This window comes from Musca domestica, unplaced genomic scaffold (assembly GCF_030504385.1).
Source record: "Musca domestica strain aabys unplaced genomic scaffold, Musca_domestica.polishedcontigs.V.1.1 57, whole genome shotgun sequence".
Lineage (NCBI taxonomy): Eukaryota > Metazoa > Arthropoda > Insecta > Diptera > Muscidae > Musca > Musca domestica.
In genome coordinates this window covers 5,155,482-5,299,660 of record NW_026712358.1, presented here as the reverse complement: position 1 = coordinate 5,299,660, position 144,179 = coordinate 5,155,482, and the positions used below count along the sequence as shown (strand labels likewise).

At 35.1% G+C, this 144,179-nt stretch overlaps 2 protein-coding genes and 2 long non-coding RNA genes across 11 annotated transcripts in view; 1 reads left to right on the top strand and 3 right to left on the bottom strand.

Annotated features, from left to right (window-relative positions):
• Positions 1–17,166, bottom strand: part of LOC101892185 (uncharacterized) — a 17,816-nt gene extending 650 nt beyond the window's left edge. The window contains exons 1-3 of one of the 2 annotated variants that reach the window (XR_009343701.1): positions 17,152–17,166; positions 14,114–14,324; positions 6,184–6,601 (exon numbers count right to left, since the gene is read on the bottom strand). This is a non-coding gene — a long non-coding RNA (uncharacterized LOC101892185). Of the gene's footprint in view, positions 1–6,183; positions 6,602–7,464; positions 7,602–14,113; positions 14,325–17,151 lie in introns of those variants that run through there. The other variant, XR_225703.4, reaches the window with a different exon arrangement.
• Positions 17,167–26,162: 8,996 nt separating this feature from the next.
• LOC101894867 (heterochromatin protein 1) lies at positions 26,163–31,867 on the bottom strand. 2 transcript variants are annotated; one of them, XM_059128704.1, is made up of 5 exons: positions 31,719–31,866; positions 31,306–31,499; positions 31,117–31,236; positions 27,061–27,172; positions 26,163–26,996 (listed from the first exon to the last, which is right to left on the bottom strand). In XM_059128704.1, the coding sequence occupies exons 2-5, from the start codon at positions 31,411–31,413 to the stop codon at positions 26,710–26,712; spliced, it is 627 nt and encodes a 208-aa protein (XP_058984687.1). In that variant the 5' UTR covers positions 31,414–31,499; positions 31,719–31,866; the 3' UTR covers positions 26,163–26,709. The 2 variants fall into 2 exon arrangements, with proteins under 2 accessions (XP_058984687.1, XP_058984688.1); XM_059128705.1 differs by lacking the exon at positions 31,117–31,236 and having other exon boundaries at positions 31,719–31,867.
• Positions 31,868–43,554: 11,687 nt separating this feature from the next.
• On the bottom strand, positions 43,555–124,310 carry LOC109614504 (uncharacterized). Of its 5 annotated transcripts, none has more exons than XM_059128770.1 (9): positions 122,556–124,310; positions 119,819–120,194; positions 86,199–86,237; positions 56,992–57,860; positions 54,902–56,926; positions 53,265–54,076; positions 52,400–53,189; positions 47,657–48,625; positions 43,555–47,526 (listed from the first exon to the last, which is right to left on the bottom strand). In XM_059128770.1, exons 4-9 carry the CDS (start codon positions 57,700–57,702, stop codon positions 45,937–45,939), a joined length of 6,897 nt encoding a protein of 2,298 aa, XP_058984753.1. In that variant the 5' UTR covers positions 57,703–57,860; positions 86,199–86,237; positions 119,819–120,194; positions 122,556–124,310; the 3' UTR covers positions 43,555–45,936. The 5 variants fall into 5 exon arrangements, with proteins under 5 accessions (XP_058984753.1, XP_058984756.1, XP_058984754.1 ...); XM_059128773.1 differs by having other exon boundaries at positions 53,265–54,064; XM_059128771.1 differs by having other exon boundaries at positions 123,396–124,310.
• On the top strand, positions 60,546–60,988 carry LOC131805527 (uncharacterized). Of its 2 annotated transcripts, XR_009343709.1 has the most exons (3): positions 60,546–60,615; positions 60,669–60,755; positions 60,818–60,988. It is a non-coding gene; the product is annotated as an uncharacterized LOC131805527 (long non-coding RNA). The 2 variants fall into 2 exon arrangements; XR_009343708.1 differs by having other exon boundaries at positions 60,575–60,755.
• Positions 124,311–144,179: the final 19,869 nt, after the last annotated feature.

Here is a 144,179-nt window from a genome sequence, read left to right as displayed (position 1 = left end):
CAGTGCTTCTTGTTTTATATATTTGTTTATGCCTATTTTCTTTAAAATTAGTCAACTTCTTGGCCGGCGCTATTTGTTTATTTTGGCCTTTCCTTTCTTATTGTTCTTATTTTTTTGTTAAAAATACAATCCAGCAATAAATTGTTAATATTTCATTGTGAAACATCACAACAACAAACCAATGAAAATAAAACTCGACACGTTTCAATTCTTGTGGATTATGAAAGCCCTGGGAGAAAAAATTCTGAACGTTTCTATAAAAACACTGCGCTGAAATGTTTGGAAATTTGTATAGCTATAAAGTGAATTGGTATTTTCAACAGCAGATAATCTCGAAAAAAGGTGTTGAAAAATTAAACCATTCTTTAGAGAGAAAAATCTCATTACAGGGACATTAAAGTAAAAAAGAGTAAAAAATGCAAGGAATTCAGTAGCCTCACCGCAACATCTGAAATGATCTTTGATTTTGTAAAAAAGTTGAATTATTCATTTTCGATTCGGAAGTCAAACATTTGATCTACTTATATATTTGGTTAAAAACACATATAAAAATCTAAAATCGTTATTAATCGATTTGTTAATTTTCAATTGTGCTTTCGAATTTTTAAACTTAAAATTGAGTTTCAAAATTGATCAATATGAGATTCACTGATAAAGTGAGGGATAAAGGTACTACAGGGTTTTTTTAAATTCGAACTTTTACGAAAAGTTCTAAAATGGTACTAAACTTCTGAAATGGTACCATTTAGTATTATGTGAACGGTAAGGATTTAAAACTGGAAAACTGGACGAGGATCAGTCTTGGTGCGTAGGCGTGTGATAAGGCTGGCTTTTGGGAAATCCGTACTAAAAGGGTACGAAAAGTACCAAAAGTTAAATACTTTGAATTAGACAAACGGAATGACCTAGGAATTTGGTTTTACCACAGGGTTTTTGGAAATTCGAACTCTAAGGCTATGAAAAAATCTAAAATTGTACTAATCTTCTGAAATTGTACCATTTGTGAACAGAAACGGCTTACAACTTGAAATTTCCTTTGAGAATTTTGGTTTGAAAGTAAGTTTGATACGTGAAGATGGTTTTGGAAATGCGTTCTGAGTGTGCGAACTGTACTACATGCTACTAAATTAGGAAAAGTTTGGTTTAGGGTGAACCGATTAGGAAGAAATGTTGAAATGTTGTATTGGGGTTCCAATTGGTGGTAGGTTTGTGATAAAGTGGTACTTTTGAAAATATGTTCGACAAGTGCACGAAAATTACTAAACAGTAATATATTTGGTACAATTAGGTACTTGGTGAACAGATAGTGCCTGAAATCTGAAATTTTGTCGTAGGGCCACTGTTCATATGTAGCCGGGATATATGGTGGTTGTTTCGGGAATGTGTACTCTAATTGTACGTACTAAATTGTACTATAATTGGTATTGGGTGAAGCAATAGAGATACAATTCTGAAATTTGATTTTGGTATCAGTGCTTGAGATTTGACGTTGCTTTGAAAATGAATCCTTGATATGCTCAAATTTGATATTAAAGTCAGTTTCTGTTGGTATCTGGAATTGAAAATGGAAGTGGTTTCCCAAATGGGTATTGTACGAAAAGTACTAAACAGTACTCATTTGGGTATTGGGTGAAGGGTAGAGATAAAAACTTGGAATTTGATATTTAGATTACTGATGGTATCTGTGTTTGAGATTTGAAGATGGTTTGGAAATGCGTCCCATATTTATACGAAATGTACTAAATGGTACTCAATTTGGTATCAGGTGAAGGGATAGGTCTTGAATCTTCAAATTTGATATTGAGGTCTCTGTTGGTGTCTGGAATTGAGAAATGGAAGTGAGTTTGTAAATATGTACTTTAATTGGTATTTTGTTTTTTTTGGTTGGGGGGGTGGGGGTTTGTGGTGTTAATTTATTTAATTTATTTAGATTACTGATGGTGTCTGTCCTTGAGATTTGGTATTGAGGTTTCTGTTGGTATCTGGAATTTAGATATGAAAGTGTGTTTGGAAATAGCCTAAAATTTTGGTATTGGGTAAAAGAATAGAACTGAAATCTTGTAATTTGATACAGATACCACTGTTGAGATCTAGAAGGACAGGTGCAGATTATTTGGGATATTCGTACCAAAATATACAAAATTTCATATTTTTTGGTGATGGGATAGATCTGCAATACTGAAATGTGATATTGAGGTCACTGTTGGTTTCTAAAGTAAACATGTGGAGACTTTTAAATAGTTTTGACAGCAAAAGCCGATGTGGTCCATTGTACAATGTTTTTTAGTAATATTCTAATCGGTAAACTTAAAGAAGGAAGATTGTGAACACCTTTTGGTGTAAAAGATAAACATTTTTCTAATATTCTTTCCCAAAAGAGAAAAAACTTGAATAATAAAAATATAAAACTTTGAAAATCTGAAAATTTAGTACAAGTTATGCAATTTATATTTTAAAATTATGTTATTCATTACATGGTAATGAGAAAATTAAGTTATATCGTTTTGTAATAAAAAAAGACAAATTAGTACGACAGCCGTAGTGTGTGGTTGTTCCGATTTGGGTAGAAACAATTAAAAAATCTGCTAAGCTCGGCGGGGTCGAACTTTTAATACCTTGGAAATTTTCAAAAAAAAATCCATCTAAAAATACCACCCAAACGGTAGGAACCGTTATATGTGGGCTATAAGAAGACGGAAGGACCTGCATAGACAATTTTCCGTCATAGGTTCTAGTTCCCATTACGAAATTTTAAACAATTTCGGTGAATAATGTCATCAAAATACCGAATTTCGGGAGGTATTGTAATATTGGACAGCTATACGAAAACATACGAACATACTGCAAATGCAATGATAAAATGTTTAATCGTATTATCTACTTATGTTAGAATTTTTGAAAATCCCAATTTTCAATAAAACCGTTACTGTAGCACAGTGTAAGTTGCACATATACATATATATGTTTCATTATGTTTTTCCCGGCAATCCGATGGATAAAATAACGAGCCAACGAAAATGATGGAAAAGTTGCGCACGTTTCACTCAAAAAAATTTCATATCAGCAGTTGACAAATTTTTTCTATATTTTTTTTCTCAACCCCAAAAAGATTGACGGGCAAACATAAATTCTCAATATATGTATGTATTGCTATTTAAAAAAAAACATACATGTGTAGCTTGTGGTGGGGGTGTTGGGGATTGATGTCTATTGGCACGTATGCCTCAATAGGTAGAATGGGAGAAAAAACATACATGCATACATACATGTACATATAAACGGATACGTATCCAACAATGTCATGAAAAAAGAAAACATTTCGAAATGTCTGTTCCAAATAATAAAAAGCGAAACAGAAGGTTAATGTATACCATTTAGCGGCACCGCTCAATTTCAATACACTGCGGATGGATTCAAGTGTTCTCTGGCTGGCCGCACAATTAGTTGATCTGGATAATTTGCTTTTCAGTAGTTTTTTTTTTTTTTTTTCTTAAGGAAAAGTCTTCTGCAAACTTTTTTTTTCAAATATTGCTTCAACACAAGACACAAATGTCTGGTGTATTACTTGAACACACATTCATTCATACATATATACGCATGTAGTTTTGTGGGCCTGCCGGTACATTTAATAAACATTTGTTTTACGTCAATCAAGAAAAATTATTTAAATAAATTTCATTCGGCCAGTAGCCAGTAATGTAGTTGAGTTTTTTTCAGTTTTTGGCTAAAATTTAGTTCAAGGGGCCACATATCGTTTTAAATCATTCCATTTATAATTTTAAAATTCCATTGTAATTTAAATTGTATATTTCGTAAATTATTTTTAATGAATGGCCAATACTGAGTGCTTTATTTTATGTATGTACACTAGGGTGTTGTGAAAAAATGTTTATAACAAAATTCTTGATAATACAACGAGAACACATGGGCATTTTTTATTTAACTAGAGCGAGACGTTGTCCTGATTTAAACGAACACAGTTCTGCACGATAAGGAAAACTTGGAGCTGTGGTCTAAGAGCTGTGGTCTACTTTCCCGAAATCATGTAATTTTATTCTGGCGCCCAAGTACAAAATGCAAAAATGGGTCCGGTGAACTGACTTGAAAGGATTCTAAATATCAGCAAGTTATAAGCCTCAGAATGTTTTCAATTTTACTTCGAATATTTCAAAGCACATAAAAAAGTACCGAAAGACCGTTGGTCCTCTGGACCAGCTAGATAACTAGTCCTACGCTACACTGTGTTACAGGGTATTATGTCTTTGTGCATTTGTTTGTAGCATTCAAAGGAGATGAAATGGGACCATAGTTCAATTTAATGATCTGCATATGTAAAATGACATTCCAAGTCGATTAATGCATGTCCGTCCGTCTGTCCATGTTATATTTTAAACAAAGAAGAGGTCGCATTTATTGTCGGATTGCGACGAAATATTCCACAAATCATTTATTTGGCCCAAGCACAAAACCCATTGAAATTGTTGAGAATATCTCCCATACAGGATGAGATGAAAAAACTGCAACCAACTTCAGACTGCTGTCATTTCAAAGCCACTCGTCCGACAGCTGTTAAAATTATTCCAGTGACAGCTCATTATATTGTTTACAAGCGTACAAAAGCATTTTGGTTAGAATTGTTCAGAAAAAAAGTTATTCGTGATGGAATTTAGGCGTGATAGTGTGATTTCTTTATATTTGACTGGAAACCCACAAATGGCTATCGTTAGAGCACTCCAGCATTTAAATGTGAATAAATCTTTTGTGTCTCCTACCATCGCTCTTCACCGTGATACTGGTAGCGTAGCCCGACGTCAAGGAAGTGGACTGAAGAAAACAGCAACATCAGCAGAAATTGTTCGAAAAGTAAAGAAACGACTTGATCGAAACCCGCGTCGCATTGGCCGAAAAATGGCTCGATAGCTGAACATATCGCAATATTCCATTCGGCAAATATTGAAAAATGAGCTCGGGGTAAAGCCAATGAAGTTCCAAAAACTGCAAGAATTTACACCGCAACAGAAAGAAAATAGACTCAAAAGAGCTAAAGAGTTGCTTCGCTTGGCCGAATTTGGTTTTCTCCGATGAGAAAAAATTTGTTGGCCAGCAGTTTGTAAACAAACAAAATGATCGTGTTTACTTGCCAAAGAGGTCAGCTGAAAATGTTCACCTTCGGTTGACCACCAGAACGCCTTAACACTCTCCGCTCGTATTAATCGACAGTGGCATCAGAATAAATGCCGAATATTATCGCGAAAATGTTCTGGAGGGTGTATTAAAGCCTTGGGCACGCAAACATTTTGGCCGCAAACCTTCCAACAGGACTCAGCACCATCGCACCAGCACGCGCCACCTAAGCATGGTTACAAAATGAGGTTCCTCGCTTCATTTTCAGCGCACAATGGCCATCAAAATCCACCCAAAATCTACGGATACCAATCCGTTGGATTATTGAAGTATAGTAGTATAAAGCAAGGTTGGCACTAAAAAATACCAAAGTGGCGATCACCTCAAGCAAGCGCTTCTCCGAGAATGGACCGAAATACCGCAAAGCAACATTCGGGCAGCGTGTGACGGTTTCATTGTCCGTTTGAAGGTCATAAATCGCGCCAAAGGTGAACAGTTCGAACAAATCTAAACTTATTCTAAAATTTGATGCTATTTCCGACATTTTTTGCTTTTATTCAATAAAATTTTAAAAAAATGTAAAAATTATGGCGTTTGGCTTTGTTGCATTTTTTTATCTCACCCGGTACATGTGGTGCAAAAGTAATCCTCCCATCAGAAAATGCTATAGTTTTTACGATTACGGTCAAAAAACATTGGAATGTCTGTCAAGAACATATGCATGTACAAGGTGGCGCAGAAGTAAACTTCCGATATTTTTGGCTGTAATTAAGACATTAGAGGCCAATCGTAACAATTTCCAATGGTTTTTATGACGCCAAAGTTTTCATCGAATGAAAGGAGTCGCAGCTTTACATAGCTCATAATTTCATATATTTTGGATTAGGATCTTAACGTACCCTCTGAAATACTCTACTCTGACAACTTAGCCAGTTCTGAGGCTTTTACAGAAAAGGTGTTTTGGAAAATTAAATGTTCCTTTGTTTTAACCTTTTTTGTATTGGATAAGCATTGCCACATTATTCTTATATTTAAAATGTAATTAATAACTTCACTCACCTTTTGTTATCCTTATTGAACTATGACGAAAAATAATATAAATTTATCCTTTTAGATACTAGCTGCTTAAAGTACTGCATCTTAATTTTGGAATTTCGATTTTCTTCTTAATAGAAAAGGCAACGGTTTTTAAGTACAAACGAGAATGATGGATGGGTGGGGGTCTTCATGGTGATGAGGGGGCGATGATTAGCAACGGCGACGACGACGTAAATGCCATTAATCATAACAACACAACTCGACGACGCCAGTGATAATTATGCGATGTAATCAGGATTCATATTGGGTCTTGGGATTGAATTTAGAAAACGACTTCGTAGAGGACGTACATGATGGTCAACAAGAAGGCAAGGATGAGGAAGGTGGTCATCAAGTTGTGGGCCTCACTCATTTTGATTTTGTTTTTGGGTGGGTGATTCTGCAACAAAAAATGGAAATTATTTTTATTAAAATCACTTTTATTTTCTTTTTTTTATTCATTATCGAACTAAAAATAACGTATCGCTCATTTACTTAAAATGTGGCACAACTCAAAAAATACGTATTTGAGTTAGCAATTTCGAATTTTTCTTTGAATACTATATATTTTTATTAAATATTTATGTAGAACTCAAGGACTTAAGGCGATGTTCATGGCATGGCTTATCATAAAAGGAAGTCAGAGGCGAATTTAAATCCTTCCGTCGTTTTTCCTTTTAATTTGTCAATAATATGCCATGCCCTGATGCTAAGCTGCTTATATTTCATCACTTTTACTTGGAATTGGACATAACGCAACAAAAGTAATTTGAGTTTATAATGCTCTTAAGTATTCCAAACCATGCTTGATCTTGCACAAAAATTTAGCACTGATATCAGGTGTTGTCTTTGCAAATAATTGTCTGTGTTTTGTCTGTGTTTTGTGTAATAATCTTTTTAATTCGGAAAGTCACATTTCAATCGACAACTTAAAATGCATTCTTTTTGAAACTGAAATTTTGAGGTGCGACATTATTTGAGTAAATGAGTATAAAGTTTTGTAACTGTATTTTAAAAATTAAAAATAGTATTTTTTTAAATTTAGTTTTTGTTGTTTTTTATTTGAAAATCAAATATTTTATTTTCTATAACTTTTTTGAAACATAATTTGTATTATAACTTTTTTAAATAAACTGTCTTATTTGCCCTTCTTATTTTTTATGAATTTTAGTTTTTGAATTTTTTATTTTAAATTTTTAAGCTTTTTTTAATTTTAATTTTTTTAATTGAAAAATTTTTTATTTTTTTTTTTTATCAACGCACTTTTCACAGGAAAGTATTTCTGGCTGGTTTGTTCGAAAACCCGTTCGAAGCGATTGACACGTTCAAACTGAATATTTGGGATTCGTTGGAAAATTCTTCTTCTGATGGCTGGCTGGCAGAATGGTTGGAAACACAATCAAATAAATTCCAAAATTACCAACACACCGACAACAACAACAACAACAGCAAATAAATTAAATAAAAAAAGAAAATTCTGTGTTCACATTTTAATATTCTTGAAGAAAGCAGAGAGAACAAGTTATTAAAAAAAGCATCATCGATTGTTGATGTTGTTGTTTTGTTGTTATTGTTATTTGTGGTCTGGTGTTTGTTATTGTACAAAAAATCCATACTGACAGCGAACTCCGCTGTGCATGTGTCATAGTGATGTTCAATATTCGGTTTTTTGGAAATTTATTCGTTTGCCAGAGGGGGCCATATGGAAGCTGTTTTATTTTTTGTGGGAGGCCATTAAAAGGACTTTTATTCTTTAAAATGTCAATATGGGGAGAGCAGCAGAGAGTCTTCTATCTTTTGCCTGTTCCATATCTAAAACAAGTTAAAAAGTATCAGTCGGTTTGACTTGTGTTTCGATTATTAAAACTTCCTAAGGTTCTTAAAAAAAACTTCTTAAAATTCCGAAGCAATGGGTCAATATCGTCCATTTCGTATCCGACTTGAGTCTTATATAAATATTACAATGTGGCAGATTTCTACTCACTTTATATCAGATATGTGATATGTGTTTGTGAAATGTGCTATTTTGATATTTTGGACCGAAGTATTCCAATTGATCTAGTACTGATAAATATATTAGGATATGCACAATTTATAAAAAGTCCACATGTATTTCCAATTTTATGCTAATAATTCAGAATACATCAGATCTCAGGTTGAGAGAAAAATTTATACATACGAGTTTGAAAAAATCTCTGACTTGCTTCTAAATTTAAGAGACCCTTTTTGGGGGAAGAGTCCGAAGGTGGGGGCCGATATCATCATAATCACACCAGATCTACCGTTAGTAAAAATATTGGAATGTGTGAAATTTGAAGAAAATTGGATGCTTGTTTCGCAAATGATAAGCGTTTTGTTATTAACAATTTTAACCCCATTTAGGAGGGAGGTACCGAAAGGAGTGGGCTGATATATCCCAACTTCACAGCAGATTTTGTATTTTCAAAAATATTGGAATGAGTAAAATGTGAGAAGAATCGTATGTTTCGCACCTGGCCTGTAACTGATAAAAAATATTAGAATGTGCAAAAGTTTGCACCAAATTGAATGATCCTTTCTTGTCCAATAAGGTAAATTATTTTCGGTGAAAATTTTGACGTTTTGTGGGGGAGGTACCAGAAGGAGTGGACCGATGATGCCCATCTCCGAACTCAATCTAAGTCTAATAATAATTTTACTATGTGCCAAGTTTGAACCAAATCGGATACTTCCTTCGAGAGTTATCGGACGGACGACTCCAAATATCCTGTAACGGATTTGGTGTAAAGGGACCTAGGGTCTAAAGCCGTTTTTTCGATGAGGCATGTGTTGGCCTCTCAAATGATATACACCCTCTGTAGCCATATGACTGAGGGTATAAAAAAGGGTTGTGAACACCGGCTAAGTTTAGAAGACCTGTTGAGGTTATTTAGGCTATGAAACTACGACGATGCTTGAGAAGGCGTGTAGAAAGACTGCTAAATACGGATTTTTAAAAAATATGTTATCTTTCTGAAGAATGCTTTAAATTATTTTTTAAACGACCTATCGGGGACCGTTCTTGCATAGAGAATCTGTTGACGGTCTTCTAACCATGGAAGACCAATTTGTAGGCCTTCTATCTATTGAAAACCTCTAGAACTATTTTTTGAAAACCTCCACCCATAGATAACCTAAGTAAGGTTTTCAATCCATAGAAGACATGTTGAAGGTCTCTATCCATGGAACGTAATTTATCCATAAAAGACCTGTTGAATCTATTCTATCCATAGAAGGATTTCTGAAGACCTGTTCTAGGTATGCTATTAATATAATACTCATTGAAGAGGTTCTATTCATGGAAAATTTGTAGAAGCTTCCCAACCTATAGAATGTGTCTTACATATTTTTATACAGCAGATTTTCTGCGATTTAAATGTCTTTTGTATATAGAAGAGTTGATCTACCTACAGAAAATCATAAAAAATATTCTTATTTTAAATTAATTAACCGACTAACCTCTCCATACCCATCACTAAATTTTTCCTTGCTTCAATTGCCTATTTTTCTTGTGTATTTAATTCCATGCGTATTGTTCGTCGCTCGCTCTGTCGGTCATCTTTGTATATTTTTCTTTTCGTTGTCTAGGTGGGTGCACATCAGTGGTCTATTTTTTTGTTGTTGTTCTTCATTCGTTACGAATTATTTTTTCCAAATAAAAAATACCATAATAATTTTGTTGTTCTCTAGTCGACATATATTATTCTACATATACATATACCTACATATATACACAGAAAACATACATATGTACAAGAAATGCAATATTTTTTCCAAAGCTATGAATCAAATGAACTTTTTTCTTTCTTTCGTTCATTCGAAAAGGTGTCGGGGCATTCTATATTTGTTTAATCTCTCGCTCCCTCGGAAAAAGGGGGCAAAAACAAATTAAATATAGCTTACTAAATCTAAAATTATATGGATGACTCTTTAAGGAATAGCTGTCACGTACATTTATATGTATGTATTTCCTAGAGGTATGGCACTCGTCAAAGAAAAATTTTGAAAACGAACATTTCTTCGAATGAAATATATTTCACACTTAAAAATAACATCCACAAAAAATAGCGGGAAACAATTGAAACAGTTTTTTATTCCCCAAATTAATTCTTCACAATTAGTTTTCGGCAATTAAGCTATTCAAATGATTTATTCGGTAATTTGTAGTTGAGTAAACATAATGTTGAACACTTAAATTGTTATGGCGGGCAACATTTTAGTTTTCAATGAAATAGCCATTTGTTTAATGGCCAAAACCACAAATGGTTTGCATGAGAATTTTCGTCTAGTTTCTTAATGTAGTTAACTTTATATATTTAAAATTTAATGCCAAAAACTGACAAGTTGACATTTCTACCATATCTAGTGAAATATCATTATTTGAAAATAGAGTACAGGTTTTTTTATTATTTTATTCCACCACTGTTGCCTACATATGTTTGCATATATTGTTTAATAGCTTATTTCAATATGAAAAGGAACTATAATTTTGGCAGAAAGAAAAATAAACACAAGCTTCAATTATTTTGGAGGTACGTGAAAAAGAGGAAATCCTAATTATTGTCGGTTTGAAAATATAAACAATTTTCTGAAATATTAATGGAAATAAATTATAAAAATTTTGAAAAGATTATAAAAAATATTATAAAAAATATTTATTTTTCTAATATTTGAAAAATTCCAAATCGTTAACATGACAGCAAAAAAAGGATTATTAATCATATGAAACATATCCATAAATAAATATGTCAGGGCTATATAGTTTAGTCCCTTCCACAATTTTCTGAAACTATTACTCGAATAGTAAGATCAAATATGTCTTCCAAATTAAGAGATATCTTTATAAATATCTAATTTCTGCGGTGTCACACTTAAATATTAATATGTATAAGTGGAATTATTAAAAATAATAAAGGCTAATTTTTTTAGTTATTATCTCTTTGGCAACTCTGGTTTAAACAGCTCACGTACGTAGCGTGTTTTGTTTCACTGTCAAATATCTTTAGTTTGATCTTTTATTATTTGATCTTTGAACTGTTTTTCTTTATTGTTGGTGTGTTAAAGCTTATGTCTATACAGACGAGCCCGCCTCAATTGACGCATTGGCAGGTAATATGGAAGCATTTATTCATAATATACCGGCCGAAATGTTGGAGAGAGTGTGGGAAATGTGACTAAGTGATGGACAATTCGCGGGGCAGTCGCGGCCAACATTAGCATGAAATAAACTTCAAACATTAAATTGTATGGACCGCACTATCAATTCCAATACATATTTTATGCAATATAAATTCAAATAAACGATTCCTAAAGAATTTCAGACGCTCATATGTTCAAAAAAAAAAATAAAATCAAACTAAAAAACTAAAAAAAAAAAAAAATCATAAAAATATTTTAAAATGGAATATGCCACTATATTAGTGCTATATGAAATAGTCGTCCGATATGATCCATATTTTGTACCAAGGATCTCTACCAATTATCAAAGTTCCATGCAATGTTTTGCCATGAGGTTTTGATTTACAAATTGAATACTATTAAAATTCCAGTGGAAATTCTCACACCCCAGGATGTTACACAGTGAAATTTTAAGAAAATTTGCAGCGAATTCGGAAAATTGTTTATTTTCACAAAGGGTAGGAAAACACCCTCAACCGATGGTATAATTATTACAAGCAACAACAAACCCCAGCTAATTTGCCTCTATAGTAGAATTAGTTTAAAATTTAATTTTGTGATTTGATTCGATTTCTTGCTATACAATAGGTATACACTTTTTATACCCTTAGCCATATTGCTAGAGAGGGTATATATCATTTGATACGTTCAAAACGTGCCTAATCGAAATAACGGTTTTAGACCCTAGATCTCTATGGACCAAATCCGTTTAAGAACATTTGGAGTCGATCTAGCGATGTCCGTCTGTCGGTCTGGCTGGTGCGCACGATAACTCTCGAAGAGAGTATCCGATTTGGTCCAAACTTGGTACATCGTAATATTTTTGTCAAACTTAGATCGAGTTCGGAGATGGGCAATATCGGTCCGCTCCTTCTGGTCCTTCCCCACAAAATGTCGAAATGTTCAAAAAATATATTTTTTGCACAGGTAGAGAAACGATAATCCGATTTTGCTCCAACTTTGCAAATCCTAATATTTGCGTCATTGCTAGGTCTGGTGCGAAAATGGACAATATCAGTCAACTCCTTCGGGTACCTTCCCCACAAAGGGTCAAAATTTTGAACAATTACAACTCTCATTGAATGTGATGTAAGAGTCCGATTGTCTTCAAATTTCACACATCCCAATATTTATATTAACCCAAGGTTTGGTGTTAAGATGGAAAATATATGTCGCTCCTTCTGATAGCTCCCCCACAAATGGTCGAAATTTTCAAAAAATATATTTTTTGCACAGGTAGAGAAACGATAATCCGATTTTGCTCCAACTTTGCAAATCCTAATATTTGCGTCATTGCTAGGTCTGGTGCGAAAATGGACAATATCAGTCCACTCCTTCTGGTACCTTCCCCACAAAGGGTCAAAATTTTAAATAATTACAACTCCTATAAAATGTGATGTAATAGTCCGATTGTCTTCAAATTTCAAACATCCTAATATTAATATTAACCCAAAGTCTGGTATGAAGATGGAGTATATCGGTCCACTCCTTCTGGTAGCTCCCCCACAAATGGTCGTAAAATGTGATGTAATATTTCACAATTTCACACATCCTAATATTAATATTAACCCAAGATCAGGTGTTAATATGGAATATGTCGGTCCACTCTTTCTGGTACCTCCCCACAAATATTCGAAATTTTCAACAAAAAAATTATACAGAAAAAAGCGATAATCCGATTTTGCTCCAACTTTGTAAATCCTAATATTTGCGTCAGTGCTAGGTCTGGTGCGAAAATGGAAAATATCGGTCCACTCCTTCTGGTGCCTTCCCCACAAAGGGTCAAAATTTTAAATAATTACAACTCTTATAAAATGTGATGTAAGAGTCCGATTGTCTTCAAATTTCACACATCCTAATATTAATATTAACCCAAGGTCTGGTATGAAGATGATTCACTCCTTCTGGTACCTTTCCAACAAAGGCTCAAAATTTTGAATATCCATGAAGCTCATAAAAAGCGAAATCAACATCCGACTCCATTCCAGACATGGCACATATAAATATATCAACATAATATATCTGTTATAAAGATGGTAGAGATCGGAAAATTTTTCTGCTACCTGCTCCACATAGAGTTCAAGATTTTGAAAAACAAACGGTCAAAGGAAGCGAAATAGGCATCCATCTCATTTTTGCTCATACAAGATCTCTTGTGATGATGTTATTTTTCTGCAATCCCCTTCTGGTACCTCACCCACAAAGGGACACAATTTCAATACTTTTATTTATCAGCGATTCTTTACAACTTGCTATATCTAAATATATGTCTCTCAACCAAAATCCTGAGATGAATATGGAATTTATGATTTCCCATAAATTGGATATAAGTGTTCGATTTTCTTGCATATTTATAATGATATTTATATCATATTTATTTAGGTCCGATACGAAATGGACAATATTGACCCATTCTTTCAAAACCCACTCCATAGAGAGTAAAGAGTTTGAAAATTCATAACAGAAGTCAAAATATTTTTAAATAATCGAACATTGGCTGAGGGTATACATCTGTCGACAAAACCGACCGATACTTTTTTACTTGATATAGTTTAAGAAAAGTGGATATTCATATATTTTCTATATACTCACTCTCCTCACTTTCGGCACATTCTAATACGATCCAAATAATTTTCCGATTATTAATTATTCCAATGGAAATTTCTTGCAATTTACTTGTTTAAAATCCTATTTAAACATTGTTTCAATTACTCACATTTGAATGGAAATTAATTAACAACGGTTATTTATTTATTTAGTCAACATATTTGTGGGTGATTTCCTCATCAATGCCTGGCAGTTGGTGGGGGGTGTTAATCCTCTGATTTAGAACATTGCGTAAAGCATCCACAAGACGAGCAACAAAAAGAACAAAATCAAGAAGGTGGTCATTAAATTTTGTCCCTCACTCATTTTTGGTGTTGGTGCTGAAAATAGAAAAAAAATAAAAATTATATTAGAGAAAAAATATAAATAAATAAATATAAGTTTTATGGTCATAAATTTTCCAAAAACAAATTGCTATTTTGTAGATATAGAATCCAGCAGTCACACAAGGGGGTTGTCAAGACGACTTTAGATGCTCTACATAATTTCATGGTGGTTTTCTGTAAAATATTAAGTCTGAGATGCGGTAATTTAATTGGAAGGGATGGTTTGATCGGCAGCACAAAACCAAAAAGGTGTCCCCAATATTTTGCGCTAGACTTTACAATAATCAGGTTGGATGTTGGAAATGTTATAAAATCATTTGTATTACTTCAGGAATTATTTATATCAATAAAATGTTGGTAAATTAACTCTTTTTTCTCCCTTATATGAAAAAACATGGACCTATAGGTCCCATACTCATTACCGTAATTTTTTAGAATTGTCTCTATCAAAATTTAAAATTTTTTATTTACTATCTAAATTTACACAGATAAAGGGTCAACAAAAAGTTTGGGCTGATATTTAAATCCCCTTCGTTAAAAGCTCTTCAGAACACAATACCACCACCTCCATACCCTCAATTTTTAGTGGAATGTATAACGAAGCAAATGTGGCTGTTACCCTAAAATACCTACAATCAATCTTTGGGAAGACTCAACCAAATATTGTTTCGATTATGCCAAAAATTGTTAATAGCTACATGTATCTACTCAAAATCCGAAATAATGGCAGACTACTACATATTGGCTTGGAAAGAAAAAATTACAAGAAAATCGAAATCATAATTTCCATATTAATCTCAGATTTCTGGTTGAAAGAAATATTTAGATATAGCAAGTTTGTAAATAATCGCTGACTTGATTCGCAAGCTATGACAGATAAATGTATTGAAAATTGTGACCCTTTGTGGGTGAGGTACCAGAAGGGGTTTGTAGATATACATCATCTTCACAACAGTCTTGTGTTGGCAAATGATTACTACGCGTTTTATTAGCGTTTTGTTGTTCAAAATTTTGAGCTCTTTAGGCGGAGGGCACCAGAAGAAATCGTCCGATCTGTACCATCTTTACAACACATCTTGTGTTGATGGAAATATTGAGATGTACCAAGTTTGTATGGAATCGGATGCTAATTTCGCATTTTAGGAGTTTCATGGATATTCAAAAATTGTACCCTTTGTGGGGAAGGTACCAGAAGGAGTGGGCCGAAATAACTCATCTTCACAGCAGATGTTTTGATAGTAGAAGTATTGAGATGTGTGAAGTTTGAAGAGAATCAGATGCTTTTTTTCTCGTTTTACGTTCTTTATGGCTATTCCAAATTCTGACCCTTTGTGGGGAAGGTACCAGGCAGAGGACCGATATATCCCATCTTCAAAGCAGATCTGATGCTAGTATAAATAAAAAGATGTGTGAAATATGAAGAGTACCGGATGCTTATTTCGGATTTTGTAATCGTTTAGGTCATTCAAAAGTTTGATCCTTTGTGGGGGAGGTAATAGAAGCAAGGCCCCGATCTCTACCATCTTAACAAAAGATGTTGTGTTGATGGAAATATAAAGATATGCCAAATCTGAATAGAATCGGATACTTATTTCGTGTTTTTAAGCCTCATGACTATTCAAAATGTTTACCCTTTGTGGGGGAGGTACCAGAAGGAGTGGACCGATATATTCCATCTTCACACCAAACCTTGGGTTAATAAAAATATTGTCATGTGTGTAATATGAAGACAATCGGACTCTTACATCACATTTTATAAGAGTTGAAAAATATTCAAAATGTTGACCCTTTGTGGGGGAGGTACTTGATGGATTGGACAGATATTATCAATTTTAGCACCTGACCTAGCTTTGATGCAAATATTAGGATTTGCGCACCAGCCAGATGGACGGACGGACATCGCTAGATCGACTCCAAATGTCCTGAAACGGATTTGGACCAAAGAGACTTAGGATCTATAACCGTTCTTTCGATGAGGCACGTTTTGGCCCTATCAAATGATATATACCCTCTCTAGTCATATGACTGAGGGTATAAAAACACATCTACGAAAAAGGTCTCAAGCCTGAGTAGGATATCTATTTTGCTAGTGTTTCATTCATAATACGCACGAACTTCTAAATCAGCCTCATCTTTGGTAGAAGAAATTGGATACGTTTTTGCAAATTTCGTTTCAATCTCTAATTATGAAACCAATCTGCACGGAATAGAAGAAGCTTGTGTATCTTAAAGATCAACATGGAGTTGGCGATAAAATCTAAAATATAATCCGAAGCATGAAGCATGAAGACAATTTTAATATAGTCGGACTATCACCACCATTCTTAAAATATAAAAATTTAATAACAAAATTTAATTGAAATTGTATAACATTTTGAAAAAACACTAACTGATAATGCCCCCAACGTGAGGTAGGGTACAAATATTCTCTGCCAATTTCTGAACCGCCACCGTAAATGCTTCGAATATTTCGAAAATCAAATTCTCGATGGAATTACTTAAATTAAGTTATGATTTTTCCAAGCATTGGACCAAAACAAAAACAAAACATTAAAGCACAACAAATTAAAATTTTTGATTGGCGGCCGGCCAAATTCTTTTTTAATAATCTCATAAAAATTGTAGAATTCAGTCATTTTGATTTGTCGCTGATTTCCAAATAGCTCGGTGTGAATTTTGCGGCACATATTTCGGTTTTTTTATTCATTTTCGTTATGCCCTTGATTTCGCAGAACACTTCTTAACTATTTCGTTTCGCTTGCAGGGACATAAATCACAGCACAAAATCCAATAATCCTTCTAAAATCGGAATATAACGAACCTTTTTTTTCGTTTGGTTTCTTTTAAATTCACAAAAATTTACTTTTTGGCTATTAACTGCAGCAAGTATTGGACTTAACTGAGTATTTCAATATTTAGCAATTTGAAAATAAGTCCAAAAATAAAAATTAAACAAAGATCTCTTCATTTTCCATAGTTCTTTTTCGAAAAATTGCAAAACGAAAATCACTCAAAATACATATTTACATAAGTATATACTAATATATGTGTGTAGAGGTGTGTGTGTGCCAACGGATATATGTATGTATGTATGTACATAGATTATTTGGGAAAGTGGTGACAAACATGTGTTAATCCATCCGTCTATCTATCCATTGCTTCCAAACATCAACAAGAAAAACACATTAAAGGAGGACCACCCTCACACGCATCCATCGGCCACTACTTCGAAATGTTCTCTTTAAATGAAATAGACACGATAATTCTCCTTAGTCCAAAACCATGATGTTTGTTGTGACATATTTTCTAATCATACAGTCGTGCGCAATTGAAAAGCAGATCAACACAAATTTAGTTACACATTAAAATTTTCAATTGGTTCCGAAAGTTCATGTAAAGCCTATTATACCCACAGAGTGGTTTTTTAAAGAATATTTTTTCAAGGACCAACAGACCAATTAACGCGGATTTTTAAAGAATAGTTTTTCAAGGACCAACAGAGCATTAAGCGAGGATTTTAAAGAATATTTTTTAAATGACCAACAGACCACTTAACATGGATTTTTAAAGAATATTTTTCAAGGATCAACAGACCATTAAGCTAGGATTTTTAAAGAATATCTTTTTAAATGACCAAGAGACCAATTAACTTGAAGTTTGAAGTTCGTAATGGATACTACAGCTCATAATAAAAAATTGCCTATACAAGTCCACGTCTTCGTATAGCCCGCATATAACGGTACCTCCCTATATTCGGTATTTTGATGAATTTAGCGGTATTATATACCGGAATCCTTTTAAATTTCGTATTCGTATGTTCGGAATCGGTACTATAACAAAACATTACTTATGAAAGACCACTTCTTCGCATAGCCCCAAATTATGGGGGTTTCATTGGGAGGTATTTTTTACGGATTTTTTTTTTTTTTTTTGAAAATTTTAAAAGTTTGTTATTTTCGTTCAGTCCAGTACAGTCATTTTCAAAACAATCTCTACACGGTGAGATAAAAAACTGCAACAAAGTCAAACGCCATTATTTTTACATTTTTTTTTTTTTTTAATTTTATTGAATGAAAGCAAAAAATGTCGGAAATAGCATCAAATTTAAGAATAAGTTTAGATTTGTTCGAATTGTTCACCTTTGGTACGAATTATGGCCTTCAAACGGCCAATTAAACCGTCACACCGAATGTTGCTCTGCGGTATTTTGGCCCATTCCCGGCGAAGCGCTTGCTTGAGGTGATCGACACTTTGGTGTATTTTAGTGCCAACATTGCTTTCCAAAATACTCTAGATACAATAGTCCAACAGATTGGTATCCGGAGATTCTGGTGGCCATTGTGCACTGGAAATGAAGCGAGGAACCTGATTTTGTTGGAATGGTTGTTGGAATGTCCAAGGTCTGTGGCCAAAATGCTTGCGTGCACAATGCTTTAATACGCCCTCCAAAATATATCGCTATACTATGCGGCATTTATTCTGATGCCGCGGTCGATTAATACAAGCGGAGAGCGACCATCAGCTTTTATGGCGGCCCACTCCATCACCATGGCCGGCGCTTGAGTTCTGGTGGCCAACCGAACGTGCACATTTTCAGCTGACCTCTTTGACGATCATTTTGTTTGTGTACAAACTGCTGGACAACGAATGTTTTCTTATCGGAGACGGAGAAAACCAAATTCGGCAGTTCAGCACTTTCGGCCAAGCGAAGCAACTCTTTAGCTCTTTGAGTCTATTTTCTTCATGTTGCGGTGTAAGTTCTTGCACTTTTTGGAATTTCAATGGATTTACCCCGACCTCATTTTTTAAAATTTTGCCGAATGGAATATTGCGATATGTTCAGCTCACGCGTCATTTTTCGGCCACTGCGACGCGTGTTTCGATCAAGTCGCTTCTTTACTTTTCGAACCATTTCTGCTGATGTTGATGTTTTCTTCCGTCCACTTCCTTGACGTCGAGCCACGCTACCAGTATCACGGTAACGATCGATAGGTACGAGACACAAAAGATTTATTCACATTTAAATGATGGAGTTCTCTAACCACTTGTGGTTTTCCAGCCAAATATAAAGAAATCACACTATCACGCTTGAATTCAATCGCGAATAATTTTTTTTCTTGAAAATTCTCACCAAAATGCTTTTGTACGCTTGTAAGCAATATAATGATCTGACACTGGAATAATTTTAACAGCTGTCGGACGAGTGGCTTGGAAATGACAGCAGTATGAAGTTGATTGCAGTATTTTCATCTTATCCTGTATTGAATCAATGAAGCAATGGAATAGACTTTCTTATTATATGTATTTGTATTCAACGTTTCTGTCAAAAACTCTAGGTTCACGTTCATGATCAACACAAACTTCCTAAACTTAATTTTTATACCATATGTCAAGATTTTAGCTGTATCCGATAACAAAATACCAAAAGGTACGTAATTTGGTTATTTTTGTACTTTAAGTACCCTTCTAGTAAGAATTTTCCTGAACCCAGCCTTATCTCACCCCTACCCCCCAACATACCAATTTGCAAGTACTCGATTTCTGTATCAATTTTTCAGCAAATTAAAAAAAAATCTTAATTATTAGTGCTATTTAAATAACCATGGATGTAAGGACTTATGTATGTACGATCTCATAGATATCATTATGTATTATAAATGTTCTCACTAAATCTTATTTATTTCAGAAAACACACACAAAAAACAAATCAACTTGATTTATTACCTTTTATATTTCAACAAATATTTTTTTAATGAAAACAAAACCATAGCTGGCGTTAGATGTGTACATGTGTATGTGAATTTATACCCACAAAACTATTTAGCATGGCGATATCCTTTGGGGGCACCAAATTCAAGTCTTTTGAAACAGCTGTAAACATCCTTTATGAGACTTGCTTAGGATATTTCCTTGAGGGGCCAAATGTTGTCTAAGGATAGAAGGAGATCATTTTCCACCGACTTATATTTATTCAGAATTCCCACCTATAAAATTTTTATATTGTGTCCCAAACAACACCTATTCTAGTGGATCCAAGCAGTAAGACATCTTCCCATGACAGCCTAATACCCATGTTATGGCTCATTTGTTGTTGTCGTCCAAATTTTGGATGGCATTAAATTGACGTCGTCGAAAAAAAAAAACGAAAGAAAGTCTCAAACTGGTCATCTCCAATATGAAATGCAAATGGCCGGCAAGAAAACCCATTGACACAGACGACGCCAAATTATTCGCTGACAGATGTTGCGTTTCTAGGATTGAAAGATGGATAACGGCGTTCGTCGCGGAGGGTGATCAACTCAACTCGTCAATTCACGCCAATACTCAAGTGAAATATACGCTAAATGAAATTTCAAAACAAAATTTAGAGCAGTTTTTTTTCGGTTTGTTGTTGTTGTTGTTGTTTTCAATCATAAAACGCAATTAACCTATTGGCGGTTATTGCATATTTTTTTTATAAATAAAATGAAGAAGACAATGAATTGGTTTCTTTTTAATTTTTGGTTTTTGGAAAACAGACCGGCAAACATACATTGGGAATAAACAACGGCAATTAAGGCGTAATTGGAAGAAAAGAAACTGAATGTTTTCAATTTTTTTCTTAGTTTGTGGTGATGTATATGTTTTGTATCAATGGGCTGGTATTATTTTTAGGGGTCGAAAAACATATGGTAGTGGAAGGAATTAGTTGAAATGTTGCCTTCAAATAAAAATAATTATATCCATTGGAATGTTGTGAAGTCTCCCTAACACATTGGAGAGAGCTTTAGAGAAAGAATACTAGGATTTCCTTTTTTTTAATTTTGGGAAAATATACGAATATTCCATTCCTGGATGATTGGATTAATACAGGGTGAGATGAAAAAACTGCATCCAACTTCAGACTGCTGTCATTTCAAAGCCGATCGTCCGACAGCTGTTAAAATTATTTCAGTCACAGCTCATTATATTGTTTATAAGCGTACAAAAGCATTTTGGTGAGTATTTTACAGAAAAACAAGTAAAAAAGCAGCTAAGTTCGGCCGGGCCGAACTTTTAATACTCTCCATCATTTCGAAGGAACTTGAAAAAATTCCGAAAACTACCACTTAAATGAAAGTGCATTAGGTTTTAGGGTTGTCATGCTAGGTGTAATATAGTCAAATATATGGGGGTAATTAGAAGACGTTGGCCTGCATACAAACATTTTTGTCATAGGCTGTAGTGCCCATTACGAACTTCAAATACGAAATTCGAAACAATTCCGGTAAATAATGTCGCTGAAATCATGAAAATACCGAATATCGGGAGGTACCATTATATGAGGGCTATACGAAGACGTCGGCCAGCATACGAATTTTTTTTCCATAGGTTATAGTACCCATTGGGATCTTCCAGTAAGAAATTTGAAACGATTCCGGTGAATAAAGTTGCTGAAATCGTCAAAATATCGAATATCGGGAGGTACCGTTATATGGAGGCTATACGAAGACGTTGGCCTGCATACAAAAATGGTTGTCATAGGCTGTAGTACCCATTACGAACTTTAAATACGAAATTCGAAAAAAACCGCTAAAATCGCGAAAATATCGAAAATTGGGAGGTACCGTTGTATGGGGGCTATATGAAAACGTGGACCTACATGGCCCACTTACGAACTTAACCTGCCAACTGGCAAAATAAACATGTCTGCGAAATTTTAGCCTTCTATCTCGATTCGTTCGAAAGATAGCGTGATTACAACAGATAGACAGACGGACGGAAATCGCTAAATCGAAATAGAATTTTACGCTGATCAAGAATATATATACTTTATTGGGTCTTACATGAGTATTTCGAAGAGTTACAAACGGAATGAAAAAATTAATATAACCTCCATAGTATGGTGGAGGGTATAAAAAGCTATTTGTGATGGAATTCAAGCGTAATAATGCGATTTCTTTATATTTGGCTGGAAAACCACAAGTGTACTTACACCGCAACAGAAAGAAAATAGGCTCAAAAGAGCTAAAGAGGTGCTTCGCTTGGCCAAAAGTGATGAACTGCCGAAGTTGGTTTTCTCCGATGAGAAAACATTCTTTGTCCAGCAGTTTGTAAACAAACAAAATGATCGTGTTTTACTTACCAAAGAGGCCAGCTGAATTCCGGCATAACAGCCGATGGTTGCTCTCCTCTCGTATTAATCGACCGTGGCATCAGAATAAATGCCGAATATTATCGCAAAAATATTCTGGAGGGTGTATTAAAGCCTTGGACACGCAAACATTTTGGCCGCAGACCTTGGACATTCCAACAGCTCCGTAACATCGCACTGAGCACGTGCAAACGCACAATGGCCACCAAAGTCCAAAACCAATCCGTTGGACTATTGTGTCTGGAGTATTTTGGAAAGCAAGGTTGGCACTAAAAAAATACCAAAGTGTCGATCACCTCAAGCAAGCGCTTCGCCGGGAATTTGCCAAAATAGCGCCGAGCAACACTCGGGCAGCGTGTGACGGTTTCATTGGCCGTTTTAAGATCATAATTCGTGCCAAAGGCGACCAATTCGAACAAATCTAAACTTATTCTAAAATTTGATGCTATTTCCGAAATATTGTGCCTTCATTCAATACAATTAAAAAAAAAAAATGTAAAAATTATGGTGTTTGACTTTGTTGCCGTTTTTAGCATTTCAATTTTTTGTCGAGCATTCCAACTTTTTCTCCAATATTATTATAACTAGTATTAATTTAGTCCACTTTCCTTTCTTATCTGAGTTCTCGAAACTGTTAAAGCGACCTCTGACAGACAATTAATATTACACATGTCGCTTTCAATACATGAGATAGCTTGTGATTTCATCTGGCAATACCATGCTGCCATCGACATCTTTTATCAATTTATACAGACTAGCTAGTCTTGACCAACACCATGTGAATTTTACTGCTTTTGGTACAGATGGCATTGCTGCACTTTTAACAATAAAATGGACGTATTGGACCAAAAAAAATCGAAATAGAAAAATATTTTCCATTTGCAGAAAATCCTTGATAAAAAATAATTCCATATTTCACCTGGGGATCAATTGTTATTATGAAAATATGACACAAAAAATTTCAAAAGATAAATAAATAAAATAAAAATAAGGAAACATAATATATGTTTTTATTTTTATGGAACAGGAATCCCTCATTTTTTACCGATCCATTCTTTATGCAATCATATAAATGGGTGGACAAGTTTTATAAATTAAAGCAGACAATCTTGATACTTCTTTGAATTTGTGATTATTGTCCTGACAATTTAACATTTTTAAAAGGTTATTTCAACCTCAATTAATTTTTTTTTTTGTTTTTTTTTTTTTGTGAGAATTAAATCTCATTTTAAACAATAATGTCATATATAAGTTCTTAGTAACTGTTGGTCATTAGCAAATTTAATCAATAATTTCATGCCAGTTGTATTGCTTACCCCCTTAACGATTTTTTTTTCATTAACATTATTGGCAACACTGCAACTTCCTTTTCAGTTGTCAATTTCTTTCAACGGTGATCGGTCGCGTACGCTGTGCTCCCCAATTGCAAATCATTAAATTAATGCAATTTTTCCCTAAAAAATCATAGAAAAAGTGCAAATTTTAATAAAATAATTAGCAAAAAGCTAAATTAGTGTTAAATAATTGTGTTTAAAGTTGTTTTTATCTAAGGAATCAAGTGTTTCCTACTTTGCTTGCATTTCCATCGTTAATATTCGTGTATCAACAAGTCGTGTGTGTGTGCCGTTGCGTGAAATTGCAATTGTATTAGTGTTTGTGTGTTGCTGGTCGTTAGTTTTTTTTCCGTGCGTTTGTTTATAAAATCGTATGAAAAAAATGTGCATTTTGTGTTTGTGGAAATATTTTACTGGTAGTATAGATGGCGAAAGTTAATTTAAAAAATATACATAAATGGCCAAAATAATTAAAGATCATTCATTTAATCTAATTTTTATCATTCTTTGTGGAAACCATAAACGATGCGACGTTTCCTCGATTGATTCTCTGCTTATGAAGGTAAGTTTACAAAAATGTAAGTAGATTTTTTGCCAAGTTAATCATGCTACGGCACATTATTACGTTAAATGCCCTAAATGCAAACATGACCATAGACATCTTAACAATTTTCCCCATTTCTTCAAATATCCTAATCATATGCATAACACACCAAAATATTTTATTAATATGGCGATTTTTATGAAATAATGAGTTTTTTATAGATTAAAAATTCAAAATTTTAATATAGATCTTAATTCACTCTACAATGTGCCGCAGAAGGAATTTTTTTGGAACATGAAGTAGATATTTTCCGGAAAAATGGGTATAAATCAGTTTGGTTCCCCCAAACATTGAGTATCCCTCACAATTTAAAAAGTCTATAGGTGCCGACACACATTCTTGTGTTTGGAAGTTGCAATACTAAATATTTGGTCTATATAGAAAACATACATAATTTTCTATTGAGTACTGCAAAACCCCAACTTTGAAACAATTCCGTTGAAAAATATATAATATAATACAAAAACAAGTAAAAAAGTTGTAAGTTCGGCCAGGCCAAACTTTGAATATCTTCCACCATTTGGAACGAATTTGGCAATTCTCAAAAAAAAAAAAAAAACAATAAAATCCGTTAAAAATTCTGTTAAAATCTTAAAAATATCGAATGTAGCTGTTATATTATATCGGGAGGTACCGTTAAATGGGGGCTATACGAAGACGTGGACCGGCACAGCCAATTTTCTGTCTTTGGCTGTAGTATCCATTACGAACTTCAAATACCAAATTTGAAACAATTCCGGTGAAAAATGTCGCTAAAATCATGAATATACAGAATATCGGCAGGTACCGTTATATGGGGACTATACGAAGACCTGGACCTGCATAGAAAATCTTTTGTCACAGGTTGTAGTACACATTAAGATCTTCCAATACGAAATTTGAAACGACTCCGGTGAATAATGTTGCTGAAATACCGACTATCGGGTGGTACCGTTATATGGGGGTTATACGAAGACGTAGACTGCATACAAAAAATCTTGTCATAGGCTGTAGCACCCATTGCGAACTTTAAATAATTCCGGTAACAGTCGCTAAAATCATAAAAATACCGAATATTGGGAGGTGCTGTTACATGGGGGCTATACGAAAACGTGGACCGACATGGCCCATTTACGAACTTAACCTGCCTTTGCCTAACTGGCAAACTATGCATTTAAGCAAAATTTTAGCCTTCTATCTCAATACGTTCGAAAGATAACGAGATTACAACAGACAGACGGACATTGCTAGACCGTCTTAGAATTTTACGCTGATTCAGAATATATATACTTTGTAGGGTCTATTGTGAATATTTCGAGGAGTTACAAACGGAATGACAAAGCTAATATACCCTCCATAGAATGGTGAGGGGTATAAAAAACATGAGGATCTTTATGACTCGATTTCAAAAAGAGTATATAACTTAATGTACCCCCCACAGTATAGGGGAGGGTGTAAATTCGGTGCTTAAATCGCCCGAATCTAATTTTCTTCTTTTGCCAATACGTAGCCAGAATATCTAATCGTAATCCATTTAGTTAACAATTTTTGTAGGACTTTCAAAATACAAATAATTGAGGTTATTTCTTCGAAAAAAATTAATAAGGACGTAGTCTTCCCATTAAGATTTCGACATCTTTCTCCAACATTCACAATTCAAATTAAAATACGAAATAGTTTTCAAGCAAAAGTTCATATGTATGCGGTTCATATTGTGCCGCTATTTCTTAGTCTAACATGACCGGCTACGTCGAGGTTAGAAACATTTTTTGTAAATGAATCCAATCAAACAAATATTTGAATTTTTTACATGTATATTTGTATTTATTTTTTAAAAGCCACATCTTCATATTTTCGTGGTCTTTTCTTTTAATTTTCCGTCAATAGTATATAGCAAGTTTCCCTGGACTCTTAAACAAAAATGTGTATTATTCTAATTTGTTTTTTTTTTATTATTATTTTCTTCCACTTGTGGTTAGCGACATTTATATATATTGTATATGTATCTTATATGTGAATAAGTATACTTTGTAAGCGGATTTAAGATAAAATGCTAAAATAGAAAAAGAAAAAGGTCAACGAAGTATTCAAACATTGACTTGGAGAATGAGTACAGGGCTTAGCTCTTTTAGTTATGTTTCTCATGAAGGCATAATAACGATTTTCAAAATGATAAGTTGTTTTAAGAAAAAGAAAAGTGGAGGTTTCTTCAATATTTTGTTTTTGTTGTTGTTTGCTTTTGCATTACAATATAGGTTAAATTAATACGAAAAGTTAACGTAAAGTTATGTTTTTGTGTTATTGTTAAAAGAGAAATCAACACATCCTGTGCCGAACTGCATGGATTGCTCACTCTTCGTTGTCCGAATACCATGATAAACGTTCTTCATAGAATTTAATAACCATTTGGGGTATTTTTACATTTGCTACCGAGGCGGCCACCATTTCAGCTTGATCCACACCTTTGAACTGTATAAGGAAATATAGGCCTCCATTCGAATCGGAGGCTCCAAGAATTTTTTCAGCTTCAAGACCTTTATCGAAGCCCGTCAATTCTGAGTGTCTTGTTGAGGCATCCGAAACAGATTCATTATCCGTTTCATCTTTGCCGGAATCTGTGCGTTTCTTTTTGCTTCCTGAAATCAGAAAAGTGGTAGGTAAATTACTGGAATATGGAAAGATTGTTCGTATTCGTGTTACCTGAAGATTTTGAGTCCTCATTTTTACGTTTACCACCAGCAACGCTGGATCGTCCGCTGGAAGGTTCTTTTTTGCTCTTTTCAGTTGTTTTGGTGCTAGATGTTGAAGCAGCCTGAAATAAAAAGTAGTAGGTATGAAGTGTTAGTTGTGAAAAAGTTTTAAATGTTCAAAATGTGTGTATAAATTTCGATCTTATGCAATCTGGTTTTATATGGGACTTAATTATCTAACAAAGGAACTACTTATAGATAATGGAATGTGGTGAATGTGGTGTATTAAACAAACAATAAAAAAAATTAAACCATTCTGTAAAAAAGTTGGCCACAATCATCAAAATACTGAATATTGGGTGACTATAAAATAACCGTGACTTATATAGAAATTGTTCTATATTAGCAGAAGAACCCATCAAGGAATCCAAATACTGAATCTTAAGTAATTTCCGTAAAAAAAGTGTTGAAAATCGTCAAAATATCGAATATCGAGAAGCACCTTTATATGGGAGCTATACGAAAACGTGGAGTTATATAGACATAATGCTGTCACATGGAATAGAAACCGTTATAAACTCAAAATACCGAATTAAAAAATATTCCCTAAGGAAATGTGGCTAAAATCGTCAAAACTCCGAATAACGGGAGGTAAAATTATATTGGGGCATTACGAAAACGTAGACTTGTATGGACAATGTTTTGTTACAGAAGATAGACTCCACTTTGAATTATAAATGCCAAATAAGCTATTCCTCTAGAAAGGCTAAACTCATCAAAGTACGGAACATGGGAAGGTTCAATTATATGCGGGCTATAGGATAACATGCACATACATAGACTATTATGTTAGAGTGTGACTAAAACTATGTGACTATATTTTTACAGGGTTATTAAGACAGGTATACCCTTTTCGTTATGCACGTTGTTTACTTTTTCGCAATCTTGTAGGAGCCCGCAGATCAATATACCTCTAATTCATAATTCCTTATTTGAGAAATCATATGTCGTGCGTGTTGCGCGATGTTGGAACTACCTCCCAATTATTCTGCGTATATTTTCACTCTCAAACAATGCCTTTCGGTTAAAATTAAGTGAACATTTTTCTGTAATTTAATATTTTTATATTTTGTTGCTAATGGACCATACAACCTTTCTTTCATCAACATGTGCTTTATTTAGTAGATCAGGCTGGGGAGCCAATATCATTAAATTAGTTTACATTATCAGGATTATTGTAATGCTTTGTAATACTTTATTTTAGGCCATGAAGGCTTCTGTGTTACAAGTGAAGATATAAATAAATAAATAAATAAAATCGTCAAAATATTGAATATTCTGTTAAAGGGTTGATATATGGGGGCTATACGAAAACCTGAAGCGATGTAACTCATCTTCGAACTTGACCCGACTGCAGACAACTCAGTGTCAAATTTTAGCTTTCTATCAAATCCCGTGTGGACTCTAGCGTGATTAAAACAGACGGACGGATGTCTAAATTGGCCTCGAATATTATGCTGATAAAACGGTGTTCCAAACGGAATGACAAACTTTATATACCCTCCCTCCATACCATGTAATAAAAATAACATCAATTTTGACTAAATAACATTGCCTGCAACATGTGGTCGGTTGCTTTGCTTATCTATTCCGTACGCAATTTTTGAATTTTTTGAGATTTTTTCTGTATTCTATGATAATGTTTTGAAGTACCCTCCCGAACATTACTTTTTGATTTGATCACAAAGATCAGAATGATTTTGGTATATTTTCAGGAATATTGAATGGTGTCCAAAACACTTACGTTTGAAATATTAAAGGCCTTTTGGTAGTTATTTAGGTTATGACTTTGCTTCCGAAGAAAATGAATTATACCTTATAACTACAGTTGCCCAATAAAGTCTACATACAGTCATATAACATGCATTTTTAATAAAACTAAACCCGTTTCAAAAATTTTTATTTATCTAGCTTATAGCAATTCCAAAAATATTTAAAACAAATAATAAAAGAGGTCATACTCATAACCGATATGCAGTACACTTCGTAATATGTCAAATTTGGTGCCCAAAAAAGTGTACATACAGGATAAGCACATCCCTAACTTTCAACAAAGTGCCACCACAAAATAACTGTATTTTTTTAAGTTGTTTAGTTTCAAGTGTGTGTTTAATAAACGACTGAAAATTTTTAGATTAATTCTCCTTTTTGTTGTAAAAATGTCAGAAAACGTAAAAAAACGAAGCGAAATTTCACTTACGCAAAAATTGTTAATCTGAGTCGGTCTTCAATACAAACTGTTGTAAAAAAATTATAATAAGTACCAAACAACTGAAAATCGTCATCGTTCTGGCAGACCAAGCAAGTTGACCGACCGCGATAAACGAGATGTGATCCGCATTGTTACCGCTAATCCAAAAACCAGTGCAGTTGATATTGCGAAATACCTCGAAAAATTGAATGAAGTCTCCATACATTCTGAAACTGTTCGAAATGTTTTAAGAGCAAACGATTTCCACAGCCGAATCCCAAGGAAGAAACCTTTCATAAGTAAAGTGAATATGGCAAAACGACTCGACTTCGCAAAACTGCATCAAAATGACGATTTTGATTACTGGAAAACGTTATTTTTAGTGATGAGTCTAAATTTAATATATTTGGATACGATGGTAAGCAAAGGGTATGGCGGAAACCAAATACAGCGATGGATATGCAGAATTTGTTACCTACAGTGAAACATGGAGGCGGATCTGTAATGGTGTGGGGGTGCATGTCAGCTGCAGGAGTGGGCAACCTTGTGTTTATTGAGACCACAATGGATCGACATGTGTATTTGAATATGTTGAAAGCCAATCTGAAGAGTTCTGCCACTAAATTGGGACTTTCTTCAAATTGGATCTTTCAACAAGACAACGATCCGAAACACACAGCTCAGATCGTAAGAGAGTGGCTGCTATACAAAGTCCCCAAACAATTGCATTCGCCTCCTCAATCACCGGATATTAATCCAATAGAAAATCTGTGGGATTATTTAGACGAGCGTGTGCGAAAAAAAAACAAGATATCGAGCAGAGGACCTGAAAAGGGCTTTACTTGAGGAGTGGAACAAAATACCGCCAAATATCACACAAAATTTAGTTTCCTCTATGCCCAGAAGAATACAAGCTGTATTAGATGCTAAAGGCGGTCCAACAAAATATTAACTTACTTTAGTCGTTTAAATAGTTTAGAAAAACTATAGCTTTATTTAACTGTATGTACACTTTTTTGTTTTTTTTTTAGGCATTGAAGCAAGTTTTCGTTTATGTTATTACTTAATGTATAAAAACTTCATTACTTTTATGACGTGTATAAGCTTTTAAAGCTGTACTTATTCAATTAAACCAATTTTTCAATTTAAAAATATCGTTTCATTGAAATAACCGGGTTTTTTTACGTGTACGTAGACTTTATTGGGCAACTGTAGATGCCGTTATAATTAAAAATGAAAACTGATATGGAATTATTCTTTCATTAATTTGAAAATGATAGATGAGTTATTAACAAAAAAATAAGGTTGCTATTGCCGAATTTTTGAATAATGCTACCTCAATTGATCTGTCGTGAACACAGCGGTCATATTAAATAAGTCTAATTTTCAAACTTAAAATGTGTTTGAATACTTTCGTTCATTTAGCTCTAAATGAAGGCACTATATTACAGTTATTATTGTAAACAAAGCTAAAATAACTATAAATAACAAATATGGATAGGCTATCTTCTCTGTGAAATGTTTTTTTTACGCCACTGATCCAAATTTGAGATCTGTAATATGAAACCAGCAACAAGCGATTTAGGCGTCACCCTGTTATTCCGAAACCAAACTTCATACAATATCCCGCCAAAACATATACAAAACAACAACACGAACCCAAACCGATGGCAACAGCAGGGTAATAAATGTAAATTCTTTCATAACGTACATGCCCATACACAGCCTGTACAAACACACACACACGCAACAACATTCTGTGCATAAATGCTAAAAATGGAAAATAATTTTTTCAATTTTTCTTCCAATTCTCACCTCTTCCTTGGTTCTTTCCTCTTCGAAGGCTTGAATTAAATCTTGACAATCGAGATTTTCTTCTGGTTCCCAAGTATTTTCAGATTCTGGATAACCCTTCCATTTCAGAAAATATTCGATCTGGGATGGAAGAACGAAATCGATGTGTTGTTATACATGGTCATGCAAATTGAATTGCGTTCTACTTACCTTTCCCTTGCGTACACGACGTGCACAAATTTTTTCCACAACATACTCTGCCTCTTCGTCCGAGGAGCCACTGCCAGAAGCATCAGTTTCATTTTTCTTGGATTTCATTTTGAAAAATTTGTTTCCAACTTAGTACTGGGTAAAGGCGACAAGAACTCTGATGTGGTGGCTGCTGTGTTAATTAGTTGCTGATTCTGTTTTTTTTTTCGTTCAAACAAAATGTAAAATGACAACCCAGCCGGTGTTTGTGCAAAGAGCGTTGTTTTTTTAGAATTGCGAGAGGGGGAGAAAAAGAAAAAAAATGCTGGTCAGATAATGGAAAAAAGAAACTCTGGAAGCAACAAGAAAAACATCGAAGCTGACTTTGCTGCCACACTGTACATTTGTCTAAATAAACACAATAATTCACTTACATTTAACTAAATTCACTTTAAAATATTAAAAGTATAAAACTCTTCGTTATTAAATCCGCTTTTCTTTGAGAATTTGTCAAAATTAACAAACCGACGCGTGCAGTGACTGTTTTCGAATGTATTGACTTTTATTCTAAGGGATCACTAGGTCGACTTTTGACTAATCGATAAAGTGCTGCCAATGTTACACTAAAGAAGCAGAAGAGAAAAAGAAAATAAGAAAAATGACAATTAAAACAATTATTTATTTATTTTCCCCAATTCTAAGAAAAATAAACGCAATTTTGGCATCTAGGTAGACAGAATGGTAGATTATGTCTTGAGATTTATGTTGTGCTCGTTTCTGGGCTATTTTTACTTGGATTTTTAACAACGTAAAATCAGAACTCTTTATTCTATAATTTGTTCTGGAATGTTCATGTTTTCCGAACTGGGGGCCTACAATGCATTGTTCTTTAATAGTTCGACTGGAATTAATATCTTTTATGAAGAAATAAGATGAGAATTGGAAAAATATAAATATTTTGTTATATGCCTGTAGTCAGTCGAGGAAATGAGTCATCTAATTTCATGCTGATCATTAATCTGAGCTACTAATGCATGCGTTCGCTAGGGCCGTCGATGTCGGAAAGATGCGCGCAATACAATACCCAAATTGAAGTTTTTGCTAATCTTACACCGCTTAAAATGTATGTAAATTTTTAGTTGTTTGCTTATAAACTTCTTATATCCATACCGTGGAGCAATTACCAAGGTAATCTCAAGCTATCATTGTCAAATTTATACTTTGTAGTTCTTCCTTAAATAAGGGCGTATAGCTGGTAGGGTATAAAAGTCAAGGAAGAATAGACAGAAGACTGAGGCTAGGCATATTAATGTCAAGTTATAATGGATAACGACGGCAGGATTTTAGCGCGGCTCTGTACTCCCCTTATGAAATGTTACAAAATATGCCTAGCCATGACTTCAAGCTTCTTATGTACTTGCAGCTTAAGGGTACAAATACATAAGAAGCTTGAAGTCATGGCTAGGCATATTTTGTCACATTTCATAAAGGAATTACAGAGCCGCATTAAAATCCTGCCATCGTTTTCCCAAATATACGACACCAAAATCAGCATCAATGTAAAAGTTAAATGTGGCCCCTTCAATCACTCGTGATTTCGCCGGGAAGCGACTTTCTGCATTAAAAATATTCCCGGTTTAATGAACAATTGGAAATTTTCACACAAAACTCGGTTGCGATCACCTCCGCCTGGTAGAATAGGCTTTTATTCTAACCTTAAAAGTGAGAGTACATAAACAGCATGAAGTCTCTGCATGGCCTATTTTGTGATATATCATAAAGGAATGCCAGAGTCCCACTTAAATTCTGCCGTCGTTTCCCGTTGTAATTTAACATTAATATGCCTAGCCATGATGCCATGCTGCTTATGTACCCTCACCTTAACTAACCTAAAAATTCGCTGTATAAGTGAATGAAATGTCGAACGAGATTCGCAATCTCTTTTACACTGATCTCAGTTTGGTGAATTGGTATGAACTAGGTGGGCTGAGCATATGAACCAGCGCTCGTTCAATCGAACAAGTTCGTTCGTAAACCCTAATGTTTTACAAGTTAATTCATCAATATTATAAAGATAACAGTTCTAAGGATAACTGTTTCCAATCTCTTCCGATTTTGGAATAAAACTTACGGCATTCAACATTCTCTCTCAAAACTCAGCATTTTCAATGCTTGTTATTAATTTGATCACGAAATTATCCTTTATGAACTTAGATACCGACTTCTCATGCTTATGCGATGTCACACATGCACAAAGATTTTCATCGTCACGGCGGCGTTTAGCATCGGCAGGACATCACGCGTCATAATGTATAGGCGCTTCAAAGAAATGAAGTATAGAGACAATTAGTTAACCTTAAATCTTATTACCTACAGTAACACGCGTTTGTTGTCCGAGGAGCCACTGCCAGAAGCATCAGTTTCATTTTTCTTGGATTTCATTTTGAAAAATTTGTTTCCAACTTAGTACTGGGTAAAGGCGACAAGAACTCTGATGTGGTGGCTGCTGTGTTAATTAGTTGCTGATTCTGTTTTTTTTTTTCGTTCAAACAAAATGTAAAATGACAACCCAGCCGGTGTTTGTGCAAAGAGCGTTGTTTTTTTAGAATTGCGAGAGGGGGAGAAAAAGAAAAAAAATGCTGGTCAGATAATGGAAAAAAGAAACTCTGGAAGCAACAAGAAAAACATCGAAGCTGACTTTGCTGCCACACTGTACATTTGTCTAAATAAACACAATAATTCACTTACATTTAACTAAATTCACTTTAAAATATTAAAAGTATAAAACTCTTCGTTATTAAATCCGCTTTTCTTTGAGAATTTGTCAAAATTAACAAACCGACGCGTGCAGTGACTGTTTTCGAATGTATTGACTTTTATTCTAAGGGATCACTAGGTCGACTTTTGACTAATCGATAAAGTGCTGCCAATGTTACACTAAAGAAGCAGAAGAGAAAAAGAAAATAAGAAAAATGACAATTAAAACAATTATTTATTTATTTTCCCCAATTCTAAGAAAAATAAACGCAATTTTGGCATCTAGGTAGACAGAATGGTAGATTATGTCTTGAGATTTATGTTGTGCTCGTTTCTGGGCTATTTTTACTTGGATTTTTAACAACGTAAAATCAGAACTCTTTATTCTATAATTTGTTCTGGAATGTTCATGTTTTCCGAACTGGGGGCCTACAATGCATTGTTCTTTAATAGTTCGACTGGAATTAATATCTTTTATGAAGAAATAAGATGAGAATTGGAAAAATATAAATATTTTGTTATATGCCTGTAGTCAGTCGAGGAAATGAGTCATCTAATTTCATGCTGATCATTAATCTGAGCTACTAATGCATGCGTTCGCTAGGGCCGTCGATGTCGGAAAGATGCGCGCAATACAATACCCAAATTGAAGTTTTTGCTAATCTTACACCGCTTAAAATGTATGTAAATTTTTAGTTGTTTGCTTATAAACTTCTTATATCCATACCGTGGAGCAATTACCAAGGTAATCTCAAGCTATCATTGTCAAATTTATACTTTGTAGTTCTTCCTTAAATAAGGGCGTATAGCTGGTAGGGTATAAAAGTCAAGGAAGAATAGACAGAAGACTGAGGCTAGGCATATTAATGTCAAGTTATAATGGATAACGACGGCAGGATTTTAGCGCGGCTCTGTACTCCCCTTATGAAATGTTACAAAATATGCCTAGCCATGACTTCAAGCTTCTTATGTACTTGCAGCTTAAGGGTACAAATACATAAGAAGCTTGAAGTCATGGCTAGGCATATTTTGTCACATTTCATAAAGGAATTACAGAGCCGCATTAAAATCCTGCCATCGTTTTCCCAAATATACGACACCAAAATCAGCATCAATGTAAAAGTTAAATGTGGCCCCTTCAATCACTCGTGATTTCGCCGGGAAGCGACTTTCTGCATTAAAAATATTCCCGGTTTAATGAACAATTGGAAATTTTCACACAAAACTCGGTTGCGATCACCTCCGCCTGGTAGAATAGGCTTTTATTCTAACCTTAAAAGTGAGAGTACATAAACAGCATGAAGTCTCTGCATGGCCTATTTTGTGATATATCATAAAGGAATGCCAGAGTCCCACTTAAATTCTGCCGTCGTTTCCCGTTGTAATTTAACATTAATATGCCTAGCCATGATGCCATGCTGCTTATGTACCCTCACCTTAACTAACCTAAAAATTCGCTGTATAAGTGAATGAAATGTCGAACGAGATTCGCAATCTCTTTTACACTGATCTCAGTTTGGTGAATTGGTATGAACTAGGTGGGCTGAGCATATGAACCAGCGCTCGTTCAATCGAACAAGTTCGTTCGTAAACCCTAATGTTTTACAAGTTAATTCATCAATATTATAAAGATAACAGTTCTAAGGATAACTGTTTCCAATCTCTTCCGATTTTGGAATAAAACTTACGGCATTCAACATTCTCTCTCAAAACTCAGCATTTTCAATGCTTGTTATTAATTTGATCACGAAATTATCCTTTATGAACTTAGATACCGACTTCTCATGCTTATGCGATGTCACACATGCACAAAGATTTTCATCGTCACGGCGGCGTTTAGCATCGGCAGGACATCACGCGTCATAATGTATAGGCGCTTCAAAGAAATGAAGTATAGAGACAATTAGTTAACCTTAAATCTTATTACCTACAGTAACACGCGTTTGTTGTTGTTTGTGATGTCATAAAAATCCTTGGGACACATGCTGTTTACATTCGGAAAGTCCTTAGTAAATAAGAAAAATGTCCTTACGCCGGACAATAATAATTTTTTGGATTAGGTAAAACATCTTGGAAACCTCTTTAAAATAACGTTGGAATATTTACGCTATTCGTCAAGGACTCAACTGGTTACAATCAGTATAATGGATGGATGAATCGATTTTTCTTTTCAGTTTCGCTGAAAATGCAATTATAGAAGGATTGATTGGTTGTTTGGCATTAGAAAAAGTTTAACTGAAAAACTGTACAAATACCTGATTATAAATTCAGATTTGAAGATTTATGTATAGATATGAGGTTATGGGTGAGATGAAAAAACTGCAACCAACTTCAGACTGCTGTCATATGCCACTCGTCCGACTGCTGTTAAAATTTTTCTAGTGACAGCTAATTAGATTTTTTACAAGCATACAAAAGCATTTTGGTGAGAATTTTCCAGAAAAAATTTTATCCGTGATGGAATTCAAGCGTGATAGTGTGATTTTTTTATATTTGGCTGGAAAAAATCTTTTGTGTCTCGTACCATGGCTCGTTACCGTGATACTGGTAGCGTAGCCCGACGTCAAGGAAGTGGACGAAAGAAAACAACAACATCAGCAGAAATGATTCGAAAAGTAGAGAAGCGACTTGATCGAAACCCGCGTCTCAGTGTCCAAAAATGGCTCGTGAGCTGAACATATCGCAATATTCCATTCGGCAAATATTGAAAAATGAGCTCGGGGTGAAGCCATTGAAATTCCAAAAAGTGCAAGAACTTACACTGCAACAGAAAGAAAATAGACTCAAAAGAGCTAAAGAGTTGATTCTCTTGGCCGAAAGTGGTGAACTGCCGAATTTGGTTTTCTCCGATGAGAAAACATTTGTTGTCCAGCAGTTTGTAAACAAACAAAATGATCGTGTTTACTTGCCAAAGAGGTTAGGCCACCTTCGGTTTGCCACCAGAACTCAAGCGCCGGCTATGGTGATGTTGTGGGCCACCATAACAGCCGATGGTCGCTCTCCGCTCGTATTAATCGACCGTGGCATCAGAATAAATGCCGTATATTATTGCGAAAATATTCTGGAGGGTGTAATAAAGCCTTGGGCACACAAACATTTGGCCGCGACCTTGGACATTCCAACAGGACTCCGCACCATCGTACTCAGCACGCGTCCACCAAGAATGGTAACAAAATGAGGTTCCTCGCTTCATTTCCAGCGCACAATGGCCACCAAAATCTCCGGATACCAATACGTTGGACTATTGTGTCTGGAGTATTTTGCAAGGTTGGCACTAAAAAATACCAATTTGTCGATCACCTCAAGCAAGCGCTTCGCCGGGAATAGGCCAAATACCGCAGAACAACATTCGGGCAGCGTTCATTGGCCGTTTGATGACCATAATTCGTGCCAAAGGTGACCAATTCGAACAAATCTAAACTTGTTCTAAAATTTACATTTCTATTCTATTTCTATTTCCGACATTTTTCTTTCATTCCATTCTTTCATTTTATTTTTCTGGCTTAATATGTCAACTTTATTTGTTTATGTGTGTGTATTCTTTTCAATAATAAAAAAAAGTTGTTCACAAAATATTCAACTTCGGGTGTTTCAAAATTCTTATTGCGCCGTATGTATCGACAAAAAGTACAGTTTTTGTCGCGAAATAAACCATAAGAGATATGTAGAACATGATTTTGAAAAGAAATTCTGACCTTTCATTCAGTTTTCGCGGTTTTAAATTATTTATTCAAAATCAATGCAACAAGTTGTTTGCTTTTTTATTGTTTTGATAGTAATTCTGACATTACAAGCCAAACAGGTAAACCTCTATACTTGCAATTTTTTCAAAGTTAGCCTACTTTGTATTCATTGTACCATGGGTAGTTCTGCCCTACTTTGAATTTATTGTACCATGCATGGTACAATGATTTCATGGTAGGGCTATGCTACCATATGATTTTAATTTTTTTTATTTTCTTGGCTTAATATGTCATCTTTATTTGTTTATGTATTTGTTTTCTTTTCAATAACAAAAAAATTGTTCAGAAAATATTCAAATTCGGGTGTTTTCAAAATGTTTATTTCAACGTATGCAGCGAAATAATCCTTTAGAGATATATAGGACATGATTTTGAAAAGAAGTGTTAACCTTTCATTCAGTTATCGCGGTTTTCAATTATTTATTCAAAATAAATGCAAGTTGTTTGATTTTTTTATTTTTTTTTTTTTGATATCTCTATACTTGCAATTTTTTCAAAGTTGGCCTACCTTCTCTTAATTGTACCATGGTACCATGGTTGTGAGAATAATGCAAACAAGACAGTTTTGGTTTGTTTTCTAATGATGTGATTTTATTATTATTTTATATAGTTTTTAATTTTTAAATTTAATTTGCACCAATATATGTGTGTGTATATGTAGGTATTTTTTACTTTGTTCTACTTAAATGCTTAAAATTCTTAACTAAATGAAATTTGATTTTTGTACACCAATGAGTTGTTTGTTTTTTTTTATTATAATTTTTATAAAACAATTTTGTGTTGTTGCATTTTATATTTCGTGAATTTTAGTAATTTTATATATGTATGTAGATTACATTTACAAGTTTTTATAACTAGGCTTGTTACTTAGTTTTATATATATGTATTTAATTTACGTTACTTTTAATATTATTCAATACATTCAATAAGTATGGCCCCGCTATTCCACAAGTTCTTTTGTTTTTTTTTTTGGATCTATTTGATTTTCAAAATTGTTTCGCTTTGTTTTTATTGAAAAGTTTAGAACTCTTTAATAAAATATTGTGTGTTGTCTGTTTGGCTTTTCAGTGTCGCAGCAAGGTTACAAGTTAATGTTTGTTATATTCAATTTTAAATATTGGTGCTAATCCAATATGTGTTTTGCGGAGAATTTTAAAAATTTCTATTTTTTCAGATTATAATCCCAGTTTTGTCTTTCTTTAAAGCTTTGAAACATGGCCATAGATTTATGGGGGAGCGCTATTTTTTTTGATATTATGTTTCTTGATAAATTGTTTCATGTTGAAAAGTTACCCAGAAGTCCTGTAAATAGAGCGACATGAAAGAAAAATTCTAAGTATTCAAATTTGCACTATTGAGCTTGAGTTTGTTGTTTCAATCAATTGTTTTATGGTTAGCTACTGCTTACTCTACAAGAATCGTAAGATACAAATCTTATTTACTCTTCTGAATAAATGTTAAAGGAAGTGTAAAACACATTTTTAGTTATAAATCGAGAATATGCAATAATTTTTTTACGGGGAAAATTATATCGCAGACCTAAAATTTTCTTCTGCAGGATTTTTAAGATTGAGGTTTTTCAATTCCCAATACTTAAAAATATATGAACCAGAATACATGATCGTAAGTTAAAGAGCAAACCTCAAAATACAAATAAACTGAACCATAAAATTGTAGCCTTGCAAAAATTGTTGAAATCATGCAGAATCAATTCTAACCTAGAAATAGAAATGGTGACGATAGAAGAGCCATAAACTAAAATGATGAGAATGTTTCCCACCTTCAACGGCATTTTCACGTTCTAAATATTGAAGTACAATCTAAAACAGTCAGTAAAATATGGCCGCCTGTATCAGAAATGGACGACAATAGTAGCAATTAGAAAACCTTAGACACTCTCTACTATGTCCAGATCAAACTTTTTTCGTTACCTTTGTCGGACCCTTAAATATAAATTTTGGTCAAGTCGGTTGTCCTTAAAATCACTATAATTTTGATAAATGTGACATGACCCTTAAAAATACCAATGATTGGTTACATTTATATGGGGAACCCTTTTTAAAATCTAGATCTACATGAAACAATTTTCGAATGGAGGTGTTTCAGCTATTAAGACTTCAACTACAAGATTGTAAGCACTTCGGCTGGCAGATCTAAAAAAATGGTCGTTGGTCGAATTGTAATTCAATAAAATGGGAAATGCGCCTTATATAATACATAACTAAGCTCATGCAGTTAAGAAGTGAAGTTGGAAAGTGAAATGGAAAAAGTCGACTTCCCTGTCCACTACCAAAGTCGGTCTCGATTTAGCCTTTTTTTGCTAACAGATTAATGGTAATAAAAATGAAAAATCTTCCAAAATCCCGTGATCTGAACATCGAACAATCCATTAGCGAAAGTCCGCTTAACGATTTTAAAGCCCTCCATCAATAAATGCAAGAAATATTAATTTTGTAATTTTATTTGTAGCTCTATGAAATATTCGCCGAAGATTCTATAGTCTTTACACATTACTGTTCAGTGTAGAATTCTATGTCGATTTAGCACCCAGCAAAAATTGAACGAAATATAATGTAACAACCTGGCTTCGGCATTACTAGTAGGTAAAACAATGTATTATTACAATATATATACACCTAAGTCTGTTTTTACACGGTCTTTTTGTACACGGTTTTGATATAACACGGTTTGAAAATTGAATATTTTTAATTTATTTACACGATTTTACTCCATTTAGCACGATTTGAAATTTTATGTACTTAAATTTTTTTGTCAAATTTAATTTTTGCGAAGTATGTTCATATCACAAAAAAGTATTTATGAAAGAAAAAAGTCTGAAACCATCGATAGTTTGCGAACACTAGCTTAAAGATTTAAGTGAATTCCCCTTTAGCGCGTACAAAAAAATTTTACTGGTCAAAGCAAATGTGAATAGCACTATGTGCATACAATAAAATTTACTGGTCAGAGCAATTGAAACGTGTTAATATTTTGTGAACTGTTAATGCAATAAGACGTGTTTGGTAAAAAAAAATAAAAATTCTTGTTTTTCACTAATTTTAATAGGTTTTAGAGATTAGGAACAAATCACCCATTTTTGTATAAGATCAATGTCTTTTTTACACGTTTTTTTTTACACGGCTTCTTCTGGAAACAATCTACCGTGTAAAAACAGACTTAGGTGTATATATATATATATCGGTTTAATTTTACATTTCGAGTTTCCATAAGGAGGACTTACTACTCACAAAAATATTCAATGTAGCTCGAATTTTTGATAAAGCACTAACTAAGCATTTAACACTAGACTAGTAAGGGACTAGGGACTGCGACTCTTAATCGATGAAATGAAGACCGAAAGATCATTGTACCTGCCTCCTATACTAGTGTCCTCAAGCGGTGTGTGGTGGTGAGTCAAGCAATCATCAGGTGTGGGATTCAGTGGAAGATCGTGCCATATGAATATCCTCTTTGTACCTTTAATCTTATTACATTCCACTAAAAATTCGAATTTTTGATTTGAAAAATCTTCAAACCAAAGTCGTCAAACAAGGCCGTTTTCTCTTTTATCGCCAACATATTGAAGAATTGAAGTTTTTGTTGCATATCTTTTTGGTTTTTGTTGCAAAGTTGATCAAAAAAGTAAATTCTAAAATCGGAAGTTGACTTCGATTTTTAGGCTTTCAAACACTAAAAGCCGGTTAATCTAAAATCTGTATACGTGGTTCTATTAGTTATCGGATTAAGATCTACATGACGGAGGAAATCTCTTGTATTAACTCTTCAATTCCTACTCAATACTGAAGCTCCCCCTCTCTCTCCCCTACAAATAATCAGTCGGCGCCGTTACGGAATACCATATTAGTTACGGAATAATCAAAAGTGTTGTCAACAAATTAAAAAAATATCAGTCGGTTTTGCGGACAGATGTATACCTTCAGCCAATGTTCGATTATTTAAATATATTTGACTTCGGTTATTATTGTTCAAATTGTTGAGCCTCTATGCAGTAGGTTCCGAAGTAATTGGCCAATATTGTCCATATCATATCTTTTTGGACTATATTGGTTACTTTCTTCACTTTATATGAGATAATAATATTGGAATGGGCAAAATTACAAGAAAATCGAACATTTATGTCATAAAATTGGGAGAGATAGCAGAAGGAGTTCGCAAATGTATGATCTTGAGTTAGCAAACATGTTTGTATGTGTGAAATTTGAGGAGAGTTGGATGTTTATTTCGCTTTTTTGAGCTTTTTTGTTTTTCAAATCTTGGACCCTACGTCGGGGAGGTACCAGAAGAAATGGTCCGATCTTAACCATCTTTATAACAAATCTTGTTTTGATGGAAATATTGAAATGTGCCAAGTATGGAATGGAATAGGATGTTAATTTAGCGTTTTATGAGTTTCATGGATGCTTTAAATGTTGACCCTTTGTGGGGGAAGTACTTGGTGAAGTGTACCGATATTGTCCATTTTTTTACCTGATCGAGCACTGATGCAAATATCAGGATTTGCAAAGTTGGAGCAAAATTGGATTATCCTCTCTCTTTCTGTGCTGTCAAATATTTTTTAAATTTTGACATTTTGTTGGGGAGGTACCTGAAGAAATGGACTGTTATTGTCCATCTCCGAACTCGATCTAGGTTTGATAATAATATGACGATGTACCAAGGTTGGATCAAATCGGATACTCCGCTCGAGAGATATCGTGCGCACCAGCCATCAGACAGACAGACGGACGGACGGACGAACATCGCTAGATAGACTCCAAATGTCCTGAAATGGATTTGGTTCAAAGAGACCAAGGGTCTAAAACGTTAAATCGATGAGGCACATGGTATACCCCATAAAGTGTATATATTCATGATCAGCATAAAATTCTAAGTCGAATTACCGATGTCCGTCTGTTTGTCTGTTGAAATCACGATATAGACCACATTATTTGACGTAGTGCTTCAAAATTTAGCAGAACAATTTGTATTTTGTCTAGGAAGGTCGGTATTGAAAATGGGATATATCGGTCCATGTTTTTGATACATTTTTCACGGATTTCTCTAAAAATTGGTATTTGTAGGTCATAATTGTTACTAGCTCAAGTGGCGAAACATTGTATATATAGGTCCACGTTTTTGTATAGCCCCCCATATAACGGTACCACCCGATATTCGGTATCTTGATGATTTCCCTACACTTTTTCACGAATTTGTCTAAAAATTGGTAATTGTAATTCCATTTAATTGTTTCAAATTTGGTATTTAAGGAGATTTGGTAGATGACAATCCTTGAAGTATAAAATTGTCTATAGAGGTTCCCGTTTTGTCTGGCCCCCATATAACGGCTTCACTCACTTTATGTTTTTTTTTAAGATTAACAGCATTACCCAAACGGTCTTATCAGTATTTGTAGTTTAGAGTGGAACATGATTAAATTCAGATACTTTTAAATAAAAGTGTTTTCCTTTACCCAAAGGTGGAGGGTATCAAAAGTTCGGCCCGGCCGAACTTAATGTTTTTTACTTGTTTTATTATTCATTTAACAATGTGTGGACTTGTGCTAACATTTTTCGGAGAGAAAATTCCCCATAATTTTTGGAAATAGTTTCAGAGTTTATGTACTCACAGTCCATAGTAGGGGAGTTCGCTATAACTCAGTTCCTAACCTAACAGAATACCTCATTTTTCATAGCCATGACACTTAAATATATATTTTCTCAAATTCAAAACTCCCACAAATGAAAAAATTAAATTAAAACAAAAAACTAAATATTCTTAAAAAATCCAAAAATTTTTAATATAGAACCAAACTTTAACTTGTAAGTTGTGTGCAATTGTGTAAAAATATGCTTATGTTTTGTATTTTGTTTTCATTTTTGTTTCTTTTTTTTGTTTTTGCATTTTAAATTAAACTATACGCTAAATTTAAGATTAGATAATAAAGGTATGCATGTGTGTGTTTGTTTCTTCATTTTTGTTTTGTATATAGTTAGGTATTTTTGTTTGCTTTATATAAACTAAAACACTAAATTTATTTATTTAATTTTTCTTCAATATGTAAATACACATTTTTTGTTTGTTTTTATAATTAAATATTATTTTCATTTTGCATCATTTTACGTGTATAAGATAAATGACTATAATGCTACTCATTTTTTTTCTGCGTGTGTATATGTGTTTACCAATAAAATTAGAACAAAAAATAACTATAAATAATAGAAACAAAATATCTTAAAAATTAAAGGTGTTTAAGGACAAGAACAAAAACAATTGAAACTTATTTTTTTTTTAGATTTTTAAAACTATAATAAATGTGGGGTAGCAGGGGAGAAAATGTGATTAACCATAAACTTAACAAAATAAAAATGAAATAATAAAACCCGGTGTGGAACATAACAATAATAATTATAAGAAAATATATATTAAAAGTTAATATCTATGTATGTATGGTTTCATAATCCTGATTTGATTTTCCTTATATTTGTTGCTACTTTTTTTGTAAAAATAATGTTTGGGGGTCCAGCAAATGCATTTTTTGTTTCTCGTATAATTTTTAGAATTAATAAAGTTTCCAACAATTTATTTCTTTTTTTTTTTTGTATATATATTTTTTAGTTTTATTTTGAACATCACAGTATTTATTTTGTTTTTTTTTTGTAATTAAAATTTTGTATTGTTTTAGTTATTTAATTTAAATTAAAGTAATTTCTTATGATTTTTTTTGCTGCCCCTCTTAAATTTTTGATTATTTATTTTCATATGGAAATGTTTTATATAATATTATTATTTAAATTAGAAAAAACAAAACTTAATATTAGTTATTATTAAAAATTAAAATTATTTAAAAGTTAGTAACAAACAATTTTTTTTAACAATTAAAACAAAATAACCTATCTTCAGGGTGGGGGTTGGTTTTTTTAGGAAATAAAATAAAAAACAACAAAAAAAAAATTAAAAATAATATGCTTAAATTAGAATTAATTAATATTAGTATTAATTTATAAAATAGGGTCCATATACAGTACAAACTGATTTTTTATGCCTTTTTAAGGAAAAAATATTTTTTTGCTGAAAAATAAAAAAATATTAATAAAAAAATTTAATTAAAACTAATTAATTTCTAAAAAATGAAAAATTGATTTTTTTAAAGTAATTTCAAAATTTCGTTAGTGGCATGTTTTTGTTTACACCCAAATTCTGTTTCATTTTAAATATTTAAGAGCCTTTCTATGAAAAATAATTTTTTCTACCAAAAATAAAAATTATGCCATCAAAAAAAAAAAAAAAAAAAATCAAAAAATGATTAATATTTAATTCGAATAAAGTTAATTCAATTAATTTTTAACAAATTAAAAAAATGGAAAATTTAATAAGTTTTATTTTTTTAAAGAACAATTTTTTTTTTGTAGTGGAACAATTTTTTTTTTAAATATTTAAGAGCATGTCGATGCAAGATATTAATTCCAATTGAAATTATATATATCCTCTATAGCGATTTGACTGAGAATATAAAAAATTGCCCCAAAAGGAGAAAAATTAAAAAAATAATAATAATTATAATAATTATTAATTCAAATTAAATTGGATGTGCACTGAGAAAGAAAATATTCAGATTTAAAATATTTTTTTTTAGAAGAAATTTTTTGGTTTTAAAACGTGCTGGACACTAAAAAAATTTATAAAAATATTTTCTATTTGTCTTCCAACTGCATGGAAATTCTTAAATGCCATTATTAAATAAAACTCATTAATGCTTTAAATTTTTAAAATAAAATTAAAAAAATTGTGATTTCAACGAAAAAAAGAAATAAAAAAATTATATTTATATTAATTTTTTTTCATAGTTTTGGCTATAGATTTAAAAAATTGAATCTAAATTTTTTGGCTCTGAAAAAAAAAAATAATTACATTTCTTTATAAATATTTCATACATTTTGATTTCAATTGGAATTTTCCGATTTTTTTTTTAATTTTTTGTTATTTTTCTTGGGAATTTCTATTTTCAAGACGACTCCAACTAAAACTAATTTTCCCATCATTTTCTCCTTTGCATAATGTATGTTTGTACTGTATATATAATTTTTTTACATAAATATATATATATTTTTTCATATATACATATGTATATGTATATATAAAGTTATATAAGAATTTAATTCCTGCTGATAACTTGACCAGTTTTGGCATTAACTAATATAGTTTTATGGCTTGTAGTTGTTGTGGACTGTTGTTGTTGTTGTTGGTCATCAGATGTTGAGTTGTTGTTATTGTTGGCGCTGCTGCTTGAAATTGCATTTCCACTTGGGCGACTGATACGCCTCCTTAGACGTTCACTTATGTTTTGGCTATTGGAAGACGAAGAGCTATTCTGTTGTTGTTGTTGGTCTTGGTGCTCCGTTTCGTTGTTGTTGCTGTTGTTTTCCTTTTTAATACTCAAACAGCCATCATTTTTGTATAGAATTATTTTTGCACATTTTTGGGATTTATTTTCATCGGGGTTCGTTGATGTGGAGGCCTCATTATTGGTTGTGGTGTTGGTATTGGGGTTGGAAGCTTGCTTCAGATTTTCATTTACACGATCCTCATCATTATTGTTATTTGCCGTTATTTCCTTTTTAATATTCAATTCCAAATTATTTTCATTCCCTGTCTCCTTTGCCTTCTCATTTTGATTATTTTCCTCATTCTCTGCATCCTTATCCTCCTCCTCCTCGTTGAGTGGCTGTTCCATGCTCAACTCCAATTTATCATAGCTGGTAAAGAAGGCAACATCTTTTAATTTTTCCATGCTATTGAAATGTATGCGTGTATGTTCATCAATGTGATCCTGCTCCTCGGCCGTGTAGTCACAATGCTCACAGGTGTAGGCCAAAGGTAGTTGTGAAACACAGATATGTTGTTGTATGTGGGTTTTGAACTCTGACCTCAAGGAGCTTTCAAATGGACAGTGTTGACACTTCTCTACATTGTCCGAAACATGGCTTGGGGAATTGCTTTCCCGGCCAGAGGGTTTTTCCAAACTATTCTCCATCTCACTGATGTCCGGTGACATGGAGGCTGGCGCATTTGACTCTTCTTTGTCATCTTTGTGTGTCATTTCGTTGACATTTTGCGGCGAACTTTGCTTCGATTCCAATTGTTTCTTAAGCAAAGAATTCCCAACCTCAAAGCCAGCATTGGCCGAACTGGATGTAATACTCGAATTTTGGCCACCCATTTTTATTATGTGTCCCTCATTTAGATCCTGATCCACCACCCATATGGTTTCATGTTGATGCTGCTTGCGGGTAGCGGTTATGTGCATTAGCTTGGGAGCCCGATAGACGGTGTCATCTTTGCAGTTTTTATACAGCTCATTGCATTTCTCCTGATATTGGCTGGTATGGACATGACGATGGGCCTGTATCAAATTCTCATGGGCCGCCCTATAATCGCAGTAGTCACATAGACATTTACGTGGATCATCTGGATTGTTGGGGAAGGGTTCATGTTGCCTCAGATGTTCGTCTAGATCATTTTTCGCCGTCAACGGATCATTGTGTTTCTGGGCATAACGAGCCGGACATCTGTTGCAGTAATAAATTAAACGGTATTGATATTCGGGTGGTAAATGTTGAGTGGATGCTGCGGAGGTGGCCTTGGCTGCGGTATTTGTACCACCCACCGAAGAACGTTGGGCTGGCGAGTTCAGGGCGGCAATATTGTGTTTCATACCCGATAAATCAATGGCCAAGGGAGAGTCCTGGAAGAGCAATGAAATAAAATGTTTAAATTTTGTTGTATTTAAAAGATTAAAAATATAGACCCCTATTTCTAGGTCAAATATATTCCTCCCCAAAATATTTCGCTCCCCATGTGGCCTCTCAACTTACCTGTTGATTTTTGGCCGCAGCCACTTTAAGAGCCAAACTGAAATCCATATTCAGGGCAGCTGAGGATGCGGCAGCAAATGCCTGTTGTTGCTGAAGCTGCTGCTGTTGTTGTTGTGGCAACATTTGATGCACGCTACGCATATGCGAGCTCAAATGCTGTTTCTTGGCACAGACAAAGGTACACAAATGACACTCATACTGGGTGGGCTTGTGCAGCGAGATGTGATAGTTCATCTGGGATTTACTGTCACAAATGTAGGTGCAGAGGGGACACTTTTGTTGTTTCGATTTGTTGTTGTTGCCACTATTTGTTGGAGTTGGAGCATTCATTGCATTATTGTTATTGGATTCCAACAATTGGGCCAAATTGGAGCTTTGACCATTCAATAGCCCCAAATGATGTTGCTGCTGGCCATTTGACGACGAAGAAACACGGGTGATTTCGATTTGATCATTCTTTTGCAGTTGTTGTTGTAACAACAACTCCTCAGCCATATTGGTAATGTTGGCCAATGTGGCATTGTTAATGCCATTTTGGCTGTGGGCCGCCTTGTAAGCGGCTGCCAAATAAGCCACAGTTGCAGCTTGTAAATCTGCCGAGTTGCCGGTCAGGGGTAACGATGAGCTCAACAGAGATTGTGGCGTCTCGGATTTTGGCAAATTTGTCATACCCATTTTGGTGGTATTATTGTCTATAAGTACAGAGTTGTTATTGTGGTTCGTGTTGGTGTTGTTGTTGCTGTTGTTATTATTGTTTTGCTGTTGCAAAGCCTTTAAGGTCAAGCTGTATTGGCCATTGGTGCTAAGATTGTTATTGCTTGATTGGTGTTGTTGTTGTTGCAGCTGATCACTGATCGAGGCTCCATTCACCAAGGGCTTGTACACTGGAGCCATGTGACGATCACCGGTTGCAGCGCGATCAAGGGTTTCGATGTTGATGGCGCCAGCGTGTTTCAAACGACAGTGTCGCTATAATTTGAAGAGGCAGAAGAGTTTAAATTAAAAATTGAGAAACAAAACGTTTTATAATTTTATAAAAAAAATGACAAAGTGATAAACACAAACACCACACCAACACCATAATGAAACACACACATACATAACCATATATTTATAGTAATAAAGCCTTAATAATAATGAACCAAAAATTAAGTATATATGGATACCAAAGTCAAATAAGATACCAAACACCACGATTTTTTTTTTTTTTTTTTTGTATGTTTTCAAGTTATGTAAAAAAATATTGAAATTTACAATCCAAATCCAAAGTTTTTTTTTGCAAATACATAAAAATATGTTACCTTTCTTAAGTTTCCCTGGCGAAAAGGATTGGGGGAAATGCTCCACAAGAAGAACCTTTTTAATTTTAATTTAAAATAATTAGAAAAATTAATTTAAAGCGGGTCGCCTAACCTTGGTATTTTTTTTTTTAATTTAGTCACAATACCACCAGATTTTGAACGAAGGAGAGCAGGTTGATAATTTAAAAATTTTTCAAAAAAAAAAAAAAAATTAAATCTTCTTTAAAATACTGAAATTAAGTTACACACAAATCTTAAAAAAAATACACACTTCTTCTAATGTTGCAATTCCGGTTTGTGGGTGTCCCCAGATGACGAATATTCGATAGGTTTTTCTGGGTAACTTCGAAATTTGATATTATAACGGTAAATATGCGAAGACGTGGAGCTGCATAGATACTTCTCTCTTATTATGAACTCAATTACGAAATTTTGAAATAATTCCGGTAAATAATGTCTCCTAAACCATAATAATACCGAACATTGGGAGGTACCGTTATATGGGAGCTATACCAACTACATGGACATATATAGCCCATTTTTCAATACCAAGAGTTTTGCAGACATAATACAAGGTGAGATGAAAAAACTGCAATCAACTTCAGACTGTTGTCATTTCTAAGCCTCTCGTCCGATAGCTGGTAAAATTATTCCAGTGACAGCTCATTATATTGTTTACAAGCGTACAAAAGCATTTTGATGAGAATTTTCCAGAAAACAGGTTATTCGTGATGGAATTCAAGCGTGAAAGTTGAATTTCTTTATATTTGGCTGGAAAACCACAAGTGGCTATCGTTAGAGCACCCCAGCATTTAAATGAGAATAAATCTTTTGTGTCTAGTACCATTGCCCGTTACCGTGATACTAGCCCAACGTCAAGGAAGTGGACGGCAGAAAACAGCAACATCAGCAGAAATGGTTCGAAAAGTAAAGAAGCGACTTGATCGAAACCCGTGTTGCAGTGGCCGAAAAATGTTTCATGAGGTGAACATATCGCAATATTCCATTCGGCAAATATTGAAAAATGAACTCGGGGTAAAGCCATCGAAATTCCAAAAAGTGCAAGAACTTACACCGCAATAGAAAGAAAATGGACTCAAAAGAGCTAAAGAGTTGCTTCGCTTGGCCGAAAGTGGTGAACTGCCGAATTTGGTTTTCTCAGTCCCAGATGAGAAAATTTTCGTTTTCCAGCAGTTTGTAAACAAACAAAATGAACGTGTTCACTTGCCAAAGAGGTCAGCTGAAAAGGTACACCTTCAGTTGGCCACCAGAACTCAAGCACCGGCCATGGTGATGGTGTGGGCCGCCATAACAGCCAATGGTCGCTCTCCGTTCGTATTAACCGACCATGGCATCAGAATGCCGAATATTATCGTGAAAATATTCTAGAGGGTGTATTTAAGCCATGGGCACGCAAATATTTTGGACGCAGATCTTGGACATTCCAACAGAACTCAGCACCATGGTTACAAAATGAGGTTCCTCGCTTCATTTCCAGCGCACAATTGCCACCAAAATTTCCGAATACCAGTCCATTGAACTATTTTTGGAAAGCAAGATTGGCACTAAAAAATACCAAAGTGTCGATCACCTCATGCAAGCGCTTCACGGGGAATGGGCAAGCAACATTCGGGCAGCGTGTGACGGTTTCATTGGCCATTTGAAGGTCATAATTCGTGCCAAAGGTGACCAATTCGAACAAATCTAAACTTATTCTAAAATTTGATGTTATTTCCGATATTTGTTACTTTCATTCAATAAATAATACCCTTCACCATTTGGTACAAATTTAAAAATTTTCAAAAATATAAAATCCGTTTAAAATTCTGTTAAAATTTAAATAATAACGACTGTAGCCGTATATTAGGGTCTATATAACGAAGTGCACCTGCATAGGCAACAATATTCAATATTACAATATTCAAATGTAGCTAAAATCATCAAAATACCGAATATAGGGAGGTTCTATGGGGTTTATAAAACGTGGACCTGCACAGAAAATTTTCTGTCATAGGCTGTAGTATCCATTACGAACTTCAAGTACAAAATTTGAAATAAATAATGTCGGTAAATAATGTCGCTAAAATCATCAGAATACCCAATATCGGGAGGTACCGTTATATGGCGGCTATACGTAGACGTGGACCTACATGGTTCATTTTCTGTCTTAGGATGTAGAATCCATTACGAACTTCAAATACCAAATTTGAAACAATTTCGGTAAATAATGTCGCTCCAATCATCAAAATACCGAATATCGGGAGTTACCGTTATGTTGGGGCTATACGAAGACGTAGACCTACATGGCCCATTTTCAATACCAAAGGTCCTGCAGACATAATACACATTTGAGTAAAATTTTATCAACCTACTTCATTTCGTTCGGAAGCTAGAGTGATTTCCACAGACGGATATGGACGGAGATGGACGGACATTGATAAATCGACATAGAATTTTATGTTGATCAAGAATATATATAATTTGTGGGGTTTAAAATGTATATTTCGAGGTGTTACAAACGGAATGACAAACTTACGAAAAAAAAAAAAACGAAAAAATACAAATCGCATATCCTAAACGCTATATATATCCTTATTATTCCTATTGAGTTCCCCTCATTCTAATTATTACTCGACCTCTTTGACAAAAATACACACACACTCACACCACTTAAAAAAAGCATTCATCACACGCACACTCACACACTAACACACAAATTTAGAATAAAATGGGGATTTTTTTTCTTTTGGGTTTTTTTTTAGAAATATACCTGTATGACATGCTTCCAATTGGATACTTGATGACAATGACCACAACGATATGGCGATGGATCGCGTCGATCGCCCGTTGCTGTTTCGTGCGTTAATAAATTATTGTTATTGTTGTTGTTACCGTTACCGTTACCACCATTACCACTATTATTGTTGTTGTTATTGTTATGAGAATTATTTGAACCATTACCAGAGGACACATGACCCAAATTATTATTACTAGCATTATTTGTATTATTACTGTTACTGGGGGAGGATGAGGAGGTATGATTTTGAATAGAAGTAGCTGAAGACGAATTGGAGGTGGAAGAATTTTGATTTTGATTCGTTTGAATCGGATTCGGATTGGACGACAATGATAATGATGACTTGATTCCGACATTTGGCAAATGATGATCAGATGAAGCACCCATAACCACCATCATTAGATCTTGCAAACCCACAACACCATTGGAGGCCAACAAGCCGCCAACGCCGCACCCACTTGCCGTAGCGGCAGTTAAAAGATCCGACTCCGTGAAATGATGACCATCACCAAAATGTTTGCTGTTTAAGGTGGAGGCGGAAGAGCCAAAGGGAGGTGGCGGTGGTGGCGGCGGCGTTGTTGGCATTGCAGCCTGTGTTAGATTGAAAGTACATGGAGAAGATATAGGAGTACTAGTAGTAGTTACAATTGCTTGTGGTGAGGGAGGAGGAGGTGGATTTGCTGTCGCAGTTATAGCCATTGTGCCAGGCTTGTTTGTGAGTGTTGTTGCCGTTGTATTTGTGGTGGCGGTGGTTGTTGTTGTTTTAGATGAACCCATAACCATTGTTGTGTCATTTAAACCACCATCCAGACTGGCTGTGTTACTACTCTGTCTGCCGCCCCTGGGCGATGTTAATAGATTTTGCAATGAAGATGAGGATGAGGGACTCTTTGCCGTCGCCGGCCCATAACCACAATTTGATGTAGACGACAACGACGACGTCGCTTGTAACTGTTGTTGTTGTTGTGAATTGTGTTGAAGCGCCTTAACTAGTGTTAATTGATTTGGCGACGTCATAGTGTTCTCGGCACTTGCCTGGTCATTTAGAATCGCTTTCTGCTCACCGTGCTCAATGATATTAGCGGCAGCAGTAGCGGCATTTAGCTGTGATGCTTTGAGGGGACTCTTGCCGGCCAAGGCCAGTGCCAGACCGCTAAGCGCGGAATTGCCCGACTGATCGAGAAGACCGGCTGCGACCAGATTGGACAATTGAGCCTGGGCATTGGCCGAGCTGTTGGGCTGCTGTGTCAGACACATGGCAGCCAATACTTTGTTCATGTACAAATTTGAATTTGCTGTGATTTGCAGAGGACCCGTGGCCTGCAGTTGGCTGGATTTGTTGGGCGATGTTGTAGCAGTGGCTGTTACAATGGGGGCATTGGGATCGGGGAAATGTACCTTGACGTGGGCCAAAACGGCATCACGGTTCATGTGTCTGGAGTGGGAGAGACAGAGAGAGAGAAATTTGAGTTAAGAGAATACATTTTGAGAGAGATTCCCCTGGACTCACCTAAAGTTACATTTACGACACTTATAGTTCTTCTCACTGCTGTCCGGCCGCACTTCCAAAATGATTTCATCGCTTGGCTTGAAAGATGATGACGATGTTTGTGGATTCTTCTTAACGGCCGATATGGTTACCGAGGGTGTAATCAATGTGGCATTTTCATGATCCGTGTTGGCCTGTTGCCCCTTCTGATGTTGTTGCTGGGCCATGGCGGCATTCATCATTGAGGCCAAGAGCGGCAAACGTATAAAGTTATCGGCCATATTGTCATCGCCAACCATTCCTAGAGAATTTTTCGATGGTATTGGCTCTAGGGTAATATCTTCCCGTACACCATTTAAAATGTTGCTCAAAGATGTGGAGCCGGATGAGGCAACAGAACCCTGTTGTTGTTGCTGCTGCTGTTTCTGATTGTAATCATTGATGAAGGCCAGCGAAGCCACCTGATTTGGTGTCATTTCACCAGATTTCATTAGCTTCGGATCGCCATCCTCCTCGGTTACCTTCATCAGGGTAATATATTTATTATATTTGGTGTAATTCCTACGCCCTGTCTCATCGTTCATCAGGACACGGGCATTTTTATGGCTGGGATCGCGTATGGTCTTTAGGCGTATGTGCTTGGTAATGTCCCAACGCCAATTGGAACGATACGAGCACAGGGAACATTCGAACGGTTTCTTATTCAGATGGCCGACAATGTGTACATGGAAGCGGGATGCCGTGGAGGCCCAAAACGAGCAGTGCGGACATTTGTAGACTTTCTTTAGCGACGAATTGGCTGCCTCTTCTTCGGGTGTCATCTTTTTAGTTACCTGGAAACAGTGAAAGTTTCAAATTTCATTTGGCACAGTGTAAAGGGGGGATGGGTATTTTTTTTGAAAATGTTTTATAATTAATTTTTTTAAAAAGTTTTATTTTAAACATTGAAAGAAATTGAAATTTATGACCATTTGTACATAAAAACCTTGGTATTGACGTCACGTTTCATATGAAAATTGTGGAATCGCATTCCGGTCCACGGGTTCCAAAGAACATCCATTACTAACACAATGCAACTTATTGTGTTAGTAATAGATGTTTTCTGGAATGTGTGAACAAGGATGCAATTCTGCAAACTTCATATGAAAGGGGAGGTCACTACCAAGGTTTTTATGTATAAAAGGTCTCTGTATGTGTATTGGTTCATGAGCTATTTTAGTGAATATTCCGAACATTTTGAAACATTTATTTTGAAAATATTTTAGTGAGTGATTGATTGACTAATTAATTAATGCCCAGGCGAAACGGATGAAGCTAGAATCTTGAAAATTTAGATGTGTAGGTATAAAATGGGGAGTTTTAGGATTTCGAACTAAAAGTACACTAAAAGTACCAAGTGGTACTAAAAATTTAATCCATTGTATTGGGCAATCAGGTAGAGCTAGATCTCTGAAATTTAGAATAAGGTTCTTATATGGGGTGTAGGAAAGATATACCACATGTTTTTTTTTTGTTTTTGAAAATTCGAACTAAAAATGTGCTAAAAGTACTAAATGGTACTAAATTTTGTACTGAACATTGTTCAGTAAAAAATTTTAAATATTCCTCATTTTTTAAACCCTTTTAAATGCTACCCTTACAATCAAATTCAAACTTACCTCCCCATAGCCTGGAGCGGTTTCGACACCATAATAACTATTCTCATCATTGTTGGCACTCAGGATACCTCCGGGGCCCATACCGCCCGAACCTCCACCATTATTCCCGTGGGCATTTGGATGCATTCCCCGGCTGCCATCGAAACTTTGCGAACCCTCCGAACCTTGATTGCGAGGTATTTTATTCCAAACAAAGACACGATTCTCCATGGGATGATGCGACTGTTGCTGGTGATCCACATCACCCATCATTAGACGGCCACTACCACCACCGCCAATACTACTTTCCCCTGACAACGAATCGCCACAACGACTATTGGCCTCTGAACAGATTTTCAAATGATTCAACAGATCAGCCGAGGATTTACAACGATGGCGACAATGTTGGCAGCGTGTCGATCCAGTTACGCTTAGATTGAGAGCCGACTGGGACTGTTTGTCACATTCATCATCTTCATTGAAATCAATTTCCAAACGGCCCTCTTCACCATCCTCATCATGATCCTCGTCATCCAGATCGATGTCATCATGGCCGAAGGTACAGGATTTGCGATGAATAATCGATTCGGAAAGGCATTTGGCCATGTGACCACAGGGGCAGATAAGGTTCTCATTGGTGGTGGTGGAGAATTTGATTTTATCAAAAAATGAACCGGATTTACGGGCCAGCAGACTCTTGCCGCTGGCAGCTGACGAGGAGGCTATGGTGGTGGTGGGTGACAATTGGGAAGCGGCGGCTGTGGCGCCTGTATCCCCACCCGTTTGTTTTTCATTGAAATACCTTCCCCCAGCCACCATGTCCGAACTGAGATTCAAAATATTTTCCCCCTCCTTGGAGATGGGTATTAGATTGGGCAATGGTTTCTTGGCTTTTGTGGACACTGCTTGATTGTGCACCGACGAAGTATCGGAGGACCCGCCTTTTTGTGATAGATCTGTGGGTTCATCCTCCTCATAACGCAAACGTTTCGATTCGTAAACACCCTCAACGGGACCGGCTGTCATTAGCATTTCATCGTAGTCATCCATGTTGTTGTTGTTGAAGTGGTCCTCCAACATTTCGGCAGAATCACTAAAGAAATCTTCACTCAAATCGGTGCCTCCCACTTTGTTGCGTCTTCGGGCCAAAGTCATGCCGGCCGCATGACCCACGGGCGGCACATGATGATTCATTTCATGGACCGTAAGCGACTGCTTGATGTCGGCTGTGAAGTCACAGGCCGCACATCGGAATGGTCCTGCCCCGCCATGATTCTTCATGTGGCGATCCAAATTCCATTTGTAGGGGGTGCGGAAGTCACACGTTACACACTTGATCATGGGCATTGAGTGGTATTTGACATGTTTGCTAAAGCGGGCCTTGATGTGCGTCACATAGGAGCATTTCTCGCAGCGATAGAATTTGGCATCGCAGTGATCTTCGATTTCATGCTCCAGCAGATTGTTGCGATACAGCGTGGTGAAATCACAGAGACTGCATTTCAGCAGGCGATTATTGGAGGGCTCATCTGTGGGTAACATGACACTGAGAGGGGTGGTGCTGCCACTTGTGCTTTGTCCCGCCGGCGGCGGTGAGGAATTACTGCCCGACGGAGAGGGGGTCAATTCATAGCTGAGCCTTTGTGGGGGCATTTGAATTTTCGATTCCTGTTGGTTGCCCGCTGTGGCATTGGAATTAAGGGCAGAGGTTGAGGAGGAGGGGTTGTAGTCGTAGGATTTTTGTTGTGCATGGGATGCATTGTTGTAATTTTCATCAGATGTCACCTCATTGGGTGCTGGCGGTGATGTTGACTCTCGGCGCTCATAATTGGAATGGTCGTTTTTGCGGAGGGCATCTTTTTCGGCCATATCACGTTGGGCCCGCAGCTGATGTTCATAGGCAGCAGCGGCGAAAAAGGCATTGGCTGCCGTTATGCTCAGCTGTTGTTGCTGTGATTTTTGTTGTTCTTCGTGTTGCAGTTGTTGTTGCTGTTGTGTGAATAAATCCAAGTCGCGATTTAGTTTCTGTTCCATGTCGGCCTTGAGCTGTAAAAGGGGGGAGTTGAATAAATGCCCAAAAATAATTCGAATGAAAAAAAAAGAAACCTTACCTGTTCCGCATTAAATGCCTCGAGATTCATTAGCTTGATGGTCCCCGCCGATCCTGCCTGGGCCATGCTATCCTCCAGCTTACGTTTTCGATCACGATTCATGCCACGTTTTCCACGTGCCTGGCCATGACCACTGGTCACTCCCTCCGTACAGCCGTGCACCATCTTCATGTGCCGCACCAGCTTCTGATAGTGTCGCGAGGCATAGAGGCAAAGTTTACACTTATTAATGACTATTTTCTCGCCATGGACGTCCCGCAAGTGGGTCAAGTGGTAGCGAGGATTCTGTGTGAAATAGGTGCAATAGCTGCAGCTGTAGTTACGCTTGATTTTGCATTGCGGCAGACCTTCTTCCTTCAGTTCCATGGCGGCATTTTGTTGGGCCTGCTGTTGTTGCTGCTGCTGTTGCAGTTGTTGTTGCATGATTTGTTGGGCCGCCTCTTGCGAACGTTTCAAACGTTCGATTTGTTCCATTATCAGGCTACTGGAAATGGAGGGATTCACTTGTAGACCACCACCAACACCACCATTGGCAGCGGAACTTCCGTTATTATTATTGTTGTTTGTTGTTGCTGTTGAGGTATTCATATTGTTTAAAACTTCTGGTCCAATCGAGTTGTGTTGTTGGTCCGCATACAATTGATTGCCACTGACTACACTGCGTACGATAAGGGTGTCGCCAGATCTCTGAACCATGGAAGGCAATTCCATTGCGTGTCAAAACATAAACAAAAGCGATTTTTGGGGGATGAAGGAAAAATCAAAAAGATTTTGTTGTTGTTGTTTTTTTTTTTGGTGTTCGCTTTGTGCGGTTATTGGACCCGTGGTTTTTCTGTTGTTCCGCTTAAAGTGGACTTGTAAAAAATGATCTGCAATGAGATAGGAGGAAACGAAGAGGAGAGATTAGTGGGAAAGTTCTTTTTCGCAATTCTTTCAAGTTCAAAGGAAGTAATTCAGGTTTTCGAAGTTGTCTTCTAACTGCTAGAATACGATTTCTTTGAATTGCTTAGCCAAAGGTTGCTTGGATATGAGGAAAATTAAGTTTTACACTCGAGAAAAAAAAAACGTGTAGTAATCTATATATAAAAAAAGAGTAGTGGAATAACTGACTGAGAATCAACGTCCAGATGAAAGGGCTAAAGATTGAAATTTTGCATGAGGGCCAGTCTTGGTGCGTAGGCGTGACTGGGTTTTTGGAAATTCAAAATAAAAGGGTACGAAAAGTAATAAAATTTACTAATAAGCTAGAATTCTGAAATTTTGAATGAAAGCCACTGATAAACTGCAGGATAGATGTACCAAAGGCTTTTTGGGAATTCTAACTTTAAAATTAGCGAAAAGTTCTAATATGGCACTAAACTTCTAAAATGGTACAATTTAGTATTATGTGAGCGGATAGAACTAAAAACTTAAAATCTGGTATGAGAATTAAGGTTGGGAAGTAAGTTTGCTTTATGAATGTGATTTTGTAAATGTGTACTACGTGCGCGAACTGCACCAAATGGGACTAAATGGTACTAAATTTGAAACAGAATGGTTAGGATGAATATGGAATTTTGAAATTTCGTAATGGAGTCCCTGTTGGTGTTTGTTTAGAGATAAAGAGTTGGTTTTAGAAATGGGTACTACAGCAGCACGAAAAGTACTAAATAGTACTATACATTTTCGGTACAACTTGGTATTGGGTGAACAGATAGTCCTTGAAATGTGTAATTTGGTATTAGGATCATTGTCCATGTGTAGGCTGAACATATGGAGGTGGTTTCGGAAATGCGTTCTATATTTTTACAAAAAGTACTAAATGGTACTATTTGTATTGGCCGAAATGATACATATACAATTTGAGATTTAGATGGCATTTGTGTTTGGAAATATGTTCTACATTTGTACGAAAAGTACTAAATGGTACTAAATTTTGTATTGGGTGGAGGAATAGGTTGGGAATACTCAAATTTGATATTGAGGTCTCAGTTCGTATTTGGAATTGAGATATGGAGGTGGTTTTGAAAATGTGAACTACAATTTACCAGAAGTACTAATTAGTACTAAATTTTGTATTATATGAAGGAATAGAGCTAAAATCCAGAAATTTGATATGGATGTCACTGTTGGTGTCTGTGGTTGAGATTTGGAGCTCGTTTTGCAAATGTGAACTAATTACTAAATGGTACAAAATTGGGTATTGGGTGAAGGGATAGAGATATAATTCTGAAATTAGATATTTAGATAAGGTTTGTATCTGAGTTTCAGACTTCGAAGTGGAGATGAAGAATGCGTACTACAAGTGCACGGGAAGTACTATATAGTACTATATTTGGTACAATTTGGTATTAGGTGAACATATGGTGCTTAAAATACGAAATTTGGTATTAGGGTCATTGTTCATGTGAATACTGGACATATGGAGGTGGTTTTCCCATATTTGTACAAAAAGTACTAAATGGTACTAAGTTTTGTATTGGGTGAAGGGATCCTCAAATTTGATATTGCTTAAAATACGAAATTTGGTATTAGGGTCATTGTTCATGTGAAGACTGGACATATGGAGGTGGTTTTCCCATATTTGTACAAAAAGTACTAAATGGTACTAAATTTTGTATTGGGTGAAGGGATGCTCAAATTTGATATTGAAGCGCCTGTTTGTATCTAGAATTGAAATATGGAGGGGGTGTAGGAGACGTGTACTATAATTGTACGAAAAGTACTAAATAGTACGACATTTCCTATTGAATGAAGGAATAGGGCAAAAATCTAGAAATTTGATATAGATGTCACTGTTGGTGTCTGTGGTGAGACTTGGAAGTGGAGCTGAATGAAACGTTAAATTGACGAAAATTTAGTATTGGGTGAAGGGATAGAGTTGAAATCATGAGGTTTTATGTTGCGATTACTGTTGGTGTCTGGGATTGAGATAAGGAACAGTTTTACAAATGTGTACTAAAATTTTACGAAAAGTACTAAATGTTACTAAATTTGTTATTGAGTGAATGCACTGAGCTGGAATCCCGAAATTTGATATAGAAGTCTCTGTTGGTGTCTGTGGTTGAGAGAAGGATCTGGTTTTGGGATACGCATCCTATAATTGTACTAAATGGAACTACGCTTTGGGAAAATTACAGGGCTGGGATCCCGAATTTGATATTAAGGTCTCTGTTGATATATTAGGTTGAGATTTGGAGGCGGTTTTGGAAAAGTGTGAAAAGTACTAAATGTTACTCATATGGATCTCTGTTGGTGTCTGGAATGGAAAGAGGTATATTGTTTTGGATATATGTACTAACTGTTACTAAATTTAGTATTGTATGAAGGGATACAGCTAAAATTTGATATTGAGGACACTGTTGATTCTTAGGGTTTGCCTATGGAGACGTGGGAATAGTTTAGACAAAAAAAATTGTCGTGGGCCCATTGTGCAAGGGTTTAATTAATAACCTCCTCGGTAAACTTCAAAATAGAAGACTTTTTGGTGTAAAAGGTAATCATTTTCCTATCATTCTTTCAGAAAAAGAAAAAAACTGAGTAACATTTTGATAATATTTGTAAATGAAAACTTCATACATTCTACTAAATTTTCAGATTTTTAAGGTTTTATAAAATCTGAAATTCAAAATTGGAAATTTTTAGGTACTAAAAAGACCTGCCATGTTTTAACTGTTTAACGAATCTAAAATTTAAAGGGGGACTTTTCGCTGACGAAGTAGCGGGTGTACGTTTAGGAACTGGTGTACTGAACTAGGAAATAGATTGACACAGCTCTGTATGTGGTAGGTATTTAATATATCCCAGAACTGCCATCATTATTAAATTAACTGTTTTTCTTTCAAAGCTTTATCCTTTTAGGAATTTTGACGAAGTACTTATTTTTCCACAAAATTTAAAAAATGGACAACTCATTCAGATACCTCCCCACCTTCCTAATTTCCTTTTTTTAATGTTAATTTAAATTCATGTAATTTTCTTTGAAGGATATCAAAACAGTGAGTCTATACTACTTAAATGGCATACAAGTTGTTGTTGTTGTTAATGTTGTTGGCACATTTTAGGATGCTGGTGACATTTAAAAACAAATTTTCAACTTAAAATATTCGCCAGTTGAGGGTTTTGTTTATTTGTCTCGCTTTCTTTTTCTGGGTCAATGTTGTTCTCTTAACGCGAACAGCACACCACACACACCCATTTGTCGTCGTCGTCGTTGCCGTTGTCATAACACAAAAGCACAGCAGCCCACTTAAATAAGCCAAAATCAGCCAGGCAAGCAACCTTACCCTACCTCACACACACATACATGTACGGATTCAATCTCTGCCAATCCAGGCGACAGACAATGCTTTTGAATATCTTCCAATTAACATAGCATTGACGACAGATGCTTAACACAATGACGAATGAGATATTTATTCAAAAGAGGAAATTTTTTCGTTTTCTTTGAAAAAAAAAACAACAACGAAAAATAAGGAAAAGTATTTTCCCCCTTCTTTTCCAAAGAAAATTGATGAGGAAAAGAGATATAATTTGTTCGGAAAAGCAAAAAAGTTCTTAAAACGCCATTAATGTTCAAGGCAATAAAAAGGTAATTTGGCAGGAGGCTAGGGGGCAGTTACAAACATAATTACGGTAATTAAGGGGAGGGAAATATGTATTTGGAACAAAAAATTAAAAGAATTTCAATTTTTTTTGAAAACTTCAACAGAGCAGGATTTCAATGTCATATCCTGATTAATCCAAGTTGAATTGCTTTAAATGAATAATAACATATTACATTCATGATGATGATGAGGTAGAACGGCTACCGTCATCAGGGTATGCCCTCTCGCTCATTTTTTAAATGAGATAAAAAGGCGAAAAATGATTTGATTTGAATGTGTCTAGACTCTGATTTGAAATATTTTTTGTTTTGATTTTTAAAACACTAAAATCATAGACAAAACTGGCCGAAGTCGGGCAGACTTAGAAAATATTGTAAAAATCTGGTACCTTTACCTTTTTATTGTACCATGATTATATTCGTACAATGAGACCAATTCTTATCAATCATACGCCACCCCCTTAATTACCCTTATGCACATTTTTCGGTTAATCATACGCCCCATGGCATTGCCATTTACATGGCATCATACGACATATACCATCATCCATCCAACCAACCAACCAGCCATCCCACAAAACCACAAAAACAAATGTTTGAGGCTTTGGGTTAAGGTCAAACACACACACACACAGAGTCAAAGTACTTTCACCCTTAAGAAAGAATAAAATTACAATTCTCAAAAAAATGGAAAAAAACCAGAAAAAAACGAAAGAAAGAGAGAAGGACTGCAACACAGCAATACGAGTTCTTTGCCATTACATTTTACATTTTCTTTTTGCAATTCTTCTGAAAACCAGATAAATATTGAAAGACCCATTGTATGGTTGTTATATTTTTGGGGGGTAATTTTTCTTTTCTCTTAACCGAAAAAATAAGCCAAAATCATTTCTTTGCAAGTTATTAAAACGAATTCCCCTTGAACCGAAACTAAAACACTTTAAAATATATTTGCTGATGAAAAGTTTACATGGTTTCCTTTTAGTTTTTGAGGGGAATTGTTGTAATAAGCGCTTAGTTTTCTTGCTTAAGCACCAATCGCTGAACAGCAGGTAAGCCCTGAATCAGTTATATTTCTCATTTCCATTTTCTTTTTTTTTAACACTTGAATGTTTTTGTTCCAGAATCAACTAGAATGATAAAATGTTACTAGGGAACGGATATATCCTAAATAGTAGCGGAAATGCAGTCCACATGTCGATACAAAAGTGAATGGAAAAGAAAAATACAATTTCAAATCCAATCTTTAATTTAACTCAAAAAATCTAAATTATTTTTTTTTGTTTCGTTTTTTTTCTGTTGACAAATCAAAATCGGTTGAAACAGACTTTGGTTTGCAAAGATTTGAAAATCCATAGATCACAAAAGCTGACTTTTTTACTGAAGAGCTGAATTGAACAGTCCAAAAGTCGACTTCTGCACAGCTAATCCCAATGTGGCTATAGACTCAACGTATAAGATTTTCCTTCGTTTTCAGTCTGCCCAGTCTGGTCTGCGAACACAAATGATACGCATTACAAAATTATCCAAACCTGGCAGAGAAGTGTTACAGAAGAGCATTCAGGAGGTCCTTCCCGTACGTCAGTATATCACTTTGCTTTGAAAGTCCTTGCACATTTGTTTGGGTGTTATTCTGTGAATCATCCGAACAGGCGTGTCAGGAAGGACAAATATTATCTGGAGACGAATGTTCAACGCTATAAGAAATAGCTTCTAGACCAAGAAGTTATTAGACAGGTTTGAGTGGCATTTATACATATGCCATCAACAATTACAATATAAATGCCGTCATCGGAGTTCACCCCCATCCATAGCAGCTGAAGAACGTCTGCTGCAAAGACAAATCAGGGTAGTTTTTGTGCAATTACGTTCAGGATGGTGCAGTCATCTTCATTCGTTTTGGCCACGAATTGACAAAGATTTGCGAAACGTCTGCCAATCGTAGGTCCGCACAATACGCTGCATCTCTTTAATTGTCCTGTCAAAACTACTCCATTCACTCCAAGTTACAGCTTTGGTTACAGCCCACGAAAGTAGCCGAATTTTTGAACCTGAAGTTAGATCTAGGATTGGAAAATCAAACAAATCATTTGTAGTTGTTGCAACAACAATTATATAATATTCAGTCCTGCCAAAATGCCGCCCTTAGAACCGCAACAGGGTGCCTCCTCTTAACTACATGATGAGGCGAAGGTCTTACCGGTGCGACAGCATAAAAAAATGCTGTCAATGCAATACCTGCTTGGGTGTTACAGACAGAGCCACCTGAATCTCCATCTGGTGGAAAGGTAACCTCTGCCCAGGCACGTAAGGAAAGACCTTCATGGTCAAGAGAGAGAGGTACAGAGGTATAAGAGAGAGCCTCTAGATCAACTGTACTAGGAGACCATCCCCCTCCCATTGCAGCTGAAGAGCGAGAACTGCCCTGAAAAACCTGAATAGTTTTGGCTCAGTTAAGATCCGCATGGTCCAGCCGTCTCAATCCCTATTGGGCCTGGCAGAACGATGTGCCCAGCTTGTGGCACAGGTCCACATGACACGCTGCACCTATTTCGTGTCCATCCAAACCTATTCACCTAACTTCAGGCTCGTTGTGGACCCAACCCGAACAGGTTGAATTCTTTTTGAGATTGGATTTGGAGGCAGAATCTGATTGAGAAAATTAAGAACGAACACAGCAGTATGAACTGCTACAACATCAACAACTACATAATCTAAAATCTGGTATTTTGAGTTTAAAAATTAGACTAACTGAAGGGATTTTGAGGACAACCACTTTAGTGTTAATTTAAATGTTAAGGCATTTTTCTTAGTTTTTTTTTTCATGGACCTGTTCTGCTTTCTATTTTATATGAAAAAATTAATTGTTTCCTAGTTAAGTCCTATCTTATATTATAAAATTCCTGGGTAATTCCCTGATCCACATATTTCATCGGCCCTCAACTAACACATTTCCATAAATTTCGAAATGTGTTTCATAATTTCACAATTTCAATTGAGTTAATAGAGTTAGAATATATTTTAGTCAGCCGTTTTCTTCCTCCGAAATCCCTGTATGTATAGGATTTTCCTTAAATTCCATTTTTATAATATTCAAAAAGTCTTATTTTTTGTTAAATCCTTTTTAAATACCTTTCCCAGCCTTTCAAAAATTTAGTTGATTTCATTTTATAATTAATAAGCCAAGTCTTCTTTGAATGAAACACTTCTTATTCGCCTTGGGCTAATGGTATGAGTACATTTTCGAGTCTGTAAGTGTAGGTGTGCACTTTATCTGTTTCACAGCAACAACAAACATATTGTTTACCTTAAAGTTCGTTTCCGACTTAGTAGCTAATATTAAAACAAATGCTCTTGTTTGTGACATCAGAAGACCACAAGCTAAACACGGAAAACAACAAAACGAGAGACTACAAATAAAACCTTTAAGGAATAACCAAACAGCCACCTACTCAAGGCAGTTGCTTCATGCCAACAACAACAGCAATAACACACATACAAACATACACCGAAGAACACTCACTCAAATAGCTTTGTTAGCACTTAGCATTTACCGACATCATACCACAGAAGGAGAAGAAGACGAAAAAAAAAAAACGAACACAAAGGACTTGTCATGTTAAAAATACAAAAACTCAAGCCAAGTTACCGAACGAACGGCTTCTCCGTCTTTAATTCAACATTTTTTGTTTCTTTACCTAGAGATTAGATTGTTTAAAATTGGGTGTGTGTGAGAGTGTTAGCATCCTTTGACATATGCAATGACTGTTACACCTTACATCTTTTCAATGTTAATTTTTCGCACAAACACACGCGCACACACATGCACATACATACGAGCACTCATTTAATTTTTAAATCTCATAGAAGACAACCCGACACGTTTCATTGAAACGACTTAACTTCGACGGAAACGACAACGGCAACGACGACTGTTGCTGCTTTTTTGTTTTTGTTTCATAGAAACAACAATTTGTCTTCTCTTGCCTCATGCATTACCTCCTCCCACTCCTGTTGCTCTGGCAGACATACTCTCATTTTTTTGCTATATACTTCTTGCTGTTGTTGTCGTTGTTATTGCTTTTGGTCTATTTGCATTTTATCTCTTTTGACATTTTGCGCCACAAAAATTTTTTTTGATTAGATTTTGTATTTTTTTGTGTGATTTTTTTGAAAAATAAATGCTTTTCTTCACTTTCTTTGGTCCCAAATGCGTTGGCACAACTTAACACTCTTGTCGCTCAGCAATAACTGAGTTTAGCATTGTCCAACGATGAAGCCACAACACAGGACAACATGGGGGGCCAACATTAACACCAATACATAGGCAGCAGCCAGTGGTGGCATTAACAGATGACGACATGCATCCTCCACAAAGAGATGATGCATACATAAGAGAAGAGAGTGAAAGAGAATTACTTGGGGTTGCTGTAACATTGCCTGTAACAGTGTTGCTCTTTATCTCTTCTATGTTTTTTAAATAGATATGTGTTGTTGTTGTGTTAAATATCATTGATATGTTGTTGTTTTTATCTTTTTTGATGTGATTATTTTGGCAACCTTTCTTTCGCATAGATATATTGAGTGAGTGTGGAAAATTTTTGTGTTAGTTGAATGTGAGAGAGTGTTTGCTCTCAAATGCTGAGTAGAGAGTTTCACATTAAAGAGCAAGGTAATGCTTGAATATACTTTGATGTTGGAGAATAAAATGGAAATGGACGGATACGTTATTAAGTTACTGGAAAAATTGGGCAAAAAGAAAATCTTAACGAAAGTGAAGATGGCCATTGAGACGATAGTAGGCAATTACACTGGGCAACAAAAATTGAATTAAAATAATAAAAAAATAATTACGACAAATAAAAAAACTAAAATAAATAAAAAATAAATAAATTGAAAAAAAGAAAAATAAAAAATAAAATGAAAAAAAAAAAATAATAAAATTACTTAATAAACAAATAAGTTAATTAAGAAACAAAATAAACAAGAAAAAATAAATCAAATAGTCTATTTATAAAAAAAAAACTTTTAATACCCACCAACTTTGGGTAGAGAAAATGGCTGTTTTATGGGGGCCCTATCAAAACGGGATCCTCTATAGACAATTTTATACTTTAAGATTGTCAATTAGCAATTTTTTTAGTACCAAATTTAAACGAATTTCGTGGGCAAATGTGACTAGGATTATCGAAATTCCGAGTACCGGTGGGTATCGTTATATATGCCCTATTGAAAAACGGGGATCTACATTTTCAATGTTTTGCGGCTGGAGCTTGAACCCATTATTACCAACAAATACCAATTTTTGGACAAATTCTTGGGAAAATGTGGCAAAATCATCAAAATACCGAATATCCGGAGGTACCGTTACATGGCGGCTACAATAAAACGTAGACCGATATATCATTTTCAACACCAACCATTCTGGACACAATACAAATAGTTCTGCCAAACTTCTACGTCAAATAATGTGGGCTGTATCATGATTTTAACAGACAGACGGACAGACCGACCCCTTTAGACCGACGTAGAATTGTACGCTGATTATGATTATATATACTTTTTGGGGTCTACGACACATATTTACCATTTACAACTCAAGAACGGCTTTACCGATATGGCTGAAAATTTGTGAAGAGGTTGCTTAGAACCAGGAGACGGACGCTGGGTACTACTTATTCCGTAAGTGAACTAAAAGCTATAATTTGAAGTCCATGGTATTGGTCAAACGGATAGAGTTAGAATTCTTAAATTTGGGATGAAGGTTGTTGTTAAGGTGTAGGATAGATGCATTAACGTTTTTTTAGAAATTTCAATTAAAATGTACTAAAAAGCCCTATAGTTGGTACCATTTGGTATTATGTGAACTATAACTAATGTATAGACTTTTGGTATAAGAATTACGTTGGGGAACGAGGGTTATTTTTGAAATGTGTACAAAGTGTGAGAACCGTACTAAATAGTACTAAATTTATAACAACTTGGAATTTGGGATGGTTCTGGAAATTTGAAATGTTGATATTGGGGTTATGATGTTGGAGTATGTAGGGTTGAGATTTGAAGTTGGTTTTGGAAATATGTCCCAAATAGTTGGAAGAGTACTAAATGGTACTAAATTTGGTATATGAGGAAGGTATAATATGGGAAATCTGAAATTTTGGTATTAGGGCCAATTTTTGTGAAGTGGGGTTGATACATGGAAATGGATTTTAAACAAAGTACGAAAATTACTAAATGCTGTTAAAGGAAGGGATAGAGCTAAAAATCTGAAATTTGGAATGAGGATCTATGGTATTGTGTAGGATTAATAAACCAATGGTTTTGTGGGAATTCGAACAATAAGTGTAACAAAAGTAAATTGCAAAAGAACGATTTTTTAGGATTCTTTTTTTCGCATACGTAGTAGCGGGCATTTCCTACTATGTTCTGAATGTTTCTTAGGTTTTTGAAAAATAAGACCGAATTCCTTATTGTCTGTCAAAATTCCACAAAATACCCTCTTAAACATAAATATCTCCTCAGCCATTACTTTTTGTCCCATCTCCCATAACCCCTCTACACAAACACTCTCCCTCTCACCCCATTAGTTTTATGTGATTGCAATTTATCATCTTTCAAAGTTGACCATCAGGTAATCGACAAAACAAGCAAATAACCCTGATTGGATCTAAACATAGCAAAACTTGAGGCGGCGGCATTCAATACGAATAGTATTGAAATGACAAAGCCGAATGGCAACAAGCAAAGCACTGGCAGTAGCCGCAGTAGAAGCAGCAACAGCACCAGCAATAAAAACAGAAAATGCAATGTCACCACACAACAACAACAGCAATTGTTACAGAGAATACAACAATTACAGAGAATACAATTCTTAGGCTAAGGGGCCAGCCAACAGGCAACAGATGTTGCCGACTGTTTGACCACGAAATAATGCACCAATAGAAAAAAAGTGAAAAAAAAAAATAGAAATGATCACCACTTTTGCTAGAACTGATTTCCCTCAAACACCACCATATCTCTCCCATCTAAATACTGTGGCGGCAGGAATGCTTTGCTTTTACAATGCAATTGAATTTTGAGAGTTTTTCGCAGTTTCGCAGTAGCATATATGTATGTGTTTGTGCCTAAAAAGTGCAAACAAATGATTACAAATTCTAGCAAAGTAATCATCGATCGATTGGCCGCTCAATCGAATCGATCGGCCGAATGACCAACCATACCTCGCCATACCTCACCATATGTGTGAAACAATTGCATTTCATTGTCAACAACATCTGTTAAAAGCAATTTTCATTGACGATACAAATCTCTTTTCATGGAAATGCAATTTTGCTGTGCTATTTCCAGTGCAACAACAAAAAGCAATTGTTTAGCCTTGTTTGATGGACGAGAGAGAGAGAGAGAGAGAGAGAGAGGGAAGTTCTACGGCATTTTCAAATAAAATTAATATAACTCATACGTCTGTCTCATTGATCAACGAGCCATGTAATCATGTCGATCTTGACATCCAAACCTAAGGCTATCACCAATGGAATTGAAAATAAATGTGCCGAGATTTAGGTCAAGCTTAGATATTTTTGAAATTGGCTTTAGCTTAACTGCTTTTATACCAAATATTGAAGTTATGTAATTTTTTTGAGAATTAATAAAATACAATAAATTGTGATTTTGAGAGGTGCCAGGAGTATTGGAAGCGGTAGAAAAGTCAATGCTCATTAGCCCAAAATTAAATTGAATTCTTGGAGAAAAAAGTCTTTGGACAGCTCAAAATGAAACAATAGATCTGTTGAGGTTTGAACTGACTTTTATGTACCCATGGAACAAATCTGGCTGAAATCAAGGTTGGGTATTGTCACACTGCTGTCATTTCTGAAACACCCGTCAGGCAGCTGTTGAAATTATTCCAGTGACAGGTCATTATATTGTTTACAAGCGTACAAAAGCATTTTGGTGAGCATTTTCCAGAAGAAAAAGCTTATTCGTGATGGAATTCAGGCGTGATAGTGTGACTTCACTATATTTAGCTGGAAAACCACAAGTGGCTATCGGTGGAGCACTCCAGCATTTAAATGTGAATAAATCTTTTGCGTCTCGTTCCATCGCACGTTACTGTGATACTGGTAGCGTAGCCCGACGTCAAGGCAGTGGACGAAAAAAAAAACAGCAACACCAGCAGAAATGGTTCGAAAAGTAAAGAAGCGACTTGATCGAAACTCGCGTCGCAGTGGCCGAAAAGTGGCTCGTGAGCTGAACATATCGCAATATTTCATTCGACAAATATTGAAAAATGAGCTCAGGATAAAACCATTAAAATTCCAAAAAGTGGAAGAACTTACACCGCAAAAGAAAGGAAATAAACTCAAAAAGCTAAAGAGTTGCTTCGCTTGGCCGAAAAAGGTGAGCTGCTGAATTTCGTTTTCTCCGATGATAGCTCATTCGTTGTCCAGCAGTTTGTAAACAAACAAAATGATCGTGTTTACCTGCCAAAGAGGTGAGCTTAAAATGTGTACCTGCGGTTGGCCACCAGAACTCAAGCGCCGGCCAAGGTGATGGTGTGGGCCGCCATAACAGCCGATGGTCGCTTTCCGCTCGTATTAATCGACCGTGGCATCAAAATAAATGCCGATTATTATCGAGAAAATATTCTGAAGGGTGTATTAAAGCCTTGGGCACGCCAACGTTTTGGCCGCAGACCTTGGACTTTCCAACAGGACTCAGCACCATCGCACTCGCCACCCAAGAATGGTTAAAAAATGAGGTTCCTCGCTTCATTTCCAGCGCACAATGGCCACCAAAATCTCCGGATATCAATCCCTTGGACTATTGTGTCTGGAGTATTTGGAAAGCAAGCGCTTTGCCGGGAATGGGCCAAAATACTGCAGAGCAATATTCGGGCAGCGAGTGATGATTTCATTGGCCGTTTGAAGGCCATAATTCGTGCCAAAGGTGACCAATTCGAACAAATCTAAACGTATTCTAAAATTTGATGCTAGTTCCGACATTTTTTGCCTTCATTCAAGTAAATTAAAAAAAGTTAAAAATTATGGCGTTTGACTTTGTTGCAGTTTTTTATGTCTCCATGTAGATGGCGTTAGTCTTAAAACGTAACAAAATATGAAGCGTTCTTTTCCAGAGCATAAATCACCCATTTGACTTGCGTACCTCACAATTTTTTCTCGAAAATATTAATTATATCGGAGGAAATTTTCTCAAATTGGTCCAACATTACACCACCATACAAAAGAGTTATATGGTGACGGATTTTGCTGTACAGCTTTTAAATTTTAGGGCAAAATACCAAATGGGTTCTCACGAGTTTTTAATTTTTCTTTTTTTTTAATTTTGTGAAATTATTAAGGGTTCTCGTGTTAACTGTTACTTCTTTATTGTCTCGGATCTCACAGGCATCATTTTTGTCTAATCTCTGATAGGGTATCTCAGAGTAGATTCCTCAATTTTTTACATGTTTCAAATCCGCAGATATTCTATTTTCTTGAAATGCCAATTTTTATATGTGTATGGGCTAAATTAAGTGCTACTTTTGCTACCACAATTATGCTCTTATTGTTGTTATTGTTTGTATTTGCATTTGCGGTTGAGATATAAGAGAATAAATGTATATTAGTCTGAGAGCGCCAATGTAATTGCTTTTGTTGGTGACGTTATATTATCATCAAAGCCACATTTGAGGAGAAGCAGTGGGAGGCATTCACATTTTTACAAAATTCACAAACAACTCAAGAATATGTGTATGTATATGTGTGCTTAAACTACCACACTCACATTTATTTATATTTGCCGAAGAAGGATATTTGAAAATAAAACAAATAACAACAATGGCAAACGAAGAAGAAGAAGAATACAAATGTTGCCTCAGGATTTGTTGTTAACCAGTCAGAGACAAACAAAGAGTAGATTTACACGCAGTGAGAACAAGTGAGAGACACTGAGCAAACACTTAGATGAATGAATTGTGGACTGTTGGTTTTTTGTTATGGTAAATTTTCGTTTGTTTTTGAAGATTTGTAGCTGTTGCAAACCCTCCGCGCACACATGTTGCCTATTAACCCACAAACAAAATATTTTCACCATCAACGACGACGACAATGATGAAAATTATCATCATCACCATAGCCAAACGCCCAAACCAACTCACAGAAAAGGGCCAACAAGTGTTTGGCTAGAACCGGAGGCCTAATGTGTGTAGTGGTAGTCTTTTACCCGCCTTATTTTAGTTGTTGCTACCACTCTCAATGAAATATATGTAGGAATGTCTTTTATGTGTGTGTGTGTGTGGGTGTAATGGTTATGGCCACGTTGGCGTCAACAATGATGTGATAGTTGTGACGTGTCGTTAGTTGTCGGCATACATACAAACATTCACACATATATAACTATCCTTCTGCCATTTCTGCACAATTCATATGGCCATGTATCTTGTTGACGTTTCAGACTTTGCCTTGATGACAAATTAAGTGTTATAACAAAAACAAAAAATACACATAAAATATAACCCCAAGGGAGCCAGCGAGCGAGAGAGAGAGGCAGACCTTTGCCAAAGTTAGTTGTGTTATGGTCATAACCATTATATTTAATTGCATTGTGAAGTTAGAGCTAATGTTTTTCTTAATTTGTAGGAAATTAAAAATAATATTTGGAAAGGGGGAAAAGGGACTTCCTCTATTTTCTTGGTATTATTTAGGCAATGGAAACCTTTTTTTCACATAAAAAATACATACTCTAGCAAAATTATTAACAAGACGCAAAAATACAAAAAAATAATAAGACTGTTTATGAGGTATCGAACTAAAGGCTATATATAAAAGTTTATGGGGTTTTTAAAAAAATTACAAGATTTATTGGGAATGTTCCTGAGCCTTTTATTTGTCTCCAGACCTTATCTGCACCAAGAGACAAAGTTTGTAATGTTAACTTGAAAAAAGATTATTCGACCCATGCTCAGGAATACTCCCTATTATACTACACTATTTTCGTGTAGCTCTATTAACGTTAACAGAGCGCTGTTATATTCTATGTTAAGTGTGCGGTTTTGGTCTTTGACCTGATATTGGTATTCAGAAGATCCTTGTGTCACATTTCAACTGACCAATTACTATTCTAAACAAAAGAAAACTCTTTGGCAAATTTATTTGGTATCTACGAGTCTTGTCACATCGACTACGTACCAAATAGTAGAAATTCCATCATAATGAGGGTTTTCGTACCGTTTGTAGTTGGCAAGTCGATTTTGATTTAAAAAATAACTTCCAATCAGTCACAATTACAGCGATTCGGCATATCCATAAAAGTTATTGTTACGAATTAATCTTTCAGTCCTACTTCTCCATCCTGAACGATACTGAAAGAACCTCGACTTGAAGACATCCTAATGATCCAAATGAGCACTGTATATATTTTTTATATATTTTCCAGATCTCCAAAATACACGTTAAAATTCGAGTAAGAAATAAAACTTTCATGAATGCTGCTGAGAGAAGAAAAAAAAATCGAGTATACTCTATTTTTCGATGTCTCTCGTATAAACGAGAGAATGTAGAAGAAAATTTTGCTCGAGATAGAGCGGATTCTACTCTTGCGAGCATTCTTTTAAGACATTCATTTAAAGACTTTCTAAGGGCACTGATATATTCAGCCTATAACAAAATAGGGACATATATATTCTAGATCTCTAAAATACTCGCTCAAATTCGAGTAAAATAATCGAGCATACTCTTTTTTTAGGTGAGGAGCAAAATTCGCTCGAAATAGAGCAGATTCTACTCTTGTCGAGCAGACATTGTATACTAAGCCTATTCAAAATAGGGACATATATTTCTATATCTTTAAAATATTCGCTCAAATTCGATTATAAAATAAAACCCCTGGCAGTTTCGCTGGGAGTAGAAAAAATCGAACATACTCTATTTTTAGTATGGTTTGCTCGTTTTAGAGTGGAAGAAAAATTCGCTGGAAATAGAGCAGATTCTACCCCTGTTAAACGCTCTTTAGACCTCGATTTGAAGACATTCTATTGGCGCTGATATATTAAGCCCATATATTAAGATCTCAAAAATACGCGCTCAAATTCGAGTAAATAATAGGGGATACTCCTGGCAGTTCTTCTGAAGTAGAAAAGAAAATCTACCATACTCAATTTTTTGATGTCGTTCGAGTAGAAACGAGCCTGTTTTGCTCGTTTTAATGTGGGAGCAAATTTTGTTCGAAATCGTGCAGATTCAGCTATTGCCGAGTACTCTTGTAGTTTATATCATACCGAACCAGTTAAAGAGCATTGTCGCCAATTTTCGGCAATAAATCATTAGTAGTGATGTTGCTTTAATCTTTTTTGTACTCAAAATCCACCGGACCCTTGCTTCCGCTGTGTTTTCTTTGATTTGAAATATTTCAAACCTTCTTCCCACATACAAACAAAATTCGCTGCAACATCACAGTCAGTTTGCTGTGATCAGCAAACCAAATAGCAAACAAATCAACGTTTTTCGCTCGATTTCACCCTTGAAGTATAATCTTACTCTATTTCGAGCAATTCAACTGTCACTCTAATTTTTTTCAAACATGGGTGACTGGGGAGTATTCCCACATAAAACAAAAAAGTGAAGAGTAAACTTTCGTATGAAACTCGTACTCTTCGGGCACTCTCGCTTGCAAGCAAGCCCCTCTCGCGAGAGACAATGAGCAAATCTGTGCTAATGCATCTGAAGACACTCCCAAAATGTAGGACTATTTTTTTTAAATACAGACAAATTTCAACGATAGTTTAAGTTATTCTATTAAATGACCTGTTGCAGCACCTGCAAGAATCTACTAGTTTTGCAATTTTTTTTCGATATCGTAAGGGGAAAATCGGTTATCTTATTAAAAACTTTTACATTCTTGCTGTTCTGGAACAGACCAAAAATATCAAACATTAGAGGATATGCATTTTCAAAATAATCGCGTATATCGTCAATTTTTGAGGAAATTAGGTCTCCAATTCTACTGTGGTCTTCACATGTTTCAGATTCAGTTATGAATCCAATAATAATTTCTCCACTTTTTATATTTCCTTTATTTTCCAAAGAAAACACTCTTCCATGAATTTGCTTTCACGTACATTTCTCTCATCAACCTCTAACTCTCTTCTCAATCACATCTCTCTTTACAAAATAATTTCATTTCTCTTGATCTATGACTCATGAGAATGACGTTTTTTTGAGTGTGCTTGTGTAAATCGACAAAACAACAACAACATAAAAAGCACATTTTATTGTAATTTACTCACAGTCCATGATCAACATGTTGCCTATCAAACAAAACACACAATGACAGCGAGCAGCCAGCAAAAAGCCAAACAACATAGCCATGCCGTCAAGAACAACATGTTTGATCTTAACTTTATGGCGCTAGACTATGGCTATGACAATAAGCCAAGTTTAAAACGTCACTTGTTGCTGTTGTTGGCATGACTTTAAACATTGACTTTGGTTGAAGGCATCCAACATGAGCGAGGCTGTTGGCTGACTGGCTGGAGAGGCAGATTGTTGGTTGCTATTGCCAACAAAATCAGAATCTCTCTCACACACACATACTCTCTTACAAAACAAAAAACCACAATGCTTTAAGACGTTTCTACATATTGGGGCGGTAGATAACCTTGACCTGGTTCTTGAAATGAAAACGAGACTGGATCACAGCAACAACGGCAACAACAACCAAGTGCAGCAGTAGCAGCAGTAAATTGCAAGATCTCCATGGTTGGCTGTGGCAGCCAGTTGTCTGGTTATGGTAAGGCCAAGAAAAGCAAATACTGGTTTCTGTTGTGCCAACAAGGGGCAGGGAGAAAGACCCGCTTATGGTTGTCGTTATTACGTGAGTGTTGCTTTGCCTGCTGCAGGTGTGTTGTTTTGTTTGGCTTTTGGTCTTGGCATTACATGTGGCCGACACACGATGACAGTTTCTTGTTGTCGCTTCCAAGAGCCATGATCAATGTTAGGCGATTTAGTTGTTGGTGGGTTTTTTTGTTGTTTGGCTCTTCGTTTAGCATTGACAATGGTTACGCATGTGCGCAAATGGCTTTGGCGACTTTGGCGACTTTGGCTTAGAATTGCATGGCTGGCTGGCTAGTTGGCGGACGTTATGACCAAGAAGTGGGAAAGAGAGAGAGAGAGGGGAACTCTTCTTTATGACTAGTGGTGGTAGTTGGCCAAATGTTTGTTCACCATGCTTGTGCGTGCATTTAATTCATAATTAATTACACTTTAATAAACAAAAAAAAAAAACGAATTATGAATTGTTGTGCATTTTTTTATCGGCCAAAGAAGTTACCCACAGAATATTGATGTATTTGCTGTTGTTTTTGTTGAATATTGAACCTGAAAATCGCTGAAATTGGCTGGCCTTGAGTTAATGGCAACATACATTTTCGATAACCCTGGCTTTATTTGGTGCCTGCAAGAACTGCATTGTCATGGAAAATTTTTTGGAAGAATTTTAAAGAGTTCAGGCCATGCAATATGATGTCAGATTGGCCATGTTCATTCGTTTGCTTTTTTGTTGTTTTTTTTTGTGCCTGCAATTCAATTGTTGCCAATGCAGTTTACTGCCAGCAACAACAGCAATGACAGTGACTATGGCGTCAACGTCATTATCACTCACTTACTATTCAAGCCTCTTGGCGAAGGTCGAGGTTAATTGAGTTGTTTCGTTTAAATATTCTCTATAGGCAGGCACTCATCCAACCGACCAACCAACACCACGACGTTGTTGATGGCGACGACGACGACGATGATGATGATGACAACATCAATTGCAATTTAGTTTTTGTTGTTGTTTTGTTTCGTTTGGTTGCGATGAGGTGCTGTAAACAAGCTGTGAAATATGCAAAAACATTTAAAATAATATTGAGTGTCAATTTCATGGCACTCAACACTCAGTGCGTTGCATTGAATTGCATTGCATTGCAGGGTGAGCTATCGGGATGCCTCGTTAATGTTCGTCATCAATACTCTATCATCACATGGTTGGTTGGTTGGTTGGTAGTTAAGGTGGTGGTCATTAAAAAATCACAACTGACATTAACATTATTTTGAAATATTTGTGAATTGGTTGGGGTTGCAACTAATGCTGTGAAGGTGAATTCTAAGCAGAGAACAGTGGTTCAAGTAACAGCAGCTGTACAATTTGTTAATAATCGTACAATGATGTGGCCTAATGTTAAATCGATTTTACATTTATACAGGGTGAGATAAAAACACTTAAAAAAGTCATAATTTTTACATATATTTTAAATTTTATTGAATGAAAGCAAAAAATGTCGGAAATAGCATAAAATTTTAGAATACGTTTAGATTTGTTCGAATTGGTCACCTTTGGCACGAATTATGGTCTTCAAACGGCCAATGAAACCGTCACACGCTGCATGAATGTTGCTCTGCGGTATTTTGGCCCATTCCCGGCGAAGCGCTTGCTTGAGGTGATCGACACTTTCGTATTTTTTAGTGCCAACCTTACTTTCCCAAAATACACCAGACACAATAGTCCAACGGATTTGTATCCGGAGATTTTGGTGGCCTCGCTGGAAATGAACCTCATTTTGTAACCATTCTTGGGTGGCTGAGTGCGATGCGATGCTGAGTCCTGTTGGAGTGTCCAAGGTCTGCGGCCAAAATATTTGCGTGCCCAAGGCTTTAATACACCCTCCAGAATATTTTCGCGATAATATTCGGCATTTATTCTGATGCCACGGTCGATTGATATGAGCGGAGAGCGACCATCGGCTATTATGGCGGCTCACACCATCACCATGGCTGGCGCTTAAGTTCTGGTGGCCAACCGAAGGTGCACATTTTTAGCTGGCAAGTAAACACGATCATTTGGCTTGTTTACAAACTGCTGGACCACGAATGTTTTCTTATCGGAGACGGAGAAAACCAAATTCGGCAGTTCACCACTTTCGGTCAAGCAAAACAACTCTTTAGCTCTTTTGAGTCTATTTTCTTTCAGTTGCGGTGTAGGTTCTTGCACTTTTTGGATTTTCAATGGCTTTACCCCCGAGCTCATTTTTTCAATATTTGCCGAATGGAATATTGCGATATTTTCAACTCACGAGCCATTTTTCGGTCACTGCGACGTGGGTTTCGATCAAGTCGCTTCTTTACTTTTCGAACCGTTTCTGCTGATGTTGCTGTTTTCTTCCGTCCACTTCCTTGACGTCGGGCTAAGCTACCAGTATCACGGTAACGAGCGATGGTAGGAGACACAAAATATTCATTCACATTTAAATGCTAGAGCCACTTGTGGTTTTCCAGCCAAATATAAAGAAATCACACTATGACGCTTAAATTCCATCACGAATAACTTTTTTACTGGAAAATTCTCACCAAAATGTGCTGAGTGCTGAGCTGTCACTGAAATAGTTTTAACAGCTGTCGGACGAGTGGCTTAGAAATGACAGCAGTCTGAAGTTGGTTGCAGTTTTTTCATCTTACCCTGTACTTTAATTTTCATGGTATTCACGGGTATTCAAAGTTCGGCCCGGCCGAACTTACAGCTTTTTTACTTGTTCTACTAAGTGTATTTTATTAAAAAATGAAAAAATTAAATAAGAAAGAACTTAATCGACATACTAAGAAAGTCCGGTTTTTCAAGTCGGTCTTCTTCTGATAAATTGGACATCTTTGGGAAAACCTCTTTTATTTCAATTATTGCTACTGTCATCTCTCCACTATTGGCACAACTACTGTACCCCATATTGTGCCACGCTTCCATTTGGTGTCTAGTTTAATAATTCAATTTTGTTGCCTGCCTTCTTTAATTGTTTCGAACAACGATATACCACCAAACATACACACACACACACATACTCACACCACATGCTGTGAAAATACTTCGGTACAAATTGACTTCAACACATTTGAGAATTCTCAACGGCATCAGAATGTCAAAATGCTTTGGCAAATTATCTCATCAATGGCAGAGCGTTTCTAGATAAGTTGGATCTTTGACGATGCTGGTGCTGATGATGGCGATGATGATGACGACGATGCCATGCTGAAACTAGGTTAAACATGTGCAATACGAGGTCAGTTGTCGAATGTTGAATGGCAGGTGCGTAGGGGAAGAGGTAATTAGTTTTTCATCATCTTTCGGACAGATCAATTGGTAAAGGATGACAAAATAATTTGGAAATGGCAACAATAGATCAGTTCCAGAACATGCAAGAATCTATTACTTTAACCATGCTATAGACTTTTTTACTTAAATCTTGTTTCTGTACCCGAATAACTAGTCCAACTTAAAGACCAATTTAAGAGAAAACGATAAAAATGGCGGAAAAGTGCGCTCTCTTTACAAACTCATCGCCATGGACCAGCTATGAGCAGCCTCGAATGAAAAAGCAGTGTTGCCAACATTTTGAGAGCTAGAAGCGTAATTAAAAACCAGAAAAGCGTAAATGGCGTAAAAACTTTCCTTAAAAAAGCGTAAAAAGCGCTATTTATTTTTTTCTAACCAAAATGGCTAAATTGTCAATAAAACATTTTTTTTTTAACTAAATACTGTTTTATTCAAAAATTTAGTTCACATCTTTTATAAACATTTCATGTATATAAGTGCACACATATTTTTAAAAAATATGATAACTTTTGACAGAGATGTCACATCGCTTAATGACATACCGCGTTTGCATTTGTTCCCGTACAAAATTCAATTGACGCAAAGAATGTTGTATTAAGAACATTTTACATGTGGTTAAAACTTACAGACATATACATTTTTACAAACAATTATGTTCACCTATAAAACCCATAGCTTCAAATGCAGTTGGAATGTCTGCATCAGTTTCTTCATTTTGCCATAAGACAGTTTGTAAAAAATAGTTTGACTTTTTGTAAACTTCCTGTGTAGAAATTTGTTTACAGACATTTGACGTCAGGTCATATTTGTCACAGCACGTATTCTCTCGACGAAGGCCATATTTAATATGTAAAATAGAATTTACAGAATTAAAGGATAATCTGTTTCTGATTTTCGATTTATATAAATTCATAGCTCTGAATGCTCTTTCTACTTCTGCATTTGAGTATGGGAAGTTAACCAGTATTATAACGAATTCTGATAAATCTTGGGATTTTACCCTATGGAATCTTTGAACTCATTTACTTCTATCCATATCTATCTATTGTCAATCTTAGTTCCATATTAGAAATGACATCCGCGTTTTTTTTTTGTTCATTTTACTTTTCCTTCAATTGGTTTATAATACACAAAATTCTTCATTTAATTTTGGTTTATTAAAAAAGAGTTACATGTAAACAAAAGAAATTCAATGACAGGAATGAAAGACACCTAGAGAATTTGCAGTAAAGAACTTGTGTAGAACTTACCATAATATCAAAATATTCGAATGTATAAACATTGCCACATTTTAAAATCTAAAACCCGCTAAATGCACCAACAGAAAAGATGAAAAGCGTACGCACAGTGCATTTTTTTCGTTACGCGCTATGCCCACTATTTTGGCGTTTTGGGCGGTCTAAAAAGCACCATAAATGAAAAGCACTAAGTTGGCATCGCTGTGAAAAAGTATGAATAAAGCACACATATTCTCTCTCGATTTTAATTTCCCTCTGAGAGAGAGTGCGGGAGAGGCTCTTACCACTATTAATACAAATATTGTGAGCAAGGCTGCCTTAGACTAATGAATATATAGACGACGGAATTTTGGTTTGTCTTTTTATCCAGATGGCTCTCACTGAATTAATGCCGAATTTTCCGATTTTCCATTTAATATACACCTACATCTTGCTATGGAATAATATTTTTTAAATACCTTACAGTTGTTAATATTTCTAACATTTTAGAGTAGAGTGACTTCAATGTTTCATTTTTACCTCTGAAACGACATCTGCTGATTCGAATTTTTTCGAAGAGAGGCTGTGGGAGTTTTCCTCTATCTGTATATTCATTAGACTATATTCTCACCAGACCAGAGTTGAGCAAAATAGAGAAATATATAATTTCAGGTAGGCAAGCTGAGAGCAGGCACCCATGCCTTCAAAGAGCGTAACTCTCACTCACAACCATTGAAAAACAATGTAATCAGAGAGTACCAAAATTGAGAAAACATAACTGACTCTCTGGCCGGCCCTGATTTAAGAAGAATTAAAATTGAATTATTCTGAATATTTTATTGTTTTTTGTATACTCTGCTTCCGATTTATCTAATTTTCATATTTTCACAGGTATCACGTTTCCGGCTTTTCTGAGAAAAGTAATTCTCAGAGCGAAATTCTCTTTTCTCTCAACCTATGAGATAAGCAAATAGTTGTAAAAATTAATATCAAGGTGCATACTTTTAGGTGCTCATATGGTGAGAACATGTATTATTTCCATAACCGTTCAAAAAAATCTTTCTAAATTTAATAAAAAGTTTCTCCGAAATTTATTTAATTTTCTAGTTTTTCCTTTAATACGCAAATCGGCAAACATTTAATATCCTCCTCAGACTTTCAGTTTGGGTCAAGTTTGTCCACAACAACAAAAAACAAAACAGGAGTGGCCATAAAACTATTATTTGAAGTCCTTGCTGGCTTTCAAAACTTTCAAGGACACAAAACTTTTCCAGTTACCGAAAAATAAAATAAACACACACACACATCCATAGACCAATACACCCTCAGATTCACCCTAGCGGCAAAGGTGACTGACTGACTATCTGACTGCCTGGTTGGCTGCCAATGGATGTGGAAAGTTGCAATTATTCTTGCCATACAGGGAAGGCAACAGGAGGAAAATCACCAAACAATTTTTGTCATTCTTCTGCTCCTTTCCCTTCATCCATGGATAGCAGATTGTGGCTGTAATGGCTTTTTTTGGGGCAGAGAAAAATATAAAATTGTTGTTGTTGCCAGTAATCTTGTTGTTGTTGATAGGATTCATGTGGTTGGCAGTGACTTTTTTGGATTTTTGCAGGGGAAGATTTTGTGGCTGGCATTTGGTGGCGGTTGTGATGATGCTTCTGCCGCTGCTGAGTTTTTTTTTTTTTGGTAATAAAATTGGAAAAAGTAAAGTTGATGACATTGAAATGAATATTTTTTTTTTCTCAAGAAAGACAACAGTAATGTTTACTGTTGTTGTTGTTGTTGCCGTTTTACCAGCAATTTAATTGTGTTTCTTGTCGCCTCGAATGAAGAAGACAAGACAACTGGAGGAGCAAAAAACAAAAATAAACATGTTCTGTATTTTATTTCATGTCCATAGAGCATCGCTCAGGTGTGCAGAGTATACTTAGTATGTCATACTCCATGTTACACGACATAGTAATATTCTTCGGAATTTAGGAAAAATATTGGTTACGATATTGGGTATTTGAAATTTACAGGATGTGACTTCCGCACGGAATAACTTGAAACAAATAAAAAAAGCTAAGTTCAGCCGGACCGAATTTTTTATACCCTCCAATATTTGGAAAGAACTGGAAACATTTTTAAAAAATTCCGAAAAAATACCACTTAAATGGAAAGCGTTATATGGGGACTATACGAAGACGTGGACCTGCTTACGAAAGTTTTTATCATTGGCTCCAGTACCCATTATGAACTTCAAATACGAAATTTGAAATAATTCCGGTAAATAATGTGACTAAAATTATGAAAATACCGAATATCGGGAGGTACCGCCATATGGGAGCTATACGAAGACGTGGACCTGCATACGAATTTTTGTTGATATAGGTTGTAGTACCCATTAAGATCTTCGAGGACGAAATTTGAAACGATTCCGGTGAATCATGCTGCTGAAATCATTAAAATGCTGACTATCGGGTGGTACCGTTATATGGGCGCTATAAGAAGACGTGGACCTGCATACAAAAAGAGTCAAAATACTTTTCACCATTGCCTTATCTATTCACCAAATGCTTGGATTCTCTCTTTTATGTAGGGCATCCAATATTTCGCCATAGCCGAACCCAAAACCATTTTACTTGTTTTTTCCCTGGCTTTTTTTCATTTAAGTATCAAGCAGACCAAGGTGTTATTTGCCGTTGTTGCTGTTGCCATTGCTGTACCATGGCAAAAAGAATAAAAATTGACATCAAGGATTCTCCATCAAGGATGTCAGGTTGAAACGTCGTTGGCAAACAACGACAACAACAAATATAATAATGATGAGAAAAAACCCGAAACAAGTACCGTATGGCGGGCAAAAGAGAAGGGTGATTTATTATTGGGATCTTTTTTCCTTTCAATGTCATGTAAAAAGCAAAAGGCGAAGAAGAAACAGTTAAGAAGAAGAATTGCCAACAGAAGCAATGGCAGCAGTGGCAAGAGCAGTAGTGTTAATAAATGGCTTTTGGATTTGGTTGCTTACATTTTGTTGTTGTTGCTCTCTATACAACCTCAGCCACTTTGAGCGGTAGTCCTTCAGCGGTAGTTTAAGGCTTGATAACATCTTGATTAAGTTGCCTCCGCCACCATCATCCTCATCATCGTTCTATGCAATTCTTAATGAAATGTGCATTTTATTACAAATAATAAAATAAAAACCAAAAGGAGGGAAATAAAATATGGATTTGGTTGAGTTTATAATATTGGAAAGGAATTTTCTAGCTATAAGTTGGCTCCTTATTGGAAACAAAGTAATAATCGGGGACTGTTTATGAATATTTTCTTATGTATTTATTCAATATATCATCATTATATTTAATCCATCGAATTAAAAATCGTGGATTTTTCTGATGATTTTGTAAACATTTTTCTGGATCTATCAAAGCAAAACGGCAATTAGAGAAATATTTTATTAACATTTTTGGGATCTGTTAGAATAAAAATTCTGGATTTTTCTTGGATTTTTATTTTTACTTTGTATATTTCAGGAAGATTTTCTCAGAATCGATCAAAGCAATATTTTGCCGATTTTTTAATATTATTTTCCCAGAATAATTCGAACGAACAGTACCATGTTCTTGGATTTTTTAATTATTTTCCCTGGACAGGTCCATAATATTTTTTGAGGAAAAATCCATATATTATTAGAGGAATTTTTTAAGAATATATTCAGAAGATAAATCAAAATACTTTTCGAGGATTTCTTAAAAAAAAAAACTATTTTCAGGATATGTCAGGGCAATAAGAGTGGATTTTGTGGGAATATATTCACTTCACGCTATATTTTTGGTATTTTTATACCCTCCACCATAGTATGGAGGGTATACTAAGTTTGTCATTCCGTTTGTAACACCTCGAAATATTAATTTTAGACCCCACAAACTATACATATATTCTTGATCAGAATAAAATCCTATTTCAATCCCCCATCACGTTTTGGTATAGTGCGCATAAACTGTATCTCCTTATATTCGTTTTTTTGATGATGTTAGCGACATTATTAACCGGAATTGTTTCAAATTTCGTATATGAAGTTCCTAATAGGTGCTACAGCCTGTGCCAGTAAATTGTTTATGCAGATACAGGGCTTAGCCCCCATATAACGGTACCTCCATATACTCGGTATTGTGATGTTTTTGCGGCATTATTCACCGGAATTTTTTCAAGTTTAGTATTCGAATACTTTAATGGCTATGATAAAAATTGCCTATGAACATCCACGTTTTCGCATGGACCCCAAAATAATGGCAACTCCCAATATTCTGCATTCTTAAGATTTAATATTTTCCAAGTATTTTTTTTTTAATTTTCTGTAGATATTGGAATTGTTTGAAATACATTTATTTTCTCAGAATTTTTAAAAATATTTTCCAATCTTTAGGAGCAATAATACTTGATATTTTATCATATGATACGTTTCAAACGTACCTCATCAAAATAACTGTCTACTATTTCACCATTTCTAAGAAAATAATTTACCTCATAGAAAAAGGCAAAATCATCCAATATTGTGAAAACTTTTCAAATCCTAATATTTTTATAAGTTTTAGGTTAGAGGAGAAAATGGGCAATATCGGCATACTTCATCAAGTACCACCCCCACATCGGTTCAAAATATTGAATAATTCTAGCTCGTGTAAAATGGGAAAAAGGGTTCGATGGTCTTCACACATCCCAATATCTTTGCCAACAAAAGATCTGGCAGAGACCACTTCTGCTGGTATCTCATCCACATCGGGTCAAAATTTTGAATGAGAATAAAGCTCATAAATCGCAAATTGAGCATTCGACTCCTTTCAAACTTAACACATCCCAATATTTATATGAACTCAATATCTGGTGTGAACCCAAAAAGGGGTTCAACATTTTGAATAACCATATTTCCATTGACGCAAGATCTTTTGTGAAGATGGTAAGTTTCAGCACACTACTCCTGGCCCCTCGCCCCGAAGGTTCAAAATTTTGTGTAACCAAAACTATCGTCAAAGACGAAGTGAGTATTCGAACCTTTTCTAATTTCACACATACCAATATTTCTATTAACACAATAATATCGGTCCACACCATCAATTACCTCCCCACAAAAGGTTTACATTTCGATTAACAATTTTTCTCAAAAAACAGGAAATAAATTTTTGATTTTCTTCAAATTTCCAATTTCCCAATCCAATTCGATTTTTTTTGTATTAGATGAAATATAATATTTCGCTCAACTATATCTGATACCTCACTCACATTTCGATATTTTCCAAAAATTATAATTGAAAGTTGTAGATATAGTCCAAATCTGTCAGGTTGTAATTATTATTATCAGACTTATGTCAGATATGGAAAGGACAATATTAGTCCACACCTTCGGTATCTCCTCCATAAAGGGTCAATAGTTTGAATAATCATAACACAAGTCAAAATATATTTAAATAAATGGCAATGACTCATGGTATATAATTGTCGGCAAGGCAGAGTGATACATTTTTCAGAGAATATCTCCTTGGAGTATAAAAGAAATAATCTTGAATTTTTATTGTCTCAATTTTTTATTACTTCGTAGGACATGTAGGAAATATCAAAGCAATGATTTTAAATAGATCAAAATTTCTCTGGGTTTTCTATAAATATATGCGCAGGATTTTTTATGAATATTTTTTTAGGGTATATCTAAAGTGACTTTTTATTTTTTTCACTATTTTTTTTTTTTTTTTTGAAAATGGTGTTTTCCGTTTGAGTTCTTTCCTAACTGCAACACATGCATACGATTTTACATCCCCTATGCATAATTTAACATCCCCTATTTTTGTAGTCTTCTCTGTAAACAGTTTTATTTTCATCATGTGTCGTCCTGTAAATAACTGATTTTTAGCCTTCCCCCTATGTTTTTATGCAATGGTGCATCTTGATACTTATAGGATAGAATAACTTTAATTATAATATACATCTGTATATACATAAACGTGTTGACGAAAATGACATAAGTATAGATATATAGAAATTTAACTGAGGGAGAAACACAGACAGTCAAGAAAGTTGTCAGAATTTATTGACAAAGGATAATATTTTTGGGTGACTTATGGTCAATGCAAAAATAACCAATAAAAATTAAAATACGTAAAATCGGCTTTAAATACAATTTGCATTTAAGGGATCACAGTTTCGTGATGGGTTATTTTATCCATTAATTTTTAGCAATTATTTTTTCCAAATTTTAAATAATAATACCTGTGGTGTTGTATACTTACATAATTAAATAGGTATTTTGGCCATGTTTGCAAGGTACACTGGAATAAAATGAAAAACATTTTTTAGAATATATAAAATCAATAACGTCTCCGTTTTTATAAATATTTAACATCCACAATGAATATTATATATAAAATAAGCCCTGCCCACTTGACCACACCTGAGATTAGATCGAAAGGTCTGAAGTGATTAACATAGGCATTAATAGCAAAATTGATTCAAAAATGCAATATTTTGTAGATTTTTTAAGGAAAATAGTCTTCTAGAGACAATTTATAGGAGAAAAATGAAATTAAATTTCTCTTCAATAGAATTCGTCATCTTTAAAAAAAATTATTGTTTTTTTTTTGTGAGAAGCTTGGGAATTTCTTCTACTTTAATATGGAATTCTATATCTGTGTTTAAGATTATGTAAGAGAATCTCTCACTTTCTTGACAATATATCACCAGTTTTAATTAATGAAAATAAAAAATGTCTTATTAATAATATAAAGTACCATCACATGGACATTGCAATTAGTCATTGTTGTTGATGTTGTCATTGTTAAGTTCCAACAAAAAAACACTACTGTTTCTTTGAAAAACCAAGAAAAAGAAATTAAGATACAAGTCACAATAACTTAAAATAACGGAACAAAAAAACGTATCGTCCAACAACAAGAGGGGTCCATTATTGCCAAGGAACAACCAAAAAGGTTTTCTTCTTGGCACAAAAGACGAAAACAAAACAAAGAATGAGAAAAAATGAAATAACAATAGACCAGCAGCACCACCATTAGGTAAAGGGGTAACAGTAGCGGCAGCAACAATGGTGTTCAACTCACTATGGACATGTGGATGGCTAGATGGATGACTGGATAGATAGCTGGTTAGGTAACCACACTAACTAACCAGCCCGGCAGCCAAGAACAATGCTGGCTTGCAAAAATAATGGCGATAATGTTAAGAGCTTTTTGGAGAAGAATGGATGCTGTTATGGCTGAAACTCAATATTAGTTATTATTAAAAATATATACAGGGTGAGATGAAAACAAAAAAAATTGCAACCTGCAACTTCAGACTGCTGTCATTTCTAAGCCACACATCCGAAAGCTGTTAAAATTATTCCAGTGACAGCTCATTATATTGTTTACAAGCTAGAATGGCATTTTGGTGAGAATTTTCCAGAAAAAAAGTTATTCGTGATGGAACTTAAGCGTCATAGTGTGATTTCTTTATATTTGGCTGGAAAACCACAACTGGCTATCGTTAGAGTACTCCAGCATTTAAATGTGAATAAATCGTTTGTGTCTCCTACCATCGCTCTTTACCGTGATACTGGTAGCGTTGCCCGACGTCAAGGAAGTGGACGGAAGAATACAGCAACATCAGCAGAAATGATTCGAAAAGTAAAGAAGCGACTTGATCGAAACCCGCGTCACAGTGGCCGAAAAATGGCTCGTGAGCTGAACCTATCGCAATATTCCATTCGGCAAATACTGAAAAATGAGCTCGGGGTAAAACCATTGAAATTCCAAAACACCACAACAGATACAAAATAGACTCAAAAGAGCTAAAGAGTTGTTTCGCTTGGCCGAAAGTGGTGAACTGCCGAATTTGGTTTTCTCCGATGAGAAAACATTCGTTGTCCAGCAGTTTGTAAAGAAACAAAATGTTCATGTATACTTGCCAAAGAGGTCAGCGGAAAATGTGCACCTTCGGTTGGCCACCAGAACTCAAGCGCGGCCATGATGATGGTGTGGGCCGCCATAGCAGCCGATGGTCGCTCTCCGCTCATATTAATCGACCGTGGCATCAGAATAAATGCCGAATATTATCGCGAAAATATTCTGGAGGGTGTATTAAAGCCTTGGGCACGCAAAACATTTTGGCCACAAACCTTGGACATTCCAACAGAACTCAGCACAGGACTCGCACTCAGCACGCGCCACCCAAGTATGGTTACAAAATGAGGTTCCTCGCTTCATTTCCAGGGCACAATGCCACCAACATCTCCGGATACCAATCCGTTGGCCTATTGTGTCTGGAGTATTTTGGAAAGCAAGGTTGGCACTAAAAAATACCAAGGTGTCGATCACCTCAAGCAAGCGCTTCGCCGAGAATAGGCCAAAATACCGTAGAGCAACATTCGGGCAGCGTGTGACGGTTTCATTGGCCGTTTGAAGGTCATAATTCGTGCCAAAGGTTGCCAATTCGAACAAATCTAAATTTATTCTAAAATTTGATGCTATTTCCGACTTTTATTTCAATAAAATATTTAAAAAAATGGAAAAACTATGGCGTTTGACTTAATTAACACTGGGTTTGCAAAGACGGTTTTCAGGTGACTTTATTCTTTTCTGTTCCAGAACCTATAAGAATTTTGTATTTCTGCTTTTTTTCGATTTCATAAATGGAAAATTAGTCATCGTAGTAAAAACTTTTAGATTTTTGGAGTTCGGAAGCATATGATACTGATGTTGACTCATTTCTCATGACTTTTTGCTATTCATTCCTCTTTTTTAAGGGTTTTATTTTTTTTTTTTTTTTAATTTCAGGTGGTCATAAATAGTTCCAGTTTGGGTTTCAATTTGCGGTAAGTTCTTCTAATTTTTTGGAAAATATTATATATCTGGGATATCCCTTTACGGAATACTCCACCAAGAAAACTTTTCAATATTTTTACCAAACCTGGTGTTAATATCAAAGCATAAAAGAAAGATAGACGAAATGCAAAATATGCCAAAACCAACAATGATTTGATTCTCTTTGGCGGAGTAAAAAGCCAAAAGATTCAAAGAAACCTCCAAACAAGCGACCACATTCACAGAAGAGCCAACCACACACAGAGAGAGGGACAAGGCAACAGAAGATAATAATAAAAGCACTTGAAGGACAACGTGTGCATAAACAATAGGCAAATGAAATAATAAAAACAAAACGAAAAAATAGAACAATTTCAAGAGATAGCATGCATTGGCTTTGGCCAAATCACACACACACACACGCTGTCCTTCGTATACGTGTACATGCATAACGGTTTGCCAAAGCAATCTACTTTACAATAAAACAAGAAGAATGAAAGAAATTCACGAGAAACAAAAACAAAAGAAGATAAACATGGTAAAGACAAACCAAAAGAATAACTGAGCAAAATACAAGAAAAAAATGACACAACAAAAACAATAAAGGCCAGAAAGCCATTACAACAATGAACACTAACACCAATAAACATTAGCACAAACACACACTCACACGGACGCTACAATTGTAACATATGCTTCGTTAAGCTTTTTCCATAACCTTTCTTTTTGTTTCATTCCCCTAAATCCCCTCAACCCACCATTTGGTCTAGTGCAAGGAAAATGACCAAAATGGACTTTGAAGGCTTTAGCAGCGGCATCAACTGCTAACCCAACTACTACCACTGCCATTCAACATTACATTAACCAAGAACAAAAGCTTGAACAAAGCAAATAGAGAAAACAAAACAACTACAACAACGAGAAGAAAAACAATAACATCAGTGTCTAATAAACGTGCCTAAAAGCATAAAACCTAAGAAGATGCTCTAGCCTTGTTTTTTTAAAATCAAAATAAATAAAAGAAGTAATGATGATGATGATGGCGTTGCCAATGATGAGGATGCCTCATTGTTGTTGGGCCCCCTTGCTATTTAGATAATGAGCTAGACACGGAGAGAGAGAGCGAAAAGAATACAGAGTGAAAGATAGGGTATTTCGACGAAAACGGGAGATTTGTGTGAAGTTGATGTGGGGGAGAAAAACAGGTGTGGGAACTGCCATGGGGCCATTCCAAGGTATTTAAAAAAAATATAACGGAAAAGGAAAACATTTGAGATATCAGTAGTGGAATTCTCTAACTCATTTTTTTAGTTACCTACAAAAGTTGGTAAAATTAAAATGCTTATAATTTCGGTAATTACCAAATGTTTAGGTAAGATAGCGACGAAATCAAAGTAGTCGCTAAGATCTAGCTATAGATACCAATGTTGTCAACTTTAACTAATGTTTTATATCAAGATTTTTGGTTTCAAAGTTTCCGATTTTTGTCGGTAAATAAAAAATGAGTTAGAAAATCGCGTTGCAGATCAGGTCATTTTGTCCCCTAAAGGCTAGTTTATGGATCATGATGGATTATCTTACATTAAGTATTTTTTAGCATACTTTTAGGCGCTCTCTAATTGCCTTTGACTGAAAAAAAAAAACGTTTTCTTGTTTTTTATGCTCTCAGCCATATGGCTAATCGAAATAACGGGTTTAGGTCTCTTTGGACAAAATCCTTTTTTGCACATTTGCGTACGATAATTTTCGAAGGTAGTATCCGATTTTATCGAAACTTGGTACATCATAATATTATTATCAAAATTAGATAGATTTGAGAGATGGGCAATATCGGGACACTCCTTCTGATACCCCACCCACAACAGGTCATTTTTTAATAAAATATCTTGCTTCTTAGAAAGTGAAAGTACCATCCGATTTTTCTCCAACTTTGCAAATCCTTATATAATGGTTGGTATTGGGTTCGTACATTAAGTACCTCTCCCACCAAGGGTCAAATTTTTGAATAATTATAACTCTTATAAAATTAGAGTCCGATTGTTTTCAAATTACACACATTCTTATATTTTCACATGCGCAAGATCTGGTATAACTATGGGATACATCGGTCCACACCTTTAGGTACCTTCCCCCAATGGGTCAAAACTTTGAAACGCGAAATGAGCATCCGATTTTATACAAGCTCGGGACATTTTAATACTTTTATCAGCAAAAGATCTAGTGTGAAGATGGTAGATATTGGACAACTCCTTCCGGTACCTCCCCCTCAAAGGATCAAAATTTTGAATAATTATAACTCTTATTTAATATGAACTAAGAGTCCGATTATCTTCACATTTTGCACATTTAAATATTTTCACTAACACAAAATCTGATATGAAGAAGGGAAGGGATAGCATCCACTCCAAGGACCACTCCAAGAGAAATGCGTTTACTTATTTTGTCTGCCTTATGACTGTCTTTTACTATACCATTTTCAGCATTCTGGGCAATATTTCAGAAAAATCAATGTTGTATTTCGGTACTATGTTTATCGAAGATCAGAACCACTTCCGCATTTTTTCCGATAAATTCCCTCTTTTCTCAAAAAAATTTAGCGTATACTTCATGACGTTATATATACGCCATGAGTCATCAGACAAAGTAAACTCTTAAAAAGGGATCTTTTTTTAATACAAATAATCCCGCTGAAGAAAAAACATTTCATTCATTCAAAGATCATCCAATCCACGCAAAAATACTTCGTTACCCCTTGAATAACCTTGAATTTCCCCCGAAGAGCTAATTATCATCTTAAAACAATAATAATCAAATACTTGACTGACTATCTGTACAAGTGGACGACGACAATTCAACAATTGACTGGTCATCCATAAAAACCAAACGACAAATGTTTTCGCTTGGTCTCTGTCCATCGGAATAATCTTTTGTCTATTATCGAACGTCTGTGAATAAGTGCCTGTTGTTGTGTACATTTCGAAGTATATTTGCATATTTTACTCTTCTACCAGAAAACAACAACAACAGCAAGAAGAAGACGAAGAACCAGACAATAACAAAATACTTAGAATAAAACAAAACAAAAAATAAATACCACATAGTATCAGGTCAACTTGAATATGCAAGAGGGACATTATCATTATTCTACCACTCATAAATATTAGATGTTCGAATATTTACTTCTGTACTTATGCTGAAGTATGATACTGTATGGACCGATTGCAATGTAATCCATTGGTATACCACATTCTTGTACCCAGACACTCAGAAAAATACACACATATACTCACACACACACACACACACATATATATGAGATAGAAACTTTTGTTCTCTACGATGTGCAGGCATAATGCCATCTATGTATGTTGGCCTAACACATTTGAACTTACAGCACACCGAGAACTCCCTCCCATCGCTCTCTTTCATTACTGGTGCTGTATAATCAAACTCATACATATATGTAAGCAGCATATTGTTCCACATACATATTTTTCTATCGCCATCATCATCATCATCATAATAATAAAAAAAATGATAATGATAACATCAGTTGGAGTCGACAAGCCGACCAAAGAACAACTAAACCATTCAGCACCCAACAAGTCAGGCTGCCAACCACCAGGCTGTTATGGGCTTCAATGCAACACACACACACACCCTTTAGTAATACAGTGCCATATAATACCACACACAGACTCCCACCCACCCACATAATGATCTTCTTTGCTCTGCGCCAACAATAAGTTGGAGATATGTAACACACATCTGGGTTTTATACGACATACATACACACAAATGCCTTTGTGTGCGAGTTCATATGTGTAAGGTTCTCAATGACAAACTGTTTGACCTATTGATTGATTGACTTGGGTAAAATGTGTTATTGTGCTGTTCGGATGTGCATACCGTGGGCTATTAGTTTTGTCTGTCGCCAATTTTCAGTGGAGCTCTGATGGCGTGAGGCTTATAAGCACCTCTCCGAATAGCTTTGGTGACTTGAGAGATGTATGAAAATGAGAAGCTTGAATGAGTGGAAATTAGGTAGCTTGAGGAAAGTTTTCAATACCTTAATTTTTGAAGTAAATAACATTTGCGAGCATTTCATTAAAATGTGAAACTCTTTCGAAATTAAAAAAATAAATTAATTATTTATTAATTAATAAAATAAAAAAAAATAATAAGAATAAATAAAAAAGCAGCCATGTTTCCAAGCCGAACTTTTAGAAGGAACTTTAAAAATTAAAAAAAAAAAATCCATCCAAAAATACCATTCAAATGAATGTGGGGCCTACGAAAGCGTGAACCTGCAAAAGTTTTTTGTTTTTTTTTGTCATAGGCTGCAGTACCTATTCCGAACTTATTTTTTTAAATTTTTTACATCGTACAAACACTTCGTTGATTTGTTCTTTAAAAATGTTTCACTTTTGAAGGAAGGGCACCAATGTAGACCATTTTCACACTTTATCTTACTTTGATAAGAATGTTAGGATTTGCAAAGTTAGAAGAGATTCGGATACTAACTTTATCTTCTACAAACGATTACATTTTAGGAAAGGTACCAGAAGGTGTTCACCATTGTTTCCTTTGATATAGAGTAATGATAGTAGGAAGCAGAACTCCGATTTGTTCGCTTTTACTCACGAGTGAAAAGAACTCGAAATGAACTGCGTAATCGAAGTGTACGAGGTTTACAAAAAAAAAGTTTACTCTCCATTCTCGTTCGAAGAATACGAGTAGGAGTCAAAATGATTAAAAGGGAAAGAGTAAAATCGAGTGTAAAAACAAATGTATTTGGCGTGTGAGTGTTTGTACAAACAAATCAGGTTTGAGCTTGCTAGGAGCTGGGGATGGGGAGATCATGTATTATAGCCATGGAGGAAAAATAGAATGTTTTTCAAAATATCGGTTGCAAAAGCAACTGCTTTGTTGGTACAGAAATCCAGATAATTACCTGCAAAAGAACGGTTTGACAAAAACTAGATGAGTACTCTGCAAGAGTAAAATCTGCTCTATTTCGAGAAATGTTTACTCTCACTCGACAGTGATAAACTCCAATTACCAATTATGTTCTTGTTCGAGGGGCATAGAAAATGAGAGTATACTCAATATCTGTTTTCTACTCGAAGGAATTTTAACGCTCCAATTCGTACGAGTTTTACTCTCTACTCGAATTCGAGCGAGCATTTTAGATCTATGGTTTAAATAGATACGGTCAATTATTTCGCAGATAATGTGAGTTATAACCATGGAAAATTTCTAGATTTTGTGTAAATATTACCATGTGCGGAATTTAACTAAATCGAATACTCCTTCCGTCATGTACGATTTGTATGGATTACTTAAAAAAACCAACACCAACTTTGTTAGAGATAATGAAAGCGGGGCCCTCGTCCTGGAATTAGATCCAAATATGATAGAAACATTACGTTATGTCACGTTTGTACCAAATTGAATATTCCTTTCCCCCTACTTATTAGGACGGATGGACATCTCTAGATTGACTCCAAATGACCTGAAACCGATTTTTTTCTAAAAACACATATAATCTTAAACCATTATTACGATGAGGCAAAGTTTTATATACTCTACCATGCGAAACGTGACTTATGACAAATGAGATTATGACACGTGCAATTACAGCTCATTTCATTATTCAAATCGGACCGAAACTTTAAAAATACCAGGAAAAGATACGTCGTCAACCATGAACTGACTGGAGCAAATGAAAAAACAAGTAAAAAAGCAGCTTAGTTCACCCGGGCCGAACTTTTAATACCCTCCACCATTTGGAAGGAACTTGAAAAATTTAAAAAATCCGAAAAGTACGACTTAAATGAAAACCGTTATATGGGGACTATACGAAAACGTGGACCGACATGACCCATTCACGAACTTAACCTGTCTACTGGTAAACTATGCATACATGCACAATTTTAGCCTTCTATCTCAATTCGTCAATTCAATTCGACAGACGAACATCGCTAGATCGTCTTATAATTTTACGCTGATCCAGAATATATATTCTTTGTAGGGTCTATTATATTTCGAGGAGTTACAAACGGAATGACAAGGCTAATATACCCTCCATAGAATGGTGGAGGGTGTAAAAATGGGATTGGAATTTTAACTTAAAGTGTAGCTTTCTTCTACTTTTAAATGGGAATATTAGGAAATGGAGGACATCAAGTTCACTAAATAGAAAAAATACGTCGTCTAACCAATGACTTGTATACTATAGTTGCAGACCATGATAATGGCGGAATAGGGTATATTGAAATATAAGTTATATTTCCTTGATCCGGATTGTGGTTCGGTTTTGTGCCATTTTGATATATTCTTTAATTTTATGCGATACATTCACACACTACAAAAACAAATATCCCTTACAAATTGCTCAAAGCCGCATTATACCCTTCTAATCCCTGCGGGAAATAGAGTAACTCTCTGTGGTATATTCTACCACTAAATACCAGAAATATCCCTTAAATAACACTTGCAACCAAAGAAGGACACAGAATATTTTTCCCCTTTGGAAGAAAATGGCTGAAAGCTAAATACAAATAATAAAAGGAGAATTGAAGGGAAAATATAAGGGAGAAAACAGCAGACAAACTGACAGTTTTTATAATAGCCAAAGTACACTTACATCTAACGAATAACGAATAACAAGAAGTCCTAATGTTCAAAATGTGCAGCAGCAGCAGCAAAAACAACAACAGCTTCATCAACTGAACATCAAACTGCTTATGTGATGAGTAGCTTAGAGAGAAATAAAAGAAAGAGAATTCAATGAAAACTAACAGCAACAACTAACAATCGGCAACTGATGATGTCTGCTTTCTTTATTTTATTCTTTCTTTAGTTTTGTTTTCTTCTTGTTGTTGTTGTTGCCATGGTAAGAAGGAAAGCTGGCAAAGGATAAGAAGCGTTAACAAATTGTGCATTTGTTGTTGCTGTGGAGAATGAATAAGTCCACCATTGTAGGGCCTTTTTAGTTCATTTAGCGTTAGTGCTGTGTGTGTTAGGTGTGCGTGTGCATTTGTGTTCTACTCAACACTCCTTCATCATACCTGTCATTGTGTGTTAAGCGTTAAACGTTATTGTTCTTTGCTTGCAGCATTTCTAAGCTGCTAAGTGCTAAGATTCCCTATTAACACATATACACGGCATAAGCGTACTCACACACACACACACACATTCACACGCATGTTGTGTTGTAGACATTTAAGAATAGCACATCTAATACCAAGTATCCTTGTAAGGATTCTTTTGTATGTTGCAAATTTTCTTTTACGCTATTGTCGCGTTAATGAGTATATTCTGTTATGTGTCATTTAGACACACACACACACGTAGCAAGGTTTTTGGAGAAGAGGTGTACATGATATGGTTGTAGTTTTCTTTCGGTGAGAGGGGAGTTCTTATGAAAAAAATAGGTGATATTTTTTGCATATTTGACAAAAGATATTGATTTTTCGATTTTAAATGTAACGAAAAAATAAAAATTCTCATCGGGCAGTAACAGGTTGCGTATACTGTTTATTATCAAGTGTTGCCAATATCGCCCAGAAGGCAAGCCCAATTTGACCAAGTTGCTATTGCCTAAAGGACTAATTTTTCAAATTTCTGATCCAGAAAGGCGGTTAAAAATATATTTTTATGGTCGTAAAAGTCGATAATTTTTAAGAATATCGTTAAGATATCTCGACCAAAATAGTGGAATTTCGAAGACTACCTAGAAATATATCATGATTGTTTAGAATTCTCTTTTCAAAACGAAATAAAAAATAGAAATAAATACATGGTTATGTTACTTCGTTCAGGTTGAACGAAAGCATAACAAGTGGAGAAAGATGTAAATGTTTATAAGTGCGGTTGTAAGATTTAGAAGATTTTCCAAAAGAATTTTAGTTTTATGTAATTCTTTTGTTCCTCTTCTATTGAGCTTACGATCTCGTCACTTGGGTAAAAAAATGTTTTTTGTCATAGAAGTTATTTTTTAAAATAACTTCTGGGGAGAATATCCCAGACAAGAAACAAGGGAACTGATGAGGATTGGTGGCTCTTTCCGGAACCTAGGTATTCCCTGCCTTACCCCCTGGTAAACATTACCATCGTTCTCCACTCATAAACAAACGTTGTTTTTATAAAAACAACAATAATGGGATTTTGCCTGACGATTTTGCAACAACAAAATACTATGGTATCCCAAACAAGCAAGCCAAACACTGTTCTAATAGAGAAGATTTCAAGATTTTTTCGTAGAATTTATGCCCAAAAATATATATTTGCGGAGGGTTTATATTTATCAGAAAATCGGTTGATACCTTTTATTACTTGCTTTGTATTGAATATTTCTTCCATTCTATTCCTAGACTTCAAGAAGAGCAAGATATAGAAACCCTCCCTGTATAAACCTCGATTTATAAACCCTCGACACCAGCTACTACGTATGAGTGATTTCGTAAATTTAATATTACTCATACGCAGCTTTTTCATACTAACGTTTGGAGTCCACGGAACAGATGAGGAATTAGTCTCTCTCTCTATTCTATACACTACTTCGATCGTGTATAAGATCAAAATCTATGACATGTAATCAGCTGCATTTTTAACCGTGGAAACTTTGTCTGCTGGCAGGTCAAGTTCGAAGATGGGGTATGTCAGTCCACGATATCGTATAGACCCCATATAAATGTACCCCCGATATTCGGTATTTTGGTGATTGTACCCAAATTTGTTAATAGAATTGTCTGAAAATCCACACAAGGGGTTCCTTCTGAGTACTTTACCGAAAATCGGGGAGATTTGTCTATATGGGTCCACGATATCGTATAGCTCCCATACAACGGTAACCCCCGATATTTGGTATTTTGATGATTTTAGGGACATTATTCACCAGAATTGTTTCACATTTCGTACTTGAAGTTCCTAGTGGATACTACAGCCTGTGACAGGAAATTTTTTATGCAGGTCCAGATCTTCGTATAGCCCCCATATATCGGTACCTCCCCATATTCAATATTTTGATTTTATTTCATTATTTTAAGAACGTTATTCATCAAAGTTGTTTCAAATTTCGTATTTATAGTGCATATTGGATACTACAGCCTGTGACAGAAAATTGTTTATGCAGGTTCAGGTCTTCGTATTGCCTTCATATATCGGTACCACCCTATGTGTGGTATTTTGTTCATTAGGGACATTATACACCGGAGTTGTTTGAAATTTCGTATTAAGAGTTCGTAGTGGATACTACAGTCCATGACAAAAAATTGCGTATGCAGGACTACGTCTTCGTATAGTATATATAATTGTATATTTGTTATTTTTAAGATTTTAATTTTAAGAATTTTTAAAAGATTTTATTTTTTTTGAAAATTTCCAAATTCGTTCCAAACGTTGGAGGGTATTCAAAGTTCGGCCTGAAAAAAAATTGAGCTGAAATATTCTTGAGTCATCAATGCATCCAAAAGTAATAAGAACCAGTCTTTATTTCAATTATAAACTAAACAGTTCCATAGTATTCTATTATTTACCTATAACGTATGAGTAATGCCAGTGTATAATGTATACGACTCATACGAGAGAAGAAAAACTCATTCATTGATTCATTCATTCATTTCTTTGCAGATTCATTCATAACAATTTACTGAAAGAAAACTACAAATGTGGTTAATTAATATTCTCTAAATATACGTTATCTATTTAGTGGCGAATTAGTCAGACTCTGTGGTTCTTTTTCAATTTATTTTCAAGAAGATACTTGGTTTTCAAACTATTCTCTAATCATTTTAAATTTATTGCAAATGACCACAAACGATGCGATTGTTTATTCTTAAGCGACCTTAATGAAACAGTGAATGATCATCGCTACAGAAGATACACCACCGCAAGTAGATTTATATATTTCTTGAGCATTACGATATTTAAGAGATCGAAGGCAGGACATGAAAAACACAAGAGATGAGGCAATTTGTGAGTATAAGAATAAATATATAAAAACTAGGAGAGACAGAAAACTATTGGTATTGATATGGAAACAACTAGTAGAGTGTCTATATTATTTCTAAGAAAAATAAATAAAATAAAAAAATAAATAATTAAAAAAATTAAACAAAAATTGTTACATTCCAATTCGCATTAAAATGTACGCAAACAATTTGTGTTACTTCCAATAATCCTGTCTCATACTAAATCTTATAGTAGATGTATGGATCCTTTATAGCCATAGAATTCCCTTTGACATACTCTTGTAGAATTTGTATATGTCTGTGGTTGTCTTCTTTTTTCAGGGTCTCGCGAAATTGAATGTCTCACTTTCCTTACTGGATGGCAGACGACTTCTCTTGTTTCTCGTCTCCGTACTTATATTTCTGCTAGAGAATTTTTTAAGGTCTCCTGATTTGGAATCCTTCTTATATCCTTATATGCGAGATTTTAAGGCTCTCTTGATCAAAAATACTTTCGTAGTCTTGCGTGAGTATTTTCTAAAACCTCTTGGGCTACAATCCTTCTACCAATTTTATTTGAGTATTTTCTTAGGCTTTTTGCTTTTGATTCATTCATTGCTTGAGTACTTATAAAGGTCTCCTGCAGTAGAATCCTCAAGTATCCTTACTTCAATGATGTATGTGAGGTCATAAGAGCTTTCTTGGGCCCCAGGCGAATTAGCTCATAAATCTACCAATCGAAGAGAGCTATTAGGCTCTTATCGAAAAAGCTGGCAGAAGATGGCAACTGAAAACTGATCGCAAGGTATCTGCTGAAAATCTCTAGAACAAGAACCTGTTCTCTTCCTTTCAATTTGGAGATCCGTTCTTAGAATGATGGTGTAGACATTGAATGACCACTGCAGTATCAGATATCTGACCTCGTTATAGGGTAACGATGATCCCGACTGATGTAGACTATGTGAGGACGAAGAAGAGATAGAGACTATGGTGGACATATAGAATGGCCACTGCAGTATCAGACCTCTTAATGGGGTAACGATTGCCCCGACAGCTGTTGACTATGTGAGGACGAAGAAAAGATAGAGACTATTAAACATCTACTATGCAGATGTTGGCTCTTCGGTAGGTGGGAGATAGGAATTCTAACATTCTTCTCAGACATAGAACCCTTTCCTCTTCCACAGGTTTGCTGGTAGCAAATTATGTCTAGGCGAGCCTTCGAATAACTAGATATCTCTACCTCTTCTTTCTTTCCCAACCTATATCTTTGCTATCAAAACTAATTCTTGCTAGAATTAACATGATCGATCAATGGTCTCCGAGTGAAGCAGCTGACAAGTCTATTTTAAATTTAAAATTTCTTTAAAGCGCTTATGGAGATTTTGTCAAAATGAGAACCTCAGAGAATATTTCTTAGGTAGATTTTTTAGTCAACAAAAAAACCGCCTAAAATGCCTAAAAGGGGTTCAATAACTGGAAACAAACTGAATTTTCCAAAAAAAAAAAAAAAAAAATAAATAAATAAATAAATAAAAAAATGTCTGAAAATTAATATTTACTAAGGTGTGTATGGTACCCAGGCCGCCGCTTCCCATGTCTTAGGTATTCTTGAAAAATATAAATTTTCCACACAGAAATAAAGAAAATATCTGAATATTAACATTTACTAGGGTGTGCCAGATTCCCAGGCCGCCCCTTCGTATTCATTACAAATGTTCTGAAAAATCATCGATAGTCTTTTAAAAAATATTCCAAATCAATCCACGAGATAAATGTCAAAAAATCATTAATATACCATAATGTATCAGTTGAAGACAAGTTCCTTATATTGGATGGAAAGGATTCATGCAGGCATGTACATATGGTGAGACCTGAGAACCGTTGAAATTGTTTTTGCCACTTTTTTATATTTTTTACCTCTTTTTATATTTAAATTAAGATCTCTTCTTGAAATTGTATTACATGGAATAGAGAGCGTATGATTTATTTATGTTACGTATACGTTTGTTGTTGACCATTACTTTATTAAGTATACGCTCCATTGTAACTGTATTTCTGGGTCCTCTGATAGAAAATAATGACAAAGATTACTTAAATATTAAATTTAAATAATCGTAATTTTTAAAGAGTCAAAAATGGTAAAGAGTTCAAGATCCAAAAAGAGTATGTAAACCTATGTAATACATAGTGCATACTATTAGGCGCCAACAATACATCATACTACAATTCTTAAGGAATACTAGATTATAGCAACTTAATTCATATTTTCAGAGCAAAAACAAATTTAAATGAAAATTTTGTAAATAAAATAATTTTCTTTTCATTTTTACTATTGTAGAAAAAGTCAGGGCTAGGTCTTCACACAAAATCTCCATCAATTGCTGTGGCAAAAATATTGGGGATTTTTATTTTATAGGATATAACTAAAACATTCCGGACTTTTGGAATTTGAACTTTAAAATACCAAAATTATATTTAAAAGCATGCTATTCATGCAGAGGTCTTCATATTAACCTCCCAAGCCAAAAATAAGCCATGAAAAAGATAACATCAATGGTAAAAAAGATTCAATCTTGGACATGAAACACTCAACATACAACAACAACGTAGAGATTTTTCGAAAATGATAAGTGACAACAAAAATTCAATTTATTGTTTAGACCAAATGTTAACGTGGCCTAGCACGCCCTTTTCTTTGAACTTTGGGGATCATGCTCAAACGACATAGCAAAGGTATATTTGCAATTATGCGTATGACACACTGACATGGCAAACATCAGACCGGCAGCCAACACTCGCCCGCCCTCAAACGTCGTAATGAACACAACAAATAAACAAACAAATAAAGAAAAGGCCGATTTTTGTTTCTTCACCGGCCACAAAAATAGATAACAACAACGGCAGCAGCAACAACAACACGAATGTCACTCAACACAGGCTACCTTGGCCTCAAAAAGCACAAGCGAGCGCGCACACCGACACACACACATACACCTTTACAAACAAACGAACTCAATATGAGCTCAACAACGACTGACAAAACCCTCATCACAAGTTTACGCACATCAGGTACATCATATCCACCACCCTCATCCTACCCCTCCGCAGTGTTTATTTCATTGCGCTGAGGGAGAGAAGAACATTGAACAGCCGCAGCAGAGACAATGACGACGACTGCGGCAACAACAATAACAACAATGACGTCGTCATCATCAGAAAATTAAAACAAATTGTTTTATGAGAAACGCATTCAGAAGATCTTCGGGCAAAAATTGAATGGCACGGGGCGTATTTGTTCAATGAGAAATGAGCAGTGTTCAAACAGACAGACAAACAAACTGACATAAGAACAGAGAGACAAACAGCCAGAGAGGCAGGCATACAGCAGAGATAATCAAGTAACTGGCTGTTTGTTGGTTGTTCAATGGCCATCAATGTTTATTGGGGTGGACGGGAAATTTATTTTTGTTTTTGACAGTTAAAGTTTGAAAGGACTTTTATAGAAAGAAATTCCTCCAGAGGTCTCCTATGGACAGAAGATTTTGTAAAGGGTTTCTGTAGACACAAGATTTTTCGATTTTTTCAAACAGAGAGAATGTATGTCAACAGAGGACCTGAAATTGCCTTATATAGACACATTTTAATTTTAATTAATTTTTAATCTATGAAGAGGAAAAATTTGAAAGGTCTTCTGCTGGGAGATGAGCAATGAAGATATCTCGAGGATGTCCTCTGTAAGAAGAGGATTTTTTTTCAGGCATCTAATGAAAAGTCGAACTTATACGGGTCATTTAGGAGATCCGTAAAATGTCCTCCACTAAGAGAAAATAAAGAAAGGTTTACTATAGACAATCGATCTCTCAGAGTTCTCTTGTAGTTAGGGTCCTCTCAAAGTAGCTCCTATATATAGAAAAGTTCCAACAGTTGAAACAGAAGAATAAGACGTTAAGAAGTTGTTTTGTAGAAAGAATCTCTTATGGAGAACTGTTTAAGATAAAATAACTCTCGGAATGCTTTTATAAAGCCTTGTTTGAAGAAAGGGACCTTTTTTCAATGGGAAAGAGATTTTTAAGATCTTCTATTGAGATCAGACCTTAAAAAGTTCATGGGAGGAGGACTTGAAAAGCCCTTCTATTGGGAGATGAGCGATGAGGAGACCTTTATGAGGCCTGCCGTCAGAAAACTTTATTATCTAGGTATTTTATGGAGAGAAGAACTTTTACGAACTATTTAAGGAGATAAGGCCCTTAAAATGAAGAGAAACTCTAGATGGGTCTTCTATAGGCAAACGTTTTTTTCAGAGATCTTCTGAGAAAAGTTGCAACAGGTCATATAGGGGAAGAAGACGTTTAGATGGTATTCCATAGAAGGAATGCATTTCAGAGATCTTTTAAAGGTAAAAGAACCGGCAGAATACTTTTAGTGACGAAAGTCGTAAGAAAAGCTTGTTTGAGCAGAGGGGCTTTTTCTATGAAGTGGAGGTTTTTAAAAGTCTTCTATTGGTAGCTGACCTTAAAAAGTCTTTCCCTGGAGAGAAGAACTCTGAAAGGACTATTTTTGAGAGACGAGGGCTAAGAATTACGTATCATTTAGGGAGATAAGACTTTTTAAATGTCTTTAACGGAGTCTCTACACTGAAGTTCTCTCAGATATGTTCTGAAGACAAAGGACCCATCAAGGGCGATTCTACAGATGGAAAAGTTGCAGTAATGATCCTACTGCAAATTTTTATAGATTTTAGATACAATATTTCCCAGAGAATTTCTAAATATCGAGTAACTCTCAGAGAATTTTTAAAGACAGAAGAATCGTTAAAGGTTTTGTATGTAAATAAAGAGATCTCTTCCTGTGTAGAGACGTTTTTGAAAGTCTTCTTGAGAGATAAGATCTTAAAAGGACTTTTATGGAGAGGAGAACTTTGAAAGAATCATTCTCAGAGCATTTTTAGAGACAGAAGACCCTTTAAAGATCTTATATGAAGAAAAAGAGATCTCCTCGTATGTAGAGAAGATTTTTGAAAGTCTTCTTGAGAGACAAGATATTAAAAGGATTTAAGAGGAGAACTTTGAAAGGCCTTAATAGGTGTTGCATTACGGCCGATATTTTTGGGGATTTTTATAAACAGAGGATTTGAATATGCATTCCATAGATATAAGTCCCTAGCAGGCGACAGAAGAGCATGACGAGCATCGATGTTTGCAAAAAACTCAAATCCCAGCATGAATTTGCATACTTTTTCCAAAAATATTATGGAGAGGAGAACTTTGAAAGGTCTTCTATGCAGTGTGAATGCCCTTAATAGGTGTTGCATTGCAGCCGATATTTTATAAACTGAGGATCTTCAATATATGTTCCATGGACATAAGTCCTAGCAGATCCTACAAGTCTTCAGTAGACAGAATATTTACCAATTCCTTTTGATAAAAGAGCATGTGAAGGTCGGTGCCTTCGCAAAAACTCAATTTTCGAATTTTCATTTTTTTTTTAAAAAAAAAAAAAAAAAAAAAAAAAAAAAAAATATATATATATATATATATATATATATAAAAAATTGCAAAAATTTTGACATTTCTCGGGGGTAAGAATTTAGTGGCCCCTTGTAACACGTTTCTGATGTTAAAAGGATTTGTACAAAGTTTCGAAATTTTTTCTCGGTCTACCCTGCTTCAAAAATTTGCCAATAATATATGTATGTGTGTGTATGTATGTACCAACATCTTGATGATAATTGAACCACTGCAAAGCCAACAACGACAACAATAACAAGAATATCATTAGTGGCAGTATTACCATAACCTAATACGCAATAATTAGCAAACCATTCATAAGCATTGCCAAAGTATTCAAAAGAAGAAGAAAAAACATTCGTTGCGTCAAAGCGTTGTTAAAGTTACGTTTTGTTCTTGATTTTTGCGCAACAAAAAGGAGAATATTTACGTTGTTTCATTGGAATTGTGTCAATATGGAAATCAATGATATATTGATTGCTAATCATGTGGAGGTGGAATGGAAAATCCACCTCTCTCTTATGGGGAAGATTATTACAATTCGACCTTTAAGTAATCTTCTCCTTTTTTCGAAATGCTCTCAACTTCTTTCTCTACAGCAATAATTATATCATTGACTCTTCGAATATTGTGGCCGCAAAGGGGAAAATAAAATAATAACGTCATTATTACTGTGACAATATATATTTCGTACATAGCCATCGGCCTTATTATCAGCAGCATGGCCTCATGCAATCCCGCGCTCGCACTCGCCCTCTATGGAACTGCTCCTCTGTTATTAAAGATTCTGTGGCATTTTGTTATTGAGGTTTTGCCTCTTCGTCATCCGATGCCCATTCTTTTGTGGGCTGCTTGGATTTTGGTTTTGCGGTGGTGGTGCCAACGATGATGATGATGGAACATTGCAAAGAATGCCATCCCTTCCGACCGCTGCTGCCCCCCACATTAACATTCATTTATAAATGCCATTTAACATTCGAAGTATTGTGTTGGTTTTTTTTTATAAATTTTACGATAAAGAAGAATTGTTTTTTTTTTGCTGCTGCTTGCATGGTGTATGCTGCTGAACCACAGATTTAAAAATATCCATGCTTTATAAATCCCTGGTGAATTAATCACCACCACAATTTGCCATTGCCCGATGTGGGACGAAGACCAAAGAAAAAGAAATACTATTTCAAATATATTTTTAAGAAATACCAATGAATGTTGAACCATTCTTTTTCAAGGTTTTTCAGAACAATAAAGAAAAAACAACAATTTTCCCTAGACCAAAATGAAAACATCGCCAGCAGTGAGCTCATCAAAAAAAGTTCATAAATTTACATTTATTTATGAAATGATTTTATTGGATCAGTCAGCCAGTCAGTCATTTGGTCTAGAAGTATAACAAAATATTGGGAAGAGGAAGCTACCATAATGACCAAATCTCGGCAGAAAGGGGAGGGCAAATAAAGAAACCACAATGTTTATACTAAATTTAGACCACAACAAATCAACAGCATGGCAAAGTCTTGTGAATTTTGGCAGAGCTCTTGGCTGGCTTTTTTTGAATAAAGAAAACAAGCAGAAAAAAACAATGAAATTGGTGGAAATAACATTTCAATCCCATCAAAAATTCTTTTTCTGGGAAATAGATTTAAGAAATGAAATTATGGTCTCAAAAGGGCACTCTTTCTGTTACAGAGAGGAAATTAAATACAATATGTGACGTATGACGACCTAATGGAAGTCTGTGACGTATAAGTAACGTCATAACGTATACGTCATAATCCAATTGAAGCAAACCATTCCATAAAAGTGTCGTGTGAACATCAACTATAATCATCTTCTATTAGCAGAATATGTGTTAGAGATTTTCTATAAAAAGAATTTGAATGGAGATCTATAGAAGATATTTGTAACATGTATATACATAAAAAAGTAGCAGTGTGTTAGTAATTGATGTAATGTAGAATCCGTGAACAGATTTTTTTCCTAAAAATGTATATGAAAGCTGAAGTCAAGATCAAGGTTAATATGTGTAAATTGTCTCTGTATTTGTATTCGTTTATGATTAAGAATCATTTTAATTCATTCATTTCGAAACATGTATTTTGAAAATAGTTCAATAAATGACTGATCGAGGGATCCAATGCCCAGGCGAATGGGCTGAAGTTAGAAACTTGAAATTTTACATATGGGTCAATGTTGGTATGTAAGAGATGGGATGGGACTGGGTTTTTAGAACTTTGATCTGTAAGTATACTAAAAGTACTAAAAAGTACTAAATTTGGTATTGTCTGAAAGGGTAGTACTTAAAGTATGACATTTGGCATTAGGGCCATTGTTTGTGTTTAGGGTGTATATTTGGAGGTGGTGTATGGAAAAAATTTCTGAAACAGTACTAAATGGTACTAAATTTGGTATTTGGAGAAGAAATAAAGTGGGAAATCTATAAGAGTTTCTTGTTTTGCGATGGGGTTGCTATATGGAGATTGATTTGGAAATACATACTTAATAAGTACGAAAGGTATTAAAATTGGTATTTTGGGGAAGGGATAGAGCTAGAACTTGGAAATTTAGAATAAGGAACGCTGATGGGGTGAAGAATGGTTGTACTAAATATTTCTTTGGAAATTTGAACTATAAATGTACTAAAAAGCCCTAAATTTCCAGATTTTAGTAGATTTTAGATTTTTGTATTTTTGGTAGAAATTGATGTTTTCTGGAATGCGAGAACCAGTTTTGTTTCTGAGGTATTTTTGTGGATTATTAGGTTGGTAAATTTATGTTCCAGTAACGGGTACTGGGTCAGTTTGTATTATAAAGAGAAATAACCTTTAAATAACCTTCTATAGGGAGAAAGCCATTTGAATGTTATACATACTCTATGTGGCATTAAGAGGTCTTCTATATTGGAAAGGCGTTTTAAAATATTATGCAGAGCGAATACTCTTAAATAATTTCGGAAGGCAGAGCTCTGTTCAAAGATCTTTGAAAGACAAAATACCTTTAAACGTATTTCATAGTCAGAAGAAGTCTTTCAAGGGTAAAAAAGATCTTCAACCATTTATATATCTACAGAAGTTCATTGAATGTCATTTTTATCAGAAGGCCCTCAAGTCTCTTGTTTTCAAAGTCCGCATAAAGATTCTAACTTATTGTCTTTTTGTCTAGAGGGTTCCTCGTTCAGACTTTCTTTCTAAAGAAGACCTTTAAGAAGTCTTTTATCTGTAAAAGATATTTGAGAGTTCTTCTGTCTTTACTAAAACCTTGAAAGTTCCTTTAGGGTGTTTTTTTCTTCAGTTCTTCAATGAAAGGTCTTTTGCACGTGGAAGACCTGAGAAAGGTCTAATGCCAATAAAAGTGCAGTTGAATGGTCTATAGGTCTAAAGAATTAAGTTTTGTGACAGAAGAAATTTCTGTCTTTGCAAAATCTTGCATAGGTCTTCTACATGAAGAACCACCGAAAAAGTCATCTGTCTACAGAAATGTTTTAGAGTTGTTAACAGAAAAACAAAAATAAATGCAGTTCCATTTAACGTATACATTATGTCGTAACTTATACGCCGCATTGATCCAAGGTGATGTATACGTTATGGCGTGAATCATACGTCACATATTTCATTCTGCTTCCCTTTTAAATAGTTTTAAAATCCAGAAAGCTACTAAAAAGTCTCATAGGTATTCTGTGGATATAAGATCTCTCAAATATATTCTGTAGATCCAATATTTTTATGAGGATTCTTAGAAAGGATCCGTATTAGAAAAAATAGAACGACGTGAAAACCTTATTCTTTTTCCATAATATCCGATACACAATTTTGTTATTCATTTTTTGTAAAAGAATACGAATACGACGACAATTACGTTATGACGTGTCATATACGACACATGGTTCTAAGAGGACGTACACACTATGAGGTCTTCTTCTTTCAAATAGTTTTAGAGAGCAGATTGCCATTAAGGTCGTCTATGCATATAAGACCTCTAAATAAAATTTTGTAGGTAAAAAATCCCTCAAAGGTTTTTCGGAGTGAAGATTTTTTGAAATCTTCTCTTCTTTGTTCCTAAAATATTTCCGTTGAGTGGAAAACATTTTTATGGTGTGTATTTTTATCTTTTTTCCATAATGTCTGCATTGGATTTTGGTAGGTATCACCATCTATATTTCAGTTTCCTTAGTGAAAGTTGTCCTTCTATGTATGTATCGATATATCAAGTGACGTTTAGAGAGCAGAAGGCCATTAAGGTCGTCTATTCACATAAGACCTCTAAATAAAATTTTGTAGGTAAAAAATCCCTCAAAGGTTTTTTGGAGTGAAGATTTTTTTGAAATCTTCTCTTCTTTGTTCCTAAAATATTTTCGTTGAGTGGAAAACATTTTTATGGTGCGTATTTTTATCTTTTTTCCATAATATCTGCATTGGATTTTGGTAGGTATCACCATCTATATTTCAGTTTCCTTAGTGAAAGTTGTCCTTCTATGTATGTATCGATATATCAAGTGACGTATAAGTTATGACATGATTTATACGCCAAATGCTTCCAAGAGGCCGTGTACATTATGGTGTCAATTATTCGCCACATAGATCATTCTTGTTCTTCATAAATTTAGAGAGCAGAAAGTCAAATGTTTAATGCACAAAAATCCTTTACAAGGTATTTTATGAATAGAAAACCTCCCGAAATTATTTTGAGATCTAAATCTTATTTCGGAATTAAGACCTATGAAAGGCTATTAAACTGTCTTATTTGTACAAAAAATCTGGAGAACTAAAATCTATCAAAGGTATTTTTAGACTGAAGCCTTTTTTGAGGTATTTTCGGAATGAAAAATTTTAAAAGATCTGGAGTAGTAATAGCTGTTTCAAAATTTTAATAGTGGTTTCAGAATATTTTCGTTGAATGGAAAACATTTATCGGATGCGTATTTTTTAATTTTCCCATGATGTCTGTTTCGTGTGCCTCACCAAATGTTATTCTCCTTCCTTTGTGAAAGTTATCCACCAATGTATATTTCTATGTACCATTATGATGTATGCGTTATAACGTGACCCATACGGCACATGGTTAAAAGAGGACGTACATGTTATGACGTCAATCATACGCCACAGAGTCCATTCTTTTTTCTCATAGTTTTAGAAAGCAGAAGATCAAATTTTCTATGCCCAAAAGACCTCTAAGAGAGAAAAATCCCTCAAAGGTATATTTTAGGCCGACGTATTTTCGGACTGAAGACCTCTGAAATGTTTTGAATTCTATTTTTTTTTTTTCATACCGAGTATTTTTCCACTGAACACCTTTCTTTGTGAGAACTTAGGCCTCCTGTGTATGTATCTATATGGACCCATTTCCCTTCTTTTCCAATCAGACCCTGGTGGCCACTGAACAATGCAAGTGTTTTCCCCCCAAAAAACACATTTATAAATAACCAAGTAGGTTGGTTTGGCTGGTTATTTGGGCATGGTGGCTTTTAAGTTGTTGTGCCTGCAAATTATTTGGCCTCTTTTGGTGGTGAGCGCCAAAAAAAGTACCAAAACGAAGAAGATGATGATGAACCAAAAACAGCAATAACAACAATACTTTGTTGATGCTTTTTTCCCTCCCTTGTTGGGTGCTATTGAGTGCTGTTGCTGTGGTTGTTTTTGCTTTGCTGGTGGCTGCTGCTGCTGCTGTTCAAACATTCCAATTGGCACTAAGCCAAGAAAATAACAAAATTCGGCAATGTGTGCTTGAAATCCATAAGAAACAGCAACAAAAACAAGGCAAAGATGAACAACAACAATAACGGACAGCACTTTTCTAGTGGCCATCATTAAAACAAAAACAAACAAAAAACGACTAGTTCTCAACGACAAGAACAGCCAGAACTACTGTGGCCAACAACAAGAGCAGCAAAAACAACAAAAATTGACGAACAAATGTTGCACAGCATCATCGTCAGAAGCAGATACAGCAGCAGCAGCACGGACCATTGGGTTTGGTCCGTCTTCTTCTTTTTGTTCTGTCTAATGCCATTCTATTGTTGTTGTGTTGTTTTTTGGTAATTTTCCTTTTGTTTTTTTTTTCGTTTGGCTCGCATTTGACCATCTATGGATTCATGGCTTTTTCGTATTTCTTCATCGAAAATTCAGGAGAGAAGCCCATCAAGTGGAAGAGTAAATGATTTTTGGAAAATTGTCAAAAAAAGAAGAACCATCCTCTCCACAAGATGTGTTTTGGAGCATTCCAATTTCGGAGAGGTGGGGAATGCAGTTTTCTTTGTGAGACTATGAGTGTGTGTGTGTCTTTTATGAGCCTTTTGTGGTTACTTACCGAGATGAGGTCAGCTGTCAATTGAAAGAAGTAGTTTTTTTTTTTTTAAAATAGCCAATACAATCTCAATGTGTTTACAAGAATATTTAGTCAAGGTTATTACAAGGGTCTTTTTTGGAAAAAAGGTAGGAGCGAGGATTACAATCAGACCCAAGTTGTAGGCAATGAAGATAAAGGAAAAGGGAACACATGCTCATCGAAATTACAATTTTAGACCTAACCATCGTTACCGTGATACTGGTAGTGTAGCCCGATGTCAAGGAAGTGGAGGAAGAAAACAGCAACATCAGCAGAAATGGTTCGAAAAGTAATAAAGCGAATTGATCGAAACCCCCGTCGTGAGCTGAACATATCGCAATATTCCATTCGGCAAATATTGAAAGATGAGCTCGGGGTAAAAACAGAAAGAAAAAAGACTCAAAAGAGCTAAAGAGTTGGTTCGCTTAGCCGAAAGTGGCGAACAGCCGATTTTTTTTTCTCCGATGAGAAAACATTCGTTGCCCAGCAGTTTGTAAACAAACAAAATGATCGAGTTTACTTGCCAAAGAGGTCAGCTGAAAATGTGCACTTTCGGTTGGCCACCAGAACTCAATCGCCGGCCATTGTGATGGTGTGGGCCGCCATAACAGCCGATGGTCGCTCTCTGCTCGTATATATCGACCGTGGCATCAGAATAAATGCCGAATATTATTGCGAAAATATTCTGGAGGGTGTATTAAAGCCTTGGACACGCAAACATTTTTGCCGCAGACCTTGGACTCAACACGCCAGCCAAGAATGGTTACAAAATGAGGTTCCTCGCTGTTTGGAGTATTTTGGAAAGCAAGGTTGGCACTAAAAAATGTCGATCACCTCAAGCAAGCGCTTCGCTGGGAATGGGCCAAAATACCGCAGAGCAACATTCGGGCAGCGTGTAACTGTTGCATTGGCCATTTGAAGGCCATAATTCGTGCCAAAGGTGACCAATTCGAACTTTAGCGCAATGTTTCAATGGAAATGTCCGAAAATTCACACAAAGAGTACCCTCTGAGTACTTAACCCCCTGGAAGAGAATTGTCTATATAGGTCCAGGTTTTAGTATAGCACCCATATAATGCTTCCTCCAGATATTCGGTATTTCCATGATTTTAGCGGTATTATTCACCGGAATTGTTTCAAATTTCGTATTTGAAATGCGGAATGGGTACTACAACCTTGGACGGAAAATTGTCTATACAGGTCAACGGCTTTGTATAGCCCCCATACAACGGTAACTCCCTTTATTCGGCATTTTGATGATATAAGCGATAATATTCACCGGAATTGTTTCAAATTTCGTATTTAAAGTTCGGAACCGTTACTACAAAAAAAAAAAAAATCCTATGCAGCACCACATCTTCGTATAGGCCCCAAACAAAGGTTTTCATTTCGACGGATTTTTTATCTTGAAAATTTTCAAGTTCCTTCCGAATGATGGAGGGTATAAAAAGATAGATGCATTTTTACTTGTTCTTTTTAATTTTTCTCTTCGTAAGTGTAACAGATAACATTTTTAAAAATCCTACCTCATCAGGTGCTTTCAAAGTTTAACGTTTCTTAAAAAATCTCCAATTTAAAAACGACCATGCATTTAATGGACTGCACCTTGCATTGGACTCCACCACAAAAGTGTCATAATTTCACAATCCGTCTGCGTCGGATTTTTATTATTTATTTTCTTTTCTCCCCTCTTCCATTCGTCTCGGGCATTTTTTATTTCTCAATAAAAATATTTCAAATAAAATAAATAAACAATGCAAAATATTTTTTCAAGAAAATTATGACAATCCTTAACTTTATGACTTTCACTTTTTTTACATTTATGCACCATCTGTTCCTCCGACCAAACCCCTCTCCAAATGCAAGCAGCTGCTGGGCTAGATTTGTGGAAATATGAAAATCTTTTGTTGTTGCTGCTGCTGCTGCTTTTGTTTGCCGTCAATGCAAATAATTCTATTTGATTGATGAGTTACCATAATTAAATATATATTTCTTTCTGGCTGTCCATCTGTAGCATATTTCGCTGGGACAATAACAAATGTAACGGCATGAGGAAAAGACAAAAATAACAAAAAATACTTAATTTTCCTTAATTTTTTTTTCTGGTGATTTATTGTCATCCATAATTATGGGATCTTAATTAAAAATAATTTCTATCCAACGAAAAGTAGCAACATGGAAAAGTCATTGACCCCTTTTTTGTTGCGACTAACGTCAATGACAGAAAGCTGATGGACCCGATCTTCGTCTATGAGAGTGCAGCATCCTAGTAATACATCAGTCTGTTTTATTGAGAGCAGTTGACATTTTGTTAAGAATTTGCATATTTTGTTGTTGTTGGTGTTGTTGTATGATTTAAGGTAAATGACACACCGGCTGTCACAGTCCATTCACCCAGTTGATATCCTGCATATGGCCACATGTGTCGAATCCACATAGATGCCAATGACTCTAAATTTGCGCCTAGACTACCGGGTATGTAATAGTTAAATTTAGATATCAACGTGGGAGTATGTATTTTATAAAAATTTAATTAATATATGTATATTTTGAATATAATAATGAATATAATAAAAAATACATTTTATTATGAAATATTTAAATTTTTCTCATACTATTTAAATGTAACTAATAAAAATTCAATGTAGAAAAAAAAGTTAATTTTTGTGAAAAATCTCCTCACAATCATCTAGTACTCTACTCTGAATAATGATTTTCTGTTAGAAATAGTTTTTGGGACTATATTAGTAGTATTATATTTTCAAAATTTTTAATAATGTTTTTTTTTTGCGAATTGACTTGACGAATATTTTACGAAAAATGGATTTCTGGATTTCTTTTATTTTATATCCATTTAATTCATGGGCTTATAAAGCAACCCTTGCATATACCACATGTCGCAAAGCATTTGGCTGTTGGAATCTTGAAACTCAGGCATCATATGTGTAATTTATGTGGTGTTGTGCAACTGATTATTAGCATTTTCACGCAGTCCTGCAATTGATTATTAGGAATTCCACGCAGAATTTTGTTCTCACAGAAAGCATTTTCCTTGAGTGATCATTCTTCCTGTCATGAATAATTGAGGACAATTAATTTCGAATACCTTAATAGAAATGGGTCTTTTTCATATCTTGTATATCCCTATTGTTGTTTAAAACAAGTAAAAAAACATTAAGTTCGGCCGGGTCGAACTTGTAACACCCTCCACCTTAGGGTAAAGGAAACATTTTTATATATAAGTATCTGAATTCAAGCGTGTTTCACCTTAAACTTTATATACCAGTAAGACCGTTTGGATAATGAAGTTAAACTTATGAAAAAAAAAAAAAAAAAAAAAAAACATAAATTGGATGAGACCATACCAAAACAGGATCCTCTATGGACAATTTTATACTTCAAGGATTGTCATCTATCAAATCTTCTAAAATACCAATTTTGAAACAATTATGTGAGTAAATGTGACTAGGATTTTGAAAACACAGAATATCGGTTAGTATCGTTATATGTATGTGTGCTATAGGAAAACGTAGAACTAGATATTCTATGTTCTGCGACCGGACTAGAACCCATACCAACTACAAATACCAATTTTTATAATACCAAATCCGTAGAAAAATGTGGCGACAATCGTCAAAATATCGGGAAGTACCGTTATATGGGGGCTATACCAAACCGTGGTCCTATACATACAATGTTTCGCCACACGGCCTTGAACCCATTACGAACTAAAAATACCAATTTCTGAGCAAATCCGTTAAAATATGAGGCAAAAATGATTAAAATATCGCATATCTGCAGGTACCGGTATATGGTGGCAAAATCAAAACATGGATCTATATATACAATGTTTCGCCACCGAAGCTAGAACCTGTTAAGACCTGCAAATACCAATTTTTAGACAAATCCGTGAAAAAATGTGGCGAAAATCAGCAAAATACCGAATATCGGGAGGTACATGGGGGCTATACCAAAAGTGGACCTATACATGCAATGTTTTGCCACACGTACAGGGACCCGTTATGACAAACAAATATCAATTTTTAGACAAATCCGTGAAAAAATGTGGCAAGAATCATCAAAATACCGATTATCGGGAGGTACCGTTATATGGGGGCTATACAAAATCGTGGACCTATACATACAATTTTTCGCCATCGTATTTAATAGCAATTATGACCAACAAGTATCATTTTATACAAATCCTTGAAAAAATTTGGCAAAAATAATGAAATTATCAAATATCGGTAGGTATAGTTATATGGGGCCTATACCAAAAGGAGGTCCTTTACATACAATGTTTCGCCACACGAGCTAAAATCCATTATGAACTACAAAGGCTAATTTTTAGACAACTCTGTGAAAAAAATATGGCAAGAATCGTCAAAATACCGAATATCGGGGTGTACCTTTATATGGGGGCTATAGCAAAACGTGGACCGATATATCTCATTTTCAATACCAACCACCCTAGACACAATACAAACTGTTCTGCTAAATTTTGACGCTCTACGTCAAATAATGTCGGCCGTACCGTGATTTCAATAGACAGACAGACGGACAAATATTAGGGATGTTACAAACGGAATGACAAAGTTAATATATTCTCCTTTCCACGGTAGAGGGTATAAATACGTCGGGATTTTGTAGAAGTAAGTTGGAGAAAAGTTATGAAGAAGGTTGAAGTTATCATGTACAAGTTCAATATTACTTAGTCTAAAGCTGACAATTTTCCCGTTTTAAGGTCTTTTTGGTCTTTTAATTTTTCTGATGGTAGACCGTCGGAAAATCGTTTTTCTCTAAAATTCTAATAAAAAATATTTGTTAGCAAGAGACTTGTAGAACTTTAGATAAATACTTCATTAGCAAATATAACAAATTTACGTGGCAATTAGTCCTACCTTTCTGAAGTTTTACATTTCTTAGGTTCATATAATATCAAGATGTGTGTGTGTGTGTCCACCCTCTATCACGGTAAAATATTCAGTTATAATTAACTGGACGCAAAAATATGTCAAACTGATCAGGATAGAAAAATGCTTAAGTTAAATCTAGAAAATTCTTTTTTCAAAATTTTTTGGAAAATTATTGGTATTGATAGAATTTTGAAACTACTCTATTCCTAGCATTTTCCTATTACTGAAAATCAGCTCGAATCCTAATTTTTATACCCTACAACACTATGTGTTGGGGGTATTATAAGTTTGATTGGGCCAAAAATTATGTAACACCTCGAAATATTGGTTTCCCATATAGGAAAGTATATATGGATCTTCCTAGCTCGCCGAGCTAAGTCGATCTAGCTATGTATGTCCGTCCGTCTGTCTGTCCGTCTGTCCATGTTAATTTGTAATCACTCTACAGGTCGCAATTATGGCCCGATTTTTACGAAATTTAAAATGTAGGTGGGGTTAATGTCAGAATAGAACCCTATTTCTTTTGGAGATGATCGCCAAATGTTTAGGGGTTGAAATGGACCAAATACTGAAAAAATGTCGGATTTTGCAGTAGCTATACAGGTCGCTATATTTAGCGGGTAAAATAGACCATATCTTTTGTGTTGAAAAAATTCAAAATTTTTCATTAAACCGCGAATATTTTAAATCGCGGCGAAATCACAAAGCTAAGACAAGGTTACTCCTGATCTTTACATTGATGTTAACATCCAACAAAACGGATATATAGCAAAATATGTGCGATATATATGTCTATCAAAGAAGATATGCTTGAAAGATCTCTTATATGTCGAGAACGGCTGAACTGATTTCGACAGTTCTCATTAATTTAGAATGGCCTCTTGGCAGAAAAGAAAAAAACGTCTAAAAAATCGCATAAAAATATCTCTCTAAAGATGAAAATATTGATTTTGTAACATTTTCTCTTATTTTTTTTTTCAATTTTGTTACATTTCTGGCATATTTTCATTTTGAATTAAACATTTGGTAATTTTTCTACAGCTAACAAAACTAAGTAGTTAGGATATCAGGATATCATATACAGATCGCATTTATGGCCCGATCCATAGGAAATTTTGCATGGGGATAAGATGAGGGTCAGAATAGAAGCCTACTCTTTTTGGAGATGATCGCCATATATTTAGGGGTTGAAATGGACCAAAAAACTGCAAAATTGTCAGAAGGTCGTAATTATCGCCCGATCCTCACGCGCATTTGAATGGAGGTTACCGGACATTGCAAAAGCCAAGCAGTTTTGGATGGCCATCTCAAAATATTCAATGTGTGAAATAGTTTGCCAACTTTTGTAGACAAAATACGAAAATGTCCATTCCAGTGACTTTTTGCAGAATTCACAAATACAGGAAAGAAGCACTTCTGACTATTTCGTTAACGCTGATTTCGTTGAAGAATATAGTGAAATGTCTATATCTCATATAGATGCGTTTCAGTCAAAAACCAATAATAAATGTTAATCTTTTGCCACTTCTGAGAGATTATAGGTCTTTGGGAAATATTGATTCCAGATCAAGGAAGACAATTTAATTACCAATAAATTGGAAATGAGCAAATTAGTTTAAGTTGCTATTATTCGAAAATTAGAGAACGAAACCTGATGGTTTTCTTTTATTATTTGTCACAATATCTTGTGGAATTCTTTCGAGTATCTCGCCCATATAAGCTGTATCTTTTATTATAGTGTTGTAGGGTATTCAACGGTCGGCCCCGCTCGACTGTAGCCTTTGCTTACTTGTTATATATAAGTATCTGAATTCAAGCGTGTTTCACCTTAAACTTTATATACCAGTAAGACCGTTTGGATAATGAGGTTAAACTTATGAAAAAAAAAAAAACATAAATTGGATGAGACCATACCAAAACAGGATCCTCTATGGACAATTTTATACTTCAAGGATTGTCATCTATCAAATCTTCTAAAATACCAATTTTGAAACAATTATGTGAGTAAATGTGACTAGGATTTTGAAAACAGAGAATATCGGTTAGTATCGTTATATGTATGTGTGCTATAGGAAAACGTAGAACTAGATATTCTATGTTCTGCGACAGGACTAGAACCCATACCAACTACAAATACCAATTTTTTTTATAATTTTTATAATACCAAATCCGTAGAAAAATGTGGCGACAATCGTCAAAATATCGGGAAGTACCGTTATATGGGGGCTATACCAAACCGTGGTCCTATACATACAATGTTTCGCCACACGGCCTTGAACCCATTACGAACTAAAAATACCAATTTCTGAGCAAATCCGTTAAAATATGAGGCAAAAATGATTAAAATATCGCATATCTGCAGGTACCGGATCTATATCTATAACATGGATCTATATATACAATGTTTCGCCACCGAAGCTAGAACCTGTTATGACCTGCAAATACCAATTTTTAGACAAATCCGTGAAAAAATGTGGCGAAAATCATGAAAATACCGAATATCGGGAGGTACTGTTATATGGGGGCTATACCAAAACGCGGACCTATGCATACAATATTTCGCCACACGAGCTAAAATCCATTATGACCTACAAAGTCTAATAATTAGACAATTCGGTAAAAATGTGGCAAAAATCGTCAAAATACCGAAAATCGGGAGGTACCGTTATATACAAAATCGTGGACCTATATATACAATTTTTCGCCGCCGAAACTAGAACCTATTATGACCTACAAATACCAATTTTTAGACAAATCCTTGAAAAAATTGGCAAAAATCATGAAATTATCGAATATCGGGAGGTATAGTTCTACGGGGCCCATACCAATAGGTGGACCTTTACATGCAATGTTTTGCCACACGAGCTAAAATCCATTATGACCTACAAAGACTAATTTTTAGACAACTCCGTGAAAATTTTTTGTGGCAAAAATGGTCAAAATACCGATAATCGGGATGTACCTTTATATGGGGGCTATAGCAAAACGTGGACCGATATATCTCATTTTCAATACCAACCACTCTAGACACAATACAAATTGTACCATGATTTCAGCAGACAGATAGACGGACAGGCAGACATGCGGACATCGTTAAATCGACTTAGAATTTTATGCAAATCAAGAATATATATACTTTATGGGGTCTACGACGAATATTTAGGGATGTTACAAACGGAATGACAAAGTTAATGTATTCTCCTTTCCAGGGTGGAGGGTATGAATACGTCGGGATTTTGTTGGAGTAAAGTTATGAAGAAGGTTGAAGTTATCATGTACAAGTTGAATATTACTTAGTCTAAATCTGGCCATTTTCTCGTTTTAAGGTCTTTTTGGTCTTTTAATTTTTCTGAAGGTAGACCGTCGGAAAATCATTTTTCTCTAAAATTCTGATAAAAAATATTTGTTAGCAAGAGACTTGTAAAACTTTAGATAAATACTTCATAAGAAACTCTTTGTAGAAAAATTTTGGGGAGGATAAGTTTTGATAGCATTTGGAAAAGCATTTTCCAGGCTTTTCTCTAGCACCAAAAATAAGAATTTTAGCCTGAATTTAAAATTTTTGTAATCTTCACCTTGGAAAGTAGGGTATATTATGTTTGTCATTCCGTTTGTAACATCCCTAAATATTCTTCGTAGACCCCATAAATTATATATATTCATAATCAGCGTAAAATTCTAAATCGATTTAAAGATGTCCGTCTGTTGAAATCACTATGCAGCCCACATTATTTGGCGTAGAGCGTCAAAATTTAGCAGAACAATTTGTATTGTGTCTAGGATGGTTGGGATTGAAAATGAGATATATCAGTCCCCGTTTTGGTATAGCTCCCATATAACGGTACCCTTTCGATATTCGTTATTTTGATGATTTTTGACCCATCTCTACGTGGATTATTTTAAAAAGTTGTATTTGTGGGTCCTAATGGGTTCTAGCTCCGGCTGCGAAACATTTTATGTATAGGTCCACGTTTTTGTATAGCCCCATACATCGGTATCTCCCGATTTTCAGACGAATATGTCTAGCAATTGGTATTTGTGGGTCATAATGGGTTCTAATGTTTCCTTCACCCTAAGGTGGAGGCTATTAAAAGTTTATGTTTTTTAAAATTGTAAAATTCAATTTTTTATTGTTTTTTAATTATTTATACCAAACTAGTATACAATAGTCAAGTTTATGTAAATTAATTAATTTAATTACCACATTGCAACTATTCAGGCTAATATCAATATTTCACAATCTATGGTAATTTTAATTTGAAAGAATTTTTTAAATTTTCCAAATTCGTATGAAGAGAGGTAAATATCTACTAAAAGAAAAAAGATATTTTTTTTCTTACGTTAAAAACACTTACCTTTGTTGATGTTGATAAAAAAATATAATCGAATAGGAAGGAAGTCAGATTCTTGGCTTTGCTGTTTATTTAAAAAAAGTCGTATTCCAAAATAAATTTCTGCGGATGCCAGGTATGATGTTTATTGGTATTGGTATGTATGTGTGTGATTTCACACACATATATATTTTTCTTTGCAGGATTTACGAATGTATAAAGTAAATATTTACGAGTTTGTTTGCTTGTAGCATAGTTTTCTGTTTTTTTGTTTTTTTTTTAATGTATAGAAAAAATATCACTTTCTCTTGTTAAATGCTTGTTTCATGTTTTATGTCACTTTGTCATTGCATGTTTTCTTTCAATATTATCATTAATTCTTTTATGTTTCTGTTACTCTCTGTTGAAGAAGAAAGGAGAAAAATATAAAATTAAAATTAGATAAGGAAAATTCACTTTTAAAACGCACACACACACACTCAGACACACTCAGACACACTCTTGTGGTATTGTGGATTTTTCTCTTGTTTGCTGTGATGATAAGAATGCTCTTATTGGCGCAAAAGAATACTCTTAGTTTTCGGTTCTTTGTTGAGCATGGTTATTTATGCTGTTCGGTGGTATTTTTAGCACTGCTGTTGAGAGAAAACCGAGCAAAAAAAAAAAAAAAAAAAACGAATCAACGAAGAAGGAAGTTAAGAAGTTTTGTTTTTTTTTCAAGTAATTCAAACAGCAGAACCATAAAAAATATGTATTATTCTTATAACGTTTTGTTGTTGTTGTTGTCGTTGGTGTTTCAGCACTTTTTCAGTTTTTTTATTTATTTTTTTTTGCAGACAATTTTTTTTGTTTTGTTTGTTTTTGCCTTATTTTTGCATACGAAAAACCAGAAGCATGATATGGCGATGGGCCATTTATGTGGCTCGTCTGTTTGTATTTTGAAATGTATGTATGTATATTTATTTTGTTTTATGTTTTGTTGTTGTTATTGCTGTTTCTTGGCTTAGCTGAGCATAAAATCGTTCAGGAAAAAATAAAACTTATTTTGTTATCAACTGTTTTTGTTTGGGTTTTATTGTTTTATTTTATTAACTGTGACATTTCAACTTGCTTGTGGAAATTCTTGGTTTTATATTTGGGCGTATTGTGGTTGATGTTTTTTTTTTCTTTTAAATTTTAACAACTTTCTTGGAATATTGTTGTATTTGGCGTTTGAATTTTATGGAATTTCAGGTTATTGTTGGTTTAAAATAAATTTAAAAAAAATATTTTAAAATTATTTCAGTTTTTAAGATTTTTCTGGTTAATTTCTTATCTTAAACGTTTAAAGATGGGTGCACTGATTATTGTTTAATTTTATTTGGTCTATTAAAAGTTGAGTTTTGAAGAAAAATATTGATTTGAAGTCATTAAATTTGAAAAAGAGTTAATATTTTTATAACATGTTTTTAAGGACATTTGAGCAGATGTACATTTTTGTATGAAATCTGGATATACTAAAAATATATATTTTTTTCACTATTTTTGTTTTATTTTGTAACTAGAAATGTAAGTTTTTATACACATTTTTTAATTTTTTTGGGCAAACATTTTTTTCTTAAAAAAATAATATAAATTAATAAAACACAAATGTTAAATAATTATTCTAAACCAATTTTTAATTGTTCACAAAGTTTTAATATTTAAAAAAATTCTTTTTTTTATATATATATATTTTTTTTTAATAAAGTTGTCTATAGTTTTTTTTTTTTAATAAAATTGCGTATATTTTTTTTTGTAATTTTTTCATGAAAATAATGTATAAATTAAACATGTATTTTTTTGTAAGTTTTTATTATTATTTTTTAAATAATAATTTTTAAAATTAAATTAATTAATTAAAAAAAACACACACAATAATTATTTTGGGCCAGTCTTTAATATTTATTTAATTATTATTTTGAATCAGTTTTTAATATTTCTTAAAACAACTTTTTTATTTTATTTTTTTTTAATAAAATTGTCTGTAGTTCTCTTTAAAAAAATAGAGTATATTTTATTTGGAATTTTTATTTTTCATAAAAACAATTGATATTCTTTTACATTCCCAATCCAAATCACAATTCTTCATTTCATTTTTGTTTTTATAAGAATACATATTTTTATTAATTTTAATGAGATTTATTTTAGTTGTAATATTTTTTTATTTTCACAAAATTATAATTTTACTTTATTTTTTTTTTGTTTTAATTTTTTATATAATAAACACATATTTTATTAATTGTCACATTTTTTATTATAATATTTTTATAAAATTTTTATTTTATAAATATATCTCATTGATGTTATCTTTTATTTAACAAAGAAATATATTTTTTTGGTAATTTTACTGAAAATATTTTATTTTAATTTTATCTTTTACAAAAAATATATGTAGTTTTCCTTTTTTTTAGTTTTTGATTAGATTTTTTTATAAAAATTTAATTTTTCATTTCTTTTTGATAGTTTTTTAAATATTTTTTAATTTTTATTTAAGATTTTCCAAATTTTACAACGTCACAATTTTTTTCTCAATAAAATTTTGTTTCCAGTTTTTTTTGAGTTTTTTTCACAAAAAAATATTTTTTTTTATGTTTATAATTTTCATTTTTGGAAAACTAAATTAAAATTTTTTATTTAAAAAAATAATTAAGTTTTATTTTTAAGAGTTTTTCACTGCAATTTTTCACTTTGGAGCACAAACATGCATTTTCTTAATTTTAGAGTATCCAACAATTTTTACCTTGTATTTAGTCACTTCGTATTTTTTTGAATTTTCAAAATAAATTTTTTTTTAACTTTTTTTTTGTCTAAAAATATTTTTTTTTTCAAAAATTATTTATTTTTTATTTGTTCAGTTTCAAAAAATTTTTTAACACTTTTGTATAAGAAGTTATTTGTGGGCTGTGTTGCTTGCCCGTTGCAGATGCTAATGGCTGAAAACAGTTGTTACAACTGTCGCAACCGTCGCGATGCTGTTGCCGATGACGACGGTGGTGGATCAATGAAGAAAGTCTCTGGTCTTGTCAAACAAATCCCAACAATGCGCCACCGTGTGGTACGGTGTTGTACTTTTTATTTTCTTTTCGGTACTGTTGGGATTATTAATGCCGCCGCGTATCGATACTCGCGGTAGCTCTTACAGATAAATACTCTTTAACTGCTAAAGTTGTTGTTGCTACTTATTCTTATTTTTATTTTCACACAAAACAGAATTCACAAATGCAGTTGCGGATGATGATGATGATGAAAAGTACACCAACCAACCAACCGACCGACCGAACGGCAACACAAAGACTTAAAACGTAAGTAAGTACGTACTCAACAGCGACGACACATTATTGTATATAGTACCACAACAACAACGAAGACAACAGCAACTACACCAACAAAGAAATCCGAAAAAAGAGCTATTCTTTCACACACAATCAGAGTTAAGCAAAGTGACGAGAACGAGAGAGCGAGAGGAAGAAGAAGGATGATTGGCAACGACGACCACGAGCGATGGAGATGATGTCAGTTGAGATTCGCTTTGATTCTGTTGTTATTCTTCTTCTCCTCCGGCTGTCTAAAGATATTTTACTTGCGAACAATGTTCATCATCCGTCCAGACGTTCTTTACCCACCGATGAACATCTTGTAACTATTTTCAAAAAGAGTACACAAGCAGTGTCAGAGCCATCGAGCCAAATAAAACAGCACAGCACAGACGACCACCATCGCCATCGCCACCACCACTACCATGAACAGCAGCCAAGCAACAACAAGACAGCCAGCAGCCACAGTGATGACATACAGACACACAGAACACCAGCCATACACCAGGCAGGCAGAGTATACAGAAGAGTAAAGTTAGGCTAAGCCAAACAGCCAGCCACCAGCAATGAAACTATCCAAACAACAGCGCCAACAGCAGCAGCAGCAACAATAAAGGCGGCAGCATTAACATCAGCAGGCAAAAGTAATAACACCAGCAGCAAAACAGAACAAAACACAAAATTGCCATCAGATTCATGCATCCAAACAATCATCCATCCATTGGAAGACAAGCACACGAACACATTCAGGAGAGTTCCCCCAAACAAACAGACGCACAGACAAACATACGCACACAATAATGTCTGGCCTTACTCATTGTTATTAGTTAGCCTATGCACAGAGGAACAAACGACCACCGACCAACCAACCGACCGACCGACCGACCGACACCGATGATCCACAAAAACAAAATCAACAACAACGAATAAACATCCGAGGCATCCACTTACTCACTCGCAAACTCACTGCTGATAGGCAAGCAAGCAAGTCGTCGTCGTCGTTGTCGTGCATCAAACCAAATAACACTCATACGCGACCATTACATGTTGGCTGGCTAACTGAAGACTAAAGAACCCCAATGCCTCCGACAAGTGATAATGCAAAGAAAGCAAGAGTTAGACTAAGCACAAAAACAAAGAGAGACTCCACACACAGACACAAACAACACAAAATTGCATGCAAGTCAGACAGACGACGACAGCGGTGTCGGTGTCGGTGGCGACGACGACGACCGCAATCGTAACAATAACATTAACCTCAGCATTAAAACCGAAATGCAAAATGTTAGCCACCATGTGTTGCGAGAGGGATTGAAAAATCAAAGAGAGTGTGAGAGCAACAGAAAAACAGCCCCAATGCCCCAACACAAAAAAACAAATAACCACTCTCTCATTGTATGTATCCACTCATCCAATATGCTCTCCACTCCACACAGCACACACTACTCGTCGCTCTTTGACCAGAGTCTAACACAAAGCAGCAGTGAAATGCACCAGCCAGCCAGCCAACCAACTGACCGACCACACCAAACACACAATAATCAAAACAAAAGAAGAAACAATTTCCGAAGAATGAAATACACCCATACACACACAGAGAGACACGGGCACAGCCAATCACACACAAACACAATAAGAATGCATACACAGTGGTTGTGAAACAGGGGGGAATGTTGTGATATTCTCATCCCCGCAATTTGAAAAGGGTTTGTTGAGGTTTTGTTGCGATAAATGCTGGAGGGAAAAGTGGAAATGCCCTGAGGAAACAATATTGGAGTAATTATTTTTCCGTTATTGGTAAATGGGATCTGAGGAGCGGAAATTTTGGTTTTTGAAAGTTACATGAATACGTTGGCGTTTTGATTTATTCGAGCTTTAATATTTTCAATCACATTCATGATGTGATTATGTATAAAGATCAAGGGAAAAGTCGGCATATCTTAAAGAAATACTAAATGGTTATCCTCCCTTAAATAACTGGGAGAAATACTTTTCTCGTGGTTTTGGAAATCACTTCTTTCCTCGGTAAACGGTTGAATGACAGAATTCAAATAAAGCACAGCCTGATAAACTCATGTCGGTTTCAGCTGAAATATCTCTTCCATGAACTTCTTGGATCATTTACCGTTCAACTCCTGCATGCAATTCCCTTAAAAGGGTCCACATTTTCAAAAATCATGGAAATAAACACCATATTCGGCCGATCGTTTTTTTACCGAAATATTGGGAATAATGTTTTTATACCCTTCATCTTAACAGTACTTCCAGATATATTTATGATTATTAAAGCAACATTTCTCCACAATATTATTTTTCCAAATTTGGGTTTTAGAGCATATAACGGATTCTGTTTCCGGTAGTAGGACATTGTCTATATAGGTCTACGTTTACTTATATATCATATTGTGGTATAGCGTCCGTGTGGTACCAACCACCCTTTGGCATTTTGAACACTTCTACAACGATTTCAAATATTAAATTCCGATATTTATACCCTCAGTCATATGGCGAGAGGATATATATCATTTGATACGGCCAAAAAGTGCCTCATCGAAATTCAGGTTTTAGATCCTAGGTCTGTTTGGACCAAATCCGTTTCAGGGCATTTAGACTCGATCTAGCGATATCCGTCCGTCCGTCTGGCTGGCTGGTGCGCACGATAACTCTCGAAGGAAGTATCCGATTTGATCCAAACTTGGTACATCGTAGTATTATTGTCAAACATAGATCGAGTTCGAAGATGGACAATATCGATCCACTCCTTCTGGTACCTCCTACAACAAATATCAAAATTTTCAAGGAAAATATTTTATTGAAAGGATTATCCGATGTTGCTCTAACTTTGCGAATCCTAATTTTTGCATCAGTTCTAGATCAGGCGCGAAAACGGACAATATCGGTACACTCCATCAAGTACCTCCTCCACTAAGGGTCAACATTTTGAATAATTATAACTCTTATAAAATGTGATATACAGGGTAAGATAAAAAAATGCAACAAAGTCAAACGCCATAATTTTCACATTTTTTTTTAATTTTATTGAATGAAAGCAAAAAATGTCGGAAATATCATAAAATTTTAGAAAAAGTTTAGATTTGTTCGAATTAGTCACCTTTGGCAAGAATTATGGCCTTCAGACGGCCAATGAAACCGTCACACGCTGCCCGAATGTTGCTCTGCGGTATTTTGGCCCATTCCCGGCGTAGCGCTTGCTTGAGGTGATCGACACTTTGGTATTTTTTAGCGCCAACCTTGCTCTCCAAAATACTCCAGACACAATAGTTCAACGGATTGGTACCCGGGGATTTTGGAGGCCATTGTGTGCTGGAAATGGAGAGAGGAACCTCTTTTTGTAACCATTTTTGGATGGAGCGTGCTGAGTGCGATGGTGCTGAGTCCTGTTGAAATGTTCAAGGTCTACTACCAATATGTTTGCGTGCCCAAGTCTTTAATACATCCTCCAGAATATTTTCGCGATAATATTTGGCATTTATTCTGATGCCACTGTCGACTAGTACGACCGGAGAGTGACCATCCGCTGTTATGGCGGCCCACACCATCACCATGGCAGGCGCTTGAGTCCTGGTGGCCAACCGAAGGTGCACATTTTCAGCTGACCTCTTTGGCAAGCAAACATTTTGTTTGTTTACAAACTGCTTTAGCTCTTTTAAGTCTATTTTCTTTCTGTTGCGGTGTAAGTTCTTGCACTTTTTGGAATTTCAATGGATTTCCCCCGAGCTAATTTTTCAATATTTGCCGAATGGAATATTGCGATATGTTCAGCTCACGAGCTATTTTTCGGCCACTGCGACGCGGGTTCCGCTCAAGTTGCTTCTTTACTTTTCGAACCATTTATGCTGATGTTTTCTCACATTTAAATGCTGGAGTGCTCCAGCGATAGCCACTTGTGGTTTTCCAGCCAAATATAAAGAAATCACACTATCACGCCTGAATTCCATCACGAATAATTTTTTTTCTGGAAAATCCCCACCAAAATGCTTTTGTGCGCTTGTAAACAATAAAATGAGCTGTCACTGGAATAATTTTAACAGCTGAATTTGGTTGCATTTTTTTCATTTCACCCTGTACTACAGGGTATTTCCTTACTGGTTCGTATTATTTTTAATTTTTTTCGCGTCTTCCTTTAATTCCATTCCTTTTTCTGGATTGTTATCAAAATTCATGAAGACATTGGAAACTCTTCGAATATTTTTGTAATTGATTATTTTTATAATGTGAGGCACTGTGCAATTGTGCGCCTCAATTGTAAGGCCTACTAAAAACTGATGCTGAAATATGCGAACCACCCGACACATTTTTGGGGTTTTTTTTAGGGGGGTTGTCAGACACCGACATCGACACCGACACACACTTGTTAAACGTAAATAAACAAGAAGCAACAGCAGCTATGGCGAACAACAACAAAAACAAAAAGAGTCTGGCACCATAGTGGGGGATTTTTTCTTTGATATTTACTCCCGATGCTCGGAAAACATACAACATTCAAAGAGAATTCTCAGAGCAGCAATTGACTAAGAAAAATAAAATAGGGGAGCCACACAACATAAGAGAAAAATTGGCTGTCAATGGCAGATAAAGAGATACCAATTGGTGTGTATTAAGATTTGGTTTGCTCTTGGATTAGTTTCAACTAAAACTCTTTGCTGTTGTTGGAGTGAAGGTGGCTATGTTATGGGGTGTTGAAAATCAGTTGATTTTTTTTTTTGCAAAAGTTAAGATTTTTGTCTTTTTCTTATTTTTTTTATTTTTCGGAGAGGAAATTTATTAATAATTATTTGAAAATTAGATTGTGACTATTATTCTAATTTCAATATGTTGTTATAGTATTTAAAATCTTACGAGTTGAGAGAAGGGAATCCAAGCCATTAACAGCAAACTCAATTTCCTTTAGAAAAATCAAAAAAGTTTCGTTTCTTACGAAGAAAATATTTTTTTTTTCATATTTCGGTAAAAGGTCAAATGTTAAATAAACAACCAAAAATACACACGGAATAAAAAAAAATCCATAGAAAAACAAAACAAAGAAAAAAATCTTTATTCGCCTTCAACAATAAGGCAATTGTCAAAAATATTACGTCTGTAAAGGAAAACAAAACGAAATTGGTAGAATGCCCAGAGAGCCAAGCAAAGAAGTGCATATTCTTTACAACAAAAACTCTTCATTAGGTTTGGGCACAGTGCTGTGGAAAAAATTGTGGAAATATAGGGGGCATTCGGTTTGAAGTTAAATGGTGTGTTTAAGAAATTTTTCAAATAGAAATTAAAACAAGTAAAAAAACAATAAGTTCGGCCGGGCCAAACATTTAATACCCTCCACCTTAGGGTAAAGGAAACATTAGAAGAAATGTGGCAAAATCCATTAAAATGCCGAATATCGGGAGGTATCGTTATATGGGGGCTATAGCAAATCGTGGACCTACACATGCAATGTTTCGCCAACGGAGCTAGAACCCATTATGACCTACAAATACCAATTTTTAGACAAATACGTGAAAAACAGGTGGCAAAAATCATCAAATTACCGAATATCGGGAGGTACCGTTATATCGGGGCTATACCAAAACGTGGACCTATACATACAATGTTTCGCCACACGAACTAGGACCCATTATGATCCACAAATACCAATTTTCAAACAAATCGGTGAAAAAATGTGGCAAAAACCATCAAAATACCGAATATCGGGAGGTACCGTTATATGGGGGCTATACCAAATCGTGGACCCATACATGCAATGCTTCGCTACCGGAGCTGGAACCCGTTATGACCTACAAATACCAATTTTCAGACAAATCCGTGAAAAAATGGGGGAAAAATAATCAAAATACCGAATATCGGGAGGTACCTTTATATGGGGGCTATACCAAAACGTGGACCTATAAATGCAATGTTTTGCCACACGTACAGGGATCCGTTATGACCTACAAATACCAATTTTCAGACAAATCCGTGAAAAAATGTGGCATAAATCATCAAAATACCGAATATCTGGAGGTACCGTTATATGGGGACTATACCAGAACGTGGACCGATATATCTCATTTTCAATACCAACCATCCTAGACACAATACAAATTGCAATGCTAAATTTTGGTGCTCTACGTCAAATAATGTGGGCTGTAACGTGATTTCAACAGACAGACGGACAGGCAGACGGACGTCGTTAAATCGACTTAGAATTTTATGCTGATTATGAATATATTTAATTTATGGAGTCTACGACGAATATTTAAGGACAAACGGAATGACAAAGTTAATATACCCTCCTTTCCAAGGTGGAGGGTATAACTAGTATACTCTCAGCCAATGTTCGATTATTTAAAGATTGAAGAGAAATATTTAGATACAGCAAGTTATAAAGAATCGTCGACTTGATTCGCCAATTATGACAGATATATAAGCATTGAAAATTGTGACCCTTTGTGGCTGAGGTACCAACTGATGTGTGTGAAATTTGAAGAGAGTTGGATGCTCATTCCGCTTTCTTTGAGTGTTTTGTTTTTCAAAATCTTGAACCCTATGTGGGGGAGGTACTAGAGTAAATGGTTCGATCTCTACCATCTTTATAACAGATCTTGTTTTGCTGGAAATATTGAGATGTGTCAAGTCCAAATGGAATCGGAAGTTAATTTCGTGTTTTATAGATCATACTGAATACTGATCATACTGTATACTGAAAATTTTGACCCTTTGTAGGGGAGATACCAGAAGCAGTGTACAGATATATCCCATTTTCACAGCAGATTTTGGGTTAGTAAAAATGTGTGTAAAATGAAGACAATGGGACACTTACATTATATTTTATAAGAGTTATAAATATTTATAATACTGACTCTTTGTGGGGGAGGTACCAGAAGGAATGGTCGAATCTCTACCATCTTTATAACAGATATTGTGTTGATGAAAGTACTGCGACGTGCCAAGTCTGAATGGAATCGGATGTTAATTTCGTGCTTTATGATCTTCATAAATATTCAAATTTTGACCTTTTGTGGAGGAGGTACCAGAAGGAGTAGATCAATACATTCCATCTTCGCACCAGACCTTGGGTTAATAAAAAATATTGTGATGTGTGTAATTTGAAGACAATCGGGCACGTAAAATTTTGAACCTTTGTGGTGGAGGCTTGATGGAATGGGCCGATGCAAATATTAGGATTGGAGCAAAATCGGATTCTCGTTTCTCTTACTGTGCAGAAAATATATTTTTTTTTAAAAATTTCGACCTTTTGTGGGAGAAGTACCAGAAGGAGTGCGCCGATATTGCTCATCTCCGAACTCGATCTAAGTCTGAAACAAATATTACGATGTGTCAAATTTGGACCAAATCGGATGCTCCCTTCGAGAGTTATCGCACGCACCAACCAGCCAGAGAGAAAGACGGACAGATATCGCTAGATCGACTCTAAATGTCCTGAAACGGATTTGGTCCAAAGAGACCTAGGGACTAAAGCCGTTATTTCGATAAGGCACGTTTTGGCCGTATTAATCTCTAGCCATATGTATGTCATCACATGTTCTACGAAATTGAAACTAATTTGTTATATAGTCTTCCTCATATAAAACAAGCAAGCAAAGACTACAGTCGTGCGGGGCCGACCATGTGATACCCTACAACACTACAATATGTTAGAAGCTCCTTTTTGTCCAAATCCATTTTGGAAGATTCCGCTTTTGAAATTATGCCACAGCACTACCCAGATATTACCCTCATCATTTTGAACAGGGCCATTTGCCAAATATTTACGCACTCTGTCGTGCTGTCAGTTGTTGTGCTCATGGTCCAATGGTCATCCAAAATGCTAGAATTCTTACCTGTCCTTAACTCACTTCTCAACCGTGACGTTTGGCTTCAATTGTGTGATCAGGAAATTTTTTCTGCTTTTGGTCCATTTCAACCCCTAAATATTATGCGATCGTCTTCAATAGCAATAGACTTATATTCTGGTCCTACCACCACCTACATTCTAAATTTCGTGAAGATCGGGCTATAATTGCGACCTGCAGAGTGATTACAAATTAACAGACAGACGGACAGACGGACATACATAGCTAGATCGACTCAGCTCGGCGAGATAGGAAGATCCATATATACTTTCCCAATATTTCGAGGTGTTATATAATTTTTGGCCCAATCAAACTTATAATACCCCTAAAACATAGTGCTGTAGGGTATAAAAATTGGCCTACATTTCGTTATGGCACACCACCCGGCTCCCATAATGGAAGTGTCCAATTTTAGTTATTTTTATAGTCTACCAACATTCTCGTACGGACTTGTCTATACTTTATCATTTCTCATTGAGTGCGTCAAATAGCGAAATGTTTTTAATCGGCCCTCGTTTATCCCCACATATAATAATGACCGATATTCGGAATTTTGGATAATTTTAAGGCCAAAATTTGGTTCTTTTCTTCTGACAGAGCTGGGAACCTTAGTGCACCAGGCATGGTAGAACTCCAACGGACAAAAATATTATATTATATTTTCTACAGATAACAGCCCTTTAAAAGAATTTCTGTAGTCGGCGTTCTATCGAACTTCTAAATTTAGAATACATCTACGGGGTGTTCTATACATTAAATAATTCCAGTAGCATAGTTGAGAGGTATTTTGTAAATATAAAGTTCAAACCATATGTAAAAGGAGTCAATTTCAAAACACTGTGTCCCATAAAATAAACACCCTCATGGCACCTTCTTCCTGGCCTCCTCTCCGCCTTTAGCACAAAGAACAAACATACAAATTATTTCAAATTTTTGAATAGAAGACATGAACTTATGCGAAAAGTATGGGAGGGAAAATCGACAGTCACACACACACGCCTAGTCAAACAATTGGTTTGGATGCCATGATTTTTATGCAAATCATTATAATTTAAGAAATGCACACACCCATACATGCATACATAGATCATACATACATACACATACATGTGTACACATTTGCAAGACAACCATCAAAGTTCCAGAATGTCAAAAAGTTGAAAAGACCCACAAAAACTATAAAATAAGAACAGTGGAAGAACAATGCATAGCATTTGCATTAGAAAATAACCGCACTTCTTACTCAGGCTGGCACACACACACACGAACTCACATGTGTGTAGGTATGTATGTGTGTATATGGAACATTGTGGTTATGTAGCTGCATTATTGGCACGTACAACATTTGACATCACAAACCACTGCCATTCTTCCCTCCAAATATTTTTTCGTCGTCATTCGTGTTTGTTCGTATTTTGTTCAGTTGTAAAGCAGTCGGAAAACCCAGAGTTCATGAGGCAAATCATTGCAAAAAATATTTTCATATTTTCTGGCAGGGAGAATACGTCTAAAGATAGATGACGTGTTGAGAAGATAATTTTCTACGAGGAAATCCTTTACGTCATTGTCTAATATTTTTTTATGTAGAACAAATTCTGAATTTGAAATAATCGTTCAATTCGGCTGTTTTCTCAACCAGATAGCAAATGGAAAACAATAATAGGATATTTTAAGAAATGACAATTTTTTTTTGGCATCATGTTAGCACGTGTAGACACCACCCTTAATAGCACTGTGCAAATCGAAACGTAATTACAGGGAAAAATCCAGCAGATTATAGAAATAGAGCTACAATAGAAGACACGTGTGCCGGCGCTTTGGGAGTTTACATCGAAAAGTAACCTAAATAGAGGGGGGAATTCCTCCCTTTCCACAGTTCTTATTTTTTTAAGATTCCTTGGAAGCCTTTTATTTTTGGTGTCTTCAGCAATATTGTGGATCAAAATAGGAGGATTATTTTGGCCAATAACTTCAACCCTCAACCGAGTCGACAAAGGGATCTTTTTTTGTCGTTTTTTTAAATATGGTTGAAACGTCCCTTTAAACAGGGTCATAGCAAGACGAAATATTCGGTATGCCCTCAGCCATACAGGGTGATATAAAAAATTGCAACAAATTTGAACGGCATAATTTTTGCATTTTTTTGTTAAATTTTATTGAATGACTGCAAACAATGTCAGAAATAGCATCAAATTTTAGAATTAGTTTAGTTTTTTTCGAATTGGTCACCTTTGGCATGAATTATGACCTTCAAACGGCCAATGAAACCGTCATACGCTGTCCAAATATTGCTCTGCGGTACTTTGGTCCATTCCCGCCAAAGCACTTGCTTGAGGTGATCAACACTATTTTTTAGTGCCAACCTTGCTTTCCAAAATACTCTAGACACAAAAGTCCAACGGTTTGGTATCCGGAGATTTGGTGGCCATTGTGCGCTGGAAATGAAGCGAGGAACCTCATTTTGTAACAATTTTTGGGTGGCGCGTGCTGAGTGCGATGGTGCTGAGCCCCGTTGGAATGCTTGCGTGCCCAATGCTTTAATACACCGTCCAGAATATTTTCGCGATAATATTAGCATTTATTCTGATGCCACGGTTGATTAATACGAGCGAAGAGCGACCATCGGCTGTTATGGCGGCCCACACCAACTCCATGGCCGGCGCTTGAGTTCTGGTGGCCAACTGAAGGTGCACATTTTCAGCTGACCTCTTTGGCAAGTAAACACGATCATTTTATTTGTTTGCAAACTGCAGAACAACGAATATTTTCTCATCGGAGAAAACCAAAAAAAAAAAAAAAGTTCGCCACATTCGTCCAAGCGAAGCATTTCTCTTTAGCTCTTTTGAGTCTATTTTCTCTCTGTTGTGGTGTAAGTTCTTGCACTTTTTCTAATTTCAATGGCTTTACCCCGAGTTCATTTTTCAATATTTGCCGAATGGAATACTGCGATATGTTTAGCTCACTAGCCATTTTTCGGCCACTGCGACGCGGGTTTCGATCAAGTCGCTTCTTTACTTTTCGAACAATTTCTGCTGATGTTGCTTTTTTCTTCCGCCCACTTCCTTGATGCCGGGCTACGCTACCAGTATCACGGTAACAAGCGATGGTACGAGACATAAAATATTTATCCATATTTAAATGCTGCAGTGCTCTAACGATAGCCACATGTGGTTTTCCAGCTAAATATAAAGAACTGACACTATCACGCTTGAATTCGATCATAAATAACTTTTTTTCAGCAAAATTCTCACCAAAATGTTTTTGTACGCTTGTAAACAATATAATGAGCTGTCACTGGAATAATTTTAACAGCTGTTGGACGAGGAGCTTAGAAATGACAGCAGTCTGAAGTTGCCACTGCAAGATTAGGAAAGTTAAAATTTTTTGTCCAATTGAAACCCTAAATATACTTTAATTCTGACCCTAATTCTATCCCTATGCAAAATTTCTGGAGAATTGTGTTGTAAAGTGAAAAATATTATTGGCATATTTTCAAGGGATTTTCTTAGATTTTATCCTTTTCTGGTAAGAAGCCATTCCAAATTTGTGAGAATTGTAAAAATCCGTGCAGTCGTTCTTGAGTTACAAGCGGTCTAACTAACATCCCCTCCATTGATATATGAGATTGCATATATTTTGCTATGTATGCAATATTTTGGATTTGAGCATCAATGCTACGGTCAGAAATGACATTTTCGTGCATTTGCGATTGCGCCAGTATTAAAAATATTTGCGGTATTGTGGAAATTTTCATATTTTTTACATAATTTTTTACCTGCTAAATATTGTCCGATGACCAAGCAATGGAAGGCTTCTGACCAGCTCTAAACTCTAGCTCCATGCTAAATAGCGCATTGATTGGTCTATAATTACGACCTGTAGATCAACTACAAAATCAGGAATTTTTTCAGTTATGGACCAATAACTGAAAAAAATCCTGATTTTCAGTTGATCTACAGTTCGTACAAGTCTCCAAAAGCAATATGCTTCTATTCTGACCCTCCATTCTAAATTTCGTGAAGATCGGACCATAATTGCGACCTGTAGAGTGATTACAAGTTAACATGGACAGATGGACGGACGGACGTACATAGCTAGATCGACTCAGCTCGGCGAGATAGGAATATCCATATATAGTTCCCTAAAGTAGGAGACCTATATTTCGAGGTGTTACATAATTTTAGGCCCAATCAAACTTATAATACCCCCAAAACATAGTGTTGTAGGTTATAAAAACTAGGATGTTATTTTGTAAGTAGTTACTGACGTCAAAATGTACCCAATAAACATATTATTTGGTAATGAGATGGGGTTAATAAATGTCACATCTCCTCCGATTTGTATCAAACGACAACCCTTTTAAATAATATCCTGCCTGGTCGTATTTGCTATATCATAATACACACTAAAAAATACAAAATAAAATTTACAAAGTATTAGATTAAAGTTACGCCTACACAAGAACCCCCGACATGCGGTTTGCTTCTTTTTATTTCCCAATTTTTAAGGCACTCAATCATCTTTTGCCACATTCCTAAAAAACGTTCAGCTACTTCAGGTGAATATCCTCTTAAGAGTGATTGGTCATATTTATGTCTTAGATCTCAACTTACAAAGTATTCGTCTATGTGAGCATCATCATCATCATCATCATCATCGTCGTCGTCATCAGAATCATAAGCATCAACAGAATAATATTTCTTTATGTCATTTCAAAAATAACAAAACACAACCAAATCTCGAAAGGATTCCTTCCACCATAACCATGGCTGGTGTGGCTGTTCTTTGCTGCACGTTCTTTGCAGGTATGACAACAACTTGAAGGATTTTAGAAATATTACTTCTTCGGGGCACACACCCACCAAGAACACCAGCAACAACAAAACATTTCAAACGCAAAGAGTCTTTGAATCATCCAAAAACAGCATCGGCAGCTTGGTTTAACATATCTTATGCTTAAAAGTGACAGTAAGTGTCCATGATGCAGACTTTGTAAAAATAAAAATAACAAAACAATTTCTTGCATATATTCGTTTTTTCAGAACAAATATTTTTTAAAAGATTTTTTTATGGGATTTCAAATAAAAATGGTCTTGAGGTAAAAAAAGCCTTTTATGAAACCAAAAACACAGTCACAAAAACAGATTTGTTTTTAATTCCAAATGGGTTTGCCGAGGGTCACCAACATTGTCTTTGACAAAGATGGAGACGACGACGACCAAGTATCTTCTAATGATGAGTGGCTTTTGTGATCTTCTCTTCTACCTGTGGCGTCTTTGGAGTAGTTTCGAAGCCACGAAGTCGTGGCGTTGTTTGGTTCTTAGTGCTTTTTTTTTGGTGACGGGTTTCTTAATGTTTTAATACATTTTGGCATGCTTTTGGGTAATAATTCACAGATTAACACCATTTAGAGGTTCAACATAAAAACGAAATGATTTTGACAGGATTTGAAGTGACCACGTATTGTTTATTTGGTATGTGTGTGTGTGTATGTCCGCATATGTGTGAGGGGATGTACCATGCCACACATTTATGCATACGATTTGACATAACTTTGGCATGACTAATACCCCTTATTTTTTTAGTTGACACTTTATCAATATTTCACTGGCGGAATTGAGGATTATGAATTTGAATATTTAATTATACACTTTTTTGTAAAAAAAAAATATAATAAATAAATAAAAAAAAAATAAAAAAAATAAAGAGTTGATTACGAAATTAATAATTATTTTCTAGGCCATCTCCGCAGAACGAAATTACATAATTTTTAGAACAATAATTTGGATCATAAATTAACGATGTCAGATTTTAAAATAGAATTCAGGACGATAACCGGTAAGCATATGACTACCCGAATAGGCGTTTTCTACTTCCTGAGACACCAAAAAGTTATTTTAATGGCATGTCAAATTGAAAAAAAGCAAAGGCATAATTTTCACTTTTAGTACATACAATTTGAATATATTTTTTTAAATAATGGTTTATTCTGAAATTTATGGTGAAATTTTATTTCTTCTTTGGACACCTTCCACCTATATATGAAAGTTCTAGGCATTAAATCAAAAAAAAAAAAAAAAAAAAAAAATCGGGGAAAATTCATAAAAAATTGATAGATATTTTCTATTTTTTTTCGGAACATTGTAGCAAACATTTCTTTGTCCTTGACGTCATCGTTTCAAATCACATAAAGTATGGCTTCAACCCTAAAAAGAGTTTTAAATACATATGAATTTCTGGCGTATAGGTAAAATTTAGAATCTTGACTTATTCTAGAACCTATAATAGAATTTGATGATAAATAATTTTTTGGAATATTTTGACAGTATTTTAAAAAAGGACAGAACAGGTGTTAAAAACTTGTATCAAAATGTTCCTCATATTTATTTCAGCAATTTTGCCACTAACTGCAAATAGATATTATTTACAAAAAGTTCGCTAATTTCGAGGAATGTTAATCGGAAATTTTCCAAAAGTGTGAAAGGGAGGGGGAGAACTTGCTCTCTCAATTTGGGTTTCTTTGCGATGTAAACTATCAAAACGCCGATACATGTGTTTTCTTTTTTTACCCTACAGAGGGTATATATCATTTGATACTGTCAAAAAATGCCTCATCGAAATAACGGTTTTAGACCTTAGTTCTCTTTGGACCAAATCCGTTTCCTGGTGCCTCTCGAAAGGAGTATTCGATTTGATCCCATTTTGGTACATCGGAATATTATTATCAAACTTAGATCGATGTCGGAGATGGGCAATACCAGTCCATTCCTCCCCAAAAACATTTGCTGTATAGAAAAAGAAAGGATCATCCAAATCCGTCAAAAATGATAATATTTATATTAGTCCTAGTTCAGGCGCAAAAAGCGGAAATATCGATCCACTCCATCAGTTACCACTCCCACAAAGAGTTGCATAATTATAACTCTTATAAAATACGAAATAAATACTCGATTCTATTCAAGTTTCATACATCCAAATATTTCTGTTATCACAAGGTCTATTGTGAAGATGGAACATATAGATCCACTCCTTCAGGGTCGAAATTTTGAATATTAATGAAGCTCATAATACACGAAATTAACATCCGATTCGATTCAGACTTCTTACGTGTCAATATTTCCATCAACACAAGATCCGTTATAAAGATGGTAGAGATCGGACCATTTCTTCTGATGCCTCCCCTACAAAAGGTTAACATTTTGAATAACCAAAACGATCATAAAATCTGAAATAAGCATCCGGTTCTCTTCAAATTAAACACATCACAATATTTTTATTAGCCCAAGGTGAAGGTCAAGGTGAAGTTGGGATATATTGGTCCCCTCCCTCTGGTACCTCCCCTACAAAGGGTCAACATTTTGTGTATCCATGAAACTCATAAAACGCTAAAAAATATCCGATCCCATTCAGACTTGATACATCTCAATACTTTGATCAACTCAAGATCTGTTATAAAGATGGTAGAGATCGCAACACTTCTTCAGGTACTTGCCCCCAATAGTTTTCAAGATTTTGAAAAACAAAACGCTCAAATTTCACACATACAAAACATTTTTACTAACACAAGATCTGTTGTGAAGATGATATACATCTGCCAACCCCTTCTGATAACTCACGCACAATGGATCACAATTTTCAACACTTATATCTGTTATAACTTGCGAAACAAGTCAGTGATTCTTTACAATTTGCTACATCTAAATATTTCTCTTAACCAGAAATCTGATATGATTATGGAATTTATCGAAATATATGATTTCACATGAAATTGGATATAAATATTCAATTTTCTTCAAATTTTGCTCATGCCAATATTTTTTCCTGTATTAGATGAAGTATGAAATTGGAATACTTTGGTCCGCTATATCTGCTACTTCATTTATATTTCTACATTTTCCAAAAATTTACACATATCTCATATAAAGTATTGGAAGTAGACGATATAGTCCAAATATGGCATCTTATAATATCAGACTTAAGTCATATACGAATAGGACAATATTGGAACGTCCCCATAACTCAAGACTGGGGGTATACATCCGTCGGCAAAACCGAATCATACTGTTGATCTCGTTTTATTAGCATTAGTTAAAGTGGAATACTTAGTTCCACTATATATGGTACCGCACTCATTTTAACATTTTCCAAAAATGATGGGTCTACTGGGACTACTGGAAGATCAGTGTCCCTTGCCCGCAAAGAGTGTCACAGGTCCCATAACTCTGCCATAATATTTAACTTCCAACTATCAGGAGAAAAAAGTAATCTTTCTAAAAAATTCCGATATCTCGGGGTCGGCCCTTTGGATAGTAATTGAAAAATAAATTTGCTCAGAACCCTGTATATCTTCTGCAAACCGGTGACATTAAACTTTTTTCTATTTCTCATTCATTCCTCCATTCTCTCCACTCGAGTAAAGGAATATTCATATTTCAAGTTAAACACAAAAATTAACAAAATTCTTAATGTTTGAAACTTAATCTCGGTTCCAAAGTGCAAAAATTATTTCCAAGACTGCTTTTTTGTCACGACCTATTTAAAACCAACCTCCTCAACTAGAACAAAACATCCCTACACATGAACATTGCTATAGTTTAATTGTTGAAACAATCCGAGTAGGTGATAAAAGTCAATACCATTGCCTGCAACGAAAACCAAAAGCACAAAAGTTAAGATACCACGAAAATGAACGAAAAACTACTCAAATGGCAAAGGAGTTGAAATTGAAAAGACACACACACACATGTATATATACGACTACATGTGGATAAAATTATATGGTGAAATATTTTTGCAGGCAATCCAAGCAAGGTTAGCAGTCAGTCAGCCCTCTATTTACATTTGCCAAGTTCTAGCCAAAGATATCTCAATTGTCGTCGTTGTCGTTGCTCTTGTTGTTGAGGCATATCACCAACAGCTTTGGAAAACAGACACTTGTCTTCGTACAAGTTGTTGTTGTTGTTCTTGTTGTCTTCTAAAGTCAAGAGTGTGATATTCGTTGTTGTTACAAAAAAAAGAGTCATGAGTAAATAAATACCAATTGTGAATATGAATACGAGCCGGAATGGAATGGGACCCAACAGCGAGGATAAACAATGGAGATAACAACAAATGAACCACAAAAATTAACACCTTAACTTTGTGCTGAATAATTCTTGTAAAAGTCATAAAATCAAATTTAGTTTAGCCAACAAAAAAAAAGAAAAAATGTCAGCTGGAATTTTGGTTGCTGAGATGTATTAGGGTGGTTCTCGTAGGGAAATATGACCCTATAGGGAAGGGAATAATATTGAAAAATAAAAAATATAGCTTTGGTATTTGCGGATTTACAAGGTCACACAACATGACTAAGCTATAAATTGTCATGGAAGGATATTAAACTACCATCGGTTATGATATTTTTCCAAAATTTATGTTAAAAATAGGAGCCATAAATTGTAAAGGGGTTTCTAATATATTGAGGGGGTCCTAAAAATGATTGACTTTTCCCATAACCTGCAAAAATCTGCTAATCTGCATTTTTTTCCATATTATAAAGGCAAAGTCACTTATCGTGGTAACATTTTACCTCTCTTCAAGTTATGGATCATTGCAAATATTAAGCATTTAAATATTGTCCTCCTTTACGATGTTTTATCTTTACTGTAGACATCTTTTTCAAACGTCCCACCCCAATATAGCCACAAGATGACTGTAAAATTAGCAGATATATTGTGTTGCCATTTTTTCCTCGTTTATGACAACTGTTTTAAGGTGTTTCATAAAATATGATAATGTCCTCAAATAAAGAAGATAAGGTTATAGTTTCGAAAATTGTATTAGACTTTTGGAGACTATGTTACGAATATCAGTGTTAAATAACAACACCGAATTACAATACCTATGAATATGAGACAATTTTGAAGAAGTATAAGGGGAAGAGGAGTATCGAAAGAAAAATTCTTATTACAAGAAGATAATTAACTAGAGGTAGCCAAATATTGCAGATTTTAAGAAAAATGTTAAAGGGTCTATGGACTTAGTATAAAACACCTTTTAAGTTATGGATGACACCTTTTAAGATGACATTGGCGTCACAATGGAGACTTTTTTAAGAATATTTTTTGAAGGAACAATGGTCTTAGGATTGTAGATTTTTGGAGGAACAATTTCGAGAGTTCTTAATCGCATAATCGTTTATTTTTGAGGGACAATTTTGAGAGTTTTTAGGCCATCCATCCTGAAAATTTTGAGACTATTTGGAAAACCTGCATTTTTATATGTTTTTTAAGATTATTCTTTGAAGTCTCTGAAGAGCAATAATAATTTATTTCATATTTTTTGAAGGCACGATTTTTTTACGAATATATTTGATGGGCCATTTTACCCATAATATTGAACTTACACCGCAACAGAAAGAAAGTAGATTCGAAAGAGCTAAAGATTTGCTTCGCTTGGCCGAAAGAGGTAAACTGCCGAATTTGGTTTTCTCCGTCTCCAATGAGAAAACATTCGTTGTCCAGCAGTTTGTAAACTAACAAAATGATCGTGTTTACTTGCCAAAGAGTTCAGCTGAAAATGTGCACCTTCGGTTGGCAACCAGAACTCAAACGCCGGCCATGGTGATGGTGTGGGCCGCCATAACAGCTGATGGTCGCTCCCCGCTCGTATTAATCGACCGTGGTATCTTAATAAATTCCGACTATTATTGCGAAAATATTCTGGAGGGTGTATTTAAGCCTTGAGCATGCAAAAATTTTGGACGCAGACCTTGGACATTTCAACAGGATTCACCACCATCGCACTTAGCACGCGCCACCCAAGAATGCTTAGAAAATGAGGTTCCTCGCTTCATTTCCAGCACGCAATGGCCATCAAAATCTCCGCATACCAATCCGTTGGACTATTTGGTCTGGGTATATTTTGGAAAGCGAAGTTATCACAAAAAAATACCAAAGTGTCGATCAACTCAAGCAAGCGCTCGGAAATGGGCCAAAATACCACAGGGTAACATTCGGGCGGCGTGTGGCGGTTTTATTGACCGTTTGAAGGCCATATTTGATGGCAAAGGTTACCAATTTGAACAAATCTAAACTTATTCTTAAATTTGATTCTATTTCCGACATTTTTGGCTTTCTTTCAATAAAATTAAAAAAAAAATTTAAAAAATACGGCGTTTGACTTTGTTGTAATTTTTATATCTCACCCTGTAGGTTTAGCTCCCATATATATGTTTTATTCGATTTGGTGTTACAGTCCCTCACATGCGTAATATGCACTCCACAACAATGATATTTGGCACCGGGCATCTGATACTGCTCGAAAATACCTCTGCCAAATTTTATGGAGATCGGTTCAGAGTTTTATATAGCTTCGATATACACCTTCATCGAATTTAAGGTTATTGCTAACCATATATATAATATCAGCCCGAATTGAATAGATTTTTTCATATTCAATCGAATTTTACCATTTGGCGAAACTCGGTCCGGTACATATATATATTTATACCCCCCGCCATAGTATGGAGGGTATATTAAGTTTGTCATTCCGTTTGTATCACCTCGAAATATACATTTTAGACCCCACAAAGTATATATATTCTTGATCAACATAAAATTCTATGTCGATTTACCGATGTCCGTCCGTCTGTGGAAATTACTCTAGATTCCGAACGAATTGAAGTAGATTGATAAAATTTGACACAAATGTATGTTATGCCTGCAGGACTTTTGGTGTTGAAAATTGGCCATGTTTGGTTTTGGTATAGCCCCCATATAACGGTACCTCCCGATATTCAAGATTTTAATGATTTCAGCGACATTATTCACCGGAATTGTTTCAAATTTGGTATTGAAGTTTGTAATGGATACTACAGCCTAAGACAGAAAATTGTCTGTGGTCCACAGATCCACACAGATATTTTGTGTTTTGATCATTTTAGCGACAGTATTCACCAAAATTGTTTCAAATTTAGTATTTGAAGTTCGTAATGGATACTACAGCCTAAGACAGAAATTTGGTCGTGCAGGTCCATGGTTAGCCCCCATATAACGGTACCTCCCGATATTAGGTATTTTGATGATTTTAGGGTCATTAGAGTTGTTTCAAATTTTCGTATTTGGAGTTTCTAATGGGAAATACAGTCAATGACAGAAAATTGGTCCAGGTCTTCGCATAGGCCCCATATATCCCTATATTCGGTATTTTGATGATTTTAGGTATATTATTAGAAAATTGTTTCAAATTTTAAGTTCCTAATAGGTACTACAGCCTCTGAGAGAAAATTTTCTCTGCAGGTGCAGTTCTTCGTATAGCCCCCATATAACAGTACCTCCCTATATTCCGTATTTTGATGATTTTTGCGACAATTTTCACCGAAATTGTTTCATAATTCGTATTTGAAATTCCTAATAGGTATTTCAGCCTATAACAGAAAATTGTCTATGCAGGTCCAGGTCTTCGTATAGTTTCAATGTATCGGTATTTTGGTATTTTGCGGTATTTTGGTGATTTTAGCTACATTATGCAGCGGATGGTTTTCAAGTTTCGTATTTGAATATTGTAATGGCCTATGGCCAAAGGTCCAAGTCTTCGTATAGACACCAATATATAGGCTATATGCGATATTTTTAAGATTTTAAGAGAATTATTAATTATTTTATTTTTTTGAAAATTTCCAAATTCGTTCCCAATAATATAGTATTAAAAGTTCTGCCCGGCCGATCTTAATGCTTTTTACTTGTTTTTAATAAAAATATAAATTTTTAAATATCTTAAACTTTAGTTTAAAAATTTCGTTTTATTTAACGGCGTTCGTTTATTTTCAAAATAAAATCTGGATTGTGGAAGCATTAAAAAACATTTAACCTTCACATTTTATGAATTATGGTTCGTCAAGCCCCTTCCTCCCTCTAAATTTCCCTATAAAGTTCAAAGGTCTGTATGCTGATATTTTTTCAAAGAGCTTTCTATTTCCCTTGGTTTCTAGTTTAAAAGTTTCAGACATAGGTTTTTGGACAATGTCTTAAATTCGATTTCACTTTACCCAAAACCAATTTGTCATTGAATAAATGACAATTGTTTCAAATGGCTAATTGTTTTGCAGAAAGGGGTTATGGGTAGATGGTTGTTGGATGGCTGGATGGTCACCATGGGATGGATGTATGGTAAGCTACAAATCTCTGTTAGAAATCACAATAACCGAATGACACCAATCTTTAA

Bases quoted from the DNA above. Each gene is read 5' to 3' on its own strand.
- LOC101894867 (XM_059128704.1), bottom strand. From the start codon at position 31,413: ATGAAATCCAAGAAAAATGAAACTGATGCTTCTGGCAGTGGCTCCTCG. The intron at 31,237-31,305 runs GTAAGTAGAACG...CTTCCATCCCAG, and splicing joins GTCGTGTACGCAAGGGAAAG to ATCGAATATTTTCTGAAATG. The intron at 27,173-31,116 runs GTGAGAATTGGA...TTTTTATTTCAG, and splicing joins AGGAAAGAACCAAGGAAGAG to GCTGCTTCAACATCTAGCAC.
- LOC109614504 (XM_059128770.1), bottom strand. From the start codon at position 57,702: ATGGAATTGCCTTCCATGGTTCAGAGATCTGGCGACACCCTTATCGTA. The intron at 53,190-53,264 runs GTGAGTCCAGGG...CTCCCACTCCAG, and splicing joins TGTCGTAAATGTAACTTTAG to ACACATGAACCGTGATGCCG. The intron at 47,527-47,656 runs GTAAGTTGAGAG...TTGCTCTTCCAG, and splicing joins CTGCGGCCAAAAATCAACAG to GACTCTCCCTTGGCCATTGA.